The sequence below is a fragment of the Talpa occidentalis genome, unplaced genomic scaffold (assembly GCF_014898055.3).
Source record: "Talpa occidentalis isolate TD23 unplaced genomic scaffold, MPIMG_talOcc4v2.1 talOcc4.4, whole genome shotgun sequence".
Taxonomy (NCBI): domain Eukaryota; kingdom Metazoa; phylum Chordata; class Mammalia; order Eulipotyphla; family Talpidae; genus Talpa; species Talpa occidentalis.
The window spans coordinates 131,111,024-131,255,202 of NW_023604295.1; the positions used below are offsets into that span (position 1 = coordinate 131,111,024).

At 42.6% G+C, this 144,179-nt stretch overlaps 1 protein-coding gene across 2 annotated transcripts; it reads left to right on the forward strand.

Annotated features, from left to right (window-relative positions):
- The first annotated feature begins 29,529 nt into the window (after positions 1-29,529).
- IRF2 (interferon regulatory factor 2) lies at positions 29,530-104,637 on the forward strand. 2 transcript variants are annotated; one of them, XM_037526403.2, is made up of 9 exons: positions 29,530-29,715; positions 67,209-67,301; positions 75,615-75,714; positions 76,224-76,400; positions 76,705-76,751; positions 84,713-84,830; positions 94,820-94,984; positions 102,464-102,510; positions 103,790-104,637. In XM_037526403.2, the coding sequence occupies exons 2-9, from the start codon at positions 67,215-67,217 to the stop codon at positions 104,096-104,098; spliced, it is 1,050 nt and encodes a 349-aa protein (XP_037382300.1). In that variant the 5' UTR covers positions 29,530-29,715; positions 67,209-67,214; the 3' UTR covers positions 104,099-104,637. The 2 variants fall into 2 exon arrangements, with proteins under 2 accessions (XP_037382300.1, XP_054557011.1); XM_054701036.1 differs by lacking the exon at positions 29,530-29,715 and adding an exon at positions 29,722-30,098.
- The last annotated feature ends 39,542 nt before the right edge of the window (positions 104,638-144,179 follow it).

Genomic DNA, 144,179 nt, shown 5'->3' on the forward strand with positions numbered 1-144,179 from the left:
CACAAGGGGAGTGGGAGGGGAGTAAGAGAAAGCAAGTGCAAACTGGTACCTTCACAGGATGAGGGGAGTCCATGTGGGTGAACTGGAGCCCACGGCTCCGACATTGGTCTCTCAAGCATCCTGGTCTCTGGCTTCCATGAGGCAGGCGACCTGCAGGACCCCTGGGGCACTTTCTGTGGCTTTAGCTGAAGAAGCAGTTCTGGAAGAAGCCGGACAACCTGGAGGAGCCGCGGGCTCAGCTGTGTCCTGAGGGGACAAGGCATGTCACAACTGCAGCTCCGTGTGCAGGTGGGACAACACCAGATCCTATGTGACCTCCTGACTGCAAACACCCTGCTGTTTACTGCTACCTTCTAACTGTTGCTCGTATTTTCTGGGAAACTTAATTCCAGTTCAGGTACATTGATATTATACAAAACCACCACAGTTCCCAGTCCCTGGGCAGTGACTAGGAGAACCATCTAGGCAATTCACAGTTAGTGTCTATCTGTAAAGGCAGAGACTGGGCATTTTAGGTTTGTGTGAATCAGATGCGAAGAACTCACACTCAGGCAGGGAAAGTTAGTGCTTATAAACCAGTGATATTAGGGCCTCCCTGGTGGCGCAGGCTATTGAGCGCAGTGCTGTGAAGCTATCCGCAGCCTCTGCAGTGCGGGTTCCATCCCGGCCAGCCGCGGAGATGCCCACATGGTACGGCAGACCTCTCCTGTCTCGCCCGCTGCTCCCCTCAGCAGTGTATTTCATCAGTCTGCCTGTTCTGTTCCCTGCTCTGTCTCTGGTGAATCCTCTTACCCTCCTGCACATCTGGCCTGTACCCTGGTTCTTGTATAAATAAATAAATCTTTAAAAAAAAAACCAGTGATATTAGATAACCATAAGGAAAAGGTGACTAATTGTCTAGGATAAGCTTTAATAAAATAATATTGAGATGATTATTAGTGCTATTCTAGCATATTCCAAATTGATCTATTAATTGGTTTTTTGCATTAGTTTGTTAGGGCTGCAAACACCTGCAGTAGGTGGTTTAAACAACAGAAATTTATTCTCATCTTTCTGGAGGCTAGAAATTGGAAGGTGTTGGTAGAGTTGGTTTCTTTTGAGGCCTCTCTCCTTGGCTTGCAGTCAGCCACTTTCTTGCTATAGTTCACATGGTTGTCTCTCTGATGTGTGGATGTTTGCTGTCTGTGTGTGTGTCTTGATCTACTCTGTTTATAGGACATCAGCCATTGGGTGAGGGCCCACTATGTTGAGTCCACTTTAACATCATTGTTTCTTTAAAGGTCCTATTTCCAAATATCGTCACATTTTGCAGTACTGGAGGTTAAAACTTCACTACTAAAATTTGAAAGAGTACACAATTCAACCCATAGCATTTTCTATAGGACAATTAAGTTTGAGAAAGGCTACATGCTCTAGCTTTTTCTTGGAAATTCATGAAGTACAATTGTATCTGAAATATTATATAGTCTTGAAAAATATCCAGAATTCATCTTTGATAGCCCCCCCATTTTATATATTATTTATGGATCATCCTGAATTATCTTTATTCTTTCATACATTGACTGATCAATTACTATGCCTTCTTGCCAGCTGGTGCTGGTCGTCAGGGAGGAGCAATGGGTATGGAGTGGAGGTAAACAAGCACAGACTGGAGGTTGAAGGGGATGAACAAGAACATGTCTTGGCTTCTCACCACCTCTAAGCATAAAACTTCAAAGATCCTTGATATAGAGATCTATGCTGAGGAATGGGGAGGTCAGTGGACAAGAGGTTTGGCCCTGTCCCATGGAATTATTCCTACCATCTGTGCCAAGGGGATCTTCTAGAGTGGTAGGGCTGGTCTTTCCTTGCTCACCTACCACTGCTGGCCACTGGGGGTGGGCTTTCACTGAACCCAACCACTGCTCCCACTTTGTTCCCTTGCTTTTTATTTTTTAACAATTTATTTATTTATGCATACAAGAGCAGGGGGCGGGAGAGGTGAGAGGATTCACCAGAGACAGAGCGAGGAACAGAACAGGCAGACTGACTGAAACACACTGTTGAGGGGAGTAGCGGGCAAGAGAGGAGAGGCCTGCCTCGCCATGTGGGTTGCTCCCTGGCCGGCTGGGGATTGAACTCGTGCTGTAGAGGCTGTGGATTGCTTCATAGTGTGGTGCTTAACCCCTTGCGCCACCAGGGAGGCCCTGTTCCCTTGCTTTTTGCAGGTGGGAGAAAGAGCAGAGCTGTGGACACCTTGGGGTGTGACAGGCAGCTGGGCAAGCATCCTTCCAGATAGGTGAGGGCAAGTGTGAGGGGGGGATGGGTGACAAGGGTCCTTTCTCTTGCAGAGTCAGCTAGTTCTGCAGTGGCAGAACCCACACCCCAGCTCCAGATATCCCCCATCTGCATCCACGTATCTCTCCTGCTGGGACCTCCCTGCTTCATGCCCTACTCTTACCTTTCCACCATAACTTTATCTCAGATTAGCTCTGCCAGCTCAGAGCTTGCCTTTCCTTCTTGGCTACTACTAGATTTCTTTCCCTAGGTCCAGAACCCTACTTCGAGCAATTCCTGTTGCTCTGGCTTTGCACCAGTCCCCAGGCTCACTTCCATGCTTCAGCCAGTGAAGATGCTCACGGCCTCCTTAGCACCAAGGAAGCAGAGGGTCTGTCTGCTTTGTAGCATGCTTATGGGCTCCACCTCCAATACCCAGCGAGGATCTATCAGCTTCTAAATCAGCTCTGCTTTCGCGCTGGTAGCTTTGCAGCCTAGCAAAGATTATAAATTAATCTAACCAAGTGTACATCTCTATAGTAACTGACCTGTGATGTTAGAACAACATCTTCCCTTAGAGCCTGGCATGGTGCAAGCTGCTTTACACATGTTATCTCTGCTCCCCACAACTACACTGAATGATAAAATATTATCCCAATTTTATGGGTGAGAAAACTGGCTCCCGAGAGCGATGACACCCAGCTAGCATGTGTCAGGTCACTTACTGGATGAGAGTCTCCTGTCCCCAGGGCCAGAGCCCACACACAGGCCTTGGCACAGGCCTTGCTTTATGTTCAAAGCAGCCCTTAGCCCTGTGTTGTTTTCACCCTTTAAGGATTTCCTGCATTTTTCTCTAAATCCTAATCGAAAACTTCCCTCAGTAGCCTCTGTCTGAATGTCCCTCTTGATATTCAGTATACCCAATTGCAGTAAAACAATTCCTATGGTGACCGCCATTCACTAAATTGTGCCAGAAATATAGACTTTCTAAGTTAAAACTGCCACATAAACACGTTTCCTGACTTGGCCTTATCGGTTACCTCTGACTCCCTCACCCCACTTGCCCACCCCCACCTCCTTTTCTCATCTCTGCCTGGGGCAGACTAGCCCCTGCGTCTCACAGAACATACTTGCATTTTAAGCGACTTTCTTAAAATAGATATCTTTTCTTTATACGTTTTAAGAACAAAACAGGGCTTCCCTGGTGGTGCAAGGGGCTAAGCACAGCTCTGTGAAGCTATCCACAGTATCTGCAGCACGAGTTTGATCCCTCACAGGCTGGGTAGCTACCCACATGGCACAGCAGACCTCTCCTGACTCGCCTGCTGTGCCCCTCAACAGTGGATTTCAGTCAGTCTGTCTGTTCTGTTCCCCACTCTGTCTCTGGTGAATCCTCTCACCCCCCCACCAACCCCGCACTTCTGGCCTGTGCCCCAGTTCCTATATGCATAAATAAATAAATCTTTTTTTTAAAAAAAAGAACAAAACAAAACATTTAAGGACATAACAATTTAAATAGTCTCAAAATATGCTCAAAATTGTGAGGCTTGTCACAGTGGTTTTTAAGCAGAATTTGGCATTCTTGTGTTGTGGTATCTAGAGAGGGAGATTGAGGCACTCTGAATTTCTTTGGGACATAGTTTACAAAGCAGTTTTACAAATGTTTCCTCCCTTGGTCCTTAAGAACCTCTGACAAGGAGGAGGCAGGACTCACAGTGGGCAACTTGCCATGGTCTACAGCTGATATGGAGGCATGGGGTCTTCTATCTGAATTTATTCGCCTTTTATTCACAGGCTCCTGACTTCTGTGAACGAGAGTGCTCTAGTGAAAAAAAAACCTTAGTCTCCGTAGTGGACCTCAGGCCCACAAATTGCATGAGAATCCAAGCCATGCAGATTCCAATGAGATGGAGAAGTGGCTAAAATGACCCTAAGTAGCATCTTGGGGAAACCTCAAGCCTGTTCCCTCAAGTTTCAGAGATAGGACACAGTCTTTCTCCAGCTTTTTAGTCTACATGACACAAGAAGTAAGCAACATGCATGCGTTTAAATTGTAGAAGGAATCTCCAGACCATGGTGTTCAGAGCCAACTCTGACCTCCAAAAAGCTTCTCATTTCCTCTGAAAGAATCTTAAATCCAATGAACTTGGTTATGTTCCAATAAAACTTTATTTGTGCACATGGACATTCAAATTAGATATAATGTTCATGTGTCACCAAAAAATCTTGATTTTTTTTCTTATTGTTTAAAAAGGTAAAAACCATTCTTAGCTCAGGGACTGTACAAAAACAGGCAGACAGCTGGACTTCGCCTGGGGACTGTAGTTTGCTGACCCTGAGCTGAGGCTTAGTGAGCAGAAGAGAATCCTCCCAGGAGAAGAGCGCTAGGTAGGCCTGGGCCAGGCCACACGCAGAGGTTTTGTAGGCCACTGAAGGGAGTGTGGATTTTATTCTAATTGTTATGGGAAATGCCTGAGGATATTAGGCAGTAAAGTGACCTGATAATTATAAAACCATGGTGCATCTGCGTCTAGAATGAATTGTCAGGAAACAAAATTAGAAGCAGCTATCAGTAAGGAGCCTGGTGCAGGTGACCAGGTAGAGATAATAAAGTACTGAAATGGGAATTAGATTCCCAGCCTCAAAAGGAATGTCCTATGGGGCAGGCTAGGGGGAGGTATTTAAGCATCCAGCAGAGTGCCTGGTGCACAGCGCCTGCTCAGTAAATGTTAGTTCCCTATGTTTCCTTCCTCCTTTGGTGGTAAAAAGATGGGGAATATTGGTTTGGTTCAAATCTCACACCATGCTCAGAAAAATGGGTCATTCTACTAATACAGGTCAGAGATTATCTTTTTTTAAAGATTTATTTATTTATGCATACAAGAGCTGGGGTACAGGCCAGAGATGCGGGGGACGAGAGGATTCATCAGAGACAGAGCGGGGAGCAGAACAGGCAGATGTACTGAAATACATTGAGGGGAGCAGCGGGCGAGACAGAAGTCTGCTGTGCCATGTGGGTCAGCTCCCTGGCTAGGGCTGCAGATAGCTTCATAGTGCTGCATCTTAACCACTTGCGCCACCAGGGAGGCCCCAGATAATATCTTTAAAACTGAGTGGATATATGCTTAAGTTTGTTAATGTCTGTCTGATAGGATATGTGCGTGTGTTCATATTTTTGTTGAGTCACATGAAATAGCCAAAAAGTTGTCTACTGATTAAACTTTATCAAGATCACTGGCCTTATTGTTGCTTTAAAAACATTTCATTTTAATCGAACTAGTTGTCCTCTTTAAAAGGACGAATAAAGCTAAAAGATTCAGAAGATTTTCATAGAAAATATAAACCTATTTGATCACTTTGCCAGAACTAAAAACCAAAAAACTAGTCTCTATGTGCTATTTCATTTTCTCCCACTCATCTGATCTCTCCTGGCATTGGATAGGAATAAGAGTGTAAGAAACACAAACGTCATGATTTGCCTGATATTTGCAAATTATAATGTGGAAAAGAGGATCAATCACCCAGAACCCTCACCATGGACCCCACATGGCATCATGTAGGACCTTGCAGTTGAAATGAATTATTATAAGAATCTAACCAAATAAGAGTTTGGGTATTAAATAAAATAATGTAACAGTTGAAGGCCAAATATTTTCTACCAGTTTGACTCTGTATACTTATTCAGGTAGGAGGTGCTAATCAATAGTTTTTAATAATATGCAGCAAAAGCATACTACCCTAGTTCTTGGTCTCCAAGTCCTCTAGGAGAGAATCTTTCCCTGACTCTTCCAGGTTTGGGTGGCTCCCAGGATTCCTTGATTTGTAGCACTCTTGGATCGGGCTAGCAGGGTGAGATGCACTTGAACTTGACCCCTATCTCTGTGCCTCAGACATTGCATTATAACTCCTAGCAAGCATTGAACCAGACTTCCTGAAAGGGATGGGGGCTGCTGGGAACTAGGGATGCAGCTGAGCAGCCATGTTGGGCTTAAAACACTGAAACTGCACATGCACTCTGGCTGGAGTGCTTTGGCAAGCAGGAAAAATCCAGATTTCTTCAGAGATGTGGTGGCCATCTGGACCTTGGGTAGATTGTCTAGTTTGGATGGTACACTCCGAACTTCAGGTTTTTCCTTTTTTCTCGGCAATTTGGGCACTACCTGGCCTTGCTGTCAGTGTGTGCCTTAGACTTGTTCTCCTGGTGACTTTGCTGTTGGCTTTGCCCCTCAGCTCTGGGCCCTGCCCCTTAGCTGGGCATTAGCTCATGAGGGGATGGGTGACTTTGGAGTCTCATTGGGAATCGGTATTTTGAAATCCTCTCTCTCCTATTCTACTTTTCTCTCTCTGTTAAAATTCTCAAAGCACACTAGAGTCTGATTACTTTGCCTTTATTCATACAGGTGGCATGGACCTTTAGAACAGGCAACATGGGTTTTCCCTGTCATGGTTTGGGGTCCTTGGTACCCCTGGGTTTTACTGGTATCAGTTTTGGTACTCATCCTCCCAGTAAGAGCACCATCACTGCAATCTCTGCCTCTGTCTTCACATGGCTTCTCCTCTGTGGATGAGTCTCCTCCTTTTCTGGTCTCTTATAAGGACACTTGTCTCTGGATTTGGGGTCCACTCTAATAATCTAAGATAATCTCATTTTGTGATCCTTAAATTTATTATATCTGCAAAGATCCAAATTCCAGTAAGGTCAGGTTCTGGGCATTAGATATGGAAATATCTTTGGGGGGATATTAGTCAACCAATGTATTAGTCAACCAGAGTCAGGGGACTCTCTCTTTGGCAAAAGATTACTTTACGGAATGAGCAGCATAATTTGCTTAGGTACGACATATATGCTTATACGCTGCCTTGGAGTTATTTTCTATACATATCTTATTTTCAGTCTACGTATCTTTTCAACGAAGTGTAAGTTTTATGTCCAGCATAAGGTTTTTAAATTGAAATAATAATTAGTATCATTCCAGAGTCTTCTGAGCTTTCAATAGTCTGACTAGAAGTCTTTGGCAATCTTTTTTCCATCCATCCCTTTTAATTGCTATCTCCTTAGCCTTTGTCACTATTAGCAATTATTTATGCTTGTTAAGTCATTATTGCCTGTCTCTGTCAATAAATCCTGAACTCCATGATAACAAGCTACTTGATTCATTACTGTATTTCTAGAGACCCTCTGATAGTGACTGCCTGGCACACAATACACTTGATAAATCCTTGTTTGACAGATTGGTTTACAAGATTATAGGACATGCTGCCTTGGATTTAAATCTTAGGTTTAGGTTAAGATAGACTTTTCTGGTCATGTTCCAGAAATTTATAATCCTGAATTTTCCCCATTTTAGTCTACTAACAAAAATTTAATTCCTTACCAAAACAGCTGATTGCAAGGAATATTAAAAAGGGTATGATAGTCTTCAAAGCAAGTTCTGTGTATAATCATTAATTTGTGTTTAAAGCAGGATTTTTATTAAAATCAGTATTTATTTGCTATCTTTTTCACAAATTCCTAATATCAACTTAGCTTCATTCTTAGCCTAGGCAAAATCCTCCTGGGACTTTAGGCTTCAGATTAGCCTAACTTCAAAAATATTTGCAGCTCATTTGAGAGTTGTTAGCTACAAAATTTTAAAGATTTTTTCTTGCAGTGACTGCCTTCCAGAGAGTATTTATAAAGAAACTAGCTAGATTTTAATTCTTCTCCTCCAGCTTACTGTTTCTTTCTCTGAGGAGACAGACAAGAAATACAAAGAGATGTAGTTTTTACATTGGGTACTTTAAAAAACCAAACTAATAACCAGGTTTTGTCTCATTTGTAGAAGGCATCATTCATGTTATTTGGACCTGCTTCTAATCCCCATTCCAGGGAAGCATTTTCAACAAGAACTCCTTTATACTAAGCTGCATAAAAAATAATACTTTACATGTATGCTTCCAGAAACTTCTTTGTCTTATCAAGTTCTCAGACATGACTTGAGATCATAGATTGCTTCAGATTCACTATTTCATCGTCATTTTCCATGACAACTTGTACCTTTTTAAAATATTTTATTTATTTATTTTATTATTTTTTTAATAATAAATTTTATTTTTATATTCCCCATACAATTACAGCCCCCTTATTTTGACCCCAATCCCTCCCCTCTCGCCCCCTACCCCCCATAGAGTGTCTCTGGTTCATAGTTTTTTGTTGATTTTGATTTTCACTTTCTTTTTTTTTTTTTTTTAAAGATTTATTTATTTATTTATACAAGCACTGGGTACAGTCAGAAGCGCAGAAGGGTGAGAGAATTCACCAGAGCCAGAGCGGGGAGCAGAGCAGGCAGAAGGACCGAAGTACACTGCTGAGGGGAGCAGCGGGCGGCAGGAGAGGTCTGCATGCCATGTGGGACCCTCCTCCGGTGGCCGGGGAGCAGCCGGGGATCGAAGAACCGGCGTTGCAGAGGCTGCGGGCAGATTTGCAACCCAGCGCTCAACCGCTGCGCCACCGGGGAGGCCCTTGATTTTCACTTTCTTATAGTTATTCATTTTCCTGGTCCCTTATTTAAGTTTCTAGATTCCTGCTATGAGTGAGACCATCTGGTATTTTTCTTTTTCTTTCTGGCTTATTTCGCTGAGCATGATCCCTTCCAGCGCCATCCATGTTGCTGCAAATTGCATGTGTTTATCTTTTTGAATGCTGAGTAATATTCCATGGTATATCTATTTTGGGGCATTTGGGCTGTTTCCAAAGCTTAGCTATTGTAAACAGTGCTGCTGTAAACATAGGGGTGCAGGTGTTCTTTGGAATTGATGTTTCTGTGTCCTTTGGGTAAATACCTAGGAGTGGAATTGCTGGATCATATGGAAGCTCTATGTTTAGTAGGTCCAGAAATCTCCACACAGCTCTCCATAGTGGTTGGACCAGTTTGCACTCCCACCAACAGTGCAGAAGAGTTCCTTTTTCTCCACATCCTCGCCAACATTTGTTGTTGCTAGTTTTTTTAATATGTGCCATTCTCACTGGTGTAAGATGGTATCTCATGGTAGTTTTGATTTGCATTTCCCTGATTGCAAGTGATGTTGAACATTTTTTCATATGCCTGTTGGCCATTCGCATTTCCTCTTCAGAGAAGTTTCTTTTTAGCTCTTCTGCCCATTTTTTGACTGGATTATTTTCTTTGTTGTTGTTGAGTCTCATCAGCTCTTTGCAGATTTTTGTGATCAGTCCTTTATCATTAGTGTTGTGTGCAAAAATGTTCTCCCAGTTGGTGGGGTTTCTCTTTGTTTTTGTTATTGTCTCTTTTGCTGTGCAGAAGCTCTTTAATTTGATGTAGTCCCAGCTGTTGATCTTTGCCTTCACTATCACTTCACTTGCTTTGGGTGATGTGTCTGTAAAGATGTCTTTGATGTGCAAATCACGTAGTGTTTCGCCTATATTTCCTTCTATGTATTTTATGGTTTCAGGTCTTATGTCTAGTTCTTTAATCCATTTTGAGTTGATTTTTGTGTATGGTGTGAGGTAGTGGTCAAGCTTCATTCTTTTGCATGTAGCGACCAAGTTTTCCCAGCACCATTTATTGAACAAACTTTCTTTGCTCCAATGCATAGTCTTTGCTCCTTTGTCAAAGATGAACAACTTGTACCTTTGATCAAAATTTTCACCACCACCATCTCTTATACCTCTTTGACTCCTTCCTCTATCTACTTCTTAATCTCAGAAACCTCAATTTGTTTATTAGTGTCCACTAGCTTTTATAAGTACTTTGATTTGTCAAGTCAGCGCCTATGTAAAGTTCAATGTTTGTCTTTGCCTTTCAGGCTTGCTCTACTAGACATAATTCCCTCACACTCCTTCCATTTTGCTGAAAATGGCTACAATTCATCTTTCCTTAGTGCTGAGTAGTATCTCATTGAATGGATATACCACATCTTCCTAATCCAATATTCTATCAATGGGCATTAGGTTGTTCCCATATCCTAGCTATTGTAAATAATGCAATACAGTTGAAGTGTATATAATTTCTTGAGTTGATGGTTTCAAGTTCTTCGAATCTAAGTCTTCTAAGATCTCTATTTTTGTTCCTTTCTATTTTTCTTCCTCAGCTGTTTTTAAAATTTTTATCTTGATTATCCCATTTAAGTTTTGTTGAACTTCTTGCACTGACGGGTTTCTGGAAAGTTTTTTTTTTTTTTTTTTTTTTTTTTGGTGACCCCTCTCCTTCCTATGTAGGGCTTCAGTTATGTATTTGCCAGATTGCTTTGCATTTGTATATTTTCTTTCTGTCATTTTATCTCATTTACCTCTGTGGTTCATTTTGCATAGATTGTATTGCTATGACTTCATATTCTCTGACCCCTTTTATGTCTATTCTATTGTTAATCCTATCCAGTAAATTTTAAACAATTTTCATTTTAAAATAGAGTTAAGAAAAGTTGTAAAGGTAGTACAGAGAGCTCCAACATACTCCTCAACTAGTTTCCCCTTGTTAACATTTCATACTATTATGGCAACATTTGTTGCAGTGAATGAACCAACCATGACACCTTAATATTAACTAAAGTCCATGCTTTATCCCAGTTTTATGTCTTTACCTAATGTTCTTTTCTGCATTCAGGACATGTAGCCATGATGTCCCTTTAGGCTCTTCTACTTTGTGACAGTTACTCTTCCTTTCTTTTTATTTGTTTATTTGTTATTTTTGATGAGCTTGATGGTATTAAGGAGGTATTTTGTAGAAATACCTCAATATTATGTACAAAGTGTTCCTCAATTTGGGTTTGTCTCTTGTCTTTCCTCATGGCTAAATGGAACATACTACTTTTTTTTATTTTTGTGGTAATAAATTACTACAAATATAATGGCTTAAACAGCACAGACTTATAACTCCAGAAGTCAGAAGTCTGACTCAAGTCTCATTGGGTCAAAATCAAGGTGTCTGTAGGCTGTCTCTTTCTGGAAGATTGCAGGGATATTCTAGTTCTTTGTCTCTTCCAGCTTCTTGAGACCATCTACAGTTGCTTGGCTGGTGACCCCTTCCTTTATCTTTAAACCCAGCAAATTCCATCTCTCTGATCCTTCCTCCATAGTCACCTCTTTCTCTAACCACAGAACCAGTAAAGCATTTCCACTTTCAAGAACTCGCATAATTAGAATGGGCTCACACAGATAATTCAGGATAATCTTATATCTCAGAGTTCAAGTCCTTAAACTGATCTATGAAGTCCCATTTACCATAAGGTAACATATTCACAGATTGTGGGGCTTATAATGCAGACGGGGGTCATTATTTTGCCCACCACACTGAAGCTCTAGGCTTTGGGAAGGAAGACCACAGTGGTAAAATGTCAGTCATCACACCACACTAAGAGTATATGCTAATCAACTTGACTTATCACCGATGAGATGATGTTGCCTTTAACCTCCTGGCTGAGGTTGCTAGCTAGTGTTGTTAGGTTTCTCCATTGTCAGGTTACGCCCCAATTTCCATATTGTACTCTTTGGAAGGAAATACTTTGAGCATCCTACACTTAAGAGGCAGAGTTAGTATCTACTTAAGAGAGGAGTAGCTTGCTACTAAAATGGGTTAGATTCTTCTAGAATGGTGTGCCTCCATTTATTTACTTATTATTTATTTATGTTTTCAGTCCAGATGCATACATTTATGTTACACTTTGAATTATGATCTAATATTTCTTTGTTTCATTTCCCCTCTGCCCACCCCCCACCCAATTTATCTCAGCAATGGCCTTTTGGCTGACTCCTGTGTCCCTTTGACATACTGTATCATTTTATTTTAACACTAGGCTCCTCTTGTGTATTTCCTTTCCCAGCCCTACAAACCTCATTCTCCAAGCAGCCATGGGTCCAGGTTCATTCAGTGAAACTTTCTTTTTAGATGATGTGTTTTTTATCTTAGTAATTTAGTTTGGTTCTTTTTGGTATCTCCCAATTATTTCTTCATTAGGTTCGTATTTTCCTTTAAATGTGTGCTCATAATAATAATAATTTTTTAAAAATCTTCATCTGCTGGTCCTATCATCTCTCTTTTATTTGTGTCTGTTTCTATTGATGGGTTTTGTCTTAATTATGGACCATATTTTCTTAATTATTGGCATGATTAGTAATTTTTTAATGGATTTTAGACATACTTATCACAAGTCTAAGGAACCTTCTGTCAGGGACCTTCAGAAAGTGGTTTTGAAGCAAGTCTCTGAGAGCTGGGACAAAAGGAGACACCACGTCAAGATAACACTTCTGGGCCTCCCTGGTGGCACAAATGGTTGAGGCACAACTTATGAAGCTGTCCGCAGCCTCTGCAGCATGACTTTGCTCCCTTGCCAGCCAGGGAGCTACCCACATGATGCAGCAGACCTCTCCCGTCTCGCCTGCTGCTCCCCTCAGCAGTGTATTTTAGTCAATCTGCCTGTTTTGTTCCCCACTCTGTCTCTGCTGAATCCTCTCACCCCCCCACTTCTGGCCTGTACCCCAGCTCTTGTATGAATAAATAAATAAAATATTTTTTAAACAAACCTATATGATAAGTAAAAAATAAAGGAATAGTTTGACCATGAGAAAGTAACAAAGACTGGATTTGACCTTCTCTAGTAAACAACAAGAATACTGGACGGAACACAGAGAACCTATCTCAGGTATTGAACAATAGGTGGCACCGGACAGTGAAGCTTGAGAAAAGGAAAAACAAATGAAGTAAGTCCTAGGGTCACCTGGGCTACTGTGGAGGTACTTTCTGTACTGTAGTTGAGAGGGGGGGGGCCCAAATAGAGCTAGGAAAGGTGTCAGTAGGCAGTACCACTATCATGTCCCCTGTCACTGTTTACATGCAGCTGTCTTGGACTAGTGACTCAGAAGGGGGACGAAGGGGTGGGGCTGACTGGCCAGGTGAAGCTCTGTGAGATGGGAGGCAGATGGGCGCAGAGTGAAACAAAGGAGACTCCTCGTGTTTCTGTGGCCAGACTTGCACCTGGTACTGGGGAAGGAGACCCATGTAGGTGAGATGAGTAGAGATACACCTGAGTGAGAGACAGGTAGGGAGGCTAACAGAAGTGTTATCTTTTTTTTTTTTTAAAGATTTATTTATTTATGCATACAAGAGCTGGAGTACAGGCCAGAGGTGTGGGGGTTGAGATGATTCATCAGAGACAGAGTAGGGAGCAGAACAGGCAGATTGACCAAAGTACACTGCTGAGGGGAGCAGTGGGTAAGTCAAGAGAGGTCTGCTGCGCCATGTGGGTAGGTCCCTGGCTGGCCGAGGATCGAATTTGTGCTGCAGAGGCTGCAGACAGCTTCATAGGTTGCGTCTTAACTGGTTGTGCCACCAGGGAGGCCCCTTCCTGTAATTTTCTGAATTCTATGTAGAAAATGTGCTCCCTTCCCATAGATATGCCTCCAATACCCTTTGCAGGTGCTAAGGTTTGACCTTTCTTCTCTTTGCTTAGTCTTTGTTACACCTGCTCTCCAAGTCTGTCTCCATATATCATGGGCATAGTCACCTCCTTAAGATGGTGTTGTGTGCTGCTCTCAGTCTGCAGTAATGAATGTCATGACTGGCTGGACCGGCCCTTATGGTTCATATTATGATTGAAAGACACCTTTCAGCAATATCCGTCAGCAAACTTTGAGGAAAAAAATAAAGGCTTATTATTTATAAAGCTTTATTATTTATAGGGCTTGGAAATTAGGGCCACAAAGAGGTGGGGGCAGGTGGGACTAGAAGGAGCGGGTGGGAGGGGGCTTGGGCCTGAGGTTCTGCTTTTACTGAAGTGTGGCCTAGTAAACCATAAGAGCGGGAATTGAATGTGCAGAAGAGAATAAACAAGTGACCCAAATAGCCAGTTATTAAAATAAACCAAGATGTCTAAAAACAGAGGAGCCTAACCTAAGAGGGGCAGGTGCTGGGCTCTGTAGTCAGTTGTTTTGACAGACTATGGGTCTGTTAAGACAGGCTCCTTTGATGTGGATGCCCTGGTGATCAAAGCTTAAATCAGGTACTTGCATTACAAAAAGGAGAAAACCTAACTGTCAGGGCTTACACTCTAGGTGGATGTGCATTTCTGTGACCTCTTTTCTCCTTGCTGAATTTTGAGAAAAGGTGGTTGGGCAGCTGCATCTTTGCTCTGCCATTCTGAAACCAGTTTCTCACATTTTTATTGCAGAAAATATAACTCATTATAATACGGGTTCTTCTCATTCTTTATTTTTGCTTAATCAAAGCCTAAATGTGGAGATAAACTAAATTTTCATCTCATTTGGCTTTTATACTGGCTAACAAAAACAAATGAGCTGCATAGCAAAAGGGTTCTAACAGGACACTATCACTAAACATCTGGATAACATACTGGTTTAGTGCACAGGTGTTCTGCTTACATGACCGCAGGCTAAACATCTGGACATCAATTATTTTCTTTTTTAGTGTTCAGCAGCTTTTGGTATCATGGAAAAGACAGAGCCATATAGTTAAAGTAAGCTGTGAGTAGAAGTGTAGCAGAGTGGTCCCCAGGGAAAGGGGGGGTTCCAGTTTCCCTGCCCCACCCAAGGAAGTGTGGAGCTGTGCAGGGAGGAGAAGCTGGAGAGAGGCCTGGGAAGGAGGAAATCGAGGAGACCTGGAGGAGGAACAGGGAGCAGAAGAGAAGAAACAAGTGGCCCAAATAGTTAGACGTGAGAAGAAGCTGCACTTGCTTCTCGACCTTGGACCTGTACCAGGGAAGGACATGGAAGGACACACTTGAAACAGATGTGGCTGAGAGACCCGTGGGGAGGTTAATGATGGCAGCCTTTGTCTTAATTTTGATTTTGCTCTTTTCCTTCTGGACTTGTCTGGCCCCTTCTGCCCCTTTTCTATGGGTCCCCACCAAACGTGCCTTAGACTTGCGGCAGGCTTTTGGGCCTCAGTGGTCCTGCTTTAGGCCAATTCTGTTTGGCTGGGCATTGACCCATGAGGGGATGGGTAACTTTGGATGCTTGATTTGGAATCTATTCTTTCTCTTTATTTTCTCACTTGTGCACACTAATTATTGCACACTAATTGTATTTAAGTTCTTTTCTATAGAGTATGTTTTGTCTTGATGCAGCAGATGGAAAAAACCATGTAAAACGTGCGGGTTTAGGGGTCCTCTCGTACCTCTCCTGACCTCTCACAGGATGAGAGGATATTTAAAGTCTGAAATCTTCTGTCAAGGCTTTTAAAAGCTGGCTATTAAATATGCATGTATGTGTGTACATATATATATATATATATATGTACACACATATACACACACACCTATGAATCTATTTTTAATTACTGTATTTATTTTTAACCTATTCCTTAAAGTAAGCTCAAATCTCACTGTCTGTGGGAAACCTGCTGAGTTTCCCTTTGGCAGTCCTTACTATGCTTCACTGCTTCCTGTTTGGAATTGTTTTGTGCTTGATGAAAGTGCCTTGCTGGTGGCCTCCCTGGTGGTGCAGGGGTTAAAGTCTCAGAGCTATCAAGCTACTGCCAGCCATGGCCAGCCACTGCAGCATGAGTTCGATCCCTGGCTAAAGAGCTAACCCACATATGGTGCAGCACACCTCTCCTGTCTCACCTGCTGCTCCCCTCAGCAGTGTATTTCAGTAGATCTGCCTGTTCTGCTCCCCACTCCATCTCTGGTGAATTTTCTTACCCCCCGCACCTCTGGCCTACACCCCAGTTCCTGTATGCATAAATAAATAAAATATATCTTTTTTTTTTATAAAAAAAAAAGAAAGTGCCTTGCTGATAGAATGGAGAAGTTATCACCAGGTGAATAATACTTTAGAAGATGGGGCCTCCCTGGTAGTTTGGAGGTTAGTCTCAGTGCTATCTCCACTATGGCCTGAGTTTGATCCCTGGCCAGGGAGCTACCCACATGGCGCAGCAGACCTCTCCTGTCTTGCCCTCTGCTCCCCTCAGCAGTGTATTTCAGTGTAACCGCCTGTTCTGCTCCCTACTCTGTCTCTGATAAATCCTCTCACACACCCCCACCCCCACACCTCTGGCCTGCACCCCAGCTCTTGTATGCATAAATAAATAAATTTTAAAAAAAACTTCAGAAGAGGTACAGAGAATACTGTACTAAGATACCCTCTTTCCTAAGGCCCCTGAACTGGTCTCAGGGGCTCACAAGACATGGTGAGCAGAAATGCACTTGGTGCTTTGTTCTTGAAGTGTCCTCAGTGGCCAGTCTCCACCAGCTGCTTGCTTCCTTTCCAAGAGAGCACTCAGCCTGCCTGGAGGGCAGCTGTATTGGTTCTTTGGGAGAAGTCCTGGGTAGGAAGCAGAGAACCCTGAACTGGAGCAGGTTCGTGTGGCGTGAGTGTAACACACCCTAGCTCCCAGTTTACACTTCAGAAATGCCCTCAGCAGCAGGTAGCAGTGATAGAAAGGGCTACTGTGAGCAGGCAGATCCCAAAGAAAATGCTGGAAAGCATTCCTGTCATGAGTTTGTTGGGTGACCTTGGTTTAAAGCACCCTGGCTGAAGACCCCTGAAGTGGTATGAAAGACAGATCGCTTCCATTTTGCAACAGAAAATATCCTTAGGCTGAAAATTAGGAATAAGAGGAATTACACTCTAACCACCTTTTTGCATCTGCTCTTCAGGACTGTTAAACTCACTGAATTGCAATTCCCACTCGCCTTTTCCCTGCCTTATGATTAACTGCTAACTGGCTCCATTTGCATTCCTGGGAACTTGGAGAATTGATTAAGTCCTTAATGAAATTCTGTGTCTCTCTGAATTGATACTAGCCCCAGAAACTGACCTCTGCTGTTTGCTGAGTAAACTTTTTTTTTTTTTCTTGTGGGACCCTCGCTGGTGGCCGGGTAATGAACCTGGGCTGCAGCCTCTGCAGCCCAGCGCTCAACCGCTGCCCACCAGGGGAGGCCCAAGTAAACTTTTTTTGTTTGGGAAAGTCAAGCACCTGCCTGCTGTCCCCTGGACAGTGTGGCTCCTCCTCAGACCTGGAGATGTACAGCCCCGTGTCTCCCTCACATTCCCTCTCCCCGTATAAAATGTTAGCATTCCTGTCATTCAGGGAGCTTGTTGTTTTGGAGTGCCTGTCCTGCTGACTCCCTTGATGGCCATCTTGAATAAACTCCTTCATGGGAAGACAATCCTCATGATTCAGAGTTTGCCTTTCTGGGTGCAAGCAAAAGACCCAGTTTGGTTAGTGACAACAGAAACATAGGAGACAGTCAAGAAAAATCTATTTATAATTAATTATCCAGGCAGTGAGCATGTGTATACACACACACACACACACACACACACACACTAACAAAATAGAAATCAAATATCAAAGTGATTTGTCTATTTTCCCACATTTTTGTATTTTTTTAAATGAGTTTCCCCCACCTAAATACAAAGATAAAGAAAAAATATATAATCCATCTGTCCTAAAAGGTGACCAGTATACACAACTTTGTACATACACCTTTATCTTGTTAATGCAAACTGTTGGGGGTGGATTTACTATTGTCTTTGCAAAGGGGAGTGTTCATAATATAAACATGTTTTGCATCTTGATTTTCATTCTTTGTTTTTTTAAAGATTTATTTATTTATGCATACAAGAACTGGGGTACAGGCCAGAGGTGTGTGTGGGGGGGAGAGGATTCACCGGAGAGAGAGTGGGGAACAGAACAGGCAGATTGAGTGAAACACACTGCTGAGGGGAGTAGCAGGGAGAGACTGGAGAGGTCTGCTGCGCCATGTGGGTCACCTCCCTGATGGGGGATCAAACTCATGCTGCAGGGCCACAGATTGCTTCATAGTGCTGCATCTTAACCCCTTATGCCACCAGGGAGGCCCCTTGATTTTCATTCTTTAGAATATATTCTGGTTCCCTCTCTAGATCAACAGCTATTGTGAAAGGGTTCCTTTTAATTGGTGCATAAATTCCCATAGAATGGGTCAAGCACAGTTTACTCAATCGTTCAGCTACCAGCAGACATCCACATTTTTTCCAATTGTGTTACTATAAATAAATCTGTAATGCTATAATTTTGTACTATAGTCATGTATTATTTATTAGAAAAACATAACTTAAAATATTTTTAAAAGAGAGAAAATCACTATAAAGTCAAGAAACAGATGCTGAATGTACAGATGGGTAAGCATATTAAAATATTACCTGGAAGTGGGGCCACATACTATTTTTTCTTGTCATAATCAATTTTTCATTGTCATCAGGAACCAGGTCTCGTTCCTTCTCGACTCCCCCCAAAAGGCTGAGCCCTGCAGAGTGGGTGGTCCTAGACCCACACAACCCAGTGGGCTCCAATAGTTTCCCTTGAACAGCTATTTTGACTTCAGAATGAAATCTTCTCATGTGCACAATGTTATAAAATGGTATATTCCTGGGCCTGTTTACAAACTCTTATTTAATATTTAGGTAAGCTATATATTATGTTATTATATTTTCTCATTTTTTTTAAAGATTTGTTTATTTATGCATACAAAATCTGGGGTGTAGGCCAGAGGTGTGGGGTGTGAGAGGATTTACCAGCGATAGATTGGGGAACAGAACAGGTGGATCTACTGAAATACACTGCTGAGGGGAGCAGTGGGTGAGACAGGAGAGGTCTGCTGCGCCATGTGGGTCAGCTCCCTGTCCTGGGATCACACTCAGGCTGTAGTGGCTGCCCACAGCTTCATCCCGAGACTTAACCCCTTGTGCCACCGGGGAGGCTCCTCTCAATATTTCTGTGGGAAAAAAAATGTTCTGAATTCCAAATGGGTAGCTGCATGTGGAGATGCTTTCTCAAGTGCACGTGTGTGAGTGAATGACAGAGAGAGAGAGAGAGAGAGAGAGAGAGGAGAGAGAGAGAGAGAACATTTTCCTTTATTGCCCTCAATGGGATTGAGCCAGAAAAAGAGGAAATATGATGAGGAAATATGAAAGTGCCAGAAACAAGAATGGCAAAATGAACAAATTTAACAAAAAAGCTTGATATCTCCAACATATATTTATGTTTGTGATCTAGGAATTTGATTTTGAGAGCTATAGTAACTGAAGTTTGCAGAAGTGAAATGGAAATGTGCAATTAGAAAAGATTCTTGAGTTGTTTTCAATATCTCTGAATCCTTAATCTTTTTCAAATAGCATATTTAAACATGATGCAAATCGAAGTGTATGATTGTTTAAATATTAATAATGATCATGGGATGTATCACTTATTAATAGGATTGATCTGAATACATATTCATATATAAGCTTGTTCTTCCTTTTTTAAAAAAAGATTTATTTATTTATGTATACAAGAACTGGGGTGCAGGCCAGAGGTAAGGAGGGTGAGAGGATTCACGAGAGACAGAGTGGGGAGCAGAACACTGCTGAGGGGAGTAGCAGGCGAGACAGGAAAGGTCTGCTGTGCCACTTGGGGAGCTCCCTGGCTGGCCCGGGGATCAAATTCGTGCTGCAATAGCTTCATAGTGCTGTGCTTAACCCCCTGTGCCACCAGTGACACCCAAAGCTTGTTCTTTCTTATGTCATTTTACTTAGCAGAGTCACCTTGACCTAAGATAAAAACACAGATGAACAGAACTATGATGAAAAAACAACTACTTTTTCAAAGTGGTTATTTTGAATAATACAGAAATACTATAGCATTTGTAGGAAAAAAAACTATCTTCTGTGTAACTTGAAGAGACATGTAAAATCTTTAAAAGACTGTAGTGGAAAATGTAAGCTGTAGTCATTCAGTGTTTTTTGAAGTATTATGGGAGAAACTAGCTAAAACTTATAATTTACTTTAATATAATAGGCATATCAAGAAATAATTTTCTGAAATTGCCTATAAAATATTTAAGATTTTTAGATCAATAAAATCTATTTTTAAAAGTGTTAATTTTTTTAGTAAGAAAAAAGTCATCCATAATTCCATCACTGTTAACATTACTGACCAATTGAGTTCTTTTACACATCCAATATCTGAAAAAGCCCAGGAATGACACTTGAATCAAGGTGCATACAGCTAAGTGTTGTATTCATTGGCCTAGGACAGAGATGGAAGCTTGTGGGTTCCTCTCATGTGATTACATCTAGCATACAACCAGTAACTCCAAAGGCTACTCTGTTTGGCTGGGTTTTTTTGTAGCTGGGACTAGGGGATGTTTAAAGCAAATTATGGGGGTGATGTGCAGGAAAAGAGTAGATGCCAGCTATCGCAGAGATGGCGTCACTATGGGTCTCTGTGTCGTACAAAGGTTTGGGAACAAAACAGAAGAATAAGTAGTGGCTAAGGTTTCTTAGTGAATGCCTGTGTAGTGTGCTCAGTCATCAAATGCAGGGTTTCCATTCAAGCAAGCTTCCCCAGGTTCACAGGAGAGATTCTCACTTGCAATGCGCAGTTGTCTGTATAAGGATATAAGCCAGGGAGTATGTGACCATGATGGTTAGAAGTATCAGAACTAAACCTGGGGGAAGTGTTGGAGGCATGAGAATAGAAAGACTATTACCAGGAAGAGGCCCTTAAAAGCTGTAACCCAGGCAACCTTAAGGTAAAAGTGTGACCTAACAGGGTAGGGGACAGGTGTTTGAGGGTCACACTCTTACTGTGAATTCTTGAGTTGGCTACATCATTGCAAGCTCTAACATGTAAGAGAGTAGAGGACAATACCTTTACAAAGAGGACAATAACAATGCAAGGTCATGAGTAAAGCATCACCCTTTTCCTTTTCTTTTTGTTTCTTTGGAGGAGGAGCTGGAGGTCAGAGACTGGTAGCGTTATCTTCAAGCGTAGGTGTGGTCTTGATCATTACATGAATCCAGGGGTTCATTGCCTGCAATTTAAGGGCATAATGAATCTCTATAGTCCTTTCCATTTAGAGGATGGCTGGTCCTGGGGGTTACAGTCCTCCATGTATTTAGATAAACCCTTCCACCTGGTTGGAAGTGGTGTAAGGTTATGGCAGTTAGAGCTGAGGAAAACATGATTGCAATAAGCCATGAGGGCTTTTAGGATTTCTCCTTTGGATAGCATTTCCCAAGGACCCAAAGGGCCGTTGATCTCAGTGTAAGGGGAGGGTCAACCATATCGGGGCTTGCCTGGAATTTGAACCCAGGACCTCTGGCATAGACCAGGATTACCTTTGGCAACCACATATCATCAGTATGTTTTCGCTATGTTTTCTGTGATTTAATCTGTAAGAAAAGATAAACAGCAACAGAGCAAGGACAAGGGACTTAGGGTTACCAGGCCAGTGCCATTAACATTTAGATGCCTTTTCCTTTGGTCTTAGTCTTATGAACATCTTGGGGGTGGTCATGCCTACAAATAAAACTTTGTTTTCTTTTATCCTCCATGTAGCATAAATATTTCCCACTGCCACACTGACTTTAAGTTCACAATAAGTAAAAAACAAACAAACACACAAAAGGACAAATATGGTAAGATATCTATAAGCATTATGATAGAATATAGAGCTGGAGATAAAATTCCTCCAGTTTCTCAATAAAGGAAAAGATTTTCCTGAAGTTTCATAAAAGTGTGACATCAACCCTTACATTGTGAAACAACTGGTCTTAAGACTATTGATTTTGCATTTATTGAAAAGATGAAAAGTTCTTCTCAAGAGAAGAAATAAAAACAAAGAAAAATGGAGACAATCTGAGCAATTCAAATAAGGATGAACCTGGAACATCAGTACCTCTAACATGGCTGCTTGGCCTGGGTGCCATTTTGAAACTGTCAGTTATGTTTATGTTCGTGTGATGTTTTCTTGCTGGGTGTTCATTATATTCTTTCTCTCCTTCACTCAGAGTTTCTGACTCATGATTAGTTCTGTGTGTGTGAGTGTGTGTGTGTGTGTGTGTGTGTGTTTTGTTATCTCAAGTTATCTGAAAATAAACTAAAACCAACAGCTGGTATTTGTGGCTTTTATTTTTTTCCTTAAGCAACAGAACCTTTCCCCCAATATGCAGAATCTCAATATGGAACACAGAGGAAAAAATGGAATCTCTTTGGTTGTCAAGGAAAGAGTGGTACTGCTGAAAACCAGAATCCACAGCTTGAGGTGGAAAAAGAATGTGATGGACTGTTTAAATCAACATTTGCTTTCAAATGACAAAATATTCAAGGCAACTCATGAAGTTTCACTGATGCGGATTGTTCTGCCAACAAAAATTAAGTTTTGTGGAAACTATTTATTACGCAAGGAATTTCTGATGGAAAAAAATCCAAATATTTTTAGAAATCACAAAAGCAAAATACATTGGAGACTCTCACAATTTGGGCACAAATATTGATTTTGTGGTGACACAATCTCTTCAAATTACCACTCATCAATCAAAACAGTGTGAGGAAAATAGGGTATCCTGGGTTCTACCATTGGCTATATATAATATTCTTGGTTTTTTTTTAATTAAGGAAAATATTTTTGGGGCAAAAGGAATGAAATAAAAATATATTTCATCAGAGAAGATGAAAATCAGAGAGAAAGGCCAGAGCAAAAGAAATACTTTAACTTAGGAATTTAAAAGATTAAACTATTTCAAAATACTCCAAAAGTGGTGTGTTTCTTCACAAATTCATCATGTGGTGAATTGAGAGGTCAATGAAAGGACAATTTTAAGTTCCTCCAAGAAATCAACAAATTAAGAAATTCTTGCAGGCGATAACTGGGAAATTTATAGTGTGACCTTTTAAAACCACAGAACTCTTCAAAATCTTCCCATTGATCGTGGAATAAAATTAGACTCTGATCTGGCCTCTGCTTGTGTTATTCTCACTGTCACTCACAACTCTGAAGTCACTGTCACCTTTCCTCAGTTCCTAGAATACACCAGGCCTTTTTTGCTTCGCGGGGGGGGGGGGGGGTCTTTGTTCCCACTCTTTCCTTTGCTTGAGGCTTCACTGTATAATTGGTACTGCTTTATGGTTCATCTGTGTCAGTTCCACATTCACATGTTGAAGTCCTAACTCCCAGGTCCTCAGGATGTGCCTTTATGTGGAATACGGTCTTTGCAGACGTAATTAGTTAAGATGAGGTATTAACAAAGTAGGGTGGGCCCCATTCCAATATGAGTAGTGTCCTTATGTTACAGGGCAACTCCGATATAAAACAGGTTGCTTGACTGCAGGTCCTCACCCGCACACTTAAAGGGGACTTAAACTGCAGATACACATAAAAGGTTAACTAAAGGTGTATTTACAAAGGAAGGGGAAATGAGAAAATGAACAACTCAGGGAGAAAAAGAGGGAGATAAATTCTTAGATGTGTCCTACCCATTCTGCTGACCTGGAATTTCAAATGACCCACTAAGACCAAGCCCTGCCTAGCCAAGAGAGAGACAGAGACCCCACGCACATGGCTAGTTATAAACACAAGCCCAAGAAAATGGCTGCTTAACTCCACCCTTAGGTCCTTGCAACTTCCCTTTGCGTATCATGGGATTTGTAGTTCCCAGTGTCTTGATGGAGTGGGGGTGGAGTCCACAAAGCCAGTAGGGAGTTTGCTCAGGACATCCTTTCCCCCTAACATTTACGAAAGGAGAAAATCTGAACACAGACACGAAACCAGGGAGAACACCAAATGAAGATGAAGGCACAGATGGGATGATGTGTCTGGAAGACAAAGAATGCCGAGGAGCGCTGACAAACCACCAGAAGCTAGACACGTGAAACAGTGCTTTCACATGGCTCAGAAGCAACCATCCCCATGGCCACCTTAATCTTGGACTTCTAGCCTCCAGAACAGAGAGACAATGAACTTCTGTTATCTAAGTCATTTAGTTTGTAGTGTTTTGTTATGGCAGCCCTAAACAACTCATACAGTATCCTTTCATTTTTCAAGTTTTGGCTAAAATGTCATTTTCTCAGAGGAAACTCCCTGATCGCCTAGATGCCCCTGTATTCTCTGTCAAAGCTCTTGTTTATTTATTTATTTTTTAAAGATTGATTTATTTATACACACAAGAACTGGAGTACAAGCCAGAGGTATGGAGGTGGGGGTGTGAGGATTCACCAGAGACAGAATGGGGAACAGAACAGGTGGGTTGACTGAAATACACTGCTGAGGGGAGCAGTGGGCGAGTCAGGAGAGGTCTGCTGCGCCATGTGGGTAGCTCCCTGGCTGGGGATCAAACTTGTGCTGCAGTGGCAGCAGATAGCTTCATAGGTTGGTCTTAACCCCCTGGGCCACCAGGGAGGCCCTCTTGTTTATTTCTTTCAGAACACAAAGCCAAATCTGTAACTATAAATTCACATGTTTGCTTCTTTGTCAGCTTCCATCACCCTCTGTGGAAAGCAAGCTCCCTTAGAACAGGATCTATGTTGTCCTTTGGACTTCCAAGCAGCTCCCAGAGCACCCAATGCTCACTAACACCGGAGGGAAGGTGGAGGAGTTGCTCCAAAGGTTAGGAAGGCAGCCCCTGGAGCTAGTTTGGATTTGGTGGAGGGGAAGTTTTTCAAGGAAGTGAGAGTAGTTACTTTCAATCCTTTGTTCCATGACACTCTTCTCACATTCTGATTGGCAAATTTCCAAACACCTTCAATAGAATAACAGTGTATCATTCAAAGTGCTAGGAAGTTTGGGGAGAAAGAAAACATACCGAAATAGCATCCAGCCTCATTACTGTGAGTGAGGTGCTTACATGGACAGAGTGGAAGCTAAATGAAAAAGTTCTTCAAAAGTACAGATTCAGGGAATCCTGTGGTTTGCTGAATTTATATTACAAAATTGAAAGTTATTTCTTGTTCAAACATTTTTAATACTTGAAACATATCAATTCTAAGAAACTTAGGGCAATTCTGTAGGCATGTTTTCCTTCTGACTTTAAAAGTAAAAACACTATACTGTTTATCACCTTAGAGAAATAACGAACATTTCAAAGCCATTCAGGATGGAGCAGAGAAACCAAGGCAAAAAAACAACTTATGTAGTGTTCAAAGATGAATTTTTTTTTTTTTAGGCACAAAAATCTCTCTGTCACACACACACGTAGTTTTAAAGACTGCTTTCCCTTCCTCAGAAGAACGATACAAAATTAGTATTTATTAGGAACGACTGGGCAAAATACTCAATTTAAATTCATTACTTTCCGAGAATAAATGCAACAAAATGAACCTTATTTCAGGGTAGGTATTGAAATGGAAGAAGCCACTGGATGAGCAAACAGTCTAGAATTTATCCCACTTGATGCCTCTGGTTCTTGAATTTGAAGGCTGTCTCAGCATCTTTGAAGCTGTACTATGTCAGCTCAAACCTAAACTGGCTCTATGTGTACTCAGCGTCAACTTCACAATAATATTCTTTGCAATGCAGAACTATTATATAACCTCTGGCTTTATATTAGCCAACTGCTCTGGCGAGTGGGGAGCACTCATTTTCCTTAACTATGTAAACCCTAAATTATAGCACCATGGAGGAGAGCCTGGGGGATCAGCCTCAAGTGGTGCAGCAGTGAAACTGAACATTGGGGCATCAGCTGACAGACTGATAGGGGAGCTCTCACTTAATCACAGCTGTAACTACTTAACACTGGAGTTAGCACGCCATCGTCTTCTGCCTTCTTCACTTTAATGCTGTGATTACAGATGGAGGAAACCTGGGTGCCATTACTGTAATGATACAATGGAAATTAATATGCCAATTTACTAGACTCCCAGCAAATTTCTTGGAAGGCAGAGGTTTTTCATTTGTTTTGTTCACTGCTGTATCCTCAGTGCTGAGAAAGATCTTTAGCATGCAATGCATGCTTGTTGTTGGAATGACTTTATGAAACTGTTCTCATTTATTAGAAAAATAAATTAAAAACCCATTTAAAGGGGTTAACCTGTCTTTAAATTTCTTTGTCTCCACTCAGCGGAGAGAGCAGTCATTACCCTTCCAGGTAATCACTGTCCTTATTTTATGAAAATAAGGACATTTTACATTGAAAAGAAATCAGTCTTAATGTATTTAGGCTGATTCCTGCATTCCTGTAGGCCCTTCTATTATACAAGCAAAACAGACATACACCTCACTCACGAGATCACTCTAGTTTCATTACACAAGACTGTGCAAACGTTTCGTGTTAGACTAAGGCGTTCTGTCAGATTTCCTTACAAAGGTTACTTTTTCCTCCAGACCTTCAAAAAAGTTTTATTTTGCTTTATTCATATACTTTCCACAGATTTATGACTTCTGCATTGCATCAAAGTGCTAAGAAATATTTCCAGACTGTGCATATCAACACCATGTGGATTTGGGGGTCATATTCACATTTTTAGTTTGCAGTGACAGGTCATCAAGGGACTAAGAACTGAGTGAAATTCATTCTATGCTTTATGAGTTTAGAGGCCTGGAGAACTGGAAACAATATCCATGCCTTAGGGAGCTCCAGGGGTGCAGGAAAGGGGGGAGTCTGTGATGTCACCCAGTTTTCTCAGGGTCAATGAAGTGACAAATTCAGGGCTTCAGGGAAGGATGTTATGAGTTTAGTTAGCTATGTTTAACTTGTTGCACCGAGGCACCTCTGGGAGGTAATGCATCCTGAACTCTGAAGTTACGGATTTTGCAGCTACCACTAAACACTGTATCTGAAGCTTTGGGCATGTATAAGAGCAAGTCAAAGAGATAGCTTCCAGAATAAGAACAGGAAGCTCACAGAATGAGTGAATAGGAGGGTGGAGGATACAATGTTTGGAAACGTCATAATTTAGGAGGCTGGCAGCCAGAAGAGGAGTCAGCCAAGAAATAAAACAGGACATAGGCATCATAGAAAATGGACATTCTTAATTAATGCAAAGCGCTGGAATCGCTGAGGACTGGAAACTGCCCTTTAGAAAAAGTGCTAGAAGGAAATACATAAACACATCATCAGGGCTATTCCTGACTGATAAGATTTCAGGTGACTTATTTTCTTCCTTCAACTTTTCTGTATGCAATAAATATCAATACACATCAATAAATATCAACTACATTTGTAATAAAAAATAATAAAGGCTAAAATATTTTGTAAGAACCAACAACAAATAATTATGAATTCACAAGTATTTGTGGCATGTGCACCAGACGCCGTGCTAAAGAATAAAACAGGGACCAAGAGGGTGACCCAGTGATTTTGCAAAAAATGGAATAGCAGCTGGTTTGACAAGGGGAGAGATAGGTTTCTGGGGTGCAGGAGCAGGAGTAGGAAGCTAGAAAAGTAGTTTGTGGCCAGATTACAACAAAATTTGTATGTCTTATCAATCAATGTGAGTTTTATTCTGAGGGCTGCAGAGTGGCTTTAGAGAGGCAGAGTTAGGATTGGAATTATGCATTACGGGAAGTTAATTTTCTACCTGAGACAGACAAGTGTCTGTTCACCTGGAGGAATCTGAAGCTGCAGACCCTATAGTCCAATGAAGGCAATGCAAGGGGGAGAAGGAGCTGAGGTCACAGGCCCACAGGATACCACACATTGTTCAGGGAAGGACGCTGCCAAGAATGACAACTGGGTTTTAAATTGGGGCCCACCGATAGGTAAAGAGATGAGCAGCAGGCAGCATTTGTAGTGACTCTCACTGCTTGCACTAGTCACTGCTGTAAAGTTGGGTCAGATAGTACTGTACAGTGGGTTAAGAAATAAAGTGTATGTGTGATCTATTTCTGGGACCATTGCCACAACCTTTAACCCTCAGCTATCTCCTCACCGCACATGCATATTTGAATACTTTCTCTTCAAGTCCATAGAATTGAATACTTCTGTGATAAAGAGGGAAGTTGGAGTGCTGCTTTTAGAGAACTGTTTACAAATACATAGCAGGAGGAGGCTTTCTTTGGTGGGTAGAGAAGTTTGGGAGAAGGCTTAGGAAACCATGCACCTTATGCTTGTATATGTAACGATCATGTTACAAGTATTCTTGTTACTGTACAAACAAGCATAACCAGATGAGAATCTATATTTTTATTTTTTAATTTTTTTTAAAATTTTATTTTTATATTCCCCATACAATTACAACCCCCTTATTTTGACCCCAAGCCCTCCTTTCCCCGCCCCCCACCCCCCATAGAGTGTTTCTGGTTCATAGTTGTTTGTTGATTTTGATATTTTCTTTCTTATAGTTATGCTTTTTCCTGGTCCCTTATTTAAGTTTTCTAGATTCCTGCTATGAGTGAGACCATCCGCTATTTTTCTTTTTTCTTTCTGGCTTGAGAATCTGTATTTTTAAAGCAAGGGACCCAAAAGTGGCAAATAATTTTATTAGTTTGAACTAACACACCTTGAAAGTGACAGGTGCTGTGCCTATATTCCCACATTCTCTCTTTTATTCCCATTTTATAGCATCGAAAACCGAAGCCTCAGATGATGCAACTTGGCCAAGGTCACTCAGCTACAGAGTTAAGGAGGCCAAATTTGAACCTGGCTGGAAGTACTCAGTCTAAAGCTCTTCTCTTGAGCCAACCACCGCCAAGACAGCTTTAAGCAAAATTAACTGACATCCTTGCCCATCTCATCTTGCAGCAAGTAACTTCCGTTGCCCAAGAGGCTCAGGCTTAGATTGTGCGGCGGGTCAAGGCCTTCCTTATCACTCCCACTTGCAAACCAGGGCCAGGTGGTGTAGGAGATGGCAGAGGTCCTCAATGGGTGACTGATAAGGGGTCAAATAAGGTTAAGGATGCAAGTCACTTGGCCCATTTCTGGCAGGAATATGTCAGTACCGCTGTCTTGCCAGTTAATTGCTCCTTTTATTCCTATGGGGTGGCACTGCTATAAAGTGAATTTTTCCACACACTGAATTAAAACAGCAGCTCTCCACGCCCCTGGCACCTGCCCCACCAACTGCACGGTGAGGCCCCTCAGCTTCCCAGACACCCACCTCCTCCCTCCTCCCCAACCTTCCAGTGACCCTTCTTAGCAAGGAGTCAGGTACCTGCTCTTCTCTCCCACCGCCACTAGCTTCTGGCCTGAACCCCAGCTAGCGCCTGTTCACCTCGGGAGGGGGCTGGAGGGCCTGGCCTCCCTCTCCAGGGTTCGCGCGGCGAGGGTGTGCGCCCTGGGGCGCGAGCCACAGACTCACGAGCAGCCGCTTGTTGCTCCCGCTCCCGCGACGTGGGGAAGCGAAAATGAAATTGACTTTTCCGAGAAATGATGAAAGCGGGCGCGCCTGCCAATGAGCAGCGCGGCGAACTTGCGCACCTCCCCGCCGGGCCGCGCGCGCCCTCCCTCCGCCTCCACCTCCCGGTTGCACAAGCTCGAAACAAACACTGGGGAGGAAGGGAGGCGGGCGGAGGGCGGAGGGCGGAGGGGGGAGGCGCGGGAGGGAGGGAGCCAGGGCGGGGGGCGGGGGATTTCCAGCCTCAGCTCTTCGCAGTTTCCTCTCCTTGTTTTGCTTTCGATCTGGACTGTTCTCAGGCAAGCCGGGGAGTAACTTTTAGTTTTGCTCCTGCGATTATTCAACTGACGGGCTTTCATTTCTATTTCACACACCCTAGCAACATTTAAACCTTGCGGAATTGTATTGGTAGCGTGAAAAAGCACACTGAGAGGTAACATTTTTCAAATAATAGTTGTGACTGTGCGTGTGTGTTTTGCTCGAGGGCATGTTTATGAGGACCGGAGGGGCTCTGTGTGCATGCGTGTCCTGATGGCTGGACACGGTGTTTTGCAAGCGGACAATGCTGGGGTTCATAAATATTAATACCGATTTTTGGAGGAACAGTTGGCGTTATTGTGGATCATCTGATTTTCGGGGAAGCAGGTTCTGCTGCTGTTGCTGCTGCTGGGGCTGCTGGGGCTGCAAGGAGGAGGCGGAGGAGCTCGCGAGGGAGGAGGAGGAGGTTGGTGGAGGTTTAATTTCACTTTTGGATTTGCAGATGCGGAGAGGTGGCTCCATGGACACAGACCTGCTCTGTGTGATTCTGCGCCCCAGGTGTCGTGCGTGGGGGTGCAGGTCCGCGGCATTCGGGCCTCCTTTTAAAACGAAATGACCGTGTGCATGTGTGCGTGCTGGTGTGTGTTTACAGACGCCGCGGCCGCCGGACCCGAAGCGGGGGGCAGGGGGTCCTCTCGGCGCCCGGCGGCGGCGCCTCTCCCCGGGCAGCTCGGGCGTAAATAAGGAACCGGCTGCCCGCGCCCCGCGCCCGGGCCGGGAGAGGCGCCTCCCGTCGCGGCCAGAGGAAACTTGATGGGGCGCCCCGCGGCGGTGCCGGGGCTCGGCCGCCCGCGGGGCGCGGGGCAGGGGCGCGGGCGGCGGGTGCCAGCGGCCGGGGCGCGCGGGCGGGCGGCGAGCGCGGCTGCGCCCCGGGCCTGGCCCGCGCGCCCGGCTTCCTGGGGGCTGGGCCGCCGCGCCGGGGAGGGACAGCGCGTCCTCTCCCCGCCGGTCAGCGCCCGGCCTGGCCCTGGGGCTTTGTCGCGGCGCTTGTCCTCGCGCGCGGGGGCGCGGGGGGCGCGTCTCGGGAGGGCGCCGCGCCGAGGGGTCATCTGCCCCGGCCGCGGCCTAGCGCCGGGCGCCTCCGGGTCCCCTCCGGCGCCCCGGGCCGGCCTCGCGCGCTGGGCCTGACCCGCCTCGGCTACGGAGCGGGCGAGGTGGGGGCGGGGAGCCTCCGGGGACCGAGCGCGCCCCGCGAGCCGGCGGGGGGCTGGCGGCCCCGGGGGGCCAGGGACCCGGGGCTGCGGCGGGGTGGGGACATGCCCGCCCCGCGCCCTCCGACCCTGCCCGGGGCGCCCTGTGGCATTCGCCCGCCGGCCGAACGTGGTTGGTGCAAAGCCACGGCCGCCACTTCCTTTCCGCCCGGGCCGGCTCACCCACGAGCGATGCCCGCCGCCGCCAATCGGGGCGCCCGCTCGCCCGCCGCCCGCCCGCCCGCCCGCGGCGGCTCTCGGGGCTGCGGCCTCGGGGCCGCCCCCCGGAGGGGCGAGCGGAGCCTCTCCAAGTGCAGCGGGCTGGCTGCAGCCTAGAACTCGTCCTGCCTCCCCGGCGCGCACTGGCGTCTTGGGCCCCAGGTCTGGGTGCGTGTGCCCTGTTCACTCCCTTGCGCCTTGGGGGAGGTGGGGGGCAAGGGACGGAGGCTGGCAGCCTGGCCGCGCGCAAAGACGGTCTCCGAGGACCCGTGGGGAGCCGGGGTCTGTCGGGGGAGGCAGGATCCTTGGTGATCAGCTGCACATGTGACCCCTGGAGCTGGCTGTCGAGGTTGGCACGTCTTGGCGGCGAGGCTTTCGCTCGTGTTTTTTTTTCTTTTTTTCTTTTTTTTTTTTTAATCCCCTGGTGTTTGGAACTTGGGGACATGTTGCCCTCTCCATTCCCCCTCCGGCTTCTCCCTCCGGTGTGGGCATGGGTAGTACTCCTTGGCCTTGGTTAGGGAATAAGAAAATACACGGAGACTTTGTGAGTGAGGAAAAGCGCTGGCATTTGCCTTCTGCCACTGGCCTCCCTGTTGCTCTTGACTCCGTCTGCTTTTGATGAATGGCTAGGGAGGGTGGAGGGTAGTTACATTTCCTGTTGTGGATTTTCAGGAATCACCCAGGTTGCTGTCAAGTCTGCAGTCATTTATTAGTTTTCAGACCGACTGCAAAAACACTGGAACTTAGCAGCCTGCACTTTTTTGGTGCTTAAGGACAGGTGCAGACCTCAGGGGTTTGGTGACACCGGGAGAGATGGATGGCCTTGGTGTTAGACAGATGCACTTCCTTAGTACCCTGAGGCGATCCCTGCTAAATTTCACACCGCACAGATTCAGGATTCTCTACTTCCCTCCCCACTTCCCTTTCCCCCCATTATTCTTTTTGTGGGGGAGAAAGGGTGGAAATAAAAACCTAAAAAATCCTGGAAAAACTTGCCTTTTTTAAAGGAATGTCAGCATATGGAATATTTATGTCTTAGCTGGTAATATCTAAGAGGTAACCTTGGAACATCTATTGATGGATGTGGCAAAGTCTGGTTGTCACAGTAATTAGTGAGTGATTGTAATTTATAACAGCCTGTTGTGTAAGCAGTTAGATTTTGGCCTCTAGATCCAAGATAATCTTGTAATTGTTTCTTAATTTTAAACATTTGCATGTTTCATTCTGAGTGAGTTGTCTTTTTTTTTCTGTTGACACTCAAAAGTTACAGATAACCCATATATTTCAAACTTACCTGTAAAAATGTCATGCTAGTCAAAGTAAAAGTTTGTAGTAAGGGTGGAAGCAAATTATGGCAAACAAATGGTTACTCTGAAGTACTGACAACGCTATCAGCCCCAGTCTCCTCTTACTCAGCTTTCTGAAGTCCTTTATGAGACAAATATCCAGTATACCAAAGCTAGTTAAAAATGTTTACACTTAGTAGTGGAAAATTTGGAGCTCTGGATATTTAATGGTTGATGGGCATCGATTTCCTTGTTTACCCGAACTTTGTACTTTTATTTTTTAGTTTTATTGAGTATAAACTCTGTTGTTTTTAGAGCATTTTTACACAGCTTCCCTTTGATGGAGAACAGACCACTGAATTCTAAATGGGGGTTTTCTGGGACATGGTACCGTTATGTGCTTTCTACCAAAAAGGGGGAAAGACAGAAAAGGGACCTTATTTATTCACTAATAAATATTCAGAGGACATTTACTATGCCCCAAATGAAGTGTTAGGCTGAGGATTCAACTGGGAGCTGGGTGACAACTTCCTTACCCTCTATGGAGATTGTGGTCTAGTTGCTAAGCTGACAATACACAGCTAAAAAATAAATACAGCGATTACCATTTGGGGTTAGTTCCATGGAAGATGAGAATAATTCTTAACTGCATATCTCCGAGGGTTACTTTTGGGAGCAAATCTGGCACCATGTATGAAAGCAGGAAACATAAATTACAGCAATCTATAAATGCACTAACGTTCACAATACCCTCAAATTATTATTAACATTAAAAAAAGTAGGGAATCCCGACTGTGGATTAAACATTGACTTTCTTAAAGAATGTCAGCAAAAAGGAATGTTACTTCTGAAAGTACATAAATAACGGCAAGGAATGAAACATGGAATAACTATTTTACTTAAAGCCTCAAAGTGTTTGACAATGAAGTAGAATATTGTCAGTAAATTTTTTCCTCTCAGAAGAAAAGTTAGGTGGTAACCATGGAGACCAACTGGTATGCAAATAACAGCAATTGGGCCAATGTATTTTTCACTCTTTATCAGAAAAAAGATCTTCTCAAGCCTCGCACTGCCTAGTCTGAATTTTCATCATCATTGCTTTAGCTCTTCAATCCATTGTCTGGTATTATAGACATGCCCTTTGCTGATTTTAGTATTTTGCTATAACCTTTTTAGGGAATTGCATTTATTAACTACTTGCTGGGTACCCTGCACTACATATGTGAAAGAAATATGTGAGAATAAACATAACAGCCTGTATATATGTATAACATATAACACAAAAGTACATAAAGAAATAGCTAAAAATAATATAAATTATTGTGAAGTGTCAGTTACTGTTAACAGTTCTTTTTGCCTGTATCGGACCTCATATTCCTTTTCCACACGGTGGTAGGGGCCCAGGCCTTCTACTTTGGTTGCCCCATTGGTGCCCTACTTTTGGCTTGAGTGTGATCAGAACTTTCTGTCTAGTGTTAGCCTGAGGCAGGGATGAAGAGTGACTCTGCTGGTGGGAGTGACTGATGGGACTGGGAATAGAAGGTTTGATTTAATCTAGATTTGTCCAATGAAGAGAGATATTTTACCTATAGGGTCCAGATTAAAAACTGAAGCCAATATTTTATATAAAATACCAAGGAAATACCCAGGCAGGAAACACCGCCCAAGGGTGCCTAATGCTGAGCAGAAACTCTGTCCCGAGGTCTCCTCCTGAGAGCTCCTCTGGGGGTGCAGGCAGCAAACCATCATAGCCAGCTTTCTGCCTTCAAGAACCCCTTTAACATGACTTCCCCCTCACCGACTCTGTCATTTGACAGAATGTCCCTGAAACAGTTTGCATTTATTTAGGAAGACTATGGGTGATCGTTTTTATTATTTAGAAGAGCATAAGACTTACAGTCAGAACTGATGCACTTGAGAAAACCAGCACCATCCAATCTAGTGGCTCATAATGGCAGCCCAAAGTAGGGAACTTGATGTTTCAGAAACCTGGGTAGCCCTGTTTTAGATAAAAACATCATCCTTTCGACTTTCTGAGGTTCTGAAACTAGCCAAGGGCCTCTTCACTCCCATCAGTACATTTTGAATTCTGGTGGGATCTAGGTAATCCAGGATGTGAACGGTTGCATTAACCCAGCAATTATTTTGTTAAAGGAGCACAAATATTGCCTCCTTATTTTATGTGTTTATTAAATATTTGTTGGCAACCAACTGTGTACAAACTCTGTGTAGTGGAAGGTGCCTGAATTCAAGTGTCCAGAACCATGAGGTGACTTTCAGCTCTTTTATTAACTGTCTGATCATTTTCCTTTCTGGGGTCTGTGGAATAGGGCTGCATACTTCCATCATCTCTGGGAAAGGAATCACGTGTGTCATGTAACTCGTGGGGGAGAAGCCGATTAGCAACACCCTTGGAACCTTCAGATTTGAGATTGTCCACAGTCCCTTTCCTTGTCTTTACTGCCCTGAGGAGCCCCCCCCCACCCACACACACACACATACACTTCTGTCCTGTAGAGCAAGATTTTTACTCGCACTGCGTCCTGGATCCTTGTGTCCCTCCGGTGTGTGGACAGAGCAAAGATGGAAAACCACTGAATCAAGGATCTCTTTCTAGGGCCACATCTTTGATTTTTTCATTGGCTCAGAGGCCTTGTTACATAGCAAGCAAAGAACCTGCTCCACATTTTAGGCAGTGCGCAGCACAGAATCTACCTGGTCACGTTTTGTTGGCTCTGCCCATGTTGACCTTGCCTGTATGAAAAATAATGTTAGCATCATGGTGGTGATACCTTGAATTTTCCATTATGAAGAGGGTGGGAGGACTTTGTTTTGTGGGTATACCTCTTTGTCGAGGATCCTATTTAGGGTTTGGTTTTTGTTTTTTTCTGTGTTTTTTTCAGTACAAGCTCTCTTAGTACTGAGCTTGGGTAAGCAAGAAAACTAGAGTTGAGCACAAAATGTCTCTGTCTACTCAGGCCTTATGTATATGCCTTGAAGTCCCCATTTTTATAAGAAACAGGAGGCTCTGAGGTAATTTCTGATACCGGATTCTAAGCATTTTTATCTCAAGGGCAAGACCAATATAGTTCAACAGACTACCTTAATTTAGGATTTTGTGTGATAAAAGTTTCCATTAAGCAAACATTTTTGAGAGTTAACTACTCTCCATGTCGTTTTAGTAATTTCTTTTCAGGCACACTTAGCAGTCTGTGACTATCTATGTAATAGCTTTTGACATTGGCACACCTGATGCGATCAAAGGAAAGATGGGTTTGCAATTTAATATGTTTTTATTGAGCCTATAAATGTCAGGTTTGTATAGATCCAGAGAAACACTTAATAGATAGAATACACCGTCCCAGCTCCATACATTTTAGAATCCTACAGATTGTCCCATTTCATGCTGTTGACATTTTGAGTGAAGAGGGAACTGCATACAAATTGCTTTAGTTCAAGTAATAACAAACATTATTTTTGGAAAGCTTTTTTTTTTTTTTTGTTCACCTTACCCTGGAATTATTGAAGAAAATGAGTTTAAGGACAATGGTGAGAAGCAAGTATCCTAACACCTGCATGGGGTGTTAGTGGGTACGTGGAGAGCAGGAGGCGAGAGGTCACAGCTCTGGGACAATTGGAGAGTGAGGTGATGAAGGAGAATGAGGTGCAGAGTATTCTGAATTCTTGAGTGAGAGAGAGAGAGAGAGAGAGAGAGAGAGAGAAAAGAGGTAACAAAGCAGGTAGATTTCTGTCTTGCCACAGGTACCGAAAGCATTTTGGAGGTGGTGGGAGCAATTCGGTAGTTACTTCAGAGTCACTTAAGGAAAAATTGAAATACCAGAGGACCCTCCACTTCCGACTTTGGAGTTAGTTAGGCCTTTTGCTTCTGTGGATGATGATGGGAAAATTGGGAGACATCAGTCAACTCTAGACAAGAAAGCAGGAGACTGGGGATGGTGGGTGTGGTTGGACCACCTCAGAGATAGTCCTGTTGGAGCTAGAAAGGGTGGAGGGGCTGCTTGCCCCACCTGAGGCCTTAGACTCTTATTCAGATCGTCTTTGGAGAGAGGCAGCATGGCCCAAGAGGAAGGTCCATGTTGATAGTTTGTCAGCAGTACTGTAATAACTCCTCGGCCCCCCTTCCAACACCCATCCTGGTCTTCCTGGCTTCTGCTTTATTTTTGTCAGGTAGCAGAAGGTAAACGGGACTCGGGAAAGTGGAATGAGCCACTGCTGTGCTGTCCTCAACAGCGAAGACTGAGCTACGCTTGCCCTGACTGGGTACCGTGTCCCTGCCTGGCAGTCTAAGCACGCTGTCCTGTGGTTGGGATTGTACATGGAAATAAACTTTCTGGAATTCAATTCAGTAGTCATTATTTAAAGTCTTAAAATAGCGAACTCTGTCTCAATAATTCCACTGCTACAAATCTACTCACCTGAAATGGGACAGAGATTTGCGGACAAGGATTTCATTGAGTTAGCTTGTGTCACGGTGAAAACCTGAATACGCAGCAGTAGGAACACAATGAAATGAATTATGGCACATGCAGACAATGAGTGTAGTCTAGCTTTTGAAATTTGTATTTAATGATGGGAAAATGTTTCCAATATGGGTTGAATGAAGAAAAAGAGGGTATTAAATTGTGACCCCAGTTGTATATTAAGACTGTGTGTGTTGTATATGCATCATTAGAAAAGCCAACCTGGAAGAAAACATTTGGATGTGGGAGTAAAGGTGTTTGGCTTCCCCCTCCTACCCCCAACACTTCAGTATTTTTAAAATTTAGTAAAATAAATAGCATGATTGCTTTTATAACCAGAAATGTTCTGAAGATAATTCTAAGTGTTCTCTCTGACCTTCTGGTAAATGTTAAGATTAGGAGAGGGACCTTGCATGTTGTTGGGGAGAATGTGGCACATGGCCCTGACCATTCTCCAGTGCTTGGTGCCTTAATGTGTGCAGCCAGCCCTGGACCTGGCCCCCTGCGGACAGTGGCAACACAAGAGCTGGCACCTACCTCAGCTCTTGCTACTTGAAGATACAGATTGTGATAGCTCCTTGGTGAGGTTGGGACATGGCTGTTTTGTCAGGAAATGTGGATTGTCTGAGATCTTACCCCGCTTCACAAATATGTCCTTTATTTAAGAATACTGCAGGGTCACAAGGCCCCTGGGTGGGAGAGCAGAGTTCTTTCCTGATACTTAGCACCAGGTGGACAGGCAGAGGTTGCAGTGTTGGTCCCCACCATCCTGCTTGGGTGCTACGAAAACTCGTAGAAGCTGGTTGTGGTTATACTCTAGACCCGGGTCAGAACAGCCACTAGTCTCCTCCTGAAGGAGAGGGAGAGAAAAGAAAAGAAATCAAGCAGAATCCACTCTTGCTCCCTTGAGATGGTATGGAAAGGATCTAGGAATCTCATCGTAACCTTATCCACTCTTGCTCCCTTGAGATGGTATGGAAAGGATCTAGGAATCTCATCGTAACCTTTTGCAATGTGAGGCCTTTACAACCCAGAGGTGGCCCCATGTCTGGCCTTCATCCCTTTTGAAATGGACATGCCTACAGAGATGGGTCTTGCTGCCTGGAGACCTACTTCAATTGAGAAGATAAAAGAAATTGAATTGTTCTTTTGCATCAGAGCAGTTTGTTTTGGACAAATGCTTCTAGATCCAATTCACATGGTATTTGAAGAGTAAAATGTTTCTAGCAGAAATGGCTTCAAACAGTACCTATTTTTTTTTAATATTTTTTTTAAGATGTATTTTATTTATAGAACAGCCGGGCACAGGCCAGATGCGAGGGAGGGTGAGAGGATTCACCAGAGATAGAGCGGGAACCGAACAGGCAGACTGACGAAATACACTGCTGAGGGGAGCAGCTGGCGAGACAGGAGAGGTCTGCTCGCCATGTTATATCTCAGGTGACTGAAGTGTTTCCCAAGGACAGTGATGAATCTAGGAAAGTTTAACCACCTCCCCATCCTATCTTTAGGTGTTCCCCATTGGAGAAGGCCTCAGGATGACTCTGTGTGACCTTGGCTTTTCACAACTGAAGTAACTTCCAAATCCTTACTTTGTATCTGAAAGCATTTTAGAATAATTTTGATAAAGATACTAGAGTCATGTTTGGATTGTTATGAAAATAGGGTTGGGTGTAACTGTTAGGAGTTAGAGGCAGAATACCAAAGCACAGTCACACACAAAGCATCATCATGACAGCCCTGTCTAAACCAATATAAGGTGAGTCATAAGTAATTAAAATTTTTCTAAAGTTAAAAAGAAGTGGTTGAAATTGATTTTCAAATCTTACTTAGCCCAGTATCTCCAAGTATTATTTCAGCATATAATTAATTGAAAAATACTAAGGAGATCATTTATGTTCTCTTTTTCATACCGAATCTTCAGAACCCAGCAGCACATTTAATTCAACCTGATGACATGTTAAGTGCTCAGTAGCCATGTGGAGCCACTGGTTGACAGATGAAATGGTGCCGGACTAGGAAGTAAAGCGAGGTGTGAAGAGAAAAACCTGGGAAAGTTGTAATGTAGAGACTAACACTAAAATGACTGAAGACAGCACAGTTAAGAGTTGTGGTCCAACTGCCCTATCCCTCCCCCGGTTACCCCATCTTACCCGGTCTCTCCAACCTAAATGAATAAAATGCTCTGAACTTCTTCAGAAGCAGCCTGCCACATGTGCCAGTCCTGTGTGACTCTTTTCTAGCCTCCGAATTGTTAGGAAAAGGGTCGATTACTTGTATTTTTCCATTTGTATCGCCTGCGTGGGCCAGTTATTTGAGAGCTAGGGTAGTGTCATGTTTCTTTGTACTTCCCACCAGTACTTGATATGCAGCAAGAACTAGATAAATATTTGTTGATTTGATTTTCAACTGTAAAGCAAAGGTTAGTGCAGAAGGCTGAATTCCAGCCCAGGATGGGTGGCACAGGTTTCTCGCATGTTAGAAACTTAATGGTATATGTATTTAGCACATTAAAAAGTGGGATTTGTCACTTTGCATTAGGATTTGTCACTTCGTATTAGGGGTTCCACATCTAGAAGGTGAAAAATTAGTTTCCTCCTTTGTCACTAGACTTTAAAAAAAATCTAATCAGTCTATTTCTTTGACATTGAAGTTTCAGTGATGATCCCGATACCTTTTTATATATGTAAATATACTCTATATTTGCTGTTAAACTGGAGATGCATGTTTGGGAACTGCTAGTTTCTCAGAAGGTTTAGTTATTAACAATAACTGTGTTATTAACAAATACTTTCAACCCATGACATACATGCGGTGAAATGCTTTTGAAATCAAGTACAGTATTTTACTCTTGCCTTTATTTGTTCTCTTTGACTGTAATTGTTGGGTTGAAGCAATGGACTTATCCATAGAGCCAAGGCAATTTATTTTTACTGAAGCCTACCTAAGAACTGCTTAGGTAGCTTTTCTCTGCAAGATTAAATACGACCTTCACTGAATCATGTTAGCAGGGCCAGCAGCTAGAAAAATAAAGACTAAACCAAACCTTCAGCAAAGAAATTCCCAGCTGCTCAGTGGGTCAGAGCTTTCCTGATTGCTTTCTTCCAATGAAAATACTGTAGATTAATTTTAAGTGAATTCTAGTAGGCTTGGGGATTTGCAACTGACAGAAGACCAGCAAAGTATCATCTCACCTTAAAATAATAATCCAGAAGATGAGTCTTTATTGACTCTTTTTTGGAGATGTTGGGATTTTGTTCATGTGGGAAAATGTAACTCATGTGCACCATTGAGCTGATCTTTCAAGTTAAGGTCCTCAAGGCAGGATGGGGAGAGAGAATTCAGACATGAGGCTGTTGCCCCAAGAGGATGCCCTGGGGGTGAGTGCTGTTCTGTACCAGACATATATGGTACTGCTCTTGTTCTCTCCATTGTAGAGTTTCAAAAGTGGAAACTTGGGGAGCGCGCAAGAAAGGCTGTAGTAGAGAATGTAGATGAACTGCTATTTCCACACTTGGGTGTGGTCATGTTGGTGGTTCGTGAAATCAGGAAGAATTTAAAATATAGGAGAGGATTTGCTTCTCTTTTGGGTGCTTCAAATGCATTAAGACTTTTTTTTTCTTTTTGGGTTGCAGATTGCAACGGGTTGTGTTTGGGAGGTGAGGTAGAGAGGACACTTCACTGAAACAGTGGACTGCTTTGTTCAACCACTTATTTAACAGAGGGAGGTAGAAAAGCTATCAACTTGGATTAACTAGGTAGATGATCAGATTCCTTAAGGTTTTTATTTATCTCACTAAATTAAACAGAATCAAGCAACTGGGCAGCAAAGATCACAGTAGTTCCAGAAGTGATTTTAGGTATCTGTGTATCCCTCTTGGACTTGCCCATGGGCCACATGGGGCTCTCAGATTGTGGGGCAAACAGTACTAATGTACCAAACTTTTGGCCAACTGTATACATTTCTTTTTCTAAAGATAGATTCTTAATCCTATGCTAGATATAAAAAAGCATCATATCACTTTGTTGTTGTTACTGTTTTTTGGTGGGTTTTGTTTTTTTTTTTTGTAATTCCCCTGAATTCTGGTGTCTGTTGTCATTGAGGAGAGCTGGTGTGGGTGAGTCCTCACGGTCATCTCCACTTTAGACTTCCCTTTTCTACATGGAGACACTGTCACAAGCACAGCTGTAAACCCCTCCTCAGGCTGAAGCAGCAGGGGTAGCAAATAATGAATTCACAAATGTGTGCTAGGTTTGTTGTTGTTGTTTTGTAAGAGTTACATAATATAAAATTGACCATTTATAATCATCTGTAAGTATACAATCCAGTGGCATTAAGTACATTTACAATGTTGTGCAACCATCACCGCTGTGCATTGCCAGAACTTATTCATCATCTCAAACAGAAACTCTGTACCCATGAAATAATAGCCCTGCTAACCCCCCTTCTCTTGCCCTGGCAGTCTCCATTCTACTTTCTGTCTCTATGAATTTGCCTATTCTAGGTGTGCCATAGAAGAGGAACTATGCCCTATTTGTCCTTTGGTAACTGACTGATTTCATGAAGCAAAATGTTTTCCAATGTTGTAGCGTGTGGGGCATCTTACTCCTTAATCTACTGAGTAATGTGCCTGCGTTTTGCTTATCACTCATTTTCTGTGGGCGCTGGGGTTATTGCCATTTGGATATTGTGGTATCGCTGCTATGAACATTGGTATAAAAGTATTTGAGCTCCTGCTTTCAGCTCTGTTAGTGCTGTGGCTCTTCCACAGTGGCTGAACCATTTTACATTCTCATTTGCAATGCACAAGGGTTCCTAGTTTCTCTACCTCATCACCAAAAATTGTTATTTTATGTTTTTTTTAATAAGAACCATCCCAGTTGGTGTGAAGTGGTATCTCATTGTGGTTTTGATTTGCATTTGCCTAGTGACTCGTGAGGGTGAGCACCTTTTTATGTACTTATTGGCCATTTGTGTATCTTCTTTGGAGAAATGTCTATTTAAGTCCTTTGCCCATTTTTGAATTGGTCGGTTGGTGGTTCAGCTGGAGGAGAGTGTCATTCTTTTTGTGGTTTCCAAAATGGCATCCTAGTGTGATCTCGACAACTAGCAAATCTTGTTTCTGTATTGTATGTGTACCATGTGGCACAAAACCATCAAAAAATTGAAAGGATGTTAAACTTATCATGCACCTATTGAGGAATTAAATTATACTGAATCAAGGAAATTGGAGTGAATTGGTGAATGGGAAATCAGATAAAAGTACTTACCCTCATAGAATATAAGAATTAGAAATTTCCTTAAAGATTATAGTCTGCTTCTTTATTTTTTCAGCTGGAGACATCAAGTGACCTGCCCATGGTTTTTGTGGCCAGGTTAAATAACGAGTATGTTTTGTTCAACTCTGAAATTAATTGTTTCTGTTGTATATTGAATCCTAAAATTTTTGGTTAAAGGCGAAACATAGCACCCCTTGAATATAGTATGAAAAAGACCCCAGGTTAATCACTTTTGTGGTATTTTGGATAAAAGGGAGTAAAAGTAACCTCAGAATAACATTTGGAGGGATGAGAATTGAAACATACATTCAGTAATGGTTCAATACTGTTACTTGAGTGGATGAAAAAAATTTATTGCTGTTATAATAGATCTGTTAAGTGAGGTGAATAAAAGCATATGTGTATTTATTGTGAATTATTGACCGAATGAGAATGCATCTATTTGTTCTTATAAGAACTATGGTAGATGAAGAAATTCAGTGAAATAGCACAACCACTCATGAGCAAATTCACTGTTGGTTTACTTTATGTACTCAATCTTTTTGAAAAGTTAGTCATTGTTAAATAACATAGCCTGATAAAATAACATTTGGATTCTAAGTAGAAATGAGTTGTTGATAATTGGGAAGAAGATACACAAGGTCTGCATTTGATGTAGACAGAGTGGTAAGAAGAGTTGCAAAAATTTGTACTCCTTTCAGACTTGGGGGCCAGGTTTTTAAAAAGTCCTTGAAATTAGGTTCAAGTACAGTGAAAAAAAATGATAAAGATGAAGTTAAATTGAAGACTCCTGGCGTGGCAGACCTCTCCTGTTGCACCCGCTGCTCCCCTCAGCAGTGTATTTCAGTCTGCCTGTTCTGTTCCCCGCTCTGTCTCTGGTGAATCCTCTCACCCTCCCCCACATCTGGCCTGTACCCTGGTTCTTGTGTAAATGAAAAAATAAATCTTTAAAAAATAATTTAAAAAAATTGAAGACTCCTTTCTGCAAACATTTAAAAACTCTGAGAAGAATGAATTCCTTTAGGAGACATTTTAGAACTGCTGTGTGTGAAACCCTGTGCCGTGGAGATGCACAGCTGAAAATTTCATGTTCTTAAAAGAGCTTATCATTTAGTGAGAGGGAGAGTCAGGTCAATCACTATCTGGAGTAACAAAAAGAATGAACTCTGTGTGTAATTGAAACGCAGCAAGCAAAAAGCTATGGAAAGGAAGAGAAAAGAGTTGTATCTTTGACAGAAATTGGAGTGTGCTTGATCACCAACTTCCTACTCCCCTAAGGGAGGACGACATTGTCAACTGGGGGGCAGATGAATGAGCATCTTGGGGTGAAGGAAAAGCCAGAGCAAAGGGGTGAAAAGTCTTACAGTTGTGGTACATGGAAAAGTCTTGTGTGTGGCTGAAGCAGATACATGGGGCAGGGGAGCGTCACCATCACTTTCTGTGACCTTCTACCTTCTTCCAGGCATGTGTTTCCATAGCTTTGTCCTGTGAATAGAGCAAGCTTCTTTGGGGAAGGCTATTAAAGATTTGGAACATTTCCCCTCCCTTACATTTTAGAAAATGATAGGTAATGACTGTTAGCAGCTGACTCTGTCAGCGCTGAGGGCCTGCCAGGTTTAAGAGACATAGGGGAGTAGACATTTTTCATTTGTAGACAAAATGGACATCCCTGAAAGGCCTGGCTTATGCTTTTGATAATAGCCAGGCCTGTCTTTGAGGTTCTTTCATATATTTCTAACAGGAAGTGATACACAGGTACGAAAATATTTTTTGTACTCTCCTTTGTTTTGATTTGGTTTATGAAGAGAGTGATTATGAGTAGGTTTGTAATACTCAAGTGAGGAGGATGGTTGTCTTTCATATAGATGAGAAGCCCAGGTTAGAGAAGCCAGGGGATGGCAAGGTGCCTGAAATAGCACCTCAGCGCCACAGAGGTGTGGAGGGCAGGGTGTCTCTTGGCTCCAAGAGTGGCTCCTGAGACTGGCTGCTGGGTGAGGAGAAGCCTCCCTACCCAGCATGAGGTGTGCTTGGTCGGGTTCTCTGAGTGGCTGATGCCTGGGGACCACCACAGAAGGCCTGGCTCATGGAGCCTTAGCCTGACCTATAGGGGCGCAGGAAAAAGGGAGGACACCCACACTATTGCCTGCTTCATGGTTGAGACCTCTTCCCATCTGCACCCCCACAGCGTGACTGGGGTGAAAATGGTAGTAGCACCATGAAGTATGGTGGCCTTAACAGCTTGGTGACCCACTGATAGCATTTCTGGGCTTGCTTCATTGTAGGGCTATGCTTTGAAGAGCTTATTCAAAGGCCCTAGATATTTCTATGGTATATTTCAATCTGTCACGTACTATATTATCAAAGACGGTCTTCTTGACCTGATTATGCATTTTGGAGTGCTCTTGTGTGTTCCTCACAGGAACAAAATGGCTTGCATATACCCAGTGTTCAGTTGTAATTGAGTTGAATTAAATTTAATGATCGACTTAGTTTTTCCATTTGTATTTCCTCTCCAAAGACTCATCTGAAGTACATTAGAACTAATAGAACTGCCTCCCCTCCCCCAATATGGGACAAGGATTGAACAGCAGGTGGAAAACACGTAAGCCTGTGTATGTATGTGCCCTGAGGGTACATCGGGGTGGGGTGTTGTCCTTATCAGTTCCAGGGACCCTTGTTAAGGTACAAGGGCAGATGACTGTTAGCCAGGCCTAGTCAAGCCTTCCAGCTGTTTCTTACCACATCCACCCATCTCTTCCCCTGTGGTCCAGCTTCTCTGTGTTACTAATGGCTCAGACATGCCATCTGCACTTCCTCCTTCCTGCTTTTGTTGTTCTTCTTTTGTTTGGGATGTTTTTCCACCTTTTCTACCTGAGGATTTCTTACCTTTCTAGATGCAGTTCAGATGCTTCCTCTTTCTTCAAGCCTTTTACAGTTGATAAAATTCACCTATTTAAAATGCAGGGTCACATTATATGTGGTAAATGAATTGAAGGGGGTGATGCAGAGAATGAACCAAGGCCAGTTGTGTTGAATGCTTCTGCTCCGTGATCAGGGGGGCATCACAGCTGAGGCACAGCAGGCAAGGTTTTATCAACCTGGGTTTGTTTCTTAGTATTGCTTTCGGGACATGATGCCTTGTTTAAAGGTGGTTGTTTCTGTGCCTGCCTCCATTCTTTTTTTTTGTAATTTTTTTTTTATTTATACAAGAAGTGGGGTATGGGCCAGAGGTGTGAGAGGGTGAGAGAATTCACCAGAGACAGAGTGGGGAACAGAAGAGGCAGACGGACTGAAATACACTGCTGAGGGGAACAGCGGGCAAGACAGGAGAGGTCTGCCGCGCCATGTGGGTATCTCCCTGGCCAGCTGGGAATGGAACACGCACTGCGGAGGCTGTGGACAGCTTCACAGCACTGCGCTCAACCCACTGACCCACCGCAGAGGCCCGTTCTTGAAGTGCAAAGTCTTTGAGGACAGAGACAGTGCCCCCCAAAGAACTCTTCATAATACTCAATAAATGTTTGAGTGAAATGTTGAATAAATGTAATTGTAAAGTATATTAACATACTTCAATTGATTTACCTGGAAATGTCATGAAAATAGTAAAATTACTCATTTTTAGGTCGTATGCTTTCTGTGATAATTCCCCCCCTGTTTATCACCTGTTCATACTAAGTTTCTTTTTATCCATCACATCATATAGTCGCATCATCTGCCTTTTTCTCCCCATCCATGTCCCCAGAGGGCTCTCCAGGAGGCTTCATCCACATGCTTATCAAGAAGTAATTACTACGTATTTGTTATGTGCAAGGTCCTGTGCTTGATATTTTGGGGAGGTTTAAAAATAAATATGATGGGATTTCTGCTCACAGAGACTTGATTCAGAGACTTGCCTGTTCTTATGTGCAAGCTGTGAACTTTGGTTGCACTAATGGGGAGGAGGGGCAGGAGTCCATGGGATGAGGAGTCAAATTGGGGGGCGGGGTCTGAATCATGGTGGTTAGGAGCCCAGGTCTTACTCTGTGCTTACTGTGGAGCCACTGAAGGATTTTGAGCAAGGTGGCAGAGGCTTGGCCAGCCAGTGCAGGGTGGAGATTGCACTAATATCCTGGAGATGGACCTTGGATTTCCCCTTTCTACAACCCCTATGAGAGACCCTGGCTTTGTCAGCAGCACTGACTCTATTCTTTGTGGAAATCTTGGTGACAACAGTAATCACCCCATACTTTCCCTCCTAATATAAACTGCTATTTGTTTCTCCCTCACTGTACCTTTTAGTAAGATCTCTGTTTATAAGATGAGGAAACTCAGACTTGGAGGAGGTGTGGCTTGTGGGTGGGGAGGTCTGAATCCAGGTGTGTGCAACACACCTGGGCTGTCTTCACCAAGAGGTGGGAAGGCACCTGTGCTTTTCTGGAAGGGGTGGGTAGAGGGAGGGGAATTTGATGATTTACGCTGGTGCCAAATCCTGTTCCCATTTGGAACGTGTTCAGAGACAGCAAGTGTCTTTGATAAACACTGGGAGACATTTCTGCAGCTTGCAGGGGAGAGATGTTCTTGCTTCAGAGATATTTTTGTACTTAGAGGAGTTAACAGTTTTGGCTCTTTTTTATCCCAGTCAGAATTCGCTGACAATCAGATGACTTGTAGGGAAAGAGAAAGTGAAAACTGTAGTATGTAAGTTTAGCTAAGTGCATATTTTGTATGTTGCCTTGAACATAGAGTTGGACTGGCATTGTCACCACCGTCACCATCATCACAGTAATAACAATGAACTAGTAATGGCAGGGCCTCCCTGATGGCACAAGGGGTTAAGTCTCAGCACTATGAAGCTATCTATCCACAGCCACTGCACCATGAGTTTGATCCCTGGGCCAGGAAGCTACACATGGCGAAGCAGACTTGTCCTGTCTTGCCCCTGCTCCCCCTCAGCAGTGTATTTTAGTAGATCCGCCTATTCTGCTCCCCACTCTGTTGAATCTTCTCAACCCCCTGCACCTCTGGTCTGCATCCCAGCTTTTGTATGCATAAATAAATAAAAATAAATCTTTTTTTAAAAAGTAGTGATGGCAGTGGCAATAGCCATAGTCATAGTAATAGGTAACCTTTGCTTAGAAAGCCTGCTGGCATTGGGGACAACTCAAAGGAACTCCTCAAAGGAAAAATGGCAGCACGAAGCAGGGACAGCCTGGGAATGTGGCGTGAGGGAGGCAGTCATTTGTTCTCATTCAGAGAAGATAGACAGCGGCCTTCAATGTCAGCCTTTTCCAAAGCAAATTATTTTTCAGCCATCTGTCTTTTGGGAAGGCACTGGTTTTCAACATAGTCTGCCGGGAATGGATTTGAAATCAGATAGCAGCAAACAAATTTGTCATTTTATGCAAGTAGATTTTCTTAGAAGGTTCCAGTATGCTAGCCCTTCTAAGAATCGTGTTATTTGATTTTTCAAAACTTTAGTGCCGAAAGCATTGTTGCCACCTCTTTCCTCACATGCCCTTGTCTTGTTTGTATTCTGGATGGGACAGAACACACCCACTGTGGGTCCGTAATGTGTAGAAATGCAGCGACTGGGGTGCTGTTGCATCCACCCAGGTAATTCAGGTCCCATCATCTCCCGCCTGCCACCCTCCCACTTCACTGTCCACTCTGTTCTCACGGACACCGGTTTACTTCTGTTCTCTCTGCTTTCCGGGTACGTTTAGGTATGAAGACGTCTTTTCCAGGCTTTCCTGCTGCTGACATGATGGATGGTGTCCAGGAACCCCAGGCTACTCCCCGAGAGGAGGACAGTCTTACATGAACTCTCCCCCTTACTCCCAGAAGTCTGGAAACTGTCTGAGTGTTTGCTTCACTTCTGTTTTGCAAAGACAGTGCTCAGAGGACATGCTGATTAAGGGAAAAATAGGGTCGCTTCTTTTCCCATTTTCCATATGGAAAGACGGTTGGAACATGCAGTATGAGCCTGAGTCCATATGCTTTGAAATCTGTGCATGATTCTTGCTTTGCTGAATTGCAGAACCCAGTGCCATCTAGGTGCTGGGGTCTGTGGCAGACATGCCCGGTGGTGCCAGCACGATTTCAGGTTTGTGAAATATTTTAAAAGGTCACGCTACTGCTTTAGGTCAGTATTGCCTGATACAAATTCTCCTAAAAAATAACTTCAACAGGTGATGGCTTTAAAATATTCTAAATTTCATTGAGACAGATCTGAAAGTCATTTACCTGTGCAATTCCACACAATTTCCTCATCTTTATAAAAAAGACTAATGCCTTTGTTTCTGCTACAGATTTAATGATCACTGTAGAATTTTCCCCTTTTTTTCAGAAAACATATCCTTTGAGTCGTCCCTTATGCCATACACTCTAAACAAAGATTACCTATTACTATTATTTCATACAATTCAACTTTTTATGTTCAAATCAGGCCAGGACCCAACCTACAGACTGTGCATTTAGTTTTTATTTTTTCAGAAATTTCTTATTTTTCAGGGAATTTTGAATTTTCTTTCACACATGACTAAATTGCTTGAGAAGCAGTCCTACAGGTGACATGGCTGAGTCAAAGGATGTCATTGAGAATCGTTGATACCCGTGGCCAGGCTCCTTGTCTGGAAATTTGGTACCTGTTTATACTCTAGTCCATCATATGTGTGAGATATAAAGCACTCTTCTAGATGTTTTACAGGTGTGCTCATATAATCGTCACAAAGCCCCCTCTGGAAACAGGAAGGGTCAGTAATCTGCCCAAGGTCACACAGTAAGTGGTAGAGCTGGGACTTGAAGCCACGCATCTCAGCCAGGCTCCACAGTGCATCTGTTGTCTCCTCTGCTTTGTTACTTGCATGGAAACCAGTAGGAGAAAATTAACTGTCATGAGATTCTTCCTTCTGTGAGTCTCTTACCTATGGATACTGTCTCTTTTTTAACTGGCATTCTCAATGCATCAGATAGCATGGATGCAAAATGAGTTTTCTGAAGCAAAACCTTCAGTCTTTGCAATCATTATGAAATTGTGTCAGGAAGGTGTTCTTTAAGGCAGAGGAGCTGTTGCTTTGGAGCATAGCCCTGTCCTTAGTTGTGTTCCTTTGTCCCTGTTCTGCTGGTCACAGGCTGGGAATGGCAGGAATGTTCAGATTCTTGCCCTTATACTCCTTCTTTCTGCCTCCTTCTCATCACTGAGATGTTGGTGGAGTTCACGGCTGTCAGTCAAGGGTACCTGTGGGGTTACCACCTCACCCAAAGGGTATGTCAAAAGGAGGTGAGAAGGTTTTCCAAACCTTCTTAGGTTTGTTTTTTGCTCAGGGACTGAACAAAGCACAGGTTTTAGACCTGTGCTTATCTCTTCTGATAGATCTGGTGAGATAAAAACACACACATACACACACACACAGTGTTTTCATCAGTGCAGCCCTGGGGTGATACAGGGTCAAAAGACTTCCTCTTTTAGGAAAAGTCCCAGACAACTCACTTATCTTCATGTCCCATCCTTGTTTGTGGGTGATTGTATAGCTCATTGCTTCTCCCTCAGAACCAAGATGAACAGAAAGTGTTGAGGAATGCCACAGCTCTGGCTCAGGGTTTTCTTTCTGATCTGTAGGCCTGGGGGACTTTAACATTCATGTTCCTGAAATGTGCTTGACTTGAGCAAACAGCTGTCAAAACTAACATGCTCTCCAAGTAAAGCTTGGGAAACACTAATTTTTTTTAGAATTTATGTTTGGAGACCCAAGGGCACAAGCAGAGGAGCTCCGCCCACTCAAAGGTGAAGCCCAGATTTGGATACTTGAATGTCATGATAGTGGAGCTCAATGATGGAGAATCAGCTTGAGCACAGGCTAAACTCTTCTTAAAGTGGCAGGTACTAACAATAGTTCGTGGCTGGTTAGGTTATTGTGAACATTAAATGGGATAATGGGGGAAAAGCAACAATGTAGATAAAGCATAGAGATTAATACCAGGTGCATCATAGGCTCTCTCTGTAAAAGTCTTTACCATCATTTCCACCACCATCATTATCTCCTGAGGAATCAGGTCTGGTAACAGGGTATCTGGGATTCTTCAACTTAGCCATCTTAATGTTCTCTTTCTTCACACAGCCAGGAGGAAGTTTGGGCCTAAGCATCTCTGAACAGAATTTCGACCCAAGTCCCACAAACACTAAGCAGTTGGATGTCTGCTACACTTCTTGTGTTGCAACATACATTATTATTACATTTGCCCTTTTGTTCAAAGTCATTTTAACATAAAGTCATTTTTACATAAAGAAGCGAAAGAGGTAAATTTTTTAGACAGTTCTTTGAGTAAATGTGTATTTGTGGTGCTATAAGTGTTGAGTTTTTTGTTTTACATCATGGTTTCCAGAGAGAAGTAGGTCTTACTGAAGGGGAAAGTGACTCATGGGCCCATCTCAGTCAATGATGCAACTCTCCCATGGAGTAAACACTAATAAACAAACAAATAAACTCGATTTTATTTTATGCTCAAAAACTGTCCTTTGTAATAAATTTGATTTTTGAAATCAAATATTTATAATGTCACAGAAAGGAACAGTGTCATTGCAAATGTTGTAAAGAAACTCTGGGGAGGATATTTTAAAGACTGAATTTTTCTTAAAGCTTTTGTAATTTTATCAATGCATATTTTATGTATTAGATTGGCAAATTAAAACAATTAGCGAAAACAATGGTAAAAGTAAAGCCTGCTTATTGCTAGGTAGACCTAGTTTACAGGAAATAAATTTTAAAATGAGATTTTACTGAGATTTCAAATTGAATAAAAATATTCAGCAAAAGTTTTCTCCACTTTCTAACATGCCAAAGCAGTTTGCATTAAACTTTTCCATTTCGGGACAAAAAATGTACTCTCATTCACTAATTTAAGCACAGTGCGTGCCAGATTAATTTATAATGTAAGTACAACTTAAGGAAGAAGATGTTGATTTTCTTGTGTAACATGGGAACAAGAATATATTCTAAGGATAGAAATAACTTCAAATCAATTACAGATCTAAAGTCCTTATTTGCAATCCAAAAACCTCGGAAAACTAAAAGTTTTTTATCATGACTCATTTGGCAATATAGTCTGCCCTGAATTGGCATAAAGTTATTCATAGCTATTACTAATCTCCCTCAGTGTGACTGTTCACGTTTTACTGCAAAAATGTTACTGTATTTATTGGATTAGGGGGTTCTGCTCTGGATATTGCTGGGGGTGTTATGTGCTGAATGATTATGTGAGGAACATATTATGGCTTTTAAATTCAAAAAGCAACTGAATTCTGACACGTTATCTGGTCCAAGGGTTTTGAATGAAAGAACATATATGTCTCATGGCATGACTATCCCTCCTCCCCCCAGCCGAGTATTTCCCTGAGTAGTCTCTCTGTTTAAAAGCAAAGTATTACTGTTAAAGAAGCCCCACTTGTAACTTGAAGTCTTCCATTTTGGACATGGTCACCATACTATGAATTCTTGGTGATGGGCAATTCAATGCCTGGTTAGCCTTAGTAAGTTTCTCTAGAATATTCAAAAAGTGAATTCTCATATATAAAGTTTTGGAATGAACATGATTCAAGATTATATTTTGAAAACCTACAATAATTTAAAGTATTATTTATAAAAACATTTTAAAGAAATGTATAGCTCATGATCTTTTTAAAATTCTCCACAGCATTTATAGGTACCATTTTTTTAAGAGATCGTCATTTTCCTCATTGTAATGGCTTGTGCACCAGCCTCTTTTTACTAGGCTGTAAGGCCCCTTTCTGGTCATACAGACAAAGTAATTTCATTATTTACATATTAAGCATCAGCCTTGGCCAGACTCTTGTCCCTGGGAACAGTGCTGTTGTGGACAAATAGCAATGATGTTGGGCCTCATGGAGATTATGGTCAGGCAGATGGATTTGGGGGCCTGCAATGGTCTGAGAAGACCAAGACTTGCTGAGGAAGTGATTTGGAAGCTAAGACCTGAGGAATGTCATTGGCGGGGGAAAGGGGATGCTGTTAAGGCTGAGGAACAACAGGAGCAGAGAGTTCTAGGGGCACACTCACTGGTTAGAGGTTGGGAAGTGAGGACAGGGAGGGAGAAGAAGCTGGAGCCTGGGGCTTTAAGTAGATCATGTGCTTGTAGGAGGGGGCTCTGGCAGCAGGGCAGATAATAGATTGGGGCTGGGGGGTGGGGAGAGCGCAGTCAGATGGATGCTGGGTAAAGGCTTTGCTGAAGGAAGGAATTGTTCTGGACCCACTGGTTTCACTTTTTGTTCTTACAGTGCTGTGGTTGTTCTCTTGGAGAATAGAACTTATGTGCTCTGTTGGTGACTGTGAGACCCAAGTCGTGATGAGCATGTCAGCCAGGCTCAAGCAAGTAGGACTGAAGGTTATGAATCACCTTCCGGATTCTACAAGTTGAAAAAAAGTTGCACATGAGAAACAAAAAGCAAAACCTTTCCTCATGGTGGACCTTTTTTGAGCCAAGTGCTTGAAAGGCTGTGGGAGGGGAACTGAGTGAGGAGAAAGCAGAACTATGCCCAGAGCAACGCCAGATCTGGAGGCTCTGTGGACAGCACGGAGTGGTTCCAGAATGTCCTCAGAGAATATGGTGTCATGGGGCCTCTGAAGGCTGAATGGCTATACAGGTGGCAAGGCCAGGATGGGGGCTTCTGACTTGTTTGCTACTAACTTGCCTTCAAGGTGAGGCAGTGCTGCTGGGAAATCAGGTTGTGTCTTCAAGTTCAAATATCTTCAATTACGGAGTCAAGGTAAATCTGAGCGCCTTCTCGAACATGCAGGGAGCTCAGCCGTTTGGTTCTTTTCGTTTTTTAGTTTCCTACCCAAACTACAATTTAAGAGTATTAGAGACTGTCGCTCCTCATATTCCTCAGGAAACGAAGCTCACAGGCTCCAGGTTCAGGTAATTGTTGCTTGATTGTGCCGTCCCTTCTGGATGGAGGATGAAGAGACTGATGCATGCACTTACTGCAGCGCGGTGCCTGGATTAAGAGAAAACTGCCAGCAGTTTAATTTAAACACCACAGAGGGAGTTTTCTAGTGTTTGTTGTGTTTGCACAAATGCCACCGATTCCCCCACCCTGTACTATAAATCACTGTATTTTGCTGTTGTCTTTCTGCCCAAGTCTTTTTCTTTGGAACTAATTTCAGACTCACAGTAAAGTTGCAAAAATGGTACAAGGGTTTTTTTTTTTTTTTTTTTTTTTCCTGGACCTTTGGAGAGTAATTTGCCAGCATGACCTCCTGTCGCTCCTGAATGTTTGAGTGTGTCTTTCCTATAAACAGGAACTTTCTCTAAGACAACCGTGACTGTCAGAACCTCTGGTGCACGAGTTCCAACCCTCTGACCCCATTCAAGTTGCCAGTTGTCTCATACCATTCTCTGAGGCAAAGGAGTTGGATCTAGGTGTAGGGGGTGCCTTTATCGTTGACTTTGTAATCTCTACTTAACTTCCACCATCTTGACATTTTTTTGACAGTTACAAGCCAGTTATCTTATAGACTGTCCATCAGTTTGTTTGTGTTGGCGATTTCTTGATTAGATCTGGTTATGTCTTTTCTGTAAGCATATCACAGATGTGATGCTCTCTTCTCAGATGGTGGATGACTTTGACCTGTTCTTTTATTGAAGCATTCATTTGATTATTAGATTAATGATGTATCTGTCCGGCTTCTCCATTTATGAAGTTACTCTCTTCCCCTCTGTGATAAACAATATTTTGTGGGAGGTGCTTTGAGACTGTGTAAATGTCCCATGTTGGATCAATCTTTCACTCACTGGTTTTAGTATCTATTGATGTTTCTTTACTGAATAATTACTACTTTGCTAGCTGCCTACTCTTCTAATTCCATTATTTATTAGTTGGTATTCTAACTTATGAAAAAGCTTTCTCTTCTCCCTAATTTTTCATAGATTCTTGTTTTGTTCAGTGGACCAGGACACATTTTCATTATACTTTGATGCTCAAATTGTCTCATATTTGGCCAGCAGAGCCCATTCAAGTTAAATCGCTTTCCTTTTGACATGTTCCCATCATTCTTTCAGTACCTACTTACTTTCTGAACCCCCAAACGTACTTCAGGCTCTTTCTGCTTTCCCTCATCCATCCCCAGAATCAACCATTTTCCCAAGAAGCCCTTAATGGGTGGGGTTAGGGAACATGGTTTTACCATTTATATAGATACTTACACACACACACACACACACACTTTTACGTCTGTATTTACTTCTGTATTTATTGAGATTGGTGAAAAACATGAATTCAGTACTATTGCAATCCAATACCCAGAGTTGTTCTAGTTTTCTTTCTGTGTTTGAACTTCCTTTTCCAATACGCGCCTGTTATCCTTACTGCATTAATTAACACATACTCAGTTGCCTATATTTGCCCTCTAAGACCCCCACACAAGGATTCCCACCTCACCCCCCTCCTTGGGCTCCTACACTCTGGACAGGCTGCTCCCCTCCTGAGCAGGAGTCCCTGGCACTCCACTGGGCACCCTCACTCCCCGAGTGCAGTCTCCCTCCCACATGTGTCCTCACCCTCCAGGACACTGCTGCCTCCTTCCGTGCAGATGGACACGTTCCAAACCCCAACCCCGACCCAGGGCTGCTGTATCCTTGCACCCCTCTCGTCCACTGTCTTCCTTTCTGAGGGCTGTCTTAACAAAGCACCACAAGCTGAGTGGCTTACACAACAGAAATTTATCCTCTCACATTTCTGGAGATCAGAAGTCTGAAATCTAAGTATGGGCGGGGCCGGTTTCCTCTGGGTGCTCAAAGGGAGAACCTTCCCCCCGCTACCCTGCTGGCTTCTGGGGGTTGCTGGCAGCCTCTGGAGCTCCCTGACTTGTCAATGCAGCAGCCCAATCTGTCTCCATCTTCATCCAACCTTCTCTTCTCTGGTGTCTGCCCAAATCTCCTGCTGCTTGTAAGGACACTGGTCATAGTGGATTCAGGGCCCATCCTAATCCAGCATCATGACTTTGTTTTGACTTGATTGCATCTGCAAAGACCCTGCTTGCAAATGAGGTCACATTCACAGGTTCTTGGTGGACATGATTTTCGGGCACACTATCCCAGCGTAGTCATGTGCTTTGCTCAATTCCATCAAATGGGCTTTGGGACTAAAACATTCAGAAAGGGAGGGGGGAAGCTGCCTTTGTTGTTTTGAGAAGAATGTTCTTGATTGCTATATTGTTCTTATTTTCTCACATAAACTTAGGACTCTCTGATGACATCAGTATCTCTTGGGCAGCTCGGAGTGAGCACAAGAGAGTACTCATTGTAATGTCCTGGGACTTGACAATGAAATAGCTCATGAAGACTGTACACCTCAAGAGACCTCCAGCTGCAAACCATTGCAGCCCCTTACTCTGAATGTCCAGGGAACTTCCTCACCTGTTATTGTGCTGCGTGGGGCTGGGGTGCTTGCCTCCACCCCATACCCTGTGTGTGCCCAGTTGCCCGGGTCCAGGCCAACAGCTGTGTCTCAGTGCACATTGTCAGTCCCGTACTAGGCGGTACTGGTCATCCGAGAGTCCACTGGAGCTCTGTGTGGTTCCTGACTGCCATCGGTGCCACCCAGGGGGGACAACTGTGTCACCACCTGGACACGGCAGCCTGGGGAAGCCACCCATGGCCCTGCATGTCCTGAGTTCATTGTCCTGAAGGTTGAAAAAGCGCTCCCACGCCCTGCTTCTGTTTTTTTCTTCACTTAACTTGTATTATATTCTGGGCTGTAGTAACTTGTATATTATTTACATAGACAATATAAAAATACATGTTAGAATATATAATTCTATATTTTAACTCGGTTAACGCATATCTTCTGAGCATTTTTCCATACAAATCATCTACAGTCACAATGCCCCTTTGTTGCAGTCTAGCACATTTTATTTAACCATCTTCTTCCTTACTATGTGGCATTTGGGTCAATTTAAATTTTTTTGTGGTTATAAATCATGCTTCATTGAATGTTCTTGACCATAAATTTGTGTTTGTGGAAACAATTCCTTATGAAATATCCATTATTGTTCAGATACTGGTCTGAGTGCTTTGCACCTGGTATTTAATCCTTATCTCAAACCCTGATGAGAAAGCTGTCCCCAGCTTACAGATGAGAAAATGCAGGCACAAGGGTCTGCGGTTCTGCTACCATCAGCATTTGGTTCCTTAAGCAGTTCCCTGGGGATTGGCCATAGATGGTGCCGGAGGCACCCCGGACTTGTGCAGCTCCCACGATTGTGGAGAAAGAGGTGGAGACTGAGGGATTTCTGAGTTTTGGGGGGAATCACAGAAAGTTTTCTCATTTAAGGCCATCGCTCCCCAGTTCTAGTCTCCTGAGGCCTGTGATGAAGAAGCAGCACTGGCCACAGACTTGCCCAGTTGTGGTGGTCACAGGCACCGCCAAGTCTTAGTGTCCCACCCTGTGCCTGGGTGGCCGGATGGTCCTGACGTCTTCTTCAGTGACATTCTGTGTCATGACCACCATCCTACTCATGATAAATAAAGACCGTGCTGGGCCCCATGGAGATCATAATCACTTTCTAGGAAGTTCCACATCAAGTTAGAGAAGAGTCAGAAGAGATAAGACTGTCATTAACAGTTGAAGAGGGCTGTCATCAGAGCAAATAGTGTAATAGTTGCGTCTGGATTGGTCAGGAAGGCTTTTCAGAAGGGTCAATTGAAAACTGGTCCCTTAGCTCCAGGAGACAAGTGAGTTGGGAGTGAGGGGCGCCAGGCAGACTGGGTGCTATGTGATTCGAGGGGGTCTATTGGTGTTTGCCCACTTGGGGGTTGGGCACACCTTAGAGTTCCTGATACTAAAAAATGAGGGGGTAGCAAAATAGCCTCATATACCAAAGGGGATGGACTTGACAGAGAATCAAAATACTGAGCTGGTCAGTGGATCATACTGCCTTACACCAAGGCTTGAGCGCGGTGAGCGCTGGCATGGCAACGCCTCAGCCTTTCGTGGGGCTCATTTTCTGCTCCTCAGCAGCTCTCCAGTTAATCAGTGATAGACTGGCTGTGCACTTTCTTCCTTCCCTGCTCTAAAAACCCGCCCTGGGGCCCAGGTGGCCATGCCCTGGATCCAGTGACCCTGCCTGATGGCAGAGACAGAAGCTGAACAAAACTGCTGGGGAAAGCCCCCAGGGGGTGCACAGAAAAGAGCCCCCTGGTTCTTCCTTGTTGCTTCTTCAAGGAGGCGTGAAGGTGATGGGGTGGAGAGTGGAAAGATATTCTTTGGGGAGTGGGGAAACAGTGTTTTCCTAGTATAGATTACCAAAATAAAGAGCTCTGGCTGGAGGACAGCACATCTCACGGCTTGCGCTCGTTGGGGAGGTACTGAGGTGCGGAAAGTGGGATTTCCCAAGGGGTAGGGAAACAGGCTGGGAGCTGCTTTCTGTTTGGCCCCAGCAGAGCTGGCCAGGTGTGGGGCTCTCTCCACCTGCGCTGGGGGCCCCATCAGTACAAGCTCCTATCAGTTTGGGAGCATTGTGCCCTCTGTACCTCTCTTTATGTGGACCCCAGTTTGACCTCATAGTCCAAAGGCTCAGTCAGGACCTAAGATTGCTGTCTACATTGGCGCTCCACCACTCAGCACCTTCATGACTTATTTAGCAGTAGGTGCCTTAGTTTCTTCCTCTATAAAATAGGGATTTTAATAGCACCCACATGTAGGGCTGCTGTGAATCAAGTGTACTCATAGTCATAAGAGGCTTAGAACTTCCCTAACACCTTGGAGCACTTAATCCTCGTTGGCTGTCATTAATATTGCGGTGTCGTGTGGGAATACTGAGCTCTGTACCTGCCCGCTGATGGTGTTTCCAAGAGCTTACAGATCTAGATGGGGATTAGGGTTACTCATGCCAAAGTCACCCCACTTACCAATCGGTTGTCATCCAGAGGGTGATTGAGCTTGCAGAGCATGCCTCAGGTCTTTTAAAAATCAGTCTTTTACTCAAAATACAACAGTTTTTATGTTAGTGGATCCTGCCAGCTATAGGTTGTCTCTTGCAGAGATCTTGTTTTTCCCAGGCTCCTGAACACAGGCTGGGATTTGGAAGGACTAGAACCGGCCTTCATGTCTGTATTTGTCTGGTGACAAATGGTTCTTCATCATACTAGCTACGTTTCAGGTGTTCAGCAGCCACTTGTGGTGGGTGTGGTCTCTGCTGATAGAGAACATGCAGGCACGCCTGGCTAGGCTGAGAACATGCAGGCACACTGATGGCTGCCTGCTGGGTGCAAGGTACAAGACTAATTAGTTCTATATTTGAACCTATATAGCAGTGTAAACATAGGTTTCTAGTTCAAGGGGACGTTTGTCTCCATGGAGTGAGGCACATAAAATAAAAATTATAAGGCAGCGTTAAGATACATGTGAAGTAACTGTTAGAGGTAGTGAATTCATTGCAGCATTATTTACGCTAGCCAAGCTGTGGGCACAACCTACGTGGCGTGGATGGATGAATGAATAAAGAAGTTGTCATGCTTGCATGCTTACCTGGTACACACACACAGAGGAATATTATTCAGCCATAAAAGAGAGTACAGTTTTGCCATTTCTGACATGGATAACCACAAGAGCATTAGTATGTTAAGTGAAATAAGTCAGAGAAAGGTAGATACCATTTGATCTCTCTGCTTGAGGGTGGGGCATGGGAGAAATTGGTGAAGGGTGTGAAAAAATTCCTAGTCTAGTTTATTTTTTTTTAAGACTTATGTTTTAAAACATTTCAGGAGGAAGACAGGAAATCTATCCACCACTTCACATAGTCCCCTACGGTTCATTATATATTCGAATTTGCAAACTGTAGTCACATTTGGTTGCAGAAACTCAAAGAGTAACATGACAGCCTATCTCTCTTGATGTCTTAACTGAGCTTTCAGAATCTGGTCTGATTCACTCACATGCACACCAGTGTGACGCTGGTAGATTTTTGAGTCTGCAACCCCTCTTCTCTGTAGTAGTTTTCCTATAATAGGTGTCAAATGAAAAAAAAATAAAGGAAATGCAAGTTTAATAAAACAATGCTTACTCTTATTTGGGGCACTCTGAAGTAAGAGTGCTGTGCTGTTGTATATTTTTGTACATTAAAATTACAGTGCACACTTAATCCAGTAATGCTGATCTTTAGTGAAATACATTGATTTAATGTCCTTTAAAGGGTTGCTACCAGAGGTTTTAAAAACATAGTCTAGGGGTTTCTGGCGTAATCTTTGAAGTCAGGTGGATCTAGATTTGAATTCTAGCTTTACCACTGAATAGCTCTGCAGCTTAATAGTAGGTTTATTTCTTCATCTGTAAAAGGGAGATAAGATACTATACCTCAGGTCTAGTATCAGGTATGTTTGAAGATTAAATGAAATATGCATGAAAAGCACCTGGCGTAGTGTCTGATTCCTAGTCAGCACTTGAACGATAGTGATGGGGATAATGATGATAAGGATGTTCAAATTTTCACTCCAGCTTCCTCTCAGTTCACATAATTTTGAGCAGAAATTCTTGCTGGAATGGTACAGGGGAGTCAGTGGGAGGAGTGTAAATGTCGTATAATGGGAACTTGTGTTTTGGGAAGGATGACTGTATGTAAGATACCCAGCGTGTGCTGCCCCCATGGTCAGTGACTCTCACAAAGCTTTACCCACGTTGGCATGTGAGTCAGTTGCTCCACATCAGCAAACACATGTTCCTCAGTCCTGCATTGGCCGTTTACCCCAACCTTTTGCCTTGCCTGGCTTGACTATCACCTTCTTCCTGCCTAGGCAATGCCTCTCCCTCTTGTAAGCTCCTCCTTGCAAACTTTCTCAGTAATGATTTATGCATTCCTTATGAACTAGTTCACTTGGCTGCCTGTTAATCCCATACTGCTTTGTGATCACTATTGCAACCTTTTATTATTATAATTATAGTATTATTAGTTAGCTTTATGTGATTTATAGCTCATATTCTCAGTTAACTTATTAATTCTAGACGGTAGTAATCATTTCTTACACATCTCTGAATCCTCCATACATTCAGCACAGTCCCTTATACTAATGTTTTTAACAAATAGTTGTTGGTACCCTGGATGACTGGATATCGCTGACAGTCCCTGGAGCAGGGGGTCTAGTGGTTGGAATTATGAGAGGAGACTTCATGGATGAAGACAGAGAGCTCACCTTTGTTGGAAGGGTGACGTTTCTATAGGTTGATGGAGGGGTGGTGGCCTGCCTTTGTGTGAAGGGCTATTAGGTGACAAGAGCCCGCATACATTTTTTAAAACAAATGATGTAGCTACAGAAGAAATGGGTGTGGTCATTGCTCTGGTCAACTTCTGCAGCACACACTCAAGCATAAGGCCTGTTCTTAGCACCCTTGCTCCTATGCTTTTGCCTTTACACTTTTTTGTGGACCTGTGTGCTGTGACTCTGTCACTGGCATCTGATGAACTGTGGGGGCTGTTGGAAAATTCTCTAGGTTTTTGCCAGAGTGAAGATACCTGTATTGCATCTTCATTCTTGAAGGAAATATGTGTTGTATATTAAACTTTAAGATGGTGGTGGTTTTCTCTTGATACTTTCCACTGTCTTCTGTCTTCCATTGTTTCCATTGAATAGTTACTATAAGGTTTCTGAGGGTTTTGTGTTTTTTTGGTTTTTCAAAAGTAAAGAGTCTATTTTTCCTCAAAGATTATTCTCTATATTTTTGTTTCTCAGCAAGTGTACTATAGTTTGCCTAGTTGTGGTTTCATTCTATTTATCTGATTGAGTCTCTAGTAATCATGACAACAGTGATTGGAAGATAACTGGTCATTGACTCTTCAGATATTGCTTCTGCTTCATTCTTTCTCTTGCCCTCATAATTGTTTATTTCCTTGTTTGCTCTCTGTTTTGAAACATTTTTAAAAGATATTTTGTACAGATTTCTTAGTTACTCACCTTGAAGTTAGGTCTGAATTACCTATTGTACAATTATCAGAAGTATCCCATCTCAGCTAAGGATTTTATTATCTTAAATCCAGCTGGGATATTTAAGTCTCTAAAACAGAACATTAACATGATTAAAGTGGTATTTTAAGAAGATTAATATGTTGGTGGGATGTAGAACCAAGAGGAGTTGGGAAAGATTTAGTAGGTAGAAGAGTTTAAAGACCTTCATAGGGGTGGGGAAGAAGAAGAAGAAAAAAAAAGACCTTCATCATGGAGTACTTTCTAAAGTAAGATGAAAGCACATGTTAGGGTTTCTAAGTCAGGCCATTTCAGACAGACCTGACTCCCTTGCTAAGTAGCAGACTGCCTTTGAGCAAGTCTCCTATATGTCCTGTCATCTGTAATATAGGTAATAAGATGGGTAATAGGATGGGGTAATAAGCTCCCTACCTCCTATGGTTATGAGGAAACCCATATAAAACCCAGGTTTTAACGCCTGGCATAAAGGGAGTACTCAGTAACTAGCAGCCGTCATTATTACTATTCCATGACAAAGACCCAAATCTTAGTTATTTAGGTTAAAATTCAAGATCACAGTCAAGGCAATATCAGGACCAAGGCACAGGGCTATTCACATCACATGAATCACAATGAACAACTTGCATGCCTGTAGGCAGCAGCCTTGGCTCCTGTAATGTTCTATACCCACCCTGTACTGAATTGATTTATGGCCCCATGCCATGGCTTTAAAGATGATCCCAACTCCAAATCCCAAAGTTATAATGGTAGGTGATTTTACAAAGTGCCTTTTGTCAGGCACAAGGGTAGATGCTTTGTATTTTAGGTTTATAGGACTATAAAATGTTCACATTTTTCTTTTAAACACCGTTGTACAAACCCATTGTAAAAGAATAGAAGCTTACCAAAAAGGGTAAGTGAGATTATGATCCATCATGTTTCAGAAGAATTCCTAGAATCATAGATAAACTCAGAAATTATCTTTTTGAAACCTCTTATTTTGCTGGATGAGCAAACTAATCCTGAGACATCATGTGACTTTTCCAAGGTCACAAGTTAGTAATGGTAAAGCTGGGACTGGAGCCCAAGCATCCGATTTCTGCTATTTTTGTTTCCTTGGCAAAAATAGCACCTCTATGTCTTCACTACTTCCATGTCTACTTCAACTCTCTTTTAAGTTTCATGAGATCAGGGTGTTAACAAACATGGGAAATTTGCCTTACAGAAGGTAGATCAATCTATCAACTTGAATTTCCCTGATGGAAGCTAGAAAATACATATGCCAGACCAGCATCTTTTGTCTTCAGTGCTCAGTCCTCTATCTGTGATTTCATCCCAACCTTTAAATCTTTGGAAATATGATTTATTTTTAGAGCCAAGCCAAATGATCAGTTTCTGGTGCTAGGCATAATGTAGAATTCCACCTTTGCTTTCTCTCACAGAAGGGAGGATGTGTATTCAACCTCAGATAGTGATGAGAAATTCATGTCCAACTGCAGTCTTCTGTGTCATGTGGCTGGATCACTGGTATGGTTGGTCCTTACCTGTTTGGGGTGTGGGAAGTAGGGCCAGGCTACAAAATCAAGTGAAAAAAATGAGTGCTTTTATGTACAGGAGTTAGCTTTTCACTGGGTATCATTAGGGATGGCCTAACTATTAAAAAAAATAAAAAACATTCATTCAAAAAGATATATGTACCATTATATTCATTGAAGCATTATTTACAATAGCCAAGATATGAAAACAACTTAAGTTCTTCTTGATATATGAATGGATAAAGATGCGTGTGTGCGTGCACACATGTGTTGGTATCTGTACATGCATGCAATGGAATACTACTTAGCTATAAAAAAGATGAAATCTTGCCATCTGTGACAACATGAATGAATTTTGAGGGACTTATGCTAAGAGAAATAAATCTGAAGGAAGAATACAAACACTGTATGATTTTTATATTCTACACTCACATGTAGAATATAAGTAAAGCAAATGAACAAATGAAACAAAAACAAACCCTTAGATTCTAACAACAGAATGATGATTATTAGTGGGGAAGGAGTTGGGGCTGGATGGGTGGAAAAAGTAGAGGGGGTTGATCAAATGGTATGAGTGGTAACTAGATCTTTGCTGGTGGCCATGGTGTGGTACATGCAGATGTGAAACTGTACACCTAAAACTTACACAACACTGTAAACCTTTGTTCCACAGGACACCTTTAAACCTATGTTACTTCAGTTTTAAAAAAAGTACATAAAAGCCTGAAGAAGGTAAAGCCCTCTATAAAAGAATTTTCTCGACTCTGATACTTGCTAACTTTACTTTTCCTAAAAATTGTCATATACTTAATGACAGTGCTGATTAAAGATTTAGAGAAATTTTTATATGTGTGATTTCCATGATATTTTGGCCAGGTAGGTGACACGTTTTAGGTTTGACTGAGCTGTATCCATATGTGAAAGGCACAGAACATAAATAAGGGGTGAACCAGCAGAGAGACGAGGCAGCAGAGTCCCACTCATTGAGCAGCACCGTCTGCCAGGACCTCCGGACTTGGCAGTGAGTCACAGAGCAGCCAGGCGACTTACACTTAAACACAAAAGTTCATCTAGAAGCTTGCTCTTCAGAGTGTGTTCCATGGAACTCGGAGCTTCTTGGAAATATAAATCACAGAGGCTCAGCTAGACCTACTGAATCGAGATTTACGTGCACGTGAAAGTTGGTGAAGAAGTGGCTTAGGTTTTATAACCAACTCTTAGTTTACTTACTATTAACACAATGGGTCAGATCATTCATTCACATAAATTTTCACTCTTCTCTTTGGTCTTGGGATGGAGATCCAAAGACATAGTATGGTTTTCCAGGTCAACCTCTCTCTGGCATTGTCCCTGTTGCTGATTGACTTCCAGCAACTGGTCATCCTGCCCCACAACCTATATTTTGATTCAGACCTTTGTTCTGACCTTTGCTCTACAGAACACCTTCCTTCTCCCTGTCACCTTTCCTTATTTTTTTTTAAAGATTATTTATTTATATATATTTTATATCATTGTTCATTTTTGGACAATGTTTTCTCTTCCTCTCAGGGGTAATCCCTGTAAAATTCCCACCACCAATTCACCCGTGTACCATCACCATAGTCCCTTGTGCTCTTCCCTCCCTTGTTTTGATCTCTCTCCCCCTCCCCTGCAGAATGTCTCTGATTTACAGTTTGACTGTTAATTTTGTTTTTATTGTTATTATTTTTCCCCCTGACCCCTTATTTGGTTCTCCTACATTCCTCCTATAAGTGAAACCATCCAATATTTTTCTTTTTCCTTCTGGCTTATTTCACTGAGCATAATTCCTTCCAGCTCCATCCATGTTGCTGTGAATGGCATGACTTTATCTTTTTTGATGCTGAATAGTATTCCATTGTGTGTATATACCGCATCTTCTTGATCCAGTTGTCTATTTTCGGGCGTTTGGGTTATTAGTGTCCTGTGGCTGCCATAAGAACTACAGATCACATGGTTTAAACAGTAGAAGTTTGTTGGCTCACAGTTTTGGAGGCTAGCAAGTCCAAAATTGAGGTGTTTGTAGGGCTATTCTCCTCCAGGGGCTCTCGGGAGCAACTGTCCTTGTCTTTTCCACCTTCTGCTGGCTCCAGGCTCCTCCTGTGTCAGTACATTCCAGTCTCCGCCTCTGGCGATAAGCGCTGTCTTCCCTCTGTGTCTAAGTCTTCTCATGGTGTTTTCTCCATGTGTCTATACCTAGATCTCCCACTTCTTATAAGAACATTAGGTTCCTGTGAGCTTCCGGTCACATTTTCATCAGTTGATCAATGTATAATCAATGAACAATGTATAATTGTTTAAACATCCTGTACTGTTTGTTAATATATTAACATTAAACTCACACCCCACGACACTGTTGCTCGTGCTTGAAGGAAGCTCACCTCTTGCACATCTTGTCTTCACAAGGCACCTTACAACCTTGCGTACTGATTAACCCTAGACCGCATTCCAGGCAGACCTCTCTTGGGGGACAGTTGAAGTCACCTATAAGACCCAGGAAAATTTGCACTAAATAGAGCATGAAAAGCACACTGTGGGCCTCACCTGTGACATGTGTATGAGATGACTCAAGCTTTTCACTTTTGTGTGGAGATGTTAATTTTGATTTTATAGGATTATAAAAGACTCACCAGAGGTGGAGTTCCTAGTCTCTAGGAACTTAGTTTGGTTAGGAAGCGAGGCTGCGCTCAGTTGAAAGGTTCATTGCAATGTTTGATTTTCATACGAGCAGCGTAAGATCAGTGAAGATCAGTGTGGTAGCTGAAGAGTTCCTCGGGCTGGAGTGGTCTGGGACTGCCTGGTGGAGCAGGAGGGTGGAAGCTGAATCTGGGAGGCTGGGTAAGGATTGGGAAGGAGGAGCAGAGGGCATGGTATGAGCAAGGGACAGGGGAGGGTCTGTAGCAATGCATGGGTCAGAACTGGGAGGATGGCCAAGAGAAAGGAGGTGTCTTCAAGGCAGAGAAGTGTGGCCCCAGGTAGTTCATGTGACGACGCTTATACTCTGGCATGAACTGGGGTGCGGGCATAGAGGTGAGCTAGGAGAGAGAGTGATTGAGATTTTTTTTTTATCTTGGTCCAGATTCGTCTGAATAGAATTCTCAGAGCTCATGTTTTGGAGGAGGAAATGAGTGAAGAAGAATAGACAGCTAAGGGCTGAAAAGAGAATTATGTAACACTACCCATGAAATCCTATAGAATGGAAACTTGAATCGGCCCCGCCGTTCCCTTTGAATCTGTGTTAAATTTAAATTTCCATGTAAATAGGGTGAACAAAGTAGACAGTACTTTGTTAGTCATTCCGTTCTGGATATATTTGGCCAAGGGAAAGACCTCCCTAGAAATGTTTCCAGAAGGAGGGGTGAGAGGCACATGGGCTGCTAGGGGAAAGGTCTTTAGACCATGGAACCCTTTTAGAAAGTAAGTTCCAAGGAAAAGGAAGGATGATAGCAGATCAAAGGGGGAGGTTTTGTTTTTTTTTTTTAACTGAAGAAAGGTCCTTGAGGGAGTGAATAAGAGATTGTATCGAAGCATAAAACTGAAGCCTGAACAAGATGATGGTGAGCTCAGAAAGTAAACAGAATGAGTCAGGAAATAATGTCCGCCGGGGGAAAGACCTTGGACCCAAGTGAATGGAGTCCTTTAGAGCCTTAGGTGTCAGTACTGGGGTTCAAAGCATTTATGGAACCCACCTAACCTAAAGGATTGAAATGGTTTTAGTAACTCTGTCCCACAACAGCTCTTTTGCTCTGTCTCCCCTTGGTTCTTGGAAGGATAATTTCCAAAGGTCCTGTAAAACCCTGCGCCTCTGGACACCTGATATATTGAAGGTGTTGCTGTCAACATAGCTGGGCTCAGAGGTTTAAGATCCTGCTTTAGCCAAGTGTAGTGCAACCACCCCAGGCCAGGCAGGTTCATTGTTGATGTGGGCAAATGGAAAAGAATTTTGGAGTCAGTAGATTTGACAGGTCTTTAATGCTGGAGCAGGGAACTGGGTACACATAGGCAGACCAGCGGACGTGGGGGGGGGGGGCGGTGGGGGGCAGTGGGGGGTGCTGGGAGGCAGGCAGCAACCTCTGTGCCTTCCTCTGGCTTCCTTCTGGCTTTTTGCCTCTATCTCTGCCTAGGTGTCTGCGTTTATATACGCTTGCACCTTACGCTCTGGTACATCTCGGCCTGGTTGTCCGTAATCATAGGTGCCGTGCCCCATGCTCACACTCCCAAGTGATTTTGCATCAGTGCGATGTCACGTGTGGGTAGTGAAACCTGGGAGGAAAACAAAGCTGCAGTGGCGCCATACAGGCTCATGCAGGAAGGGGAAAAAGAGCCTGACTAATTCCATTTTCCTTACAGCAAGGTCACACTGGAGGGGTCGGCCTTCTGCCTAGCTGGGTTCCTGCCAATCCAGGTCTCCTCTGTCCATGAGGCCCTCTCAGCTGAGAGCAGGCATTGCCCCCATGGAAAATGAGCAGAATGCTCACGCAGGAGTGTTGGCTCTAGGGCAGAGCTCTCCATGCATGCACTCCCCAGCCCCAGCCCTCCTGTGCACTAGGCTGTGTGATTTTTGAGGGAGAGAAAGTACAAAGGGGTCAGACCTTCTCGGTGCGGACATGTCATGGCAGAGATGCCTAAAGTGTGTTCTCTTCTGCCAAAGGGCACCATGCCAGTGGAAAGGATGCGGATGCGCCCGTGGCTGGAGGAACAGATCAACTCGAATACGATACCGGGGCTAAAGTGGCTTAACAAGGTAAGTGTGGTGGGTGCCTGTGGGTCAAGAGGGCGAGAGGGGAGAGGCTTCCTGGACTGTCACACACACACATCTAGCCCCAGCGGAAGTCATTCTCTTGTGTTCGGAATCGTATGCTTGTACATTACAAACAGCAGCCAGCTAAAAATGATCATGAGAAAATTCAGGGTATCAGACATCAAGAAGACGTTTCTACCCTCATCTCAGACTGTAGCATCGGCCCTGAGTTATGACCTCCACCCACCTGTGGGCTTTTAGGTGCGGCTGAGAAGCTTCCTGCTGTATTTTTTCTCAGTGAGTCTCACCCTCTTCCTTCTCTACACTGTTCTTACTCCTCCTGGCTTTTTAGGATTAGGGGATGTGGAAGCTCTAGGGTTTCCAATATCGGGAGTGGCTGATAGTGACTTTTTTCATTCTTCATGGTGTGGGAAACTTGGGCTTTGTCTTTAAGATGAGTCTTTACCGGGAAATGCTTTTGTGCACCGACCTGTCCTAAAAAAAAGTAGTCTCTGCACTGCTTCCTTACTAGATCAACTTCGGTAGGCTCAGCTGTCTGTTAGGGGTAAATCAGGAAGAGATTGTCTGTAAAAGTTAACAACATGTGGCAAAAATATAAATGAATTGGATTTCCATGTATTGAAACTTGAAAAGGTATAGGCATCAGCTAGAAAAGTGACTAACCTAGCATGCCTTCTTTCAGAGGGCCCAAGGGAGAATTTTCTCTTCCACTACAAGGAACAGTTACAACTCTTCTGAGCAGATTTCTATTTCCTCTTCTGCTTCTCCCATCTTATTTTAATTTTGAGACTGTGATGAATAATTTAGCTGCTCAGGCTTTATCTCTGTATCACATGCTCCTGAGCTTAGACCCAAGTGGTGGCCTGATTCTAGCAAGTGGACAGAGCAGTACAGGATGACTGGTTTCATTTATTTATTTTTAAACTTGCCTACTTTTTTTTTAAGGTTTATGTATTTATGCATATAAGAGCTGGGGAACAGGCCAGAGGTGCAGGGGGGTGAGAGGATTCACAGAGACAGAGTGGGGAGCAGAACAGGTGATTGAAACACACTGCTGAGGGGAGCAGCGGGCACAACAGGAGAGGTCTGCTGCACCATGTGGGTCACCTCCCTGGCTGAGGTTCGAACTCGTACTGCAGTCGCTGCGGATTGCCTCATAGTGCTGATGCTTAGCCCCTTGTGCCACCAGGGAGGCCCATGACTTTTTTTTTTTTTTGAAAATTAATATCCCTCCAGGCTTCGTTTTCTTTTTGTTTGTTTTCCCTCATTCACTTATTTTCTTCAGTTATTTTAAATTTTATGATGTTCCATGTGAGCCTGTTTAAGGGAGTTCTTCCTGAAACAGGGTGGGGTAGGAAATAAATAGAAAGAAACAAATCATATGCTCACTCCACATGGCCTCTCACCTATCCTGACACAATATATGGCTCCCAATATAGTGTTCTCAGCTTGCTGTATCTATAATGTTTGAGATTTGTATTCTGGAAGGGCTCTTCCAAAGAAGCAGATAAGCAATCAGGTTGTACTTTGGCCTGCTCATAGGGAGTTACGAGGAAAGGGGCGATGAGAAGAGAGTTGAGGAGACAGTGGGCAGTCAGTAAAGTAATGATAATGATAACACTAATCACAATGTAATAACTAACAGTTAAGTGCCAGTTACTACACTAAGCAAGACATGCATTATGGGCCTCCCTGGTGGTGCAAGGGTTGAAAAGCAACCTATGAAGCAATCCGCAGCCACTGCAGCTCCAGTTCCGTCCATGGCCGGGGAGCAACCCAATTGGTGCAGCAGACCTCTCCTGACTCGTCTGCTGCTCCCCTCAGCAGTGTGTTTCAGTCAGTCTGCCTGTTCTGCTCCCCACACTGTCTCTGGTGAATCCTCTCATCCACCACATCTCTGGCCTGTGCCCCAGATCTTGTATGCATAAATAAATCTTAAAAAAAAAAAAAAGACACATGTATTAGCTAACATAACCCCCAACTATGAGGTAGGTAATTTATCTTTTCTATTTTACAGAGGAGGAAACTGAGTCACAGAGAGATTAAGTAAGATTACATTTGGAAGAACAGATACTATTGCCTGTGTTGGTTTAGAGTGTGAATTTAAAGCAAATGTTTCTGAATTCTGAAGAGAGAAGTAAGCTGGTTTTGCTTTTTCTTTTCTGAGGTATATCCACCACATCCTAGCCCCCAGAATCTGTAGCTAGGGCCTATTTGGAGAAGGGGTCTTTGCAGAGATCTCAAAATGAGATCATCCTGCATAATCCAGATGTCCCCATCCCATGACATGTCCTTACAAGAGACGGAAGAGAATACGACACAGAAAAGAAGGGGGCAGAGATTGAAGCAATGCAGCCACAAGTCAAGGGGGGGCTAGAACCCCCAGGAGCTGGAAGAGGCAAGGAAAGATTCTCCTTAGTGCCTTTGAAGGGATCACAGTCTTGCTGACATCTTGATGGAGATTTCTAGCCTCCAGAGCAGTGGTAGAACAATCTTCTGTGGCTTTGAGCTGCCCCATTTGTGTCCATTTGTTGTGACAACTCTAGGAAACGAACGTACTCTCAGCATCATTTCCTTATGGGGACTCTCCCAAGACACCTTTCTTCCGTCCACTTTGTCCAGGTTTTTCTCTCTTCCCTCTGCCATCTCATCTGGCGTCTCCCCTAAAGCTGGCTTCAGCCAGGCTGAAGGAAGGGGAGCATGCCAGTCACCACAGCAGGTGGCCCTTCTCAGGATGACACTGGCACAGGGGTCCATGGTCAGGCAGGTCTTTATCTGGGACCTGCCGGGTGTGGCTGTGTGGCCGCATGTGGGCAGTGCTGTTGCTGTCACTGTCGGGTGGGCTGGGGCATTTCCTCTCCATATCCCCACCACCACAGGGTATCTCTTTATAGGTTGCTGCTCACTTATGTCTGTTGGCTAAGCTTAAGTTACATCATCCCTGTAAATATTTAACTGAGACCTTAATATTATTTTCTTCCTCATTCATAAGCATTTCACCTAAGAATCTGTTTGTAGTTTGAGTGCTTTGAGATCATTTCAAAATCTCTTCTTCCACTAAAGACTATTTTAACTCTTTGTATGGGCACTTTCTGTAGGGTTTTGTCATTCACATATGCCTTGCCACGTTCAGAATGGGTGGTATTAAAGCAATTTCCTTACGGTGTCATCTGTTCAACAAGAATATTTTCGATTTTTTCATATCATTTCTGCACTGTTTATATTCTCAATGGCTTGAATGTTTCCAAAATGTCTTTTTCCAGTTGATGCTTCAGTCAGATCCAAAGAAAGCCCACAGGGTCTGTTTGGTTGTTCTGGTTTGCAGTCTCCGCATCGTGGACATACTCTCTCCTTTTCCCTTCTTGTCGTTGACTTGTTGAAGCAGTCATTCTGGATTTGTCCAAGTGCTTGCATGTGGTTTCCTTGTGCCTTTGATACTTGAGGGAGGCAAGAGGCAGCCACTTCCAGGTTCTTCTCTCTCAGTTGGTTCCCATGCTAGTTTTTGATGCTCTTATTTGCTGCTGGAGATCTGTGTGGACCCAGGAGGTGGCCACTCTCCAAGCACAAGAAGTGAATGGGTAGTTCAGACCTTTCCCTCTTCATCACTTTGAAAGCAGGCTTGTGTTTGTGCAATTATGAGGCTATCTCAGAACAGGGTAAGAAGTCCTGACAGAAACATAGCAAACTAAATCAGAACATCTTGTAAATATGGAAGAGAGAGGGGTAGAGGGAGATAAGAATTAGTTTCCACTTGGGGTCAAGGTACATCTGTTCTCATTGCCCAACGTAATCTTAAACCTGCTTCTCAGCTCAAGCAGTGCTTATCTCTCCTGCCTTTGGTGGACTGTGTAGAAACACGAGTGGTCTCGGGTACGTGCAGTTCTTCAGTGCATGGTGTGTACAGACACCACATGCACAGATTGGGCACTCAGGGCTTCTGATGGTGGTGCCCGCTGATGTCACAGAGTCTACAGACACAGAGCACCACCTTGATCGTCCCACAGAAATGCTTACTGCTCAGAATCCTTCAGTTTGAATTTTTTTCATTCCTTCATATAGTCATATTTATTTCATTTTATTCATTCTAGAGATACATATATATTCTAGAGATACATACATATCTGCACACACACAATTTTGTATCATTTTTATTGAGTTAACATTGGTTTACAACACTATGTTTAGGGGTGCAGGTTCACACCTGTTCAGATGGATATTACCACACCATACCCACCACCCAAACACCAGAAATCCTCTGCTGTAGTCTATTTGGATCCCTTCCTTTACGTCCCCTCTCTTACCTCCCCTTCTGGTAGCCTCAATTCTTCTGTCAGATTTCTAGAGTTTGTTTTGGTGTAATTTGGTGTGTTCCTCTGTATTCCACATCTGCGTGAAATCATCCAATGTTTGTCTGTCTTCTAACTATTTCATTTAGCATAATCCCTTCCGGTTCTAGCCTTGTCACAGATAGCAAGAGTTGATCCTTTTTAAAAATAGCTGATTAGTGTTCCATTGTATTTATACCACATCTCCTTAATCCATCATCTATCATTAGGCACTTAGGTTGTTTCCATACCTTGGCTATTGTAAATAGTTCTGCAGTGAACATAGGAGTGCACACATCGCTTCAAATTAGTGTTTTTGTATTCTTTGGGTAGATACCTAGGAGTGAAATTGCTGGATTGTATGGAAGGTCTGTTTTCAATATTTTGAGAAACCTCCATGTTGTTTTCCATGGGGCTAGGCTACTCTACATTCCTAACCTATAGCGTGTGAAGTTTCCTTTTTCTCTGCATCCTCGCAAACACCTGTTGTTTCTGGTCTTTTTGACATGGGCCATTCTCACAGGTGTGAAGTGCTTATCTCGTTGTGGTTTTGATTTGCATTTCCCTGATGATAAGCAATGATGAGCATTTTTTTTTTTCATGTGCCTGTTGGCCATCTGTATGTCTTCTTTGGAGAAGTGTCTATTTAGCTCTTCTGTTCACTTTTTTTTTTTGATTGGGTGATTTGTTTTCTTGTTAATGAGTTATATGAGTTCTGTATAGATCTTAGAAAATAACTCCTTGTTGGATGTATTAAGTGCAATTATTTTCTTCCATTCATTAGGGTATCTTTTTGGTTTTAATGATAGTTTCTTTCACCATTCAGAATCATGTTAGTTGTTTGTAGTCCCAATTGTTTGTTTTTGCTTTTGTTTTCCCTGCCCCTGGAGTCAAGAACCCAAGACATCATTGAAGCTTATATTGCAGGAGTGTTTTCTTCTATGCCTTTTATGGTTTCATGTTTTTCATCTGTTTTTTTCCATTTTTGTGTTAATTTTGTGTATGGCGGGAGACAGTGGTCTACTTTCATCCTTTTGCATTTGGCTGTCTGGCTTTCTCACTTAGCGTGAAGTTTTCAAGATTCATTCATGTGGTAGCATGTATCCTTTTGTGGCTGAATACTATTCCATTTTTTAAATATAATTTATATATATATATATATATTTTACATCATTCTTCCTTTTCATACAATGTTTGCTTTCTCCTCTCAGGTGTAGTCCCCATAGAATTCCCACCACCAATTCACCTGTGCACCATCACCATAGTCCCTTGTGATCTCTCTCTCTCTCTCCCCCTCCCCAGCAGAATGTCTCTGATTTATAGTTGCCTGTTAATTTTGTTTTGTTTTTATTTCCCCCCCCCCGATCCCTTATTTGATTCCCCCATATTCCTGCTATAGGTGAAACCATCCAATATTTTTCTTTTTCCTTCTGGCTTATTTCACTGAGCATAATCCCTTCTAGCTCCATCCATATCGCTGCGAATGACATCAGTTTATCTTTTTTGATTGCTGTATCTTTTTTGATTGCTGAATAGTGAATACTATTCATTTTATGCAAGTACAACATTATCTTTATCCATTCATCAGTTAATGGACATTTACGTTATTTCTACCTATTGCAAGTAGTGCTGCTATGAATGTTAATATATGTTTTTGTTTGAACACCTGTTTGTAAGTCTTTGAGTAAATATAAAGGAAGTGAAATCAGTGGGTCATGTGAGAATTGTGTTTAATTTTTTAAGGACTGACCAAATGTTTCATAGTCACTTTATATTATCACCAGTAATGTATGAGGCTTCCAGTTTCTCCATATCTTCACCAACATTTGTCATTTTCTGTTTCTTTATGCTTACCATCTTGGTGAATGTGAAATAGTATCTTTTTTTCGATTTACATATCCCCAATGCTTAATAACTATATAATCATTTCCTTATTGGTCTTTTATTTATTTTCTTTGGAGAAAAGTATGTGTAGGTCCTTTGCCCATGTCAACAGAATCCATAGTGGGTGTTGTTAGCTTCAGTCTTCACTGTTTTTTCATCCCTTTCATGTGGTTTCTGTGAGACAAGGCTTGTGTGTGTGTGTGTGTGTGTGTGTGTGTGTGTAAGGGTGGTTACAAATGCTTGAAAAATTGTACTTATCAGAATCAACTTTGTGTCTTGTGAGATAGATTTTAAATTGTGTCAGAACTCCGTGTGTGTGTGTGTGTGTGTGTGTGTGTGTGTGTGTGATGGTTACAAATGCTTGAAAAATTGTACTTATCAGAATCAACTTTGTGTCTTGTGAGATAAATTTTAAATTGTGTCAAAACTCCTTTGACCTAGAAAAAAGTACATCAGCAAATTCTTTAAGGGTCTTTATCTTTAAGCATGAAGCTTTTAGTTTCTGGTTCTACACTTTAGGAAATGTTCTTTCAATGAAATCATTTCTTTCCATTTTTACTCATTTTCATATGAACATCAAATACTGCAGTAAGAGAATTTGCTCTCTGATTTTCATTTATACTGAAAAAAAAAATTTACTCAACCTTTACTGATCACTGCCCTTTTGAAAATGGCTAACCCGAAACCCTCTTGTCTATGTAGAGGACACAGAATGAACAAAGAATTTATGAAAAGTCTCTTACTTTCAGTTCTTTATTAACTGAGTTTCAAATACAGTAGAATTTTCCCTTTTCACCACTTTTGGGGAACTCTTAAGTATTCTGAAATAGTTTTAGTTTGGACTTGATAATTACCTCTGTGGTGAGGCAGTGAGCCCCTTTTCAGTCCATTAGGCTCCTTTCTGTCTCTATTGACGTTGTGAGACCAAAGTGACGGAAAACCCCTACTGACATTTTCTTTCCTTCCCCAGGGTGTTGTGCAGGGATTCCCATACCTGGAAATTATCTGAACTACCTTGAGAGTTTTTAAAAAAATACAGTTTTCCTGAGCTTTCATCTCCGTTGAGTGCAAGTCAACATATCTCTCATAAGACAGGAAATCTTCTAACTCTAAACTCTGGGAGACATTGTGTGGTGAAACTAAGTGACTGAGTGTGGGATCACATAACCTCAGTTTTAAATTTAGACATTTATTACCATAAGTACCTTGGCTTAGTAATTTAATTCTGTTCCTCAGTTTCCTCACTATATGGAAATAACATTATACAAAGCTCATATGAACTCAGAATCAGAACTGAGAGCATGTGAACTTCAATAGTTGTGGGAAGACCACAGATCTTGGTAACTGCTGGTACCATCTGAAGAGCTGGTTGGACCAGATTCACATGTGTAGTTTTCCTGTGGGACCAAGTTTCCAAAACAGTAGTTTGTCAGGGTTGATTTAGGCAATTTTGAGTTAGCATTCAGGCTCTAAGAGCCAGGCAGGGTCTGAGAATAGAAGATCTATATTGAAGAACATTTCTCTAGAAAAAGAATATCATCGCCACATAATCTATATTTTTTTTTTCCTACTTGATGTATTTCATGCAGGGCAGTTGCCATGTAGGGGATAGAACATTGGACAAACTCTTCTATATCTCTTGGCCACACAACAGATTGAGATATTTAGTTTCCGTGACACTTATGTCCTTCCAGCAGCCCCAGTGGGTGTTATTTTGGAAAGTTGCCTAATTTGAAATTTACCTAAGGCAGATGGAGTTCCACGTTATCCAATGATGGGAGTAAATGATACAAATATGCATTAGAAGTGTCAATCAGTGGCCAGTGTTCTGTGGTCTTAGCAAGAGAACACAGTGGCAGACCCCAAATCATCGCTTTTGACTCTGTGTTTGCAGACTTGGCATGGCACTGAATCTCATCCAGCTGGATGGCAAAGATTTGGGGCCTAGTGAGGTAGCGGGTTTTATTTACAGTAGATTTTACTGTAGTGATACTCAGTGGGGAATCTTACTAGCTAGAACTTAAGAAACCTGTGTAATGGGGGACTGAGAACCACCACGATGATTATCGACCTTTTTTATTTTCAGGAAAAGAAGATTTTTCAGATACCCTGGATGCACGCGGCTAGACATGGGTGGGATGTGGAAAAAGACGCACCGCTTTTTAGAAACTGGGCAATCCACACAGGTATTAAAAACCCCTGCATCATTTACAGAGGCGGGTGCTGTTGTTTTCATGTCTTTTTTTTTTTTTTTAAGAATTATTTATTTATGCATACAAGAGCTGGGGTATAGGCCAGAGGTGGGGGGTGGGTGGGTGTGAGAGGATTCACCAGAGACAGAATGGGGAACAGAACAGGCAGACTGACTGAAATACACTGCTGAGGGGAGCAGCAGGCGAGACAGGAGAGGTCTGCTGCGCCATGTGGGTAGCTTCCTGGCCGGCCGGGAATTGAACTCAGGCTGCAGAGGCTGCGGATCGCCTCACAGTGCTGTGCTTAACCCCTTGCGCCACCCGGGAGGCTCCAGGACCACACAATTGTTTAGAACTGACCTTGAAAAACATGCCAGGTATTCTGATTTTCAACCTAGAAAAAATGATTAAAAAATCAGTGCATCCCAGGAACCTTCTCAGACTCTTTTGCTCTGTATCTAACTTTCCCCTTCTTTTTCTTAACCCTTTGGCTCTTTTGTTAGGAAAGCATCAACCAGGAGTAGACAAACCGGATCCAAAAACGTGGAAGGCGAATTTCCGATGTGCCATGAACTCCTTGCCAGATATTGAGGAAGTTAAGGATAAAAGCATAAAGAAAGGAAACAATGCTTTCAGGGTGTACCGGATGCTGCCCTTGTCGGAGCGACCCTCCAAGAAAGGTAGACCAAGAGAGCTACCTACTGAAGCAGTGACTGCTTTGTGTGCAGTGTAGTGCCTTGGTGGTCTCTATTAGTTCGCAGTAGTGATGGCAAGGATAGGACACCTGTTCACGCTGTGGGTGGTGATTACCTGCCTGGGGAAAGGACTCTCTGGTTCCCAAGGGCAGGAAAGGAAACATCTGAAATTTTGGGCATGTATAGAAGAAAGCAACAGGCTCACTGAGAGTTTTAGAAAGAACTTACGGGAAATGTTTCTCTCTGTGTTCTTCATGAACTCATCCACAATTGTTTTCTGTTGTTCCAGGAAAGAAACCAAAGACAGAAAAAGAAGACAAAGTTAAGCATATCAAGGTAATCCTTGGTTTAGAGAGAAGCCCCAGTCCTGACCATGTTAATTTGTATTGTGTTTCATAAAACCAAGTAATACGATCTCTGAAGTAGTTCATCGTTCTTATTTGGCTATTGTATTTTATGTGCATTTCATGTGTCCTCTGGGGCATGTACCCACTTGCCAATTCAAGGAGACATATCCCTGCTTAATCCAGCTTCATCGGCAATTTATGAATGAAGTCACAAATTCACACTGAGCTTGAACTCTCCAGCCTCCATCTGCTTCCCTTGACTACTGCCAGCTGGCCACTTAGTTCCAGCAAAGTCTCTGCAGCCAGCTTTCTGATAATATTAAGTATATTTGCAGGCTATTAAGTATGTTAATATGTATTGAATCATATAAACTTATATTAGAATTATCAAGTATGTTTTATATAAGCACTCTGTTAGTGATGCTCCATAGTTTTGTTTTGCTCCACTATTGAATCACCTCTCATAATGTCCAAAGGGGATGTGTTGGTATAAGTGAGTTTTTCAGTAGGCTGTGTGGTCTGAACTGCCCACCAGTAGGAGATCTTTGTGTGTAGGTTAGGTGGCAAGACAGTAGTCAGTTATCCCGTGAAAATTGAGCATGAGCTTCATTGCTAAACATAGAGCAGACCCTGCAGTCCCAGGCTCAGGGACCATCTGAGAGACTATATAAGGTTGACACTGCTCCATTTGCAGACGAAGAAATTAGACGTAAGAGAGTTGAATGACGTGACCCCAAGGGCGTGGGACACATGGCCAAGGCCACACAATTATTTAGAACTGAACTTGAAGGAGATGCCAAACATTCTGATTTTTAATCTAGAGTAGCTGTTAACAAAAAACCCAAACTGTCCAGTTAGCACAGTATTTAAAAACAAGCTAGTTAGTCAAAATAGTTAGAAAAAAGTACCCTCAAAAATTCTTTCAGATAAAAAGTTAGGCTTGGGAAGGTGGGTAGAGTTTGGGGAAAACCTTTGATAAACTGTTTCAGGCCTGTTTACCTCCACCATGGAAAATAAATATTCTAGGAAGAGTATTTTAGCAGCGATACTTACAGTTTCACTTTCATTATTTTTAGTTTGTGACTTATTTTTGTTATTTTAAAAATAGCACAATTAAGGCCTAATTTTTGTTTGATTTTTCACTGTGGAAAAATTGTATACAGAAAGAAAGGAGAAAAATGAGTAAAGCTTACTCATTATCCCCAATTTCAACATTAATCAGCTCATGGCCAATTTTATTTCATTATTACCTTTACTCACTTCCCTGCATCCAGGGTAAAATTATAAATACTCCCTTGTTTTTGACTTAAAAAAACAATTTCATTTGGTTCAGTTCCAAATATTTAGAAGCCAACTCTCTATATTATGTCATGTCTTCCATAAATATTTTAGTATATATCTTTGAGAGATAAGCACTCTTTTCTTTTCAAAAATTTTTATTGAAATAAGATTAGTTTATATTATTATGTAGGTGTCAGGTGTATATATATCATTATAAATCCACATTTGTATATACTACATTATATTCACCACGAAAACTCTTAATTCTGTCTTTCACCTTTCAGTTGACCCCTTTCCTTTGGCTCCTGTTAACTCTGTGATAAGCATTCTTTAGACGCAGCATGGTATCATTTTATTGCAGCTAAACAAATGAACAGTAATCCCTCAAATAGCCAGTCAGTGTTCAGATTTCCAGTCTCCTAAATGTTACAACTTTTGCATGATTGGTTTACTTAAATCAAGATCCACGTAAAGTCCTCATGGAATAATTTTTGAATATGTGTCTTAAGGGTTTTTTTTTTAATTTGTAGTTTTCCTTTACATCATTTAATTTTTTTCCCCCTATAACTGAAAATCTAGTTATTAGTTTTATCATGTTTCCCACAGTTTGGATTTTTTTTAATGACCTACATTTGATAAGTGTTGATTAGTAGTCAGAAAAGTGTAACTTCCCCACAGATATGTGATTTTGAAGAATTTGCTGTAACCTTAAGTATGATTTTTCTCCTGCTGTAATTTTCATAGCCTGTCCCTCAGGGCTTGGTAGGGAGCAGATAATCGATACATGTTTAATCACTAGATAGGTGCATGGATTTTTGTTGGTTAAATAGATTAAAATATATATATATATATATATATATATATATATATATATATATAGGGTGAAAGTGGGGGTTCACTTTAGAATGTAGTTTCAATTTTATTATCCAAGTAATAGAGGAATAAGAATAGAGTTACAGATGTTTGCCATTTAACAAGCTCTGCTCAGACATGTCCACCATACTCCATCGAGTATCAGATACTAATGAATAGAAGATGCACTGTTATTTTATGTATCGCAAGCAAGAAAAATTGCTTGTAAGGAAACCTTGACACTGACTTGATTGGAAGGCATATCCTACCTAAGGGAGGTGGAAATGTGAGAGAATGTGTGCAACTAAGAATTGATGGTGGTATAAGGAAAGGACCTCTGTGGTCACATCAACAGTGGCATATCTGAGCAAGCTGTGGAGAGTAAGCTCTTGGGGAGACTTGGCCATATTGGCCCAGGGAAGCAAGTCAGAGGCTTCCTGTCAGGCGCAACTATATAGGTCAAGTTCCACACCAGTAAAGGGTACGTTGTGAAATTCTTCAGTAAGGAAGTTATGATTAATACCTGAAATTTGTCCCTCAAAGGGACATTGTTCCTTCAGAGAAGGCAAATGACTCATCAGAAATAAGCACAACCTCACCTTTGAATTTAAATCCTTTTCTGTCGCAACAGAATATGGATAAGGATGGTGGACTCCCCACATTCATGACTTCTACCACCATAGTGTTCAGTTAATGTTTCTGTAGACTCTTTCCAAATTCATCTCTCCAGGAAAGGACCTTTTCTCTACTGAGCTATTAATACATTACTTTTTGTTGTATGTCAAGACACGTAAACATGAGTAATATTTCCTGTGCAGATATCCAACTAGATAACCCAGATAGATTTCTTCGACTTAGGAAATGTATTTTATGTTTAGTAACTGCATGTGAAAACTTGCTGAAAAAAGAGGTTCTTCCCAACCTTCATTCATTTCCAATTAAATTGAACTTTTCATGAGCAAACACAGGTTAGCACATGCAGGTGAAGTGTCAGAGTTTTTCTGGGGTCATTTGGGCAATTTACCTCCATGCTGATGTTCCCAAAACAAATAGTTTCCCTAAGTCTGGGAGACCCAGAGCCTGTGGGTCATGACATAGAGACAAAAGAAATATTGCCGTGGTGTTCTCTGTTGCTCTCTCTGTGAATATATCCTGTATACTTAGTGAATTGTGCTTTGCTTGAATGGAGCACCCCCTGTGTGGAGGTAACTAGCTATCTAAAAAAGAAGAATAAGTAATACAAGCATTATGGGTTTCCAAAAGTCTCCCCAGCCCCAGATCATTCAGTAGAAGTGGTTAAGACAGAGAGCTGAACCACATAGATCTGAGACACACAGCAGGGGAGGAGGCGGGTGGAAGGATCAAGTCAGAGGAGGGAAGAGCACAAGGGATGAGGGAGATGAATCACAGGTGGGGTGCTATGGTGGTGGGAGATCTATGAGACCTAAGGGGAGAAATCAAATAATGTCCAAAAATTAACAAAGATGTAAGAAACTAGGTTAATTGATTTTTAAAAAGGAAAAACAGGTGTGGTAGCTGATATTTTGGAGCCCTTACTAAGTTCTGGGCTCTAATTACTATCTCATTTATTCTGCCTGTGCTGGGCTGGTTATCTCCCTTTTGCAAATAAGGAGATGGAGGAACAAAGTGGTTGAGTCATTTCCCCAAGGTTACACTGCTTTATAGAGCTAGGATTGGAATCCAGGTCGGTCCAACTCTAGGCCAATGCTCTCTCACCACAGATGGTAACTTTTTGGAATCTGGGAAATAGATTGAGTTAATGTGGTCATTTGCCAGCACCAGTTATCACAGGTGAAGGCCTGGAGATTCGATATGCTTTTTGTTCTTCACTGGATGAGTCAGGAAAGTGGCTGAGTTAGAGCAGGAGTTCGTATGAGGAAACAAAGAGATGTAGGTTGGGTGGGTTAAAAGTTAAGACTTCCTGCCTCATAGGATTGTTTGCTGTTGAAATATACATGCTGTGAAAGTATAAAGTGCTTCCAGATCAAAGCACTGATGTTGTGATAGGAAAGACAATGGAGGAAAGGCTGTGAAGTTGCCAGATCAAGAGCAGCCTGTGCACACCGTGGCCTTGGTGGTATGGAATGTTCTCCCTCCCAGGTTCAGTTCCCTGGGCTGCTTTTATGAAGCCCAGCTGTCAGCTTGAAATTGCTAGCAGAGAGATCTAGGGATCTAGATTTGACTTTGAGACTGGATTTGCATAGATAAATTAGGATATTTCTGCCATTGGGGACTGGATTAGGATGGGAAATGCTTTGACTGCTATTATATTTGGTCTCAGGGGAAGGGACATCTAGACAGGCGGCTGTGGCACAGGGAGGAGACAGAATGAGCTTGAAGGAGAGGAATGAGTGACCCTTGGCCACTGGAGACCCTCTGCTGTCTTCTGAGTCATCCCCTCCTGCAAGTGTAGCTTTAAGACCAAACAGGGTTTGTTTGAAAGCTCTGAAGAAAGCTGCCCGTACCCCTGAACTCTCTATTGTGCTAGTTTGCTTTTGCCTAAAATCCTTAAACTATAGATCAAACCTTGGATTCAATCTTGACAAAAAGGGTTCTTGAGCATAAATATTTGGCAGAGTTAATGGGCCAAGGGGTAGACTAAACCCAGCACAATCTTTTTTTTTTTTTTTTTTGGTTTAGGGTAAAAAACCAAGACTGTTGATTTATAGGAGAACCTATATCTAAAATAAGAAAGGGAACAGAAAGAGGATGCTCAGGTTATGGTATGACAGGGAGGCACTGTTGGGACAGGGCGGGGTTGGAGCTCCGAGGGGACCAGGAGACTCTGGGCAAAGGCCATTCGTAACCTGCAGGATCCCTGTGCAGCTGTCACAGAGAAAACTCCTCATCCTTTTTATTAACTCAGGCTCCTTGCTTTATATATGTACGTTAATATGTATAACCTATTATAATGAGCATAATGATAGCATAGATATAATGTGTTATATTTTAGCATATCATACATATTAATATATAATGTATATTGTATATATTAGAAACAACACGCCATTTCTTTGGGTTCCTTGCTTTTAATATATACATTATATGATATATAATTATAATACATAATATATGTAAATGTTATCTATTATAAATATGTAATTGTAATGTCTTAGATATATTATAAACAACATATAGTGTCTGTAATAAATAGATAATGTATAAACACATAAATAAATAATGTACATGACACATATATACGCTATTTGGATTTAGATATTCTTGTTCTGCTCATTTCAAAATTTGAAAGATCCTTATTGTCCTGCAGTGTGGATGGAGACCTTTCAGGGAGGCAGGACTGCATTTCACCATGTAATTTACTATATTTCCCTTCCACAGTGATTGTGCCAGTGAGATAGTTCTTTTAGTGAAGACTTTGAAATGGACAGGTTAATTTTGAAGTAGGAATGGGAGGACTAACACAGTGTTCAAAATAACCTAGCACAGTTTCCATTGGTAGAAATACTGCTCCAATATAGAAGCAGTGCAGGACACAAGGCAGGAATGGGGAGGGCACATGATGTTGCAAAAGTTCTACCTCATTCTCCACTGCAATTCATGCAGGATACAAGGAGTTATGAAGACAGGAAGCTCCTGGAGTTGAACCATGTTGTATGACCAAAGACTGCGTTTGGTCCTTCTATCTCTTAGGCTAAAAGTGGTGTGATCAGGAGACACTGGAGAGTTAATTTAGTCTCTGAGTCATAGTTTTCTCAAGTGTAAAGTGCTAAAAGTATCACTTGCCACTAGTCAAACTGTAGATCATGTGAGACACTTATAGAGGTCCTCCATTCAAAAGTAAGAATAATGTAGGTTTTTAAATATATGCAAATCTATCTTATTACTTCTATAAGAAATCTAGATGTAGAAAGAGGAAAAATGATCTTAGAACCACAAAGGACACTCATCAAAAATGAGTTGTCTTTCAGATGCTCTAATTAGTACCTTCAAATGCTCTAATTAGTTCCTTTTGAGGAAACTGAGTAAATGGAAGTGGAATAATGAAATGACATGATTGGGAAGACAGAAATGAAAAAGAGGCCATTGGGAAAGGCGCTGCCATCAGTAAAAGGCAGAGAATTGCAGTCATGAGGGAGAGGCAATCCCTCTTGGATGTTAGAATATATGGTTGAGAGGGCAGGGACCTTTTCACGGAGAAAAGGTCATTGGACTGGGGCCAGCAGAGTTTTATTGGTGACCAAAGTTAATAGTGAGCATTTATTAATCAGTCCCAGGTGCATAGTTATCTCATTTAATCTTCACATCATGCCAGTGAGGTGGCTCCTATTATTTTCCTTCATCTTCAGCTGTCCACAGTTTAAGAGAGGCTTATGGAGCTTAAATGAAGTTCTACAACTAGCCAGAGGTGGAGGAGTCAGGCTTTGACCCCAAAGCCAACCTGGTCTTACCCCATTATCCATTCTTCCCCGCCCCCCCACCCTTAGAAACTAGGAGTTTGATTCCACCAGTGGAATGGAAGCCAGACTGCAGGTTCCTCGAAGGGGAAGGTGAAAGTTGGCAAGGCAGAAGCTTGTTCGCAAATTTAGCTCTACAGGGGGAGAAAAGATGGTCTCCAAGTCACAGACAAGTGAAGATTTTTTCCCCCCAGAATGGACAGACTTGTGAAAGAGGGGAAATACAAGATGCTGCAGGAGGATGGTGCCTCTTGTCGGCCACACTTGTGAGATTTTTAGAGCTCAGTGATACTGGAAGTGATGTCTTTAAAGTCATGTTTTTTTGGTGGTGGGATTTTGCCAAGTGTCTCTCTCCTTTCCTGCATGACATCTCTGAGATTTTTTTGTGGGGGTTCACTCTCCATTCCAAGTAGGCACATACTACGCTGCAGTCCACTACTCTGGAGGTCTTCTACTTCGTCCTGTGTTCTCTCCATCCCTCCAGTCTCCTCTCCATGTTGGTTTCCCCCAGCCCCCAGCTCATTTGCTGTCATATACACAAGTGCTGTTTTGCCCTGAGAAAAGCTCCTCTCTTCAGAATGCTGAAGGTCAATACATACCCCAGGACTGACACCTCCTCCCAGAGTAGGTTAGCATTTCAGAGAGATTGGGGATGTGGGGGTCTGGTGTACTTAAATAAAGCAGGATTTAGAACTGTCCTAAGGGAAAGGAATTTATCCTCATTGTTCATTTAGTAAGAGCGGGTAGCCTCTCAGGCCAGATGGGATGTTCAAACACTGGAAAGACATTTGTGTGAAGCTATGGGTTGGGATTGTCTGGCTGGGAGGTGTGGGGTGGGGAATAGCTACTCACTCAGGATGGGGTCTTCAGATGGCCAGAGTCCAAGGCAAACCATGTGTGAGGAGAAGTCATCACTGCTTCCTCTGGATTCCTGTCCCTGGGCCAATTGTCAAGGCAGAGATTTTTGTCAGAAATAATTGTGAACAAGGTGGTGTGATTCCTCCCTCACAGAGAAAGCCAGGATTTGACTCTTAGGAACATTCCTTCCTCACAGAAGACTTGGAATCTGTGTCAAGACTTGGTAGTTGACATAGTCATGCAGCAATGTTTAACCCCAAAGCTGTTGTTCACAGGTGTCAGCTTTCAGAAAGGCAAGCCAGACACACTGCTATCATTTCCTTGAAGGAAAATGAAAAAGACCAAATACACTGTGCAGAAATGTACTTCTGTAACCCCAGGCTGACTTAAAGAAGTTGGGAAGACATTTGGGACATGAACATGACCCTATCGTTAAAGAAAGGAGATAGAGCTGAGAATTTAAGCTAAGAAAAGGGAGGGAAAAGGAAGTGTTCTCAATTCTTTTTTCTTTTCTTCTTCCTAGCAAGAACCAGTTGAGTCATCTTTGGGGCTTAGTAATGGAGTAAGTGATCTTTCTCCTGAGTATGCGGTCCTGAATTCAGCTATAAAAAATGAAGTGGATAGTACGGTGAACATCATAGGTAAACTGTTTTGACATCTCATTTTTTATACACACAAGTAGCCCTGTGGGGTCTAAAGTTTGTACAATGTGACTTGAAATAACTTAGCCAGTGGGAGGGGGTCTTGGAACCATCTCAAAAGGCAAGTTCCAGCCCCCAGATTTCAGAGCTAAAAATGAAGGCCTTTGAGGATCAAAGAAACTTAGATGAATCAACCTCAAGAAAAGAAGGTTGAGGGGCCTCCCTGGTGGCTTAGGGATTAGTCTCAGTGCTATCACTGCTATGGCCTGAGTTCAATCCCTGGCCAGGGACCTGACCCACATGGCACAGCAGACCTCTCCTGTCTCACCCGCTGCTCCCCTCAGCAGTGTATTCAGTAAATCTACCTATTCTGCTCCCCACTCTGTCTCTGGTGAATGCTCTCACCCCTGCACCTCTGACCTACACTCCTGTTCTTGTGTGCAAAAAATAAAGAAAGAAAGAAAGAAGGTTGAGTGAGAGTCCAAGTAGATAAAATGGGTTTTTCCCTAATGGGTAATGATTCGTGATCCTCAATCTTTCAATAATTGGTAATGTGGAAAAAAGTCTTTACTTATTCAAGTGGGGAAGCAAGAAGCAAGAGGATTCTCATGTATTCTCAGCGCCTGCTCCATGGCAGATGTGGCATGTAGATCCTGTAGATGGACAAACAAGCACAGTGACATGTTGCCAAAGGGCACATCTTGATTTCACAAAGAATTTTGAGCACCTTCTGTATACTAGACTCAGAATGAGAAGCAGGGTGGATTGGGGAGTGAGGCAGGTCCAATTCCAGTTTCATGGACAGACAGCAAAAAAAAAAAAAAAAAAGGCATAGATAGCAACAGCCTTGCCCTTGGTGATAAACATTGGGAAGGAAAACAATGGAGAGATGGTAGAAAATGACAGAGGACCAGATTTAGATTAATGGCCTCTCAGAGGAGCCATGTTCCCCCTGAAGATGGGGGGCAGGAGTAGCAGGCAGTGGAACTATTGGCTGTGTACTATAGGGAAGAACATGGTAGGAGGACTAGAAGGCCTAGTGGACTATGGTGGAGGCTGATTGGTGCTTTGGTGGTGGGTGTGGTATGATAACACATATCTGAAGAGGTGTGAACCTATATCCCTAACACTTTCAGAGTGTTGTAAACCAAAAATAATCTAAGTTGAAAAAACAGATCCACAAAACCAAACAGCCAAGTGTGGCTGAACACAGTAAGCATGGGAGAGGCACAAGGTTGGGTCAGGGAGGCAGGGCAGGGTCCTGGGGGGCCTTTGCAGGCCATGGGAAGAAGGTGTTTTATTTGCAAACTGCGTGGGGTATGTTTAAAAAAATTTTTTTTAATTGAAGAAGAATACACAATAAAGCACACAGATGTTTTATTTACACACACAATATAAACACCCCCTGGGAGGCTTTTAGGCAGGAGGGTGACAAGTGTGAGTTACTTCTCCATAAAGGCAGGCTGGGATGCTCTGAATGAAGAGTGGGGACTCTGCCAGAGTGGAGGCCCAGGGTGAACTTGTATTCCAGATCGAGCCCCAGAGTCCAGAACTGGGGGTATTTGTCCTCAGGTATCTTATGAGCCACGCCTGCTGCATTTGTAAACGGGGCTTCCTGTGCTGGTAAGAAGCAGAGGGCCAGAGCTGCAGAGCAGGTGACTTGTCTGGACACATGGAGTCTCAGCCAAGTTCCCCACAGGAGGCCGCCATGGGTGCCAATGTTGGGCACCCTGTCCCCTGTGAAGGAAAACAATGGAGAGATGGGAGATAATGACAGGGCACTAGATTCAAATTAGAGGCCTCTCGGAGGAGCCATGTTCCCCCTGAAGCCAGGGCCCAGGGATGGTATGGAGTTTTGGAAGTAGAGCCATGAATTGGCCATTCCTGAACGTTGCGATTCTTTTGCAGAAAGCATTTGAAGGGAGAGCGAGGAGTCTGTTCCCTGAATGCTGTGCCTTGGGGCAGCCGTGGCCTTGCCTTCCTTGTTGCTCACGGACCTGGCCTTGGGCCCCACAAGAGGTTTTTTTTTTTTTTACTGTTTTTTTTTTTTAATATTTTATTTTATTTTATTTTTTTAATATTTTATTTTACCCACAGGAGTTTTTGAGCTGAGGGGGTCTTAGAGAGCAGCATTCTTCTCACTTCCCTATGAGGAAGCTGCAGCTCTGGGGTGAGGTGACTTATCAGACCAGCAGCCCTGCCTGCTCTCCTCCTGGGCCCCAACGTGTCCCCGTCCCCCCCCCCCAGCCCCAGCTGCTTCCCGCCCTCCTGGTATGTTATTTATCTTCCCCTTCTCAGCAGGCAGTCCCTGGGAAGCTATGCCCGTTGAGCTCCTTTAAAACAGGAAGGTCTGGGCAAAACTTCAAGCACTTTCTTGTAAGATTCAGCTTATTTTGAGTGAATCTCTTGGTTTCTGGAACTCCCTTCGATATATGAGGTGAATTCAGCCTCAGATAAAATGTGAAACAAAAGCCAGAATTGTATTAGAATTTTCTTTGCTTTTTCAAAAACATTTTAAGTTAGATCTTCAGTATGCAAATTCTCTGGGGGATTATTCTTTACCTTTTGATATGATTTGTGCTATGTGAGTTCCATCTGAGTTTAATGAGCCCTTACTTCTGGGGCAAAGAGGAATCTGAGGTTTGGATAGAGAATCACCTACTGGATGAAGTGATTCTCTTCCTTGGCTTAATAATAAAATAATTATGGGTGGCAGTAAAATGAGCTTGACTATCTCTTTATAATTAATTGGTGACCCTTATGAAAGTATGTAATTATATATGAACTGGATCCATACAAGTATTTTAAAGAAATGGGTAATTTGTGATCAGTGCTAACAATAGTGCTACCCCAGATTTTCAACCCTTCACAGAGCTTTTGTCTGCACTCTTGCACGTGACCATTAATTAGCCATCTCGGTCCATGTGATTAGTGGATAGAGACAAGAAACGTGGGGATTTCTATTCCAAGGCACTGTGGAATTGGGAGATTCCCTTTCGTTTGCTCTTTGCCTTGTAGAAATGCCTATTTAAATATGACACCATTTCTTGCTTTCATTTCATGTTTCTAAACCCAGATTTCACTTCAGTTTTATACATAGGTGCCAAAATGAAAGCTTCAAGGTGTTTTCATTCTACTTTTATAAGCATATGCTTATAAGATTAAAATTGGCAGCTGGAATGAGTACTTAACATGAGTTTTGTTTTTTTTTTTTTTTTCCATGTTGTCTATAAGCTCTTTAGCTAAGGCAATAGATTGGAAATCAATAACTTAATCCAGCGGAAGCCAGTGCATTTTTTATTCCTGACAGGGCTGCTCTATGGTAAGTGAATCCAGTAAGTGTGCACAGCGTGAAATGCACCATTGCCCTGACAAATGAACTCTTGCTAGGTGGCTGCTGTTTTGCTTTTCTCGTTCTTGCTACAACGCCAAGCAGGAAGACACACGAGTGTGCTTGCAGTTGTCAGTGGGCTGTGCCCTGGCCTTGTCTTGTCCGTGACAGCTGAATATACTTTCAGACTTAGCTAGCTTCCAGCGAGGAGTGTGGTGTGGCCCAGCTCTCCTCTGTGGCTAAACGCACAGGTTCAGTGCCCCCAAAGACCTACCCCTGCTTTCCTTTTGGGAGGAGGGGAGTCCTTTTTGTTTTTACTTTTCCTTAGCATTGAATTATTTGTTGTGTGTGGTGACTTCTGTTTTTAGGAAGCGGAAGAAGCCAACATGTTGAATTGTTCTGACAATACCCTGCTGGCATCTTGCCCAGGTTAGCAGTGTTTTTGCTGAGCTGTATTGAAATGGTCTCCAGGCCAGTGTAAAAAGTTTGCAGGTGCGGACATTCTGTCTGGCTAGCCCAGGCAGTGCTTTATAACCTCATTGTGTTTCTTGATAAAAGGTAACTCCACCCTTTAATAAAACAAAGATTGCCATTAGACAAGGGAGGCTATTCATTACCCTCGAGTAAGTCAAGCAAGTCGTAGTGACTAAACGTAGAGCAATTAGAAAATAATGTAATTTTGATTTTGTCTGAATTTTGGCTGCCAAAAATGTACCTTTTGGGACTTTTCTTTTTTTGTAATTGCTTCCAAATTTGACTGCCTTTATCTGAAGTAAGCCTTGGGTAGCTTTTTAAGCCAAACTTAGGAATTTGATATGAACAGGGAGGAGCGGAGTGGCAGGAGAACAGATTCACAGCTTCAGGACCAACTTTAACATACCCACGGGGGCCTCATAGTTTGAGCTTGAGGTTGGCGTCCTCTGGCACCAGAATTCGTGATTTGAGGATGGCCAGACCTGTAAACTGTGTCTTCATGGTTTTTCAGTTCTTTTGTTCCGAATTCTTTTTGCCATTTTCACTTGGTGCTTAAGGTGTGAAAAATCCCATCTACAAGATAAATGTTGCTTTGGTGGGGCGGATCTTTAGATGGAGGAGAAGTCTTCCACTCTCACTCTGCGTAGGTTGTCCTGTTGGGAGGGCAGATCTGTTCTTGAAAATGGGGGAGAGAGGCCTCCCTGGTGGCGCAGGCCGTTGAGCACAGCTCTGTGAAGCTGTCCGTAGGCTCTGCAGTGCGGGTTTGATCCCAGCCAGCCAGGGAGATACCAGCATGGTGCGGCAGACCTCTCCTGTCTTGCCCGCAGCTCCCCTTTGCAGTGTATTTTGTCAGTCTGCGTGTTCTGCTCCCCGCTATGTCTCTGGTGAATCCTCTCACCCTCCCGCACGTCTGGCTTATACCCCGGTTCTTGTATGCATGAATAAATAAATCTTTACAAAAAAAAGAAAAGAATATGGGGGAGAGACAAGACATCCAATTGAACCAGCACTCATGGACAATCCTCAGCAATATGAGCCTCTATGTGGGATATGAACCAAGATGTCACTGTACACCCAGACACAGAACGAACAATACAACCTATTTTTCTTCAGCTGCCTGCATCTTGGAAAGTCAGGTCACAGGTCAGACTCTCAGTCACCAAGTGCAGTTGGAAGCCCTGGGCAGTGCAGCCTGACTGTTGTCTTTTCAACTTTATAAAGTTTTTATTTACCCAAGAAGCCCGCCATCTTTTTATGTGGCTGTATATATTCTTCTCCCTCCTCCTCTTCCTTGCTACCCCCATCTCATTTATAAAGACTACAAAGCCCCCCTCCCTCTCCTCGTCATGTTTCTCCAAGCCCCTTCTTTCTATTTCTGATACGGCTCCCAGTCACCTACATTCATTCCTGAACTCTGCTTCCACTCTGCCCCCTCCCCGTCCATTCTCCACACATTGATTTCTGTTTAATGCCCTCTCCCCATGTCACCATTGCCCCCAGGACAAAAACTCATGTCTCATTGTGTCTCCAGGGGCCTTCGTGAGCCAGCCTCTGCTCATCATCATTAGCCTTGTGGATCTGAATTATTCTGATGACCTCAAGGTGTGTCTATAGAGAGGGCAAGGTGCTTGTGAGTTTTGTTTCTACGGAGCTGCTGGAAAGGCTCGGTGAACACAGCACAGTGAGGAAATGACTACTGGCAGAGCCCAGGTCGTGTTTGGTGCCAACCGCAGCCGCTTGACCTGGGTTTCTGCTTCTAGACCCTTGACCCTTGAGCCATATTGATGAAAACAACTGGGTTTGTTGGGACATGTTACTTGCTCTCCTTTCTAGTAGCATGTAGTGCTGTTTTCTCATGGGTGAAGAGTATTGTGCACCAGTCATACTCTTGCTTCATCCTACACCCACCCAACCTGTTGAGCTGGGCACAGTCAGGCCCAAGCAAGGACAGAACTCCCTTCTCTGAAATGACTACCGCCCAAGTGACCCCCTCCCTGTCCCCCCTCCCGTGCCCCGCTCCTCTCAGGCCCCTAAATCAAACCATAGCCTTGTTTTATTTTTTAAAAACTGAAAAAAAGATTGGAAGTTAGACTTGCATTTGAGTCCTAGTTCTGCATTTTTGATTTCCCACATGATTCTGGGCAAACACATGATTCTGAAACTCAGTTTCCTCACTGTAAGATAGAAATAATAAGACTGAGCTTGCCCACCTCATAGGCTTGCTTGGAGGGTCAATGAATATTTGCAAAGAATCACTGTGTGGGTGGAAGGTGGTAAAATAATAATCTCTGATGGTATTATCAAAAGCATTTAAAAATATATTTGAGTAAGAAAAGTAGCTCCCCTCTGTGCTGTGGCATTATAGCTGGTATTAAAAGTTTCAAAACTCCAACTTCCAGATAAGGTCAAAAAGAAATTTCTCTCCATGGTATCAGGCTGTTGACTTGATTTTCATAAGCCCTGCTGGCTACTTGACTGTGTTGCTGTCTGGATGACCTTGGCAGTTTTCTCCACCTCTTTAGGTTTCAGCTTTTTAAAAAAACTAAAATGGTGGGATCACATCTAAATGTCTCTGCTTTTAAGAGTTTCCTCTGGAGCATAGGGCATCCGTCACAGGTGGAGCCCCTACATTAGGTCAACAATTATTAATAAAGTAAGAATGACCCTTTAAGGTATTAGACCGGTTCATCAGTAGTGAGCCATGAATAATATTGTTGTAGCTCTCGGCAACTAGGTCCAGATAAAATTACATTCCTGTGGGTGACTCTTTTCCTGGTGTGCTGACCTTGTGCTGGAGATGTGTAGTGGATTTCTAGCCCCTCTCATCATTGGAGAATTTCCTTGGCACCCAACAAAGAACAGTTGAAAAGCTGTTTCACTATTGGTTATGAGCCCAGAATCTTATTAAGGTGAGATTTGGGAGTTTTTAATCCTAAAAGGAGCTTAGAAAGCCAACAGTAGCTCTGTCTGGGCTTCATTAACTCTTTCTGCTAGGAACATCCCATTGCAGAACACTTTGAGCTTTGGGTTCAGATAAAGCGGGACTGGAATCTGATTCTGACACTTATTGGCTGTCCGATCTTGAATTAGTTATTTAACTCCCATGATGCTTTTGCTCATGCTTACAGGTACAATAGTTATACCTTCCTTGTGGGATTGTTCACCGTGGCAGAGAGGTAGTGGAGAGGCAAAGATAAATGTTCAGGAAATGTTAGGTCTTGTTGTTATTATTTATTCATATCAATACACTATACCTAGGGAATAGCACTTCTGACTTTATTTGCTGCTGGGATTTCCCTCTTTCTCTTTTTGACTTTTAGCTTATAAATTGGAACATTTCCATGGTGCTCTCAGTGACATTAAGATAGAGAGAAGTGGTGTTTCCATTTTGAGGCAGAAGGCAGCACACTCCCTAGAGAAAATTTGATCATATGAACTGTCTATACAACTTAGCTACTTTTTTGTCTTAAGTCAAGTGCAGGAAATGAAATACAGGTGTTCAGACCTATGAATTCTATCCAGTTGTGTAACCACCACCACATTCAAGACATGGCGTGCTGGCCACTGCAGCCCTGTGACTTCCTCACTTCATCTGGGTCTTATAATGCCTCCTTGAAAGAAGATGCACACACCCTCACACACCCCATTTGGTTTCCACTATTTCCACCTTCTTCAGCAATTGCATCTGAGGACTTGGGATAGAACAGGACATAATCTTGTTTTCCTGGTGTTTTATTTTACTTGGGAGAAGAGACAGAAGAAACTTGAGTGATGTCAGTGTTGTCACTTAGTCTGTGTCTGGTGAACTGCATAATTGATGCTCTCATACTCAAATTTGACAGTCCAAAGGATAAAATAAGTATCTGGGAGTCTGCTTGCCATATATTGTCTGCTTTCATTTCTTTTATATTTTCCAGGAAAACCTAAACAGCATCCAATTTCCCTTTAATTCTGTGTGCTGTGACTTTGAGGTCTCTTGTTATTACATCTCCAAATCTTCTTTCCCAATCTCTTTTGTACTTTTCCTTACTTACTTAGACAACTGGTGAATTCTCATTCTTTTCTATAACTTTCTCTAAGTAGAAATCAGGTTATCTTTTCCTACCTCTTGCTAGTCATTTCGGCACCAAACCCCACTCCTAAAAGATTTAAAACAGCAACCCGTTTGGAAACAAAATACTTGAGCAACTAAAATACTTTGAGTAATTATGGCTAACTTCTCAAGGAGACTGGGGTATGGCTGTCTTCTTGCCTAATCTGAATAGTCTATAGATGGGTGAAGAAAATATCAGGGATACAGAATTCTGCACATAACCCAAACTGTGTGACTTTGGAGAAGTAACTCAACTTCTCTGGGCTTGAGTTTCTTCAATTATAACTGGATAATTATATTCTCTTATTCTCATGGGTTGAAATGTTAAAGTAACATACACAAGCATGAGTAAAACATTGATTGTGATGGCAAAGTGCTTTGAGAGCCTTGGGAAAACATTGTTATTCCATCTGTTTTTGGGTGCTAATTTTCAGGGACACATCAGCCAGCCAGTTACCAACAGAAGTATACAATCATCTCCATTTAAAAGTAGAACAGGGCATTAGGGGTATTCAAATTAAGGCCATAATGAGCTATCACTACACACCTATCAGAATGGATAACATGAAAAGATACAACAGCACAGGCTGGCAAGAATGTGCATAAATTAGATTATTTATACCTTGTTAGTGGGAATATAAAATGGGATGGCTGCTCCGGAACAGCAGTTTGGCAGGTTCTTGTAAAATGAAATCTACAATTACCATATGATCCAGCAAGTACAGTCTAGGGCATATATCCCAGGGAAATGGAAACTTATGCTCATTCAAAATCTGTACATGAATGTTCGTAACAGTCTCATTTGTAATAGACAAAGAATGGAACCAACCCAGAAGTTCTTAGTGGGTGACTAGTTAAGCAGATGGTGGTACAATCATATTGTGGAATATTACTCGGCAATTAAGAGGAATCAATTATGGATGCACACAACAGCTTGGGTGAATCTCCAGAGAATTATGCTGAGAGGAAAAAAAAATTTCAAAATGTTACTCTGTGAGTTCATTTATGAAATATCCTGGAAATGACAAAGTTACAGAAATAGGGATCAAATTAGAGGATGTCAGGGATTAGAGACCAGGGGAAGTGACTGAAGGAAGTTCAGTATGGTTATAAACAAGTACATAGGAGATGCTTATGGTGATGGAACTGAACTGTTGAGGATTTGACTGTGGCGGCAGGTACATGAAACTGCATATATGATAAAAATGTATGGAATTAAATACACATATTAACACTCAAACAAAGGAGTACAAGTAAACTAGAGCAAATCTGAACAAGATGTACAGATTGTTATTAATGTCCATATCCAAGATGTAATATTTCCTATAGTTTTGCATGATGTTATCATTGTAGGAAAATGTGTGAAGGGCACTAGGGCCTCTCTATTATCATTTTGTAGCAATTGTGTGGTATCCACAATGATGTCAAGCTAAAATGGTTTAATTAAAGAAAATTGAGGCAGGATTTGGAGCTGGGTGGTCAGAATCCATCTGTCTCACCAGGGTTCGGGGGGTTTTTGCTCCTAGCGTGCTAGACTTGGGGAACCATTCTGTTCCATTGTTCTGCTGTTTCACCCAGTGGTCGGGAGTGTGAACACACCTCCCACAGCAGGAAGCGACACAACAGGGTGGATTTGGATAATCCTTCTTTCTTTCTAAGATTTGATAATGTTTGCCTGGATCCCAGGGCCCAGAAAATTAGCCCAGCAGTTTGCTTCCGAGCAAGAACAGAGAACAGATGTGGGTCAGGTTCAAAGGTCTGTATGTCTAGCTCTGGGCCTTTGTCTGGATGCAACTTCTGGTCCTGCAGCCTTGGCTGTGACTGGGTTGGGTTTGGGATAGCACCACAAGTAAGAACCTTTGGCAGATGTGCTGGACACAGCTCTGAGGAGCTAGGTTATTGGCCAACTGCTTCTCTGAGGCATTAACCCAAAGTGAAGTCTTGTCATGGCAGATAATTTGTGGGGACAGAATTCTGTTGTTGGCTATTCAGCTCTTTGGGGGAAGGTTTTTTTTTTTTTTTTTTGAGAGTTTTGGTTAAGAATTGTGAAGTCAGGCAACATTGGTGCATGATGACTCTCTTCCTTTGAAGTTGTAGGACAGTCACATCTGGACAGCAACATTGAGGATCAAGAGATTGTCACTAATCCTCCAGACATTTGCCAAGTCGTGGAAGTGACCACCGAGAGTGACGAACAGCCGGTCAGCATGAGTGAGCTGTACCCCCTGCAGATCTCCCCCGTGTCTTCCTACGCAGGTAAGGGGGCAGGAGGAAAACTCTGGAGCTGAGCAGGGAACAAGGCGGGACAGTCCTTCAGTCTAGAGCCCGTTTCAGCACACATCAGAGAGCCTCTGCTCTGTCCTGGAAATTCTTCTCACTGGAATTCGTCTTGCTTTAATCTTCTTGACCAACATCTTGGACACTTTTTTTTTTTTTCAGATGATGTGGTCATAGCATTTTTTTTCCTTGTTCACCCAAAACCTTTTCATGCATGAATAACAATAAGATTTCTTTGGGGAAGTAATTCTTCCAAGTCTTTCAGTTGCACAAATTATGAAAAATTTGGAAGTGTGCTTTTTAATGGAGCATCAGGTTGACCAAGCTGGTAGGATCATAAGGATCCTCTCTTCCACTTCCTTCACTTTTGGAAGTGAAGGGACTTGCTCAAGGTCACACGGATAGGAAGGGTTGGGCCAGGATTTGGACTAAACCTTCAGACCCCAAGCTCCATTCCATTCTGCCAAGCCTACTTGTCACTTCCACATATTCCTCTTTTTTTTTTTCTTTAAAATTTTGTACAGCTGTTAATGGGGTTGGGTGGCTGAGCCCATTTCCGAATCCCCAGGAAATGGCCACATCACTGCAGGAATTGGTCCAGACAGTCAGAGGGTTAGAACCAGATTCTCCCATCCTTACAGACTAAAGTGATGACTCCTTTTCCCACCAACATTACAGTGTCTTGCACTCTCTTCTTGATGATTTCCATTTAACTTTGTGGGACTTGATCATAATTAGGAAATAGAAATTCTGAGTCAGTGTTATTGCTTGCTAATAGTAAAAATAAAAAAATCTCATGAGTAACCACAGCTTTAATAACCGGTTCAGGGATTCTTATGAGGGTCCTTTATTTGTTGCCATGGGGAGTGTCCTTCACTTAGGGTGCCAGCCTGGCATTAGAAATGGATTTATTGAAGTGACAGGCTTATGAATTAATTAGTCACTAGCCTCACTTTGTTTTTTTAACTTGATTTCTAAAATTGTAATAAAATATACTTAACATAAAACTTTCCATTTTAGCTCTTTTTAAGTGTACATTCCTGTGACATTAAGTATATTAACATTGTTGTGCAATCCTCAGCACCATCCATCTGCATAACTTTTTCAGTACCCATTAAACACTGACTCCCCATCCTTCCTGGCCAGCCCCTATCAACCACCATCTATTTTCTGTCTCTTTAAATTTGGTTACTCTAGGTATCTCCTAGGGGTGGAGTCAGCAGTATTTCTTCTTTCATGCTGTCTGATTTCACTTAATGCCTTCAAGGTCCTAACTTTCTTTTGTGCAGGGAACATCAAAGACATGTGAGAGCAAACCTTGGCTACCAGAAACTTATTATCAGTCAAACAGGATAAGCTTGTCATCAGTTATTTATTCATCAGACATATTTGGAACGCCTACGTGTGCCAGCCCCTCTTTGGACTTTGCTGGTCCTTGGTCATAATAACTGCTATTGGTAGCATGTTTATTGTGCCCTGGGAACTGTGCTGAATACTTGGAATCGATGGACTTATTTAATTATCATGAGAAATTAACCCTGTCAGCCTGGGAACCATGATTATTCCCTCCTGCAAAATTAAGAATCCAAGACTGATATGTGTCCAGCGACAAGCATCAGGTAGCACAGTTAGGACCCACATGTTGCTGATACCAAAGGCCTGTTCTTTACCGTTCACTGCAGTGCTAACCTGGACAACCACGTGGTCCATTCTGAACCCAGCCACACCCATGGTCTCAAGCTCCTACCAAAGGTTTTGCCTTAATTTCATCAATGAGATAATTGAAACTTCAAACTCTAAGCCATTCTGCTTGTATTTATATAGCTACAGCTAAAAAGGCAACTTCTATATCCTTTTGGGCACACTAGTGTGCAATTGTGTATGCGTGTGCATGCTTTTTTGTTTGTGTGTTTGTTTGTTTTAAGGGATTGGTGCTTTAGAATAGACTTTATGCCTGTCTCTTTAGAAAAACTTTCCTAAAGTCTTCTTGAGGGTTCTGGAAAGACCTCTTCATGCTGTTCTGCCAGCCCTGGCATTTAGCTTTAGCAGAAGAATCCCAAGAACAGCTGATCCATGCAGAGAGACATGAAAATTTCATTAGCCTTTTCAGGACATTTGCATAGATTTGAAAGGAAGGATTTCGGTGCCAGGCTGGCAGGCTGTGGCAGGTTGTGTTGGAGCCTCGCTTTGCAGCCTGGCCTTTAGTTCTTCCCGTTGTTTTCATTGTCTGAATTCTCCAGAACCTTTTGGAGGAAGCTTATTGGATGGAGCCAAAATATTTCATCACTGCTTCTTTTCTAGAGCTTGCAAAGACATAGCAAATGTATCTGCTGCTGACCAGGGGTGGTTAGATTTTTTAGTCAGGAACTTTATAGCATTCTGCTAGGAAAGGCAGCTTTTTGATGGTATTCAACTTTCTTACTCTTTAATGTTCCCCAACAAAAGAAGCTGTTTGCCTGTTTTTCATGAGAGGGTTCCTTTGTTCCCCTGTTTAGCTGAATTTCAGCCTCCTCTCACCACTTTTATTCATTTATTTAGGAAACTGGTATCTAGAGGCTGTTGTTGGCTATTTCCCTCCCTGCTGATCACTAGAAGATAATTCCAGCAGTATTATAAAACTACATTCAATTTTACAAGTCTGTTCTTAATATTAAATATTGTCGGGAGCAAAAAAAGATACAGGTATTTTGAGTGGAAGTACTTGCATTAGATTTCTTAAAACATAAAATTCTGGTTAGATTTGTAAAACTTTTTTATATCAGGGAGGGATGTCTCAAAGCCTAATGTTTGGAAACTCTAGAGAGTCATTTGATTTCAAAGGTCAACCTTCAAATGGTCTCTTGCCCGATGTGTGACATGAAGACTTTGTTAGGTTGTTGACAGTTTAGTAGTTTAAAAAAAAAAAAAAAGCCACCATAGTATTTTGGGAAAGGAAAGATGAAAGAATGGAAAACAGCTTGAGAAGAAAGCATAGTATAAGGATTCATCGGTTATAGGTAAGAGACCAGTGATTGCCTACTGACCAGCAAGCAGCAGTTAATACTTTGAGTCCTTACGGAAGCCACATGAGGCTTACATTTTGTTGAGTGGGGCAAAGATAAAAGAGCTTTGAGATTAAGAGGACTCAGATTTAGACCTTTTAATCAAGCCTTCCTGTGAAAGTGATTGAGGAAATGATGCCAATGTGTTAATAAAACTTGTTGAACAAGAGCCTTCCAGAAAGGTACCAGGATGTCAGAGTGCAAAGACTTTAACATAAAACATCTTGTCTCCCTCCTCATGTTGTTCTTAATCTGGTTTGGTAATAAAAACTGGAATTCAACCGAGACTAGCACCTTCCTCAAACTGCAGCTCTGGAAGAGTCTTTGTGATCACGTAATCCAAGCCCCCTCCCCTCTCACCCTGGATGCATTCAGCGGCTGAGACAGGAAAGAGGAAATGAGTAACTCATATACCTGTGACACTTTGCCCTTATTCTGATACACGTTCACCTTATTCACAACCGTGGTAGCGAAGCATCTGCAGTTTTGCTGTTTCTCCCCCCATTGTAATCACAGTAAATTTTTTCAAAAGCCAAATCCAAACGAATCAAATGAGAACATGAAGCAACTGACGCTGATATTTCCGTAGTCACATTAGCCTGTGTAAGGGCCGGACTGGCCACAGTGCAGGTTTTCTGATCCCATGCAGACCGGGTAAAGGAGGAGTCAGAGTCCTCAGTAGTTTTGCAGGTTTTTTATTTGGGGTCCACCAGGCATATGGCAGGCAGGGGTGCTGGCTGGGGGGCTGGGAGGCTGGCAGGCCTCCCAGCCCCCAGCAAGTCTTCACTCTATCTGGGCTCTCTGGAGTTGGTTCTGCTGCTTCTCGGCTTCTCTTTCGGCTTCATACTGATACTACTGCTGCTGCTGCTGCTGGCGTCCCCGTGACGCCGCCCTTAAAAAGCACAGTCTTAGCTCAGCTGAATCCCATCTACCTATGCCCACACCCTATTCCAGGTGCCCGCCATCAGGCATGCATTCAGGACAAGGATCCATCATCTATCCTGATGGCGGAAGGGCAGAAAAGCCTGATATTTTCTTTACCCTACAGCCTGAAAACAGCAATTGCTGTGAGCTGATGGGTCATGCGTGAAGTGATCTTGCAAATGCAGTGGTGCAGTAAGACAACACAACAGAGGAAAAGGGTCTTGAGCCCACCCAACGAAGCACTTTGAGCCAATGATTGGGGCTAAGCTAGCCCTTGAGGACCGCGGTTATTTTGGAGAGAAGGGTTTGCTTTCGTGGACTGGAGCTTCACACATCTCCTAAGCTGAAGGCACTTGAGGTTTTAAAAAATGAAAAAGGAGAAACTTCAGTTTAATGTGGAGTCCTCAGAACTACTTCAGAAGCAGTTGATCTTAATTTAGAAGCAATATTCAACTAACATTTGTGTCAGCTGAAAACATAAGTTCAGAACATGTGTGTCTGTTCTTGTCTCAAACTATTTCCCTGAAGTTGAAAACTGGGAACTTCAAGGAAATTAACATTCTGCTGATGTTCATGGTCCGTGCACTGCCTTACCCACGAGCGGGATTCAGGGTCAGCCTTCCAATCCCTCTAATGACAACACCTTGGGTTCTAGTGGAATCCCAGGACTCTGGCGTTAACTGCTCATTTTTGCATGTGTCCAGCCCCGCAAGCATGCCTGGTGGCTTTTGTTTATTTGCCTTCCTTTGAAGGCAAATGGAAGATAATTAGGAGTACGTGGAAAGAAGAGAAACCTTGGCATCGTAGCAGAGTGACAGCTCCACATAAAAAGAGAAAGGAGATCTTGACGTTTCATCAGGGACAGAGTGACTTTGGAAAGCAGAGTTGCTGTGTTCAGCGCACATGGCCCTGGAATCAGAAGTGCAGTTTTCTTTTCTCCTGTGCTAACTCAGTCTGCAACTTGGCATATTTCTCAATATCTCTGTTCCTCATTTTTCTTGGGAGTGGCAGCACTGATTCCTGCCTCCTGAGGATACTGAACTGGCATGAGGTTTATATGAGGAGGGGAATTTTCATTGTGTGTGCGCGTTTGTGTGTGTGAAAGAGAGAGCTACAGATCCCCCCCCCTCCCCAGTATCCAAAAATAAAACATTCCTACTTGATCTGATTTGGTGTGTTATATTTTGGGCTTGGGGTGGTTAAAAATGTTTTTTATAAGATAATGGTAATGGTACTCGCAGACACAAAAAATAACCTGCCAGATCATGCCAACGAGGAATGTTCTACTTTGAGATAGTGAAGTAGGGTAGGGGGACATACATTCCCTGCCCCCAGCACTACTAGTATGTTTTCATAGGTAGAGTCATTACCAGCCAAGGCCAATGCCTTTTTCTGGGCATTTGTATCCCCAGCGGGGAGACTGGGAAAGTCTGTTTTGTCAGAGCACAGAGGCCTGTCCTCTGGTGGCTCACAAGCCACCTCCATTATCATTTGTGGGTGAAGTTACGGGAGAAGAGTGGTCGAGAATGTTGCCCAGGTGGGTTCAGTATAAGTCAACCTTCTTGTTCTTTCTGTTCAAGGAATGAACCTGTGGCTCAGTTTGTCCATTTGTTCTATGCCCTTTAATTCAGAGAGAGCCTGCCTGTGGCTAATGCTGTGGGTAGCTGAAAGGGCTCTATTGGGCTGGGAGCCTCTGGTCCCAGCTCTGCTTCTGCTTCATGTGAGGGATGTCAGTCCCTCGGGAGGTCTGCAGTGGATGTGAGTAGAAGGTACTAGAGCCCACTAGCTCTTTTGCATCATGGAGGGGATGATAGAAGCTGCTTCCCCACTTAGGGTCCCTGTGAGGGGTAGCCTGCCCTGCACATGACATTCCTGAAGTATTCCCCATTACACTTTCTCTTTAGGCCTTGGCTGTAAAATGAATGCCCAGCTCAGGGTCTCTGTGCTTTCATTTCTTTATGTTGTGCACATGGAAAAACTGCAGCACTCAGTTTTTTATTGAAAAAATTTGAGAACTTACTGCTTAAAAATTTCTTGTATTGCTTGTGGGGGTGAGGTGTTACCTATAGGTGCTACCTATTGCCGTGGACTCAATTTAGCGCAGTGTGCAAAGTCGAACGAGGCTGATGAGTTCAGGACAATTATCCATAAGTTACTGGGGGTTGCTGTGTGCCAGACCCTGAGTGAGGCCTTTTCTCATGCACCCTCTCATTTATTTATTCATCACAGTACTATTTGGAAGGTGTGAACACTCCCATTTTACAGATGGGGAAACTGAAGCTCAGTGAAGTTCAAAACCAGCTCAGTGTCTCCTTGCCAGCAGGCTGAATCAGGATGGTAACTGAGTTGTTACCTGTTGCTGTCTAGCACTATAACCACAACTTAGTGGCTTAAAAGAGCACACAGTTATATCCCAGTTTCTGAGGCTCAGGAGTCCAGGCGTGGCTTAGCTGGGGCCTCTGCTCTGGGACCACTTGTCTCCTCAAAGGCAGCCAGAGAGGCCGCTTTCAGTCTTACATAATCACACACATCCTTCCCTTTTTCTCCTGATTCAAAATAAGTCACACATCCCACCCACACCCAAGAGACAGAATCCCACAAGATAGTAAACAACAGGTGATGTGGATCATGGCGGCAGCCCTAGAATCTCTCCCCCAGCAGTAACCCAGGTGGAAAATCAACTTAATAAATCCAAGTTACAAGTACTAGGGGGATATGAGGTAGCGGAGGGAAATGAGTAGAATAGGGGTAGATGGGGAGACTCTGAGACAGAACTTGAGCTAGTTGACTGGATCAGAAGAGAGGACTAGTGTGGGGCACTGTGGAGAGAGCAGCCATGAGGAGGGGGCTGACCTGGGCAGAAGTTAGCACAGGGGATGAGGAGGAGCAGAGAGAAGCACCCCTCGTGGCCCAATGGAGACCAGCACCCCATCCTGGGAAGGACAGCTTGTGATTAAACATAGTCTGGCTCTTGGAAAGTGAGCTACTCTAAACCCAGTCTCTGAGGGACCCAGATTAAAGAATTAAAATCCGGGCCTCCCCAGTGGATCAGCGGGTTGAGCACAGTGCTGTGAAGCTGTCCGCAGCCTCTTCAGCATGGGTTCGATTCCCAGCTGGCCAGGGAGATACCCAAATGACGCAGCCGACCTCTCCTGTCTCGCCCACCTCTCCCCTCAGCAGTGCTTTCGGTTGTTGGCCTGTTCTGCTCCCCACTCTGTCTCTGGTGAATTCTCTCACCCTTCCGCGCCTCTGGCCTGTACCTAGTTCTTGTATAAATAAATAAATCTTAAAAAAAAAAAAAAGAATTAAAATCCCCTCTAGCGTCTCCCAAGTACAAGTTTTCCACCTGGCTCAGGGGACCGAAGTGTTGAGTTTAGTTACCCATCTTGAAAAAGAAGTGCTGATGTATTTTTTTTTTTTCAAACACTGCCTGAGCCTCAAAACAGTTTGAGTGGGAGCAATGATGGCCCTTTGTTTTTCTCTCTGTGAACAGAAAGCGAAACTACCGATAGTGTGCCCAGTGATGAAGAGAGCTCCGAGGTAAGCATGGCCGCCTGTGGCTCCCGCAGACACACGGGCGCCTCCCCACCTGCGCGGTGGTTGCCTTGCTGCTAGTTGAGTTTCTTTTCTTTTCATCATGAGTTTTAACATTTGGACTTTGTGTGTGTGTGTGCGTGCATGTGTGTGGGGTAAAGTATACCTAACACAAAATTTACCATACTTTTGGATTTTGAGTTCTAAAATGAAACTGGGGGAACCGAATGGGTGGACAGGCGGTTGTCATCAGAGAGAGAGGCTATGACGGCAGGAAAAGGAAATTGAAGCCAAGACCGAGGCATGTCGGTTTTCTTAGCCCTATAAACATCCCATTCACAAGCAGAAATAGAACGTCCTGAGTGGCCAAAAGCAGTGACCGGCAGTAGGGAGCAGAAAGAACTGAGGAAGATTATCCCCAAATATACCTGGAGCCTGTCCCTCCCTGATCCCTGCCTAGAGGCCAGTTGTGTGTTCAGTCTTGATACCAAGTCTGCCTCTGATTTCCCTCCTATAAGCTGGTTTTACACAATGGCAGGAAACTGGCTGTAATGGTGATGGAAAGCATTCCCCTAACTGCCTGCTTTGTGTCTGTGTTTGAACGAGGTGGGGTAGAGAGAGAAAAAGAGAGAAAGAACTCTAATGATTGTTGGAATTAGTGATTTCCCAAAGCACTAAATGTTTTCGAGTCAAGTCCAGGAATTCTGCTGTTCACATATATTCCAACCATGTTTCTTCAAGGTGAGAATTCCAGCTCCTTCTCTGAATGAAGCCAATCTTGAGGCCTGGCATCCCTGAGCTCTAAGCCACACCCATATGAAAATAATCAAGAGGCATTCACTATCTGTTACTAAGTTTTCTTCACTGCCCTTCCTCTGAAAATGCAGGTTGACTCAAAAATGCATTGGGCCAGCATTGAGGAACCATGGTGCCAGGATAAACCAGCTGTCGTGATCTAAAGTCTACCTAGTGATCAGGCCAGACATCCAGAGTAGAGGGATGCCAGAAACCAACCCGTGCCTTGTTTTCCTGCCTTCATAGAATAGTCTTGACTATATTTGGAGGGGGTAGCTAATGGGAATTAATGAAAGGGGAAGAGAAACTATTGCTTGGAGCATGAATAGTTGGGTATGGTATTCATCTGAGGGCTATAGAGTTGCTAAGCTCCTTTTTCATTTCACAATTAAAAAAATTCAGTTAAAAAAGGACAGTGGCTCACTTTTTAAAAGCCATTTCACAGACGGCAAAGGAAATATATATCTATCTTAATTATTTTCTTTAAAAGGTGCGACCACACTGGCGGAAGAGGAACATTGAAGGCAAACAGTACCTCAGCAACATGGGGACTAGAAGCAGCTACCTGCTGCCCAGCATGGCGACCTTCGTGACTTCCAACAAGCCTGACCTCCAGGTCACCATCAAAGAGGAGAGCTGTCCGGTGCCTTACAACAGCTCCTGGCCCACTTTCGCAGACCACCCCCTCGCTCCCTCCGTGACCCCAGCGCCCAGCAGCAGCAGACCAGACCGGGAGACGCGTGCAAGTGTCATCAAGAAAACGTCAGACATCACCCAGGCCCGCGTCAAGAGCTGCTAAGCCTTTGACTTTCCCCAGTGGTTGTTGGGATTTTCTTGGCTTTGTTTCATTGTTTGTTTGTATTTTATTTTTCTCTCTGACACCTATTTTAGACAAATCTAAGGGAAAAAGCCTTGACAATAGAACATTGATTGCTGTGTCCAACTCCATACTGGAGCTTCTTTTTAACTCAGGACTCCAGCCCATTGGTAGATGCGTATCTCTAGAGCCTGCTGGATCTCCCAGGGCTGCTCCCTCAAGTTCAAGGACGTCATAGGACCAACACCCACAAGGGCAGTGGAGGTGCTGCATTGCCTGCGGTCAAGGCCAGCATGGTGGAGTGGATGCCTCAGAATGGAAGAGAAAATGTGAACTAGCTGGAATTTTTTATTCTTGTGAATATGTACATAGAGCAGTACTAGCGACGTTGCAGTCTGCTTCTGCACCTTATCTTAAAGCACTTACAAATAGACCTTCTCATGATCTTGCTCTATTTCATAGCACATTCAGCCTCTCCCTTCCCTGCCCTCGCCCTTGGCACCCATCCATCCACCCACCCACCCACCCACCCACCCATCCATCCATCCATCCATCCATTCATCCATTCATCCACCCACCCATCCATCCATCCATCCATCCATCCATCCATCCACCCATCCACCCACCCATCCACCTACCCATCCACCCATCCATCCATCCATCCATCCACCCATCCATCCGTCTGTCCGTCCGTCCGTCCGTCCATCCATCCATCCATCCATCCATCCATCCATCCATCCATCCATCCATCCCATCCAGTTCCTTTCCTCCTTTTCCTCCCCTCAAAGGCTGAGTTCCGCATCCCTGAGGAGGAGAAGAAGAAAATGAACTTCTCCACAGATGTCCCATTTTAAGACTGCTTTAAAAAAAAAAAAATCTAATCTGCTATGCTTGAATGCCACGCGGTACAAAGGAAAAAAAAAACTATCATGGAGATATTATGCAAATTCCCAGATTTGAAAACAAAAATACTCTAATTCTAACCAGAGCAAGCTTTTTTATTTTTTATACAGGGGAATATTTTATTCAAGTAAAATTCTAAAGAAAATATAATTGTTTTTTATCTTTTCTACAGCAAATTTATAATTTTAAGATTCCTTTTCTTGTTTATTAGCAGTTGTTATTACATCCTTGTGGCACATTTTTTTTTAATTTTGTAATGGTGAAAAAGCTTTTATGAGCTCATGTAGCAATCAAATTATCCTGTGGATTGATAATAAATGAATATGATATATAGTTAAATTTTTAATGGGCATCACGCCTGACTCTGTGTCTACTTTAGAGCACAGTGGTGGGGTAGGACTGATAAAGGATGGCTTTTTCTTGGGGATCAGACTTTTCCCTTGACAACCACAAGAAATCCTGGAGGGTCCCTCCCGTGAAGACAGTAATGGCTGTTGAGTGCTCCCAAGCCTAGTTTTGGACACGAGCTGCCTTCACGTGTTAAGGTTGTGTACAGGTGGGGAGTCATCTCCACTTTACATGGAAGAAATGAGACGTAAGTGACAACACCTTTTCTCAAGGAGAAGTGCATGTGTTGAGGCCGTAGCTGGCATCACTGTGGAGGGATTTTTTTTTTTTTAAAGATTTATGTATTTATGCATACAAGAACTGGGGTACAGGCCAGAGGTGCAGGGGGTGAGAGGACTCTCCAGAGACCTAGCGGGTAACAGAACAGGTAGACTAACTGAAATACACTGCTGAGGGGAGCAGCGGGTGAGACAGGAGAGGTCTCCTGCACCTTGTGGGTAGCTCCCTGACTGGGTTGAGTGAAGAATTGAACTCATGCTGCAGAGGCTGAGGATAGCTTCACAGTGCTCTGCTTAACCCCTTGTGTCACCAGGGAGGCCCCTGTGGAGGGAATCTGGATCCACTCTGCTATTTTCCTCTGCTGTGAGCAAATTCCACCCACTCTGTTTTTCCTGTCCTCATCCTTAAACGCATGACTAAAATTTTATATGTACATCCCATACAGGGCCCAAGATAGCATGTTCAATGATGGGAAATACTTGCTGGGTTTGTATTCCAGGTCCGTTTCTGTTCATTCTAGGAGCTGGAGCCTTAGATGCAACCCTTGTCCTGACAACTAAGGGTGTCTTTTCTAGTGAAAAGTGTGAATTCAAGAGTGCTAGACGCCTTTGCCCACTTGGCATTTCAAGGCCTCTCCCTGACCTTGGGAAAGCCACTGCACTAACCTCTTAGGCTTCTGTGCAGTAATAAAATCAGAAAGCTGAGCTGTAGCTGCCTACCTACTGCCTCGGGGCTTGTGAGGAGATGGCTGAGTTAATATTTGAAAAGGTTCCTTCAATGAAAGGACAAAGGGCTATTTTTATGCCTCTCTCCTTGTGTGGCGGCAGATATAATTAGTGGTCATAAAATTATCCAGTCCTGGGCAAAAATTAACTGAAGCATTTTACTGGTTGATGGGTCGAGTTGAAATGCCTCCTTTGGATGCTTGACTGCTTCCGTGAGGGGCCCTTTGGTGACTGTGCGCTTGCCCCAATTTCTCTGGAGAGCTTTCCTTTGTTAGTGAAAGGCAGAGTCAGGAGGAAAGAGGTGCTCTGGGCCTCTTTAGTGCTCTGCTTATCAGTGAAGACCCACTCTTCTCCCAGGTTCTAAATAAACAAGTCCAGTTCTTTGTGACTTATGTCAAAACCTTTTTATCCATTCATTCTTCCCGTTTTCTCCCCCACACTCGGAGAGCACCCAGCTCACCACCTGTCCCTTCCAGTAACCGCCATCCCCACTGTTCCCCCACTTCTGTGACTGTCATCACACTTACAGAAGCCTCTCAGGTGAAAGAAAATTCAGGGTTTGAAAATGCACAACAAATTCTAAAGATGATAATCTCTTGACAATAAGGCTATGAAAAGCAGATTTAGGTTTAAATTATTTCTGAGAAAACCTGTGCTGTTGCTAGCTAATGCTGCAATGCTTGTTGAAATGAAGAAGAAAAGCCAATGTGATTGGGAATCTCAGGGACTCAAGACTTGGACATTGTTGTTGTCAGAAGAAGTGCTAGGTACATGTGCTTCATTCGGGAGGCATCTGTATGAGCTAATATGCTTTTATGATGGGTTTGGGGGTGTGTGTGTGTGTGTGTGTGTGTGTGTGTGAAGTTCAGTGTGACAACCTTTGGAGCAGTAGTCTCCATCCTCTGTAGCCAGCACCTAAGTCACTCTCTAGATAACAGGATAGCTGTGAGCTGTGACTTCAGGGACAGGAACTTACCCCGCCCTAAGGTTGAGAGAACCCAGCACTTCCACAAACTGAGAAGGTCTTCCAGAACACTGTAAGACTCTGAATAAAACCATGTTCAACCATAGCACCCCCCCACCATGTTTTAATGAAGTAAATGCCAGAGAAGGTGTTTAGTCTATTCAAATACATTTATTGAGAAAAAGAGAAATATATTTATACATGGATACAAAACACACAAACCTTATGGGCATCAAAACCCCTAAATAGTATTTTTTTTTTTTTTTGTAATCTGAAGGGTACTAAACTGTTAACTAGCCACTGCTGAGATAAAAATTTTAGGAATGAGGAAGATTAGTGATTTAGTTTCAGGATTCCAAATTTTCAGACTTGTGCTTGGAAATATTTTGCATGTGAATTAAAAAGATGTTAAGCCCCAAACGGCCTGTCCAAGCCAGAGAGATGGAACATTAAGACATTCCATTTGCTTGAGGCCATGAAGCTTTGAAAGATTCAATCTTTTTGATTCATTAGGTTTTAAAAACCCCATTATTCTAGCTATGGACAAACAGACCCAGATAAAAGGTGAAAATAAGAACCCTCTTTTCGGCAAAATTTCTACAGGATAGAAAGCAAGCTAGGAGGTCTACAGCAGGAGCCTGGATGGGCCCCTGGCATGTGGAGTCAGATATCCAGTGTCTCAGGACCAGTTTTGGTTTGGAAAGAGAATGGAGGCAGAAACTGGGTTTTACCTGCTGGTCTTCAGCTACCTTCCCCTGTAATTCCATCCCAGGGCCAGGTGAGAACAGCAAGTGGGACCTAAACTGACCAGCCCAGGGAGCTGAGACTCAGTCCATCTGCTCCAGGCTGCAGTAGATCTTTTCTCAATCACAGCCCATGGGATCATAAGCTTCCCCTGAGTCGTATTTGCATCCCAACACCTGGAACAAGATTAATACACATGAAGCAGTCACCCCGGTATCTTCCTCCCCTGGATCCACCAAGCCAGTGTCAAAAGAACAAAACTGAGGCCCATGGCTGCTCCCCTTGGGAAGGTGGCCGGTGCATTCTGGCGGCAATCTGCTTGAGCAAAATTTCAGGTCAGGGGATGCGAAGATGGTGGGGAACATGTTTGCTCGTGGGGCTGCCTGGATTCTGAGCCCCGACAGATGCCTCCACACATTGATACCATCCCCAGCCTGGACTTAGGCATTGCAGGCTCTGCTGTGTAGACAAATGAGAGTTTTGTAGAGGTTTCCTTCTGTGGCCCTGCTGACAACAGGTGCAGAGGCTCCGCGGCTCTGCTACTGAAAATAGTGCCTGGAAGGAAGGAAGTGGCCAGGCCTAATAGCGGGTTTTAGCAAAAATGTTAAGTCTGTCCAAGAACTGTGGAGGGATCAAGATATAGGACGTTTCAGCATTTACACAATCTTTAAAGAGAGCATTTTCTGGAGTCCTTTGACCAGTTTCTTAAAAGAAAAGCAGCATGTGTTCTGTTCCTCTAAGCGAGCTGCCCTTTGGAGGTTTGGTCAGTTTCTCTGTATCTGCTTTATAAACATGTTCAAACAGAGATCGCTGGCTCTGTGGAATGTATTGTGCTGGGATTGTGTAACTGCCGCCCAGTTAACCCCTTGCACACATTGCTGCAGCAAAACACCACCATTATGTGCAAACAGTTGCTTTTAGTAACACAACTGTTTTTGCAGGTGCAAAAAAATATTCCAGTGTGAGAGCATGAAGTTTCAGTTTCAGTTGAGAAAAATGTTTTCACATCTAAAAACACAAACATTCATCCACATGAATCACCAGGGAAAGAGAATACCCAAGATATTACATCTGCCCCAATAAAGCTGAGAATGCTGTTTTTCTCCAAATTGTCTCTTATGTACCAGTGCAAAGATGTCAGCATTTTGAATTCACAAGTTATCCTTGCTTCTGTGGTCTGAAGTTTCAGGATAATGTTAGCCGGCCAAGGAGGTGAATTCCTTATGGTTGGTGGTGGCTAAGCCTTTCTTCTTTCCTAGAATTAACACAGATCAATATTCTCTACAGAGTTTGCTCTCCAGTCTCCCAGTGAATGTACAAACTTGGTCTTCTCCTGGACCCAGCACTGTCAAGTCTGTAGCAGCTTTTCTTTGGAAAAGCTCTCATTTAGTGTTTCTAATTCAACTAGGAAACACAGGAGATATTTCACATATTCAGTCCTAACGTATTCACGGTACAGGCCAATGTGGATTTTAGTAAAACATGTGAAATACAGCCTAAAGCCATTGCTTGAATTTCACCTGATGGCTTCAGGGATCATTGTAACATGGGGTGATGATGAAGGAAGGAAACCGCAGGCTGGTTTAACAAATTTGTGTTTACAGACCTTTATTTGCTAGATTGATTTAAAGTATGTAATTACAAATGCCTTTCTTTGGCACCGAGGACCAAAGTGGTTGCCTATAGGGGACTTTTGTGCTAAAAGTTTCAGGCCATCTGGGAGGAGTGGATCACCCTACATTTAATGTTGAGATCCAGAAAACAAATGTCCATTTTATGTTTGTTGAGGATTCTCTAAACTCAGGGGAAAGCTTCACAAGGAGGCGTTACCAGGGTATGTTGTTGATGAGTCTATTTCTAATGCATTTATTTAGTAGTAGTGTTCTGCCAAGTAGATTCATTCATTCAACATTAGTGCGTTCCCACTGCTTGCTGGTACTAAGTGTTAGAGCACTGTACAGAAGTGAATAAAACAAAGTCCTTGCTCTTGTGGAGCTTAAATTCTGGTAGGGGTGCACATTCAACAAATAAGTCATCTTTAAGTGACAGTAAACACCATGGAGAAAAATAAAAGCCGAGTAGGGAGCTAGGGAGTGAGGAGATATTCAAAGTTTCCATTGAAGAACTTAAAGGAGCAATCGAAGCAGTGGCGGTTGCAAAGACCAGCAGTTAGTGGGAAAAAAGGAAAACAGTGTGTATCAACAGGGTTCAGTTGCAGGAAACACAAACCGCGCTAGCTATTTTAAGCAGGAAGGCACTGACTAGCGAGAAGCAGGTGTTTACAACATTGTTGAGAAGCCTGCTGGAGACCATTGAGGCTTCCTTCTACCCCAGCCATATCACGAATGGCAGGAATCTGGAAGTGCTGTGAGAGTAGCTGCTCTTGCTGAAATCCAGAATCAAAAAGTCCCTGTTGCCACTGTCCCTTGGCACCCATTAAGATAGTGAACACGGAGGCACACTTTTAGAAAATCCCAATCTCTCCACAGCCAGATCAGCCAAGGTGGCATCTGCTTCAGGTCTGACTTGCAGATCTCAGGCAAGTGCATATCATTAGTTGAACCTAATTCAGAATGAGAAGCCTGGCTGCAAAACATTAGGAAATTTGGTTCTAGATTTCCTGCCTCTGCAACAGAGGAAGGCACACCAGCAGGGGTGCGGGGCAGGAAGAGGGTGCTGGGGCAGGACATCCCTATACCTTGACAGAACACTGCAAAGGAAGTGAAGGAAAAATCCAAGGTAAGACTCTCCAGAGAATGGCTGCACTTTGTGTTCACACAAAGGAACATTGTGCAGTGGGGACAGAGTAGGTTTTTGAAATCAGATAAACCTGAACTCTGTTCTCACTTGCTGATGAGTTTGGATGCACCTCTTAATATTTATGAGAAGCGCTTTGTGTATAAAATGGTATCAACACCTTACTTGCCAGGATGTTGTAAGAATTAAATGTGATGCTATGAAAGTAAGGGGCACCTTGAAGCCACTCCATTTTATCAGCCATGTCATCTGTATCACTAGCTAACATCTATATTTTGGTTTTTTTTTTTAAGAATTTTTTTTTTTTTATTTATACAAGAGCTAGGGTACAGGCCAGAGGACTCACCAGAGGGAGGGTGAGAGGATTCACCAGAGACAGAGCAGGGAGCAGAACAGGCAGACAGACCGAAAGCACTGCTGAGAGGAGCAGCGGGTGACACAGGAGAGGTCGGCTGCATCATTTGGGTATCTCCCTGGCCAGCCGGGAATCAAACCTGCGCCACAGAGGCTGCACCCAACCTGCTGCGCTACCGGGGAGGCCCAACATCTACATTTTGGAACGCTTATCCCGGTTTACCCTTCTTGCAGATTTACATTAATTCAAGAATTTACCCCTGGGGGGTCACAGAGTTCAAACATGTGGCCCCAAGTTTTACATAGCTAAAGTTAGTGACATTTCCCCTGCTGGATCCTGGGTTGAGAGGATTTGGGAGGAGCTGAGAAAGTATTCCCTTCAGCTGGAAGGGGATCAGAAACTGCTGGTAGTTGTTTTTCTTTTCAATAATACAAACAAAAATTTAAATGCTTTTAAAACTACCCTGCAGGATGAAATTAACTTTTGGTTACGAGGTGATTCTAATTTGCTTCATTCTGAGTGAGCAAGATCATATTCATCATGGACCCATTTGCGCTGTAATTCCCATCAGATTCATGGCAGGCGTGACATTTTGACTCAGAAATTTTGATACTAGGTATTTTTCCACATACTTATAAAACGAACTATTAGGCTTTGAGCTTTCCATTTGTAAATGTTTTTTGAGGTATAATTGACACATATTAGTTTCAAGTGTGTACATTTGATATTTATATATATTGTGAAATGATCACCCCGGAGAGTCTAGTTGACACCTGCATACAGAATGAGAGGATTTCTTTTTCTTATGATGAGGACATGCTTTCTTGATGAGTTCCTACCTCATCCTGGAATATTACCCACCTCACAGATGAGAAGAAGCAGCCCACATGGCTGGGAAACTAAGCATGTGTCAGGGCTAGGGCAGAACTACTCCCTTCCTGGACATCTGTTTGCATAAATTGGTTGACACTGAAGCTGAGGAAACTCCTTGGTAAAGAGCTAGAAAAGTGTCAGAAACAGGATGCTGGAAGGACAAGTTTGCCCAAAGAGGTGCCCAGCTGGAGCCCATGCTATTCTGATGGCGGCAGGAACTGCCTTGCTTGGATGATGAGGACACTTGGCCGCCCTCCAGGTCATGTGTGCCCTGAAGAGAGCAGGGCTGGGGCATAGAAAACTGCGCCCCCCCCCCACCAGAACCCCCTCACTCTCCTTCCGCAGAGGCTTCTTTCCTTTTTTTTTTTCAACTTTTTTATTTTGTTACATAGTTGTTCATTTTTGTACAGTATTTGATTTTCCTCCTGTGGTATAGTCCCCATCATTCTCCCACCACATGACCCATGAGCCATCACTACAGTCCCTTGTGCTCTTCCCTCCCCTGTTTTGGCCCCTCTCCCTCCCCCTCCCCTGCTCTGTGCCTTAGATCTATAGTTTGCCTGAAAGTTTTCTTTTTTCTGACCCTTTCTTCAATTTCCCTGTATTTCTCCCATAAGCAAAACATCTGGTATTTTTCTTTTTTCCTTCTGATTTATTTCACTGAGCATAATCCCTTCCAGTTCTATCCATGTTGCTGCAAATGACATGAGTTTATCTTTTTTGATTGCTGAATAATATTCCATTGTGTATATACATCATATCTTCTTGATCCAGTCATCTGTTTTGGGGCATTTAGGTTGTTTCCATGTCTTAGCTACTGCAGTGAGGAAACTTGCACTCTATGTTTATTGAGGCTTATTATTACCTCGGCTGTTTCTCAATGGTTTGAATGAGCATTCTACATTGTGTGTGAGATATATATGAGGCACACAGCAAGGGAGGGAGAGGGGCCAAAACAGGGGAAAGGAAGAGCACAAGGGACTGTGGTGATGGCTCATGGGTCATGTGGTGGGAGAATGATGAGGACTACACCACAGGGGGAAAATCAAATATTGTACAAAAATGAACAGCTATGTGTGTATACACACACACACACACACACACATATACATATTCAACATTGTATATGCCCTCCTAATAGATTTTCTCCTTCCAAGTATAATCACATTGAAAAGTGGATCGTTGATTCATAGTAAATTAAATATTCATATTAAATTGACCTGGATAAGTTTGGCAGCCTTGATTTTTATTGTAGACTCCCCATGCTCTTACCTCCTAGTGTGAGAATCATGTGCAGTGAAAACAATTTTCACTTTCACATGCATCTGGCAGCCTTTCCACACACAGCATAACTAACACCCTCCTTTAAAGACAGTATGTGAGATCCTTACCAATGAAATGTACTTTCAGGTTCAAGTGTCTAGGGACAGAGAGAGCTCTTTAAGGCTCTGGGCCTGGTTGGGGAGGTATTTGATGCTGCTCCTGCAGGCTGCTTGGTGTGCTGGTCAGCCGTGCTGCGTGGTCTGGGCTGTGGCCTTTGAGACGGATAATGTCATTGTGCGGCCATTCTGCAAGGTCAGTGGGAAACAAGGCAAATGATAGGTTAGTTGGACATGAAGTATGTGCAGGAAATAAAAGATGAGCACTTTCCATAAAACATATACAGAGCACTCTGAATACTCTTATTGCTGTGGTTTTGTCATTTATTGTGTGGGTATATTCACAGGATTTAATTTGACAGTAATTATTTTTTTCAGTTACACAAAATGATTTTGGCAACCACGTTTATTTCAAAAGTACAAGCTTAATGAAAAGATCATGACTATCTTTTTGATTTTCAAGGAGGTTGATAATGAAAATGCACAAAATGTTTATACAAAATTTTGCACAAAATGTTTATAGACACTTAGCATCCAACAAGGGACGGTGGCAGTACCACTGACCACAGGCACATTGTAGACAAAAATCTGCTAAAGAAGGATGAGCATCTTTTAAAAAGTTAGTTGTTATTTAAAGATCACGGTTGAAGACGGCTACTGAACACAGACAGATACAAAAGATGTGTTTCGACACCCTGATGAAGCAGCAATGGCTCTATTTAGATCCAATCTCTTCTTCTAACTGAATTCTTTCTATTTGCAATGGTGGGGCCCTTGTGGAAGATTTTGGCAGGGCTGCACAGTTGCTCAGCCTATGCCCCACCGGTAGATGGAAAAGTCCGTTCTCTCCAAATACACCAGGCAGAGACATTTGGTAATGGAAAATGAAAGTTTTCCCATAAAAGTAATCAGCCCAAATAAGTAAGATGTATGGGAAAGATTATGTGCTGAGTGCAGGATTCTAAGGCTAGAAACCAGAGGAAAGGGTTTTCGATGGCCCCCATAGAGATGCTGCACTTTCCTCCCAGCAACCCAGTGCTGCTGAGACAGGCAACAGCGAGAGCTCAGAGGCAGAAGCCTGTGGTCCTATCTGCTTTGTCTTATGGTCCCCGTGGGTCTGCAAGGCGCCTGCACCCAGCAGGGGCATCTGGCTACATGATGCTTGTAAGGGGTATGATACTGTGATTGACAAGAAAAATATGTATTTCAGTCATTCAGATGACTAAAATATAATTTTTGTACATGTTTGGTCATCATCCACAGTTCCTAGATCCTTGGAATTTCTTGAGTGTTGAGAGTGATAAAGGGGTTACTTTTTTTTTTAAATATTTTATATAATTCTTATATCATTTTTCATTTTTGCACAATGCATGCATTTTCATTTTGGTTATATTCCCTATGCAATTGTACCCCTCCCCCATAAAGGGGTTTCTTGATGTGGTAATGGAAATCACTCTAGAGGAAGCACCTAAGGATGGGTGCTGGTTACCAGGGGAGCCAACCATTTGACTTAGAGGCCTGGAACTTCCAGTTCTGTCTCCTAACTTCTGGGGAGCAGAAAGGGCCTGGAAGTTGAGTTCAATTGCCTATGGCTATACATACATAATGAAGCCTCTACAAAAGCCCAAAGGAGCGGTTTCAAAGAGCTTTGGGAGGCCTCCCCTGTGGCACAAGGGTTAAGACGCTGTCTGCAGCCTCTGCAGCACGAGTTCGATCCCCGGGGCCGGCCAGGGAACAACCCACATGGTGCAGCAGACCTCTCCTGACTCTCCTGCTGCTCCCCTCAGCAGTGTACTTTAGTCCATCTGCCTATTCTGTTCCCTGATGTCTCTGGTGAATCCTCTCACCCTTCCCTGTCCATACACACACACCCTTCTGGCCTGTACCCCAGCTTTTGTATGCATAATAAATAATTTTTTTTTTAAAAGAGCTTTGGGCTTGGTAAAACTGGAGATTTCCACCTGGAGAGAGCATGGAAATTCCACACCTTTCCCCTGTCCCTTGTCTATATATATCTCTTTTATCTAGCTTTTCCTGAATGATGTACTTTTTAATACTCCGGTGATCTACTGTGTGACATGGGTTTCCTGAGTTCTCTGAGTTGCTCTAGAAGGGGGTCCTGGGAATCTACGCTTTTTAGCCAGTTGGTCAGAAACACAGGTAGTAGCCTGAGCTTGTGACTGGTGTCTGAAGTGGAGGATGGTCTGAAGTGGAGACGAAGCCCTTAACCTGTGGTTCTGAGGCTCTTTCCAAGAAGATACAGTGCCCCAGTTGAGCTGAACTGAGTCAGATAATTAGATACTCTGCTGGTGTCCAAGAACTGCTTGTTGGTGTGGAGAAGCCTCCAAACACCCCCACTGGAAAGTGAGCTGCAGGACCCCCGTGCATGCAAGCACAGTCATGCTCACCTGGGTTGCCTGAGGAAGAGGGCACCGAGCCCCCACAAGGAGCTTCTTGAACTGTGTGTAAATTCTTTTCAGATACTTGCATCTTGGCTTGGCTTAGTCCTCTTGGTTCTTGTCATATCTCCAAACGAGGGGACTTACTCTTTCCTTTAAAGCTCGGCATTTTTTTTTTTTTTCCTGAGAAACAGCAAGGCAAAGCTCTTATTGATAAAACAGGAAGGGAGGGAATTTGCTGTGTATGAACTTGTAACAGTGATTCAAATGTTGTTTGCTTTATAACCTTATTAAAAAGAGACAAAAAATACCCAAAGCAAAAATAACCACACATAGGACACACAAAATTGCAAAATACTATTATAGGATTAAACACAGTTCCTTTATCAGATGTGAGTTGGTGTTTCACAATAGCCATGCTAATTCAAATGAGGTTTCCAGACTCAGAAAAGAAGGTTTTCATGTCATAGCACAGCCATGAAAATCCACATTTGCCTGTGAGTCTTCAGGAAATAAAGTCTAATCTAGAAGAAGTTAGCGAAATACTAGTTCAGGCAGGAAGTTTAAAATAAACGAAGGTATTGTCTCCCTCCTCCTTGTGAGATAGGTTTTCCCCTCCAAACTTGAACTCTGTTATCTCCTCAGTTGGAAATGGAGAGGGAGCTGGGTGGATAAACAATGTAGAGGTAGACACAAGACTTTATCTGGTGGACACAGCTCCAGTTCTGAGGGATAAAAAGAATTCTAAGGCCTCGTGATTTTTGAAAACTGCCGTATTTCCTCTAGTTTAAGACTTTTATATTGTCATATGTTAACATTTATGAAATGGGTATAATGTATACCCTGTCAGAAATATTTGCCAGTTGCCGGGCAGAGGACTGAGGTGCCTGATTGTTTGGCATTGACCATGGTCACACAAATTTAGCCAGTGTAGAAGTATTTTTTCATCCACTTTGCTACTTCTTTTTCACTATTTGCACTGGGGTACCAAACACTGTTAATTTAGATGTGTGTCCCTAATTGTTCCTGAAGATGTCTTCATGAAGATGACATTGGTTTACTGTACTGAAATAAGCATATCTCACCATGAATGCATAGGACTGCCTGACACATTGCCAAGCATTGCAAGTTGACCCATCTCACAGAGTAAATTATAAACTTTGCAAAGCTTCACAAATTCATTTCAAGTTCTATCCATATTGTTGCACATGGCAAGAATCCCTTTTTTTTTATAGCGGAGTAGTATTCCATTGTGTATGGAAATACTCAGGAAGTAAATCAGAAAGAGAAAGACAAAAATACAGGATGATTTCAGTCAGATGTGGGAGATGAAGGAATGAAGTAAACAATCAAAAGAACAAAAATAGCAACCTTTAGACTTTGACAACGAAAGGGTAGATACTGGAAAGGATGTGGGGTGGGGGTGAGAGGTAGGGGTAAAGGGCGGTCAACTGGATGTTGGTGGAGGATAATCAGGACTTCAGTGCTAGACATAGTGGGGTATCATATATTTGAAGAGGTGTGAAGTTGAGTTCCTAAAGCCTGTAAACCGGCGTAACCTCAATAAATAAAGCAAACAAACAAAAACTTCAAAGCTAGAGAAAATTGGTGTAATAGTTTTATACAAATTTAAAAACTGTTATCCAGTCTCCAAAATCCATCACAATTTACTAGTGACTTTCCATCACAATTGCTTACTGTTTACCTTTTAAAAAGGAAAAACAAACTTTTAGTTTAAACAAAAGGAAATGCCAACAAACTGCTAGATTTCTTTATGATGGCTTCAAATTATATTGTCAATCTTAAGAGTGCAGAAGAGGCTAAGCTCATCAGCATAGCTGAAAAGCAGGTTCCCATAAAGCTATGAGTAACTGTGGGTGTCCAGATTATTTGGAAGAACAGTTAACCTCTGATTGTGAAATAAGCTAGAGTTCAACAACAACAACAACAACTCTGGTAACAAAAGCAGCATGTAATTGTGAAGGGTGTAAGGTCTAGAATCTTTTAGATATTTTTTGTACATGTGAGAATTCAGTTGTTGTAGCACCATTTGTTGAAAGCATTATCTTTTCTCTATTGAATTTTCTTTGCTCCTTTGTCAGTGATCAGTTAGCTATAGACGTGGGGGTCTGTGTCTGGATTCTATTCTGTTCCATTGATCTATTTGTTAGTTCCTTCATAGGTATCATGCGCTCTTGATTATAGCTTTGTGGTAAGTCTTGAAATTAGGTAGTGTTAGTCCTCCAACTTTATTTTTTTTCCAATCCTGGGTTGCCTATACTGGATCTTTTGCTTCTTTGTATAAACTTTAGAATTATTTTATAGATATTCATAAAAAAACTTGCCAGAATTTTTTTTGGGATTGCATTGAATGTATAAATTAAATCAGGAAGAATCAACAATAAGGTGATACTAAGTCTACCTACACATGAACATGGAAAATTTGTTCCTCTTTGACTCTTGTTATCAGAATTTTATAGTTTTCCTCATGTAGACCTTGTAAATATTTTGTTAGATTCATGCCTAATGGGGGTGCTGATGTAAATGGTATTGTATTTTTAATTTCACATTCCATTTGCTTGTTGCTGGCATGCAGGAAAGCAATAACACCTTACAATCCCTTTGCTCCTTTCTTTCTAACCTGTCTTACTTCTTTCTTTCCTTTTGTCCTTCCACAGAAAGGTTTTCTTTGGTTCAATTGGTGTAGTATCTTAGAATCAGTGGCATCTTAGTATTGGGGACATGGGGTTGTTGTCAAGCTGCTTGAGTGAGCTATGAAGGGAGGAGGGGGCAGAGATGATTTCAAACAAGTGACATTACTGGTTCTCTTTAGAGAAGTTGCTGAAGAAATGAAATCACCAAAGCAGAGTTAAGGGCAGATAAAAACATAAGCAAAGGCCAGACTCCTCTCCCTTATTAGGAGTAGATGGAAAAGGGCCATTTGGATCATGAATATGGGGAGTGGGTCAGATAGAGCAGCAAGCAGCAGTCTCAAAAGAAGACCATGAATTTGGAATTTGAGGTTTGAGTGGGAGAACTCTTGGTTCCCTTCTTAGTGAATGCCTTCACTTAACAGGTAAGAAAAGTGGACTCATATGATACAAATAATCTATAGAGTTGGGATAAGCTCTTATATGTCTAACACCCTATTTCAGAGGTTTAATGGGAGAGGTCAGGTGTGTAGCTCCTTGAGGGCCTTTGGAGCTGCTGTCCCCTTTTGCCCAGACCATTCTTTCCTGGATAACCACGTGGTTCTCTTCCTTGTCTCCTTCAAATTTTGCTTAAATTTCCATTTCTCATTTATGTCTTCTTTGACTGCCATTTTAAAAACTATAAATTCCTACTCAACTCCTTCCCTGCCTTTTCTCCATAGCATTTATTACTATGGCCCTGTAGTCTAGGATACAATGGAAAGTACATATTTTTTTATTGCCTTTTTCTACTCCCATTCCCTAGCTCCTTCAACCAATAGGAAAGACTTGTTCTTTGTTTATTGCTGTTGCCTGTTGGAAAAATAATTAAAAACAAAATCTCTCCCTCACCCCAACTCAGAAAATGTGTCTACAATGGTAGGAAAGGAAGAAAATAATTTATTATTGAACAAATATTAAGCCAGAATATGATGCTGTTATAGGCATCCACTGAAAAAGTTGCGAAGACAGAAAGTAGCCTCACTCTTTGATAAAGCCATGTGGACATAAATCATACATTTGGATCCATTTGGATCAGGAAACAGCTGAAGTTAGGGAGCTGGGAGAGTGAACATAACCCCCTATCATGTTTGCATCAAAGCGATGCCTCTCAAGTTCTGGAGAAACATTCTTGAGTTGTAATTTGGCAAAAGGCTTATTTAGCCATTTAAAGATTTACTTCCATTTGAAGAGGAGAAAGAAATTTTGAAAGAACAGGGAGAAAGGGGCAATCTCTTTTCAACAGGAAGAATTAAGCCTCTTGTTTTTGATCTGAATTTGCTCTTATGTACCCCAGCATTTAGAATAATGCATATGATAAATACTCACTAAATATTTGTGGGATTAATGAATAAATGACAGATCCTGATGTAGTGACCTGAATGTTTACCTCTATGATTCCATGCCCAATTCCAAGCCATGTTCAATGTAAAAACAACTCAGGGATATGAACAGGCATTTTTAAAAAACTTGTTTGAAATTCATTCTGTGCCATTTTTATTTATCCTCATTTTAAAATAATGATTGAGATATAACTTACATCCAGTAAAGCTCACCTTTTAACTATACTTGACCCTAAGAATTTTAATAAGTACAAGCCATGTAGCCATCACTATAATCATGATGTAAAATATTTTCTTGATTCCAAAAACTTCCTTCTTGCCTTTTGTCATTGTGCCGTGCTCTGCTCCCACTTTCTGCTCTTAGAAGGTTTTTCTGTTCCAGGATGTCCTGTGAATAATCTTCTTTCCCATCACATAATGTATTTGATATTCAACCATGCAGTCACATGTGTCAGAAGTTCATTCTTTTCTGTTGTCGTTGTAATATTCCATTGTGCGGATGGGTGTGGCTTGTTCATTTAGAGGGTGAAAGGGGAGGGAAAGCGTCTCCCTTTGCCCTCGTTGGTCAGTAGCTGGAGCCCCTGCAAACTCTCCTGACTGCCTAAAAGGAGATGTAAATCCCCCAAAGCCAGCAGACTCGGAAGCTTATATGACATTCTAGCAAAAGGGTAATAAATTTGTGGAGAAGTGACAAGACTAAGGAAAAATTTTTTGAGCTTCATGGGGGTGGCAAATTACAGGAAAGGTAGGTTAAAGGAGGAAACTAAGGAAAGATAAGGGTTATTTAGTGTAGTGCAGGCCCATCTTGGTAGGACTTTCTGTCTCTTTGTGGCCATAAAACTCCCCCAGGGCAGGGGATTTATGGCAGACAGAAGTTTCTGCTTTTAGATAAGGAAAGATTCCAGAAGGCTTCCTTTTTTGTGCTGATTCTCCGTGACCTGTAGCTCAAAAGAATACTCTGTCTCATGCTGCAATGGCTGCAGATTGCTTCATAGGTTGCATCTTAACCCCTTGCGCCACCAGGGAGGCCCAGCAGACCTCTCCTGACTCACCTGCTGCTCCCCTCAGCAGTGTATTTCAGTCGATCTGCCTATTCTGTTCCCCACTCTGTTTCTGGTGAATCCTCTCACCACCCCCCCACACCTCTGGCCTGTACCCCAGTTCTTGTATGCATAAATAAATAAATCTTTAAAAAAAAAAAAAAAGAATCTTCTGTCAAAGTGGCTTTATTTTGAGGTAGCACATGCTAGTTCCCATCAAAAAACACTGAGTTGTTTCCAGTTTGGGATGGTGGTGATGAAGCGTTTTAAACATTTATGTTCTAAGTTTTGTGTGACCATAAGCTTTCGTTTCATTTGTGTAAATGTGTGAGAGTGAGCTTGCTGGGTCAATGGTAAGTGTATATTAGAGACCAGGGGTCCATCTGCAAGCCAGGAAGACTCTCCAAGTAGAAGAATAGACAAGTTATGTTGCTAACTCTTCTTTCCTCCATTTCAAATGTAGTGGGAACAGCTTCACAGGCACATTTGTTTCCTAGAACTGTTGTAACAAATCACCACAAACTTGGTAGTTTTGAACAACAGTAATTTATTCTATCACAGTTGTGGAGGCTGAGTCCAAAGTCAAGGTGTCAGCAGAGCCATGCTCTCTCTGAATACCCTAGAAGTTTCCTTCCTTGCCTCTTTCATCTTCTAGTGCTCTTGACCGGTGACTGCATGCCTCCAATCTCTGCCTGTCTGTCTGCCTGTGGCCATCTCTGTATCTCTGTGTCTTCTCCTCTTCTTATAAACTCAGCTGTCATTGGATGTAAGATCCATCCTAAAATCAGGATGATTTATCTCAAGATCCTTAACTAATTATATTTGCAAAGACCCTATTTTCAAATAGATTCTGAGGCTCTGTGTAAATGTGAATTTTCAAGGGACATTCTCACCCCACTACAACTAGAACAGGTTACAAATCTTGAGGCAAAAGTAGATTTCCTTCTTCTGCAATTCAAATTTTACCACTTTTTTTCATTTGCTAGCCCTCTGTTTACTTGGTGGCCTAGCTGAGGTTGAAACCCAGGCTTCTCTTGGATATCCTGAACTTTAGGATTCTTCCTCTGCCAACACTATTCCTCAGGTAGTCTGTGAGTCCTGGAGTTCTGGGGTAAGGCCCAGCAGTGCTGAGGAGGTGGGGGGGGGGTCTTACCTCTGTCTCCACTGCTGAGCATTCTTTGAAATGTAAATTGCTCAGGATGATTTACCATGAAGTTCTTGAGCTTAAGCTCCAGGGTCACTGACTTGCTCTGCCTCTTCTAAGTCCCTGTAAGGGGTCTTAGAAGATACTCAAATAGTTATGTGTTTATAAAATTTGCAAAAATTGGAGGAAGGTGGCCAAAGGTACATACTTCCACTTATAAGATATATAAGTATGTAATAAATAAGAATGTAATGTATAGCATGGTCACATATAGTCAGCACTATACTTAATCACTAAATTCTATTAGGAGAGTGAATTCCAAGGTTTCCAATCAAAAGGCGAAGGTTTTCCCCATTTTTCTTTTCTTCTCCCTGTTCTTTTAATTGAACCTAGATGGGAAGGATGTTAGCCGAACTTACTGTGACCATCATTTCACAATGCTATATATGCCTTAAATTTATACCATGATGCATGTCAACTATTTCTCAATAAAACTGGGGAAAATTACAAAAGTAAGGCACTTAAGCAATAAATTAAGTTTGCTGGTTTTTTCCACTCTGACGTTTTCTGTTTCTATTTTCCTTGTGTTGTTTTTGGGGTGACTCTGGGTGTTTTATGCATTTGCTTTCATGGAGTTTGGGTTGGAGATATATTTATTTTGGGTTAAGTAGGATTTATTTTTGTAGTTTTCTGACAAAATCACATATAGTTGTTATTAATAAGTATCCTGATGAGGACTTCCAGGAATACTCCTTCTAAGAGTAGATTTACCCAATGTCAGGACAGAAATGTGCACAGTCACAGAACAATTTACACCACACTGGAAGCACTCTGGAGTGGAAGAGAAATACTGTTTGAAATATGTGGAGCCAGAAGCTCATCTATGGAAAAATTCCTCCAGTCATCCAAGTATGAAACTTTAAGTGGGGGATTAGGTTCTCACTGATGCCTACTCAGAAGCGCAGTTCTTCCCAGCAAGCATAACACTTGTTGCAGGGCAAGGAGAGGGGCACCTCAGAACCCTAAACCTGCCTGTTCTAAATAGGCTCTGCCTTCTGCCACAATAAGACAAAGCATACTGTAGTGGGTGAGACCTTTAGTGGAAGGGAACTTTAATACAATTAGTGTGCAATGCACAAAAGACAAAGAATAAAGTTTCCAAATCAAGCACTCAAAGTCACCCATCCCCTCATGGGTAGATGCCCAGCCAAACAGGGTTGGCCCAAAGCAGGGCCACTGAGGCCCAAAAGGGCCTGCCCCAAGTCTAAGGCACCTCCTGGTGGGGACACATAACAAAGGGACAGAAGGGCTCCAGCACATCTGGGACAGAAGGAGCAAAATCAAGATAAAAGCTGCCATTGTCAAGCTCCCCATGGGTCTCTCACCCACATCTGCTTCAACCGGCCCAGGACCAAGAAGCAAGCACAGCTTCTTCACATGTCTCCCTGTTGCGTGTGCCTCCTCCAGGTCTCCTTCCTGCTTCCTTCCTTCCTCCAGTCCCCTGTCCAGCATCCTCTGCTCCCTGCTCAGCTCTACCCTCCCTTGGGTGGTACAGGAAACCTGGAACCTCACCCTTCCCTGGGAGCCACCCTGTTACACCATGACTATGCATCATATTCAATGCCAAGCCCACCATATATAATTCTTATGTTTTGATAAGATCTGCATGAAATAGAATTTGTCAGGCTTTCTATGTTTATGGGACACATCAATAATGACGCTACCTGGAACAACTCCTTTGTGAAAGAGAAATCATGGATTTTGTTATTGTCTCTTTTGCTGTTCAGAAGCTCTTTAATTTGATGTAGTCCCAGCTGTTTATCTTTGCCTTCACTATCACTGCTTTGGGTGATGTGTCTGTAAAGATGTCTTTGATGTGCAAATCACGTAGTGTTTCGCCTATATTTCCTTCTATATATTTTATGGTTTCAGGTCTTATGTCTAGTTCTTTAATCCATTTTGAGTTGGTTTTTGTGCATGGTGTGAGGTAGTAGTCAAGCTTCATTCTTTTGCATGTAGCGACCCAGTTTTCCCAGCACCATTTATTGAACAAACTTTCTTTGCTCCAATGCATAGTCTTTGCTCCTTTGTCAAAGATTAGTTGACCATAAATCTATGGGTTTATTTCTGGATTTTCTATTCGATTCCAAACTGGGAGAATATTTTTGCACCCAACACTAATGATAAAGGACTGATAACAAAAATCTGCAAAGAGCTGATGAGACTCAACAACAACAAAAAAAATAATCCAGTCAAAAAATGGGCAGAAGAGCTAAAAAGAAACTTCTCTGAAGAGGAAATGCAAATGGCCAACAGGCATATGAAAAAATGTTCAACATCACTTGTCATCAGGGAAATGCAAATCAAAACTACCATGAGATACCATCTTACACCAGTGAGAATGGCACATATTAAAAAAAATAGCAACAACAAATGTTGGCGAGGGTGTGGAGAAAAAGGAACTCTTCTGCACTGTTGGTGGGAGTGCAAACTGGTCCAACCACTATGGAGAGCTGTGTGGAGATTTCTGGACCTATTAAACATAGAGCTTCCATAGGATCCAGCAATTCCACTCCTAGGTATCTACCCAAAGGACACAGAAACATCAATTCCAAAGAACACCTGCACCCCTATGTTTATAGCAGCACTGTTTACAATAGCTAAGCTTTGGAAACAACCCAAATGCCCAAAAATAGATGACTGGATCAAGAAGATGTGGTACATATATACCATGGAATATTACTCAGCATTCAAAAAAGATAAACACATGCAAAATGCAGCAACATGGATGGCGCTGGAAGGGATCATGCTCAGCGAAATAAGCCAGAAAGAAAAAGAAAAATACCGGATGGTCTCACTCATAGCAGGAATCTAGAAAACTTAAATAAGGGACCAGGAAAATGAATAACTATAAGAAAGTGAAAATCAGAATCAACAAAAAACTATGAAACAGAGACACTTTTGGGGGGGTGGGGGGTGGGAGGGGAGGGATTGGATCAGAATGGGGGGGTTGCAATTGTATGGGGAATATAAAAATAAAATTTATTATTAAAAAATATATATATTAAAAAAAAAAAAAGAAACCCCTTCAGCAAGCCATGATTCGCCAGCAAGCCAGGATTTTTTTTCCTTAACTTACTAGAATGTTTTAGAGATTTTAATCTGAAACAACTAGCAATAAAACCAAAGAATAAAGTATCCATTTCTAATATATAAAAAAAAAAAAGAGAGAAATCATGGAGATTCCCTCAAATTTGAAAACTATCTTTACTATCTATGTGACTTCATCAGTAATAATTTTTTTTTTTCATCAGTAATAATTTTTGAAATGGAGGGCCTCCCTGGTGGCGCAGGCAGTCGAGTACAGCGCTGTGAAGCTGTCTGTAGCCTCTGCAGCGTCAGTTCGATCCCCCCAGCCTCGGAACAACCCACATGGCACGGCAGACCTCTCCTGTCTCACCCGCTGCTCCCCTCAGCAGAGCATTTCACTCAGTCTGCCTATTCTGTTCCCCGCTCTATTTCTGGTGAATCCTCTCACCCTCCCGCGCATCTTGGACTGTACCCCGGTTCGTGTATAAATAAAATAAATCTTTAAAAAAAATTTATGAAATGGGAAGGAACGTTTCCAAATGTATCAGTAATAAAGAATAAAATTTGACCAAATATGCTGGAGAAAGGCTGCATTATATTTATATTCACTATAATTTATTTTCTTTGTAACTATGTATGGGAACAGATGTTAACTAGACTTATTTTACAAAATAGATGACTTTACCAAATAGATGGTTTTACAAAATAGATGACTATCAAATGATCACACTGAACACCTGAAACTAGCCAGTATAATATATGGTGTATGTCAGTTATACCTCAATAAAATATTAAGTAATTTTATGAAATAGAGATTAATGCATATATATAAAAGGTATGATGGAAGTATTTTAAACAGTTAATGAAAAAAAATCTTAATTTTCTGGACTTTCTGATGTTTATGTGATTTGCCAGTTTTAAATTGAGATGTTGGTTTTTGTTCTTTTCTCATTCTAAATATTAACATTCATACCTATTTTTACATTTATAATGGTGCATCCTTTTCCTTAAAGGGGGCACCCCAATTATAGCAGCCTTGGGGTCTCAAAAAACCTGAATCCACTCCTGTCTATTCTTTCATTACCTAAACCTATGAGTGATTTTCTGTTAGTTAATCTCCTAGAGTGAAGACGTGAGAAGGTAGCCTGGCTCCTTATCATTTTTTCAAGCTATTGACCAGGACAAAAAAGTGATTTCCTCCGGTTTGGTCTTTTGAAGCTCAAAGTTTCCACCACTATTGAGTTGCAATGTGGGAGGAGGCCATGCCACTTGGAAAGGGATTCCTGCCTCATTCATTAGTCAGGGAGGGACAAAAGTAGATTAGAAAGGGGAGACAAAGATTGAGTCCTGAAAACTAAGAAGCTTTTGTGTTGGGTGTTAGAATAAGGAGTTAACATTTCCTTCCTGTCTTTTGAATCATCCTATGCATCTATGACAAACAAATATTGAGCAAGTTGTTCCTTGTAATTGGGAACACCAGAAGTTGGTTTTGTTGAACATTTTAAGAATTAGCCAGGGAACAGGATTGTATAATGATATTGAAAGCCACTTTTTGGTGTCATTAAAATCTTCTAAGAATTGTGAGTTGATGTCCAACTGTGGAAAGAATCTTCAATATGCTTGAAAATGGGAAACACTCTCACTGCTTTCTTTTAGGGTCGAGCCACCTAATCATATGCTACACAAAAGGCTTTTTCTAAAATCACCCTCCAGCAAGGGATTAACACCAATTCTGAGTGATTCCATTTGTCTTGTTTACATTCCTTGTGCAATTTCAGAACACTGTGTTCTCTTTCTTGTAATTGCACAACAGCAGCACAGCCTTCTAGCACTGAACAGGTTTCCCTCTCCATCCTGGGGTTTCCTTCTGGATGATATTCTTTGCAAACAGTCTTGGGACCTCTAGTTGGGCTGGTACAGAGAAAACAACTTGGACAATAGAGATGTCAGACAAACCTGGGCAGCTTCTGCTGTCATCTGCTATGTACTTACTTGTTCTGCCTCTTAGTTTGCTTCTGTTTTCCTCTGCAAAATGGAAATAATATTATTAACGATTTTGTAGGCTCATTTGAAGGTTGAGGAAGACAGTGTGTGTCAAACACCAGCAAAGTGCCTGGCAATATTTACTTCTCTAATATTTGAAGTCATTAGAGAATGACTTCATATAATGGCACTATAGGAATATACAATGTTCTTTACTTTGTCATGATCTACAACAGCCTTTACTTAAAGTCTCCAAAGAGGCACACAAAAATGTCCTACCAGTGAAGGACTACTAAGCTACATGGATTCTTATCACTTAATAGTGACAAGAATTCTTGGTTTTTGCAACTATTATTTAAAATGTTGTATAGCTTGGCTAAAGGTTGTCTTGGTGACCAGCTGGTCGTTCTCTGCACAGTGCTGCTTTTGCAACATCGCTGGAGACAAAGGGTTACACGGCTGTTGACTGTGAAGAAGCAGATAATGAGGTGAAGAGAAGTATATGGTGAGAACATGAACACTTACAAGAAAGAATCCAAAATACCTGTTGTGTCTCTGAAGTTGACCTTGCAGAAGCAGGTGTGTGTGGCCACAGGTTGTTATTGTTATGTGCAATGAGTACAATGAACATTCACTTTTCAATGCATGTATTTTTCAAACTTCCTGCAGAATTACTAGCTCAAGGTCTTTTGCTCTCACTCTACTGTCTGTTGGGTGGATGTCATAGGCAGCACTGCAAGGGTATCCACAGGAATGTACAAAGTGGAGCTCCCCTTTTCTTGCCTTTTGTCAATTGGACACTACTTGAATGGGAAATCTATTTCATAAGTAAATTTCACTGTTCACATAAATAAATAGTAATGTTTTGCCACTATGATTTAGGGGTTTGTATGTGATCATAGCTAGCACCATCTTAACAAATACAAAATAGCTGATAACTACCTTTACCCCAGGATTTCAGCCCCGTTATGCTGGAGACTTGGGTATGCTGTGACCAGTTAATTAAGGGTGGCTTGTGGATGATTACGCTGAGACTAAAGTATGACAAGCATACATTTAGTATATAACTATATGCTTCAGGCCAAGAAGAAGGAGACCTAATATTTAAATTTTAAGTCTGGACCCTTGAATGTTGAGTAGATTTATAATGTAGAAGGAAACCTCCATTAAGTAGAATTTTAAAGTTTCTTTCTTAGGATTGCTTTATCCAAATGTACATTTTTAGAGTTCTCTGCTTAGTAGTTATTTATTAATGAATTTAATTGACAGAAAAGATCCAAGACCGAATATTTCCATCCTGGTTAGTGTAAAATTATTTAATGTCTTAAGCAAAGTAAAAAGTATTCCAAATAATAATCATTTGAATTCCTAAGTGTCTTAAACAGTAGTGATAAATGATGACTTAACTATCAAGACAATATTACAACATCTATTTTGTTTTTCATTTCAACTCTTCTCCATATAACAAAGGATTCTGTGGAAGGACAAGTCACTTTCACTTCAGTAACTTTAGTGAAGATAATTGTCCTTGCCTTGCTCAGTCTATCACATAGACTTCCTGAACTAGGAAATTTGCCAGGTTCCTCAGATTTCAGCCACATAAGGCAAAACTCACTGGATGTGAACACTTCCGTCTCTTCCCAGCAAGAATTGCTTTATCCTATCACCAGGATACCCTGGGTACTGTCATCTCTGCAGTGTGTGTGTTTGTGTGTGCACGCTCACTTTACCCATAATGTGGCATAAGAAAGACATCTATAAGAAGCAATATAAAGGACTTTTTCTGGAAATCTCTACCTGTCTGATAAGCTTCCTTTGTGGCTTTTTCCCTGCATGGGTTACTCCTAACAAATCTGGGTGGATGGGTGTCTACCCTATACAAAGTTCCTACTGGGGAGGAGGTATGTGCCTTTCTCAGTGGCCTTTAGACACCCAAATTCTGCTCACTTTGTTCTTCTAGGAAAGTGACTTATTGCCCCCAAATATTTTTTCTTGCTTCACATAAAAGAACTCTTAGAATTGGTTCTTGTCAGATTTTTCTCTTATCTAGTACTATATCTGAGACTCTGGAGAAGTGACTAATTGTCCTGGGTATTAATTTGTTAATATGTTAACATATAATCATATCCCTGGTTCAGGAATACTTTCTAAACAGTAAATTCTGTGAAATATGCCTACTGTTCACTCCTGGCACTATTGCTATGGTGCTATGTGGAACTGGTACTGGTACTGCCTGGTACTATGCTCTGGGTTCTATTGCTGTATAAGAAGGTAGCCCACAAAATTAATGGCTTAAAACAACCATCTTATTGTGCTTCTACATTCTATGGATTTAGAATATATAGACTACTGGCTTGTCTCTGTTCTGTGGCATCTGGGGCCTAGACATCAGAGGTGACACAGAAGTTTGGAGACAAGATCATATGAAAGTTCATGTGGCTTCCTGAGAGCTCTGAAGTCACGCTGCCCGGAGTGTCCATCCACAGCCTCAGCCTCAGGCACGTTGTTCTTCTTCACAGCATGGCCTCCTCAGGGCGGTTGGAAGGGAAGCACAGGGATCCCAGTGTAGTTCCCCAGCCATGGCCCCTTTTAGCCTAGAGGTCCTGTGGCATCACTTATATTGCATTTTATTTATTTATTTTAAAGATTTTATTTTTATTTATGCATGCAAGAACTGGGGTGTAGGCCGGAGTTGGGGATTGGGGTGGGTGGGAAACGAGAAGATTCACCAGAGACAGAGTCGGGAGCAGAACAGGGAATCTACAGAAATACACTGCTGAGGGGAGCTGTGGGTACGATGGGAGAGGTCTGCTGGGCCATGTGGGTCAGCTCCTTGTCCAGGGATCAAACTCAGGCCGCAGTGGCTTGTGATAGTTTGACAGTGCCGAGACTTTAACCCCTGCGCCACCAGAGAGGCCCATACACTGTATTTTATTTCAACACAAAGTAAGATCAATTTATACTTTTGTATATTTCACAAGTGTATGCTTTTAAGGGCTAGTTGACAAATCCTGGCACTAACTGACAATGCCAGGTGACTTTTATAAAAAAGCATTTATTCTTGACCCTTTTAATACAGACAGTGTCCTCTTGCATCACAAATGAGAGAGATGCAGTGACAGATTTAAGGGCACAGTTGAAGAAGAAGATATTTTCTTCCAAATGGTATTTTGTTAATAAAGAACCTAATACTGACATGTTTATGGTTTCACAATCACAAGTATTTGCCCAATAAAGCAATTGAGTCACAAACCTGACCCTGCCCAGAGTTCAGGCAAAAGGAAACTAGAGTCGATGTCTTGATAGGACAGTAGTGGCAGAGTTCTAAAAGAATCTAGAGGTGCTGTGATCTCTCCATCTTTGGAAAATACAATCAACCACAGCAGGTTGATTTTGAAGGTTGGTTCCACTTTTGAAGCTTGTAAGGGGATGTATGTTGCAAAATTTAAGCTACACATGACGAGTGCTCTGCACTTAGCAAACCAAGATCTCTGAGCACCCAGAGGCAGAGTGGAAATTATTGGGCTGCCTCTGGAGAGGGCTCCAGAGTGGAGGGAGATCAACTTGAAGTGTAGGTGGAGCCAGAGTTTGTTAGAGCATTTGACTATCAAAGTAAAGGATCAAGAGGGCTCCTGCTGACCCCTCACAACAGCTGCTCTACATTTAAAATTTTCATTTTTGTCACATTGATTTATTTTTAAGGATATTTTAAATTTTAGGTTGCTTATTTTTTATTATTGGTATTGAAGTGTCTTATTTTACATCCTTGCTAGTGTTCTGACAGCATAGCATTCCCTCCACTTTGGTGTTGGCACCATAGCCCTCCCACCACTAAGGCACCCATAGTCCTCCACCACAGCCCACTGTGGTTTTAGTATTCTTTTGCTCATCTGATCTAATTAGACAAAAATGTACTTTGGTATTATATGGATTCTCATTTTTATACTATTATACCTTTGCACACTTTACCTTGACTCCTCCCTTCCAGTTTGAGTTTCCCACTAGTAAACATGTAGAGAGAATGAATCTACCCACTTTGCCTCTACTCCTGGCTGTCTTCTCCATTCATTCTGGTCTCTTCTGCTCTATAAAACTGCACTTAATTTTTCTTTAGTGGTGTAGTTTTAAAAAGTCTACACCCTGCATACTGGCCAGTCATCTGAAGAATTTTGCAAGGCAAATATATTGCATATTGGAGCAATATTTAGTCATCTTTGTATCCCCAATTTCCAGAAAGAATGTAAGATACCATATTTGATACAACATAGCCCATACCTGGAAGTATACCTTGGTGTTATTCAAATCAAACTAAAGGAAAGGAAGTTAACTTTAAAATACCCGCTATGTATGTGAATTGGGCAAGTGTTGTAGGGAATAAAAAGATAGAGAAGCAGCCCCTCCCCACTGTGTGCTTCCAATCTATTAGGAGCATTGAAGCCTGAACACAGGAAAGGTAACTAATGACAGGGTACAGTCAGAGTAATGGCCCCCTATAATACCCACATCTTAACCTTTGGAAACCATCAATATGTCACTGTACTTGACAAAAGGGGCTTTACAGATTTGATTAAGTTAAAGATCTGAAATGGGAAGATTATTCTGTTTTTTTCAGATGAACCCGATGTAATCACTAGGGCCCTGATAAGTGGCAAAACGAGGCAAGATAGTTAAAGTCATGCAATGTGAGAAACACTTGAGCAACCATTTTTGGCTTTAAAGATTGTTGTCTCTAAGCCAGACATGCACAGTCTCTACAAGCTAGAAGAAGCAAAAGAAGCACAACCCTGCCTACCTCTTGAGTTTAGTCCAGTAAAACCCATTTGAACTTCTTTTCTTCAGACTTTAAGATAACACATTTGTGTTGTCTTGAGTCACTAAACATCTAGTAAGTTGTTATAGCAAAAACCAGAAATTAACACAAAAAGCAAAGTTAAATGAAACAAGAATCCCATGTCATAGGTCAATAAGTTAGAAATTGCCTCAAACTGTGGTCTCTATGTAATACTATGTGTGCGTCCTTCTTGCTCCCTAAAAGTACCACACACACATAGACACCTCATTTCTACAAAATCAAGCATGCAAAATAATTGGGCTTATGGGAAAAGTTGGGTTGGGGAAGATCATTAAAAACATATGGAATTTATAACCAGAGTGCTAATGAAAACAATAACATTGCTAGAAAAAATATTAGTACAGTTAATCTCCACTGGCATGGCATCTCCATTGGTCATTCCCTCCCTTGCAGCTCTAGAGAATGGCTATAAAGGTGATTCCTTGAGAATGGAATGTTTGTAAGGACATTTGTTTCTGATGGTGACCTGCTTCATTAACATTAAAAATACAATCCCAACCTAGCCTTCTCGGTCAATTCTTTTTCAACACTGGGAGAAATGTCTTGGCAGATTCTTTATCTGCACTTACAACTTCTGCAGACAAATGGAAAGTCCAAATTGTTGAAGCTATGACCTAGCTCCTCCTTGCGTGAATGGCAGACAGTTCTGCAAGACAGTCATGGTTTTTTTCCTTAAAGTTTTCATACGATGTCACACTTTTTATTTAAGTTAATTCTGAAAACCTGTGCTGCTTGTTGCTGCAAAATGTTCATCTGCATGGGGAAATTGGCTGAGAGCAGGCTGTAACTGGTGGAAGCAAAGAGAGCTCTGAGCTCAAACAAGGGTGGCAGTGGATGGGAAGGGGATCCTACTGGAGATGGTCTTGAGCTGTGCCTTAATTATGAGTCAGCCGTGGAGGGAGCAGGATTAACTTGCAGGTGGATGGAGAACATATGATAACACCACCCAACATGGGTGTCCCTAGTGCATTGTGTTTAGCTCAAGCACTACTGGCTGGTACAGTTATGATGGTCAGAGTTAGCAATCCTTCCATACATGTGGATAATGTTCTCACGGTTTCAGACAGTGGGCATTTAGAAGCTTCTCTCACGGAGGCAATGACACCCCAGAATTCATCCCTATATATACTGCAGCTTTCTTATTTATCCTTCAAGCTCACCCTTGTCACCCTTTAGCTTCCTGTGATTTTGTGGAATTGGCATTCTTGGAGAAAATGAAAATATAGAGAAGTAGGTTCTAGAAGTACATATTTTCTTAACTTTTCCAGTTAAGGTCCTTCAAATGATTGGCTGTCACAGGATATCAGGAGACAAAAACCTCACCAACACAGCAGCTATAGGATAGGTGTCCCCTCCCCAAGATACTAGGACTTCCCATAAGTTCATGTGAACAGTGAATTTATGCTCAACCTGAGAGCCACTTGCGCCATGTCTATTCTGTACCCCCACATCCATTTGCTCATCCTGTGCAGTCAGTTCTTTTCCCTTTCCAGCTTCTCCCCTCCCCCACTCCCACTTCTCTTTGTGTCTTTCTCCCCATTTTTCCTTCAATGTTACCCTCTACATTTGAAGGTGACAACCTGCAGTGGGAAGGAGCTTTTACGTGCTCCAGCTGCAGCTGTAGAGCAGGTGTATGGCCCCTAGGTCCTCCCTTGCCATGCAGGCAGGAAGATGTTGGTGCTGCGTGTCTACCCTTGCCATTGCTGCAACTGCTGTACTTACTATGCATCCCAGACTCTCAAGGTTGACCTTGGCCTTTCTTAAAAAAGGGCCTCACATTCATCACAGTGTTTTCAAACTCTCTTCTTCCTGCCTGCTTGCCTGCTATTCACTCAGAAGTAAACTCAGTGTGCTACAGGGCAGGGAAAGGGTCACCCAGAGCCCCCAAACCTGCCTGCTCTAAATAGGTTCTGCCATCCGCTGCATCAAGACAAAACATATAGATCTTTAATGGACAGGAACTTTAATACAATTAGTGTGCAATACAGAAAAGACAAAGAATATAGTTTCCAAATCAAGTACCCGAAGTTACCCATCCCTTTGTGGGTAAAAGTCCACCCAAACAGGATAGTCCCAGAGCAAGGCCCGAAAGCCTGCCATGAGTCTAAAGTCCCTTCCTGGGGGACCCATAGAAAAGGGTCAGAAACAGACAAGTCTGGGAGGAAAAGAGCAAAATCCAGATAAAAGCTGTCATTGTCACCTCACCACGGGTCTCTCACCCACATCTGTTTCACCCAGTCCAGGACCAAGAAGCAAGTGCAGCTTCTTCACATGTCTGTCTGCTCCACACACCTCCTCCAGGTCTCCTTCTTGCTCTCCATCCTGCTTCCTTCCTTCCTCAGTCTCCTCTCCACCTTCTTCTCCCTGCTCAGCTCCACCCTCCCTTTGGTGGGGCAGGAAACCTGGAAATTCCCCTTTTTCTGGGGACTACCCTGTTACGAGTGATCGCTTGATGGCTGGACCTGGGCCAGGGGACGTGTTAATGGAGAAACAAAGGAGAGGCACAAGAATGATTAGGGAAACAGAGGCCATAGTACCTGGAAAAAGAAGGTGGGGTTTGGGCACTTGCTGATGTGGGTCTTCCTCAGAGGATGAGAAGCCCCTTTCTGCACAAGCAAGACAGAGTCAGTGTTCACTGAACTTTCCCTAAGAGGGAGGAGCTGCAAGAAGAGGGACAACAAAATAGAGAGAAGCTCATGCTCGCTTTAGCATCATCACAAAAAGATTCAGAAAGGGATTTGGAAGTGAGATATTTCCACTCCCTTATTCAACTTTTCCACTCCCTTATTCAAAAAATAGTGAAAAATGAGTTCCTCTCAATGGATTATTATATACCAACAAAGCACTGATGGAATCGTGAATTGGACTCATATTACACATCAAGGAGCTCTATTACGGACCACTATGAATCCTTCTTTGGGATGCTTTAAAAAGAAGACCGATTAAACTTGGTTGAAGTGAGAACTTGCTAAAGGCAAGGGGTGGAGAGGTGATGGAGGTAGCTCTCACTGCAGAGCACCCACAGTCCCCGCCCGGGAGGCGGCACCTGCAGGTGTAAATATTTGCTTGCCGGTTGGTTCTGCAATGCATTGTGCTGCCACTCCCACCTGCTTCACAGGTATCAGATTTGAAACTGGTGCAGTGAGAATGATGTGGGCCTTTGTTTTCAAAGGAGGGGCATGAAGCACAGGGGACCTTGACCTTCAGTTAAGATCACAGAGAATCTATAACCCCCCTGAACTTCAATCATCTCACTAGATTAGCAAACCTATCAGATGGTGTTTTTCCATGTGCCATATTCCAGGACAGTGCTCTAGAAAAAAGCTTTGAAAGTTGGCACTAGAACAATACAGCATGACAGGGCGGTGGGTGAGCAGGGATGAGGGTATGGACAGAAAGGGTCTTAGATATTTTTGAAAGTTGCTGCCAAAAGGTAAGGTTGTTTATGCAATTTCTAGTACTGATGGGGGGAGATTGGGGGGGGGGTTCAGTGCCAACCGGAAAGAACTTCAGTTAGCAAATAAATACATAGTTCACACCCGCCACGGGGTATGGAGCAGGTTGGGGAAAGACTGAGTCTATGAATAGTCATAGAGTCGTAATTTTTGAAGCATCACATAACTAGTGCTAGGTGTCTGATTTTATTTCATTTGTATAGACTAATGATTGGGAGTCTGCATTCAGGAAAGCCATTTATCTAATGAAGCACCAGACTACAAATAGAGGTCTCTTAATAGACCCAGATGATATGTGCATTCAGATGAAGACCTCCCACATCCTGGGTGCCAGATGGCTCTGCCATTGGCCTCACACTGACCTCTGGATAACAGATCTTGCCATCAGAAATAAGCATTGAGGAGGCATTGAGGCCAACCGGGGAATTATAATGGGAGTCAATCATCTATATGAGTCCTGATGCCTGCCAGGAAGTGATCTAAAAAATGAAAATAAATATGCATATCAGAAGGTGGAACAGCATTTTATACTGAAGGGTTAGCTGGAGACATTCATTCACTCCAAGGCATTAAAACCCACTTTCTTTCTGACTCTACACTGACACTGCCTCCTGGCCACTCTGGGCTCTGAGAGTGACCAGAACATGCCCTCGGACTGCCATCAGATACAGCAGGCTCCTGAGGAGGAAGTCCTCACTGCTGAGAATTAACAAAAATCCCTTCAAGTGCAGAATCTTGGGGCAGAGACAGTCTCTCACACAGCCCTCTATCCGCTCCCAGCTGGAGCCGAAGGCCCCAGAACCGTGGGAGAAGGTAATTTCTGCAGTGATACTTGCTGTTGCAGTTTTTTTTTTTTTTTAAAGATTTATTTATTTATGCATACAAGAGCTGGGGTACAGGCCAGATATATGGGGGAGGGGCGTGAGAGGATTCACCAGAGACAGAGTGGGGAACAGAACAGGCAGACTGACTGAAATACACTGCTGAGGGGAGCAGTGGGTGAGACAGGAGAGGTCTGCTGTGCCATGTGGGTATCTTCCTGACCGGCCAGGGATCGAACTTGTGCTGCAGAGGCTGCAGATAGCTTCATAGTCGGTGCTCTTGCACCACCAGGGAGACCCTGCTGTTGCAGTTTAAGAAGAGGAACTAAACTTGAAGGCAGGAAAGACATTTGAAAAATGGCCATGAGTTCACTGAGATGTTATAAAGCAATTGGCCTTTTAAATCTCATAAGAAATCATAACTAGAGGTAGATTCCTTTTTTATTATTATTAAAGATTATTTATTTATACAAGCACTGGGTACAGTCAGAAGCGCGGGAGGGTGAGAGAATTCACCAGAGCCAGAGGGGAGAGCAGAGCAGGCAGAAGGACCGAAGTACACTGCTGAGGGGAGCAGCGGGCGGCAGGAGAGGTCTGCGCGCCATGTGGGACCCTCCTCCGGTGGTTGGGGAGCAGCCAAGGATTGAACCGGCACTGCAGAGGCTGCGGGCAGCTTTGCAACCCAGTGCTCAACCGCTGCACCACCAGGGAGGCCCAGATTTCTTTTTTTTAAATCATACTCTTATGGGATGATCTGTCTTGTAGCTGTTATAAAATGAAGGAATTGCTCCAGCACATGACTGCTTTTCGGATCATCTGCTGAGAACATGGTGGACGTGAAATGCAAAAGACACTAGGAACTTCCTTTTCCAGAGGAAATCTTGTAGCTGCTTCTTGATAATGGTTTCTCAAAAAATGGTGTTGAGAACATTTCTCCATGGGTGATAGTCCCCGAGAATGGAAAACTAGGCTGAAATGGTAGATTGTCCCTCTTTGCTTCATTCTTTGTCTCCTCTGTTTCCTGAGTTTTGGCTTAAACATGAGGAGCTTTTGACCACAGAGATATTTCACAGAAGTAGGTTAGGAGGACAAAGTGTTGAGATAGAAGGCATTTGTAGCCAGCAACTTCCCAATACCGTAAGATTTCCCTTTTTTTTCTCCCCTTCTCCTTCTTCTTCAGAGAGCAGTGTGGGTGGAGAACGTGACTACAAGCTGTCTAGGCAAGACAATACTATCTCATGACAGCAAATTTTTTTTCTGTTTTTAATCTTTTATTTTGAAAAAAAAATACATAAGACAATATTATAACCAAGTATAGTTTTGGGTGTGTGTGTGTGTGTGTGTTTATTTTAAGCAGGAAATTTGTTGTTTCAGCTTTCTTTCTTTCTCTTTTTTTCCTTTTATTTTTTTATATTTTTACATCATTTTTCATTTTTTGCACAATGTATGCATTTTCGTCTTGGTTATATTCCCCATACAATTCCCACCCCCCTTATGATAGCAAATTTTAAAAGGAAGAGATTTTAGAAGATGGTAATAATATGCTTACAGTTTACTTCTTTTCATTTTGTTTGATCCATACTGGGTAGTGTCTCAAATGTTGCTTGGTAGCCCCAAAGTGAGTCCATGAAACTGACTTTAGAGGACAGTTTTCCTACAATTCTGGGTATCTTTTTTTTTTTTTTAATGTATTTTTTCACTTGGTGGGAAGATGTTTACAGGCGATTCTTTGAATTCCCAATGACATCATGGCTCTTTAAGGATGCCAATTAAAGAGCAGACTCAGACTTGAGCCCATGAAGAAAAGGTCAGGCTCAATCGACCCAGACAATCCAATCCAAGGATAGTCTAATGACATGAGTGTCCAGGTTGTATAGGAAGGGCCTTGTTTTGTTTTGGTTTTGTTTTTTTAAAGATTTATTTATTTACTTATACAAGCACTGGGTACAGTTAGGAGCGCTGGAGGGTGAGAGAATTCACCAGAGCCAGAGTGGGGAGCAGAACAGGCAGACTGAAGAAATACACTGCTGTGGGGAGCAGCGCGCACTGCAGGAGAGGTCTGTGCGCCATGTGGGACCCTTGCCTGTGGCTGGGGATCGAACCAGCGCTGCAGAGGCTGTGGGCAGCTTCGAAGCCCAGCGCTCAACCGCCTGCACCACCAGGGGAGGCCCAGGAAGGGCCTTGTTTTGAAAGGAACAGTCATTGCTAGTTCAACAGAACTTTTGCATGTCATGCATTTAGTAGACTTCATGTGAGTAAGTAAGGAAAAATACTTTTCCCTCTACCTTTCTGAGTTCTTAGTTGAGGTCATTGTAAGAAAGACATTACAGAAACAAAAAACAAGAGGTAATAAGAGATATGCCCATCATGACAAAGTTTATCTGGGTGTGGTGTCTACTGCTAATCTCCTTCCTGGGACAGGAGTCAACACTGTCCTTTCTAAAAGAAAAGGATTTATAACAATCAAGTTCCTTTTGAGGGTCTGTCTTCCCTACATTTGCTGTTTTTCTAGTGCCTACAGCTCAAAATAAAACAGGTATCTCCTGCTTTTTGAAAGTTTGTGTTATGCCGCTTCACTTTTACGAAAGACCCCAGCTATTACCTGTTTGCACAAACTAGAAGAAATACAAAGAGGATTTTCACTTTATGACAAAAGCCAGAAAGTGCCAACAGGTTCAGCGTTTGTTTTGCAGGTGCCCTTGCGGGCCTGGCCTACGAGAGCAAGCCCCCCAAGCTCCTCCCCCGGCACTGCTTTATGCAGGAGTGTGTGGATCATCTCCTTCCTGCTTTTCAGTGTGGTGTGTTATTTTATGTTATATCTTATTGGGTATGATTTGGTAGACTATTTTGGAGTTCTGGGAATTAATTTTCCATATTAATTAATCAGAATCACTTCTTTATATTATGCCTTTTGGGCTTATGAAAGCTTCTGTGGGAATGAATGCTCTACTTTTGGATGGTGGGGGAAACCCATAAACCAAAAGGTATATTTGAGGTGGGATGTTCTGAAGTCCCACAGTTATATTTGGGCATGGCACATTCTATTACCCTTCTGTGCAATAATCATTGATAAGGAATGATGGAAATTTTAGGAGCATATTTTGGGCCCATCAGAAGGAAAAGAAGGAATCTGCTCTCTCTTTGCGTAAGACGCCCTCAAAACTACATACAATGCAGTATCAGGTATTTAATAAAAAACACTTTCAAGTGGATAAGAGGCAGGAGACTAGCAAGATCCCGCTGGCACTTTGAAAATGGAGTGCAAAATGCAAAATTTTGCCAGCATTTATATATCCTGGCTAAATCCAAGGAGAAAAGGAATAAATGGGCAGGAGGAAGAGGGTTTGATCATCAGAAGGGTAAATATGTTGTGATAGTGTTCTATTAGAAATTTGAAAACATTCAAACATATGCTCACTTTGCTTCAAATGGATCCGAATGGAAAACATCTGGAGATACATACACACGGCAGTGCTATGCGAAACATCTGTGTTTAAGTGCACACTTTGCAGGCTATTTGTCTGTTGGCTCTCAACTCTAGTCCCACTCTTCCTGCCTTCTCTACAAGGGAATGGAAATCTACAAACTACATTTCCCAGACTCCCCAGTCAGCTGGCTTCCAATAAGGTTCTACCCAGGGGAAACAATGAAGGGACACTGGAGGTAGATGAAAGAGACAAGTCAATTTTTTTTTTTTTTTGATGTCTGTTGAAGTCTTTGACAGTAGCTGCAGCAACAGCAGCAGCATCAGTGGATGATTGTGGGTCTGTGCTCAGGTAGATGAATTTCAATAGCAGTGGAAGCAAGGTGTGCTCCTGCAGCCTCCATGGCATTGCATTCCTGGACTTTGGTGCTGGTTCTGGCAGTGGCAGCATCAACGATAGGCAACTATGGGGAATGCATGGGGGAGGTCAACCCCCTGGCTTCCTGAAAGATGTTCCAGCAACAGCAACAGAGCAGTGGGTGATCCAGCAACCTCAGCAACAGAGCAATTGTGGATTCTGGGTGACCGCAGTTGTAAGATGGTAGTTGCTTCCTGCAGTTACTAATATCTGGGTGATCTCAGCTTCCTTTTTCTTCTCGTCCAGCCCTTTGACACACTTGCAGTCACTTTTCTGTTACTGTCCCTCTATTTAAAATCCCTACAGTAGTTTCTGTTTTGTTGACTGGACCCTGATCAATACACACATGTAAACTAAACATTATAGTTAAGGACAAATCAACATTTCTATGTGCTTGATTCCCTGATCGCCTCATGTATTGGATATTATAGAAAGGAAGTAATGAGCAAGATTTTATCTCCAAAATTCAACAAAAAAACTAAGTTCCTTGTCATGTGTCTTGCAGTCTCCACTGAGGCACAAAAGTATTTTAGAAAAAGAGAAATTTCCTTTGAGAGATGCTTGTCCATGACCTTAGTCCGTATGGCATTTGTAACCTGCCATCAAATGATTCTTATCTATTAAGCCTTTCAAACCTATTATTTCATTTAATTATGACATTGACCCTGAAAGGGTATCATTATTCTCATTTTACATATGAGGAGAATAACATGTTTTAAGTCTTGTTCCTCTTTCTAGTGTGCACACTTTCTGCAACGTGACCAACCATTCTTCCACCCAGCAGTGCAGTCTATTTCTTTTCTGTTTATGACACTGCTTGAGCTGATATTCACAGGACTTCTGGAGAAAAAGTGTTGGAGCTCAATGTGATTGTTGGAGGCAAAAAAAAAAAAACCAAAAAACCCAAAACCCAAAAACAAATCACTTCTTTGAGTGAATTGCACTGGCGAACCTGCGAACCTGGAAGGAACTGAATGGCAGCCCTGGTTACCACCTCCTGTAAAAGGGTTTGTGCAAAACACAGGCAAGAGAAGACCATCACTGTCTGGTGGGCAGACTCTGGCCAAAACTCCAGGGGAGGGTTGTTGGAATCGGGAAAGTTATTAGGGGGCTCCTGCAGCTATAAGCTCTTCCCTGTCTTCATCAATGATAAGCACCAGTGGCTTTGTCATTTAGCATAATGAATCTTAGAAGGAATTTTCATTGGTGAATTAAGAGGTGAGTTGGTCAGAATTAATGTGTTGATCACCCCCGCCCTTGCTTAACCAAGGTACTATGATGGAGAAAACCTAAGTGATCATATTTATCCTTCCAGATACTGTCACTTGCTTAGGATTTGGAACAGGACAGGTATCTACAGTTTGTAGGAGGATTCTGTACCTGTCTACCTTGCTCTGACTAAATGCTTAGCTCAGTCACACTGTTAGCATATTATCCCATCTGCTTGAAGTGGATCTGTTACGCAAGGAATTTGTCATTGTGCCAGAGGTCAGAGAACTGGAACTTCATTGGGTTTACAGAACTGGTCGGACAACTTTTTTGTACCTGCTGTCTTCCCAATGTTTATTTTGTAGTCTATTTAGCCGGAGACTTGCTTTCCTTGTAACATAGTACCCGGCAATGCAGTTGAGTAGAACTTTAGCCCTCCTCTATATCTGTTGTAGGTACATATGCCCATATGTGACTGGGGTCTTGGTTTAAACAAGTTCTCAGGGATTTTAAGGCTTGATTAAAGCATGAATCCACTGCTAGGGACCTGCGTTGCAGAATTGTTCTTTTTTTCTGTGATCCCTTATGTTCACCATTATCCTTTGATAGTAAGCTACCTCAGTGCCCTTGCTAGAAGGACTTACAAAATTAACAAAATGGTGTTGAACTAGGGGTGGTTGAAAGAAAGCTCTCTGTTGCTCCAGGAACCTTTATTCATTTATTTAAGGGATTATGTTTACCGAGGTGACGTTGATTACAACACCGTGTAAGTCAGCACACGCGCAACCAAAGCTCCAATAACCCTGCACCATCGTCCACTGGGCCTCCTTCCTGTTTTGGCTCAATCCACCCCCATGCCGTCTGGTAGCCCTAATCCTGCAGTCAGATTTCAACGGTTTGTTTTGGTTTGGTTTTGTCTGTAACATGGCTTTGTTTTTCAAATTCCATATGTGTGAAATAATCCAGTATTTGTCTTCCTCCTTATGACTTACTTCACTTAGCATAATCCTCTCCAGTTCTATCCCTCTTGTTGTAAATGGCAAGAGTTCATCTTTTTTTTAACAGCTGATTAGTATTCCATTGTGCAGATACACCATGTCTTTATCTGCTCTTCTGTTGTTGTATACTGAGGCTGTTTCCATAGCCTGGCTAGTGTAGATAGTGCTGCAGTGAGAGGGTGCATATGTATATATCCCTTTGATTAGTGTTTTTGATTGGTGTTTTGGGAGAGGACTTAATCTTGGAGAGGACTTGCTGGGACATATGGTTGATCTTATTTTGATATATTTTTTGAAAGATTTATTTATTTATTTATACAAGCACTGGGTACAGTCAGAAGCACGGGAGGATGAGAGAATTCACCAGAGCCAGAGCAGGGAGCAGAGCAGGCAGACTGACAAAGTACACTGCTGAGGGGAGCAGCAGGTGGCAGGAGAGGTCTGCGCGCCATGTGGGACACTCGCCCAGCGGCCGGGGATTGAACTGGTGCTGCAGAGGTTGCGGGCAGCTTTGCAACCCAGCGTGCAACTGCTGCACCACCAGGGAGGCCCTTATTTTGATATTTTGAGACACCTCCATCCTGTTTTCCCTAGGACCTGGACCAGTCTACATTCCCACATCAGTGTATGAGGATAAGAAAAATTTTTTAAAACATGTGTGTTTGAGTATATATTAGTATGTATAGAGGAGTCAATTTCACCTTTGATGGATACTTAAAGCAGGAGCTGATAATTCTGTAGCCAACAAAACCCTCAAAGGCTGCAATTTCTCCATGATTCTTTCTCCAGTATTCTTCTATTTTCAGAAGGCATATAAAATCTCCCCCATGCCATTTTATTCTTGCATTGAATAAGTTATTTCACTTGTTTGTTCTTTTAATAGCATTAAGTTTCATCATCCAACATACATACTTTTCTTTCTGCTTCCAACCTCTCATCTTTGCACTCCACATTCACTACTGAGCCACTCCATACCTTTATATCTCAAATTTTGTTTTTGTTAGTTAAGAAAATGCTCTCTTCTTGCTGTTGATTACACTGTGAAATTCCCTTGGAGATGCCCACCAATAAAATTCATAAGACCACTAGGATTCTGTCAGTAATCTAAAACTTGAGACTCTAAAAACAGTATTTCCTATCTATTGATATCTTTATGTTAACAAAATTATCCATTGAGGACCTCCCTGGTGGTGCAAGGGATTAAGGCTCAGCACTATGAAACTAGCAGCAGCCACTGCAGCATGAGTTCAATCCCTGGCCAGGGAGCAACCCACATGGCGCAGCAGACCTCTCCTGTTTTGCCCGCTGCTCCCCTCAGCAGTGTATTTCAGTCAGCCTGCCTGTTCTGTTCCCCACTCTGTCTCTGGTGAATCCTCTTACCCCCTGCACCTCTGGCCTACACCCCAGTTCTTATGTGTACAAACAAAAATAAATCTTAGAGCCTCCCCGGTGGCGCAGCAGTTGAGCTCTGGGTTGCGAAGCCGCCTGCAGCCTCTGCAGCGCCGGTTCGATCCCCGGTCACCAGGTGAGGGTCCCACATGGGCGCAGACCTCTCCTGCTGCCCGATGCCCCCCTCACCAGTGTACTTCATCTGCCTGCTCTGTTCTCCACTCTGACTCTGGTGAATTCTCTCACACTCCCACGCTTCTGACTGTACCCAGTGCTTGTATAAATAAATAAATATTTTAAAAACAAAACAAAAAAAAATAAATCTTAAAAAAAAAATCCATTGAGAGCCATCCTATTACTGTGGGAGCTGCTGTTTTGGATATCGCATGTGTGTCACTGTCTGCATAACTTGTCCATATGAAACTGTTGTAGAGCAACCCTGATACAAAACGGGGTGCCTGACTGTGGGTCCTCACCCGCG

What these genes read in the sequence shown, in the direction of transcription:
- IRF2 (XM_037526403.2), top strand. Translation starts at nt 67,215, where the DNA reads ATGCCAGTGGAAAGGATGCGGATGCGCCCGTGGCTGGAGGAACAGATC. An exon ending in ACAAAGTTAAGCATATCAAG is followed by an intron (nt 76,752 to 84,712) that starts GTAATCCTTGGT and finishes TCTTCTTCCTAG; the next exon opens with CAAGAACCAGTTGAGTCATC. An exon ending in TAGTACGGTGAACATCATAG is followed by an intron (nt 84,831 to 94,819) that starts GTAAACTGTTTT and finishes CTTCCTTTGAAG; the next exon opens with TTGTAGGACAGTCACATCTG.